This window comes from Grampus griseus (assembly GCF_964374135.1).
Source record: "Grampus griseus genome assembly, chromosome: 7".
Classification (NCBI taxonomy): Eukaryota; Metazoa; Chordata; class Mammalia; order Artiodactyla; family Delphinidae; genus Grampus; species Grampus griseus.
Window position 1 is genome coordinate 41,041,075 of NC_139001.1, and position 144,179 is coordinate 41,185,253.

Below are 144,179 nucleotides of genomic sequence, written 5' to 3' on the forward strand. Positions count from 1 at the left end.
ACTTTTTAAAAGTAAATGTCTATCTTTAATGAGTTAATTCCTAAAGAATAGAAAGATTTATCTCTTTCTGGTAGGTAGAATAATACTTTCCCAAAGATATCCACACCCTAGTTTCTGGAAACTGTGAATATGTTAACTTATGGCAAAAGGTACAGATGTAATTGAAATTATGGACCTTAAAATATCCTCGATTATCCAGATGACAGGACACATTAAAAATGGAAGAGGCAAGCAGAAGGCTTGGTCAGAGAAAAGAGAAGAAAGAAGGAGAAAGTGAAAGAATAAAAAGGACTCAAACTGCCCTTGCTGGCCTTTTGGAAGGATGAAGGGAAACAGGAGCCAAGGAATGAGGGTGGCCTCTAGAAGCTAAGAATAGCCTTCAGCTGGTAGCCAGCAAGGATGTAGCCATTTCTATCATAGGACCATAAAGAAGCAAATTCTGCAAATGAATCCTCCAGAAAGGAATGCAGCTGACCAACACTCTATTTTTCGCCTGTTGAGCCCGGTGTAGGAGTTCTGCCCTACAGAAATGTAAAATAATAAGTCTGTGTTGTTTTAAGTCATTGAGTTTGTGATAATTATTTATGAAGCAATGGAAAGCTAATACACTATCTTAATGCACTTTCAGTTTATATTGTTTTACTATTATAGTATTATATTATTATTCCTACCATTTCCCTCATCTTTTGTCTTGAAAAAAGATAACAGATAAACAGTAAAGCAGAGAGAGAAGGCAAAGAGAAAATTTCCTGTAGTATTTCGAAGAGCTTGCCACTTATGCCTGTGTTCCAGAGGCCCAGATCCTTCCTTGCCTGTCCTTTGATTCTCTAAGTTCCCATTGTGCCTTGTTATACATACGTATTTTACCTTAAATCATCAAATATGTGACTATTTTATGTTTGTGACCAAGAGTTCCAATTAATATGACAGGAAAATATTAATATCTTACAAAGATGTGTTACTATTTTTGTTACTTAATGAGAGGTATAGAGGCCATTATGTTTCTCTCTCTTTTTTATTCTGTTTTGGCTATAAAGGACATCAGAGAGAAGTAGTTTACTTATGTATCAATTTTATGCTTTCCCTTCATTTTGTCAGCTTGTTCTCTGTTTTATTCCTGAATGTTCAGCCACCTCAAATACTTTACTGGAGTAGAAAGAACATAAATAAATATAATATGTCCGTTTCTATTTTATTGTTCTTCTAATTTATAAAATAATCCAAATGATATAATATGATCACTACTATTCCATTTTTATATTGTGTAATTAATGATGAAACATAATTATGAAATAAAAGATTAATGTTCATATTCTGTTTCTTAGAATCCTGGGTCTCTGAGGAAGTGCCTTAAGAGTTTCAGAACATAAATGCTTTTTGCCAAATAATAAATTAAATTACCTAATGAAGCACTTCATAATTCTCTTATAAATTGGTTTTCCCTGTATATGAAAAATAAATTACCTTACTAAAAATATTTGACATTCAGTAATAAAACAAGAAAACTTCATACTATTGTATTGTGGGCAACAATCTATCACTGGTGACGTCCTAAGATTAGGAAAGAGACATTATTCAAGATCAAGAAGAATTTTCAACATTATTGTTTATCCATTAAATCCAAATTTTTGTGACATATGTTTAAGTCAAAATTAATTCTGTATGTTATTTATTATTTATTTTTCAAGGGCATGTGAATTATGTACCAGAGGCCAGGAAATATTTCTTAAGGTCCCTGTATAATAAAGGTACTAAGTTTTAGGCCTAGCAAACCCTTTTCTCTGTGCAGCAAGAAAAATACAAAACTATTTATGTTATTAGTAGATTTCTAAGCAGGCACACACCTCACTAACTGTTCTGGACTCACTATAAGCCAGTATATGTATTGCCTTATCTGACTTTAAAGCACCAAATATAATTTGTTGTGCTACAATGCAACTTTAGTTCATTTGTGATTTATAAATGGGGAAATGAAATCAATATGTTACTTGATTTTTGCTAGTTTATACATAGCACTCTTAACATTTAGCGTTGTGGACCACCAAGCATTAGTCGCTAAATGCAAAGTAGCAGAATGGGAGTCAGCAAGGTACTAACTAGAATGCTCCGCATAACACCACACTTTGCCTGTTCTTCCTATAGGCTAGCCAGTGCTGAGAATCTTGCTTTTATTTCCACTACTTAATAGCCTCAGTCCTCCCTTACACTCTCTCCTATCAAGCTACCTTCACCTTTTTTATAATTTAAAGATGAAGTCCTATGTTTACTGTAGATTTTTTAAATAATTTAAAACGTTTTAACTTTTTTTTTTTTCTATATGTGGGCCTCCCACTGCTGTGGCCTCTCCCGCTGCGGAGCACAGGCTCCGGACGCGCAGGCTCAGCGGCCATGGCTCACGTGCCCAGCCTCTCCGCGGCATGTGGGATCCTCCCGGACCGAGGCACGAACCTGTGTCCCCTGCATCGGCAGGCGGACTCTCAACCGCTGCGCCACCAGGGAAGCCCCTTAACTGTGTTTTTGATAGAGCTTTAGGTACAAAACTGCCTTTTCTTTGAATGGATTGCCCATATCTGTATTTTCTCATAATCCTATTCTAGTTAGTATAAGAGTTTACAGAATGCATACATAGGTATAGAGGAACACCTTTAATTTTTTAATGCTTAATACTGAATTATAGACATTCCTTGTATACTTGTGATCTAGAAAATACATCACTGCTATTATTGCTATTACTATTATTTCTACTATACTAATATGACTATTACCACCAACTCCCGTACATAGATAGAGTCACTACTCCGTTCTAGATATGCACAAAATGCTTAAAGATATTATTTTGTATATCGCTTACATTAATTTTATAAGCTATTATTTTACAGATGAGGAATTAAGCCTTTGTAAGGAAAACAACTCATTTTTTGTTTTTTATTTTCTACATAGAACATTTTCATAACTTGATGTGTAGGGTTTTTTTTTCTCATATTGTTCAATTCTGTTACATCAGCTGGCTGTCCTATAATTCAATTCAGTCTGACACTACCTACTTGGAGTTAGCCTCAGATCCCACAGGTTAAGGGCTTGGTCCTACAAGACTGCCCCCACTTCAGATGCCAATAGCAAGTTTCAGGATGTCACCTATACTTCTGACCAACTGCTATAAATTGAGTTCCCATAATCCCCTCCTCAAGTTCAATAACTTGCTAGAATGGCTCACAGAATTCAGGGAAGCACTTACTTACATTTACAAGTTCATTACATAATAAAGGATATGATAAAAGACACAGATAAATAGCCAAATAAAGAGATATATAGGGTAAGGTCTGGAAGGGTTCCAAACACAGGAATTCTGTCTCCATGGAGTTAGGGTACACCACTCTCCCAGCATGTGGGTGTGTTCACCAACCTGGAAGCTCTCTGAACTTCATAGATTAGGGATTTTTATGGAGGTTTCAATGTACAGGCATGACTGATTATTAACTCAATCTTCAGCCCCTCTCCCCTCCCCAGGGAGGATGAGTAGTGGGGCTAAAAGTTCCAAACTTCTAATCATGGATTTCTTGGTCCTTCTGGCAGCCAGTTCCCATCCTGATGCTACCCAGGAGCCCACCAAGAGTCACCTCGTCAGAACAGAATATGTTCCTGTCAGGAAATTCCAAGGTATTAAGGAGCTCTGTGTCAAGAACTCATGTCAAAGACCAAATATTAGAATAAAGATGCTCCTAGCACCTTTATTGCTTAGAAAATTGCAAAGGTTTTAGGAATTCTGGCCAGGAGCCAGAGATAAAGGCTAAAATATGTATTTCTTATTACATCACAGTATTACAGATTTAGAAATGAAAATAATTTGCCAAAGGATACACTGTAGTAGATGAAAAAGCCAAGCATTAAGTTTTGATTTATCTCAAGTCAATTTTGGTTTATCTCAAGCCAAGCACTGAATTTTGGTTTATATCAAGCATTGAATTTTGGTTTACCTCATTTTTCCCACACCTCCAAATCCTCCTCAATATCATGATATATTGCTCTGTTAATTTCTTTTATTAGTCCCAATAAATGTAAACATATCAGATTCATTTTATAAATGGTAATTTAAAAGGGTTTTATTATTAGTGTAGCAGAAACTCCGTTTGAGCCTTAGTTTTCACTCACTTCTCTGCAAAGTTCAACAAAGTGGTTCAAAAAAATGATTTCATTGGCCTTAGAAGTCTATATTTGTATAGTCTATTTGTACTGGGAATGAACCCAATCTGTACATAGGAATGAAGTTTTGACATAATTCTCCCCTGACATGCCCAGTAAACATGAAGAAGGAACTAAAAGAGGTTGAGTTGTGTTTGTGCTGGAAGAAAAGATACTGATATTTTCTTGAGTGAGAACCCATCCTGCTGGAAAGGGATCTAGAAGTATTAGGCTTGATTAGTGAGGAATATTATACTTATCTAAGGGGGGAGCAATCCAAGAAGAATATGTGTTATTATTTGAATTTGTACCAGGTTTAACAGCATTAGCACCTAACATATGGGCAAAGTAGTGGTGAATGTAGCAGGCTAGGACAACTAAGCCAGACGGAGCCACATAGAGTAATTGTGGCACATGGAGGTGTAGCAGGGATACTGTGGAAATGGATTTGTTCCTGAGGACTAATGAGACATCTTCAGAAATTTGGAGACATTCTTATTAGGGTTTGTGAGCTGTGGGTATTTTGCTAGAAATATTGTATGAACAGTTCCCCTTGCTAGAACCAAGGGGAAATTTGTAATGTCTTATTGTGAGCTTTTTAATATATCTTCATCTAAATAAAATACTTTTGTTTGTGAGTATATGACATACTTATATCTCAAAAATATGAAAATAATATTAAGTGTCATTTACATAAAAATAAAAATAGTACTCAATTCCATTGTTCATTCCATAGAACAAGTGATTTCATGTCTGATTTATCCACAACAGGATCATGCATTTGGGTTTTCTAATAATGTTAGGACATAATGATAAAACTATAAGTGAATGTGGTAGAGAATGGGAAGGTAGTATAAATTATGAAATCATTCAAGTCTGCTTCTTATCATAAAGATAAAGGAAGAATAAAGAAGACAATTGTCAAAATAATTTGTTAATTCTTTATAAATTTGTTAATTCTTTGTAATTTCAAATAGAAGCATATTTGAAACAATTATATTTAGGAACTACTCTATCACTGCACAGATTTTGTCAATGCTAGATTCACTTCTAAATAAACTCTCATATAAATATTATGGACTTCCATTAATGAGGAAACATATCTGATATGAAGTCACTGGACAACAGAACAGGACCCTAATAGCTGAACAAAAGGCAACAAATGAGCTCAGTACCCCTTTCACTCTGGCAATCTGCCTGGGAGCATTTTTCACACCATGGCTTAGGAAGGTCAAACTCAAGTAGTCAGATGTGGTCTTGCTGAGCTGAAGAGGCAGAGATAATGTGCAATATTGCTGAAGTAGTTAGAATATGTGTGACAGACCATGTAAGAAAAGAGAGAACATCATTGAGAGGCATGTCCAGAAGTTTTCCTATGAGTTCTCCTTGAGTCCTTGGCAGTGTCTATCTGTGCATGCCAAGAGCAAGGCCCCAAAGGCCTAGCAGAGAATACTTAATATAGGGGTTAGAGAGATTATCAAAAGTATCAAGATTTTGCTGTACTGGGATATGGCAGTTTCTCCTAACCCAGAGTAGAAATGCTGCTCAGCCCTTTAGGGTTTCTCATTGAGAATCCAGAAAGCTCAAACATTAAAGACCAAACTCTAGAGTACGAACCATTCCCTAGCACTCAGGAGATAGAAATAAAGCATCCCTGACAAAGCACTAAACCAAGTCTGGGAAAATCAAGATGATCTTGTTATTTTAAATGCCTGCCATTACAAAATTTAATATCCTTTAAAGTAAGGAAACATAATCTAGACTCCCTCAAATGTATCACTCAGGATGTCAAACAGAAAATAGATTACAAGGTATACAAAGAATCAGGAAAATGTGATCCATGTGCAATAGTTAATGTAAGTAATATGTCACCAAGTCACTGTTCTTTGTTCACATTTTGTATCTATAATGCTCATTTAAAGAATATTGACAAGTGGCCTCAAAAAGTTACCCACATCAAAATATGTATCATGAAAAAATTAAGGAGTAATATAAGCAAATCTCAGCTTCTCCATGTTTAAAATTAAGGAACTCATCTAGGTTATCTCTAAGATTTTTTTACTCTTATGATTTTTGAGTCTGTGGAAAAATCGACCATTCTGGCAGTCTTGCCCAGCCTTGTGGACTCAGTTCCATTAATGATTCTGGACCTGCAGATAAGAGTAAATGTATATAAAATATAGGGGGAGAGTTGGAGGAGTGTGTATGTGAGGTTGGTTGGGGTTGAGAGAAGTGAATGTATTTATCTGTGGGAATTAGTAATATTTACAAAAACTTTTCAACATAACAAAGTCAACTTATTTCCAAATAGCAATGCCCATAGGCTTATGACCTCCTAAATAGAAGACTTATTTCAAACACATATACTTTAAGGTCAGAAAACTTTAATAACACCTGGACAGACTCAATTCTAACAATTTAAGGGGAAGTTTACACATGATATTTTCTAAAGTTTTGAAATATTCCAAAAGATTTTATCCTTAAAATTCAGTTTAAACAAGCAAACAAACAAAAACTTCATTCTATTTAACCCTCAGCGACTGGATTGCTGACTCATTTTCCCCACACCTCCAAATTCTTCCAACTGATTTAGAAACTAAAAAGCAGAAACACATGGGATTCTGACTGCCATGCTTATCTCTCCATGTGTAGACTCCCTATCCCCTTTGGTCTCATGATGTTCCATCTCTGTAACAGAAGTGACTCACTCATTGCCTGAGCTCTACTTTGTTCTCTGGTTCACAAAGTTATCTGCACAGAGAACAGAAGATGCTGAAATCATACTTCAACTCTAAGTCTTACCATTGTCTTCAGTTCTAGCTTCCTGCAATAAGTTAATCTGTCCCTTAGCTTTCAGTCTCCTGTGGTTGGAAAGATGCTACCTTCAATGTGTTCTCAGCATATATCAAGGAATTTCATTAGTATGAAAGAGATGGGTTTTGTTTGTTTTTACAGTCCCAGAAATCCCTGAGGCTCTGTTCATTTTTTTTGAAAAAGATGTTTTTAATAAATTTTAATTTAATGACTGTTTAAGACAAAAACTACAATTAAAACCAAAAGGAGATTTTTAAAAAGATGCCCTTTCACAGAAATGAATATGTGCTCCTCTCATAAACACACTCTACAGAAAATATGTAGCAAACAAATAAATAAAATACCAAAATACATTTAATAGATTTTATTTTCTTCCCCAACATATACTTAAAATATATGCTTTATCACAAGTATTCTAAAATAAGCTCAGAACATTATCGTCTATAATAAATTTATATGACATCATACTTCATGAATATTTATCAACTCAAACTTGTCACAAAATATTTATCAAGTACTTATTGGCAACTCAGAATGTTAATTATTCTTGTAAATAAGAAAAAGCATTTTTTTGTGAGTTTAAGTTTCTTTCATGAAGCTTTGTACCTAAGACATAATACATGAGCACTTCCAAGGCATCAAGTAGTCAAGCTCTGGTTGGTGGTACCAGCTGTGTGAGAGATATTTCTGGTGAAGTAGAGAGAGCAGAAGCACATTCTTGACCTTTCACTGGCAGCCATGATTTTGTTCTTGAAATTAATACTCAGCAATAACTTCAATTCCTGTAGTTCTGATGATTTGTAAGAAACAAATTCTTTTCATTATGTATTTTTCTACTAATATTTTCTGTTTCTTGCAATGTGCTCTAATACAATTAGGGATTATGATAATTTTAGCATATGAAAAATAAAAGGTTGCAACATATTTAACTTTATTGAGTGGTATAGAGGTATGGAAGATCTACTGGTGAACATGTGGGAAAATTGACAGCTTATTTCTAGACTCTTTCCTTGTCATTTTAATCAGTATCAACTCATTTTATCAGGAAATTGATAACCAGGGAAATAGTTTTACGCTGGTTTATCAAGTACTACTCTATGTACACACATGAGGCAATTCTTATCAATTCTTGTGAGACAACTAGGATACCTATTAAATGTCAAGATTGCTTTTTTGCCCTTGGAAAGGTAAGCACAGCAAAAACATTTGGCTGCAATAGTAATATTCTGGGATCACTCATTGAGACCGTTAAATGGCAACAGAGAAAAATGAATATTTTGGGGTATTGCAGAGCAACTGTTTAGATTTTTTAAAATGGTATGTTATAACCAAACCCTTTCTTGAAATGTCACCAATGATCACCCATCACTTTAAATTTGTTTTCTCATTGTTGTGAACTTGTTATCCTCACCCAGCTGTACTGACAGATGGTTGGTGACTTCCTTATTATTATACCTTGAGTTACTGCCAAGTATAACTCCAAGGGATTTGGTGTATTCATAAATACCACTGTGATGTACTAGCATTAATGTAGCATTAGTGAGGTTTTTGAGTCTTTAGTGCATAGTATATTGAGCTTAATATCCTTATCGATGTACTTGTAAAATATAGTTTAGATTATGTAGCCATTATGTCAGCAAGCAACTGACTAAATTGTAATCAGAAAGCAATAAACAGGGGTCAGTCTGGAGGCAGGGGATATAACAACTGGTGTCCTATAGGATTAATCTTAAATTCAGGGTTTTATGTTTTCATCACTGTCTAGAATGATGGACTGGAAAGTACAATATTTCTGTCTTTAGATCTTGCCACATTAAGGAGGCTAGGTTTCACCTTGAATAAGGTAATTAGAATTCAGCGTCCATTATAAATAGAAGAAAAAAGGTATGACTAACAAAGTGAAGGCCAATATAATAACACTTGCGGGGAAGAAACAATTTACCAAATTCAAGAAGGACAACTGTTGGTTCTGTGATATTATAAAAGAAAAGAAACACATCATGAGTACAGTGAAAAGTCTATTATGGTTATTAAAGACACAAAAATTCTGAATAAAGCTGATAATACACTTGAAAATAAAATTAGGCTTATTATTGAGTCTATTCTTTACAGAGGTCTTCTTTTGACCAGAAAACATATTAAAATAAGATTATTTTAAAGGATTAAAATGCAGATTTAAACAAAGAACAAATGAAATAGAGAAGGCACACTGAACACATATGGCTATCTCCCCCTTCCATTTTAAAGCTCTAAAAATTTAAGAGTGATATATATTTTAAATATATATTAGATTATTACCTTATATATTATATAAATATAATATATAATACATCCCTACTTGAATGAAAAACTATGGTTATTCCATGAAAGATGGCAATTGGAGGAAATCATGCTTAAGAAGAAATTGGAACCTAAAATGTTCATGGACACGGACTGAAGATTTTTTTAAAAAGTCATAATTCCAGAGGCACACAGGTAGGTGATAGACACTGATGGCCAAAGGGAACATTTACAGGAACTTGTTGAGATAACATATTTACTTATCACTTTACTTATTTTTACTTATCATATCTGTCTACCTGAGTGACGCATAGAAAACAGCTCGTTCTTTTCTCCAGGTAGGACTATGAATGTGGTAGCTGAATCATAGAAAAAATAACCAAATGGCTGTATCTGAGGAGGGAGGAATGAAGAGCAACACGAAACTAGGCAAGTGCCGAACACCAGTTCAAATGCCACCTCATAAGAGATACCATCCTTGAACACCCAATCTAATATAAACTACCACCTATAATTGTCTACTATATTACATAATTTTAATTTCATCTTAGCACTTATCAGTAGCTGAAATCAATTTATTTACACCAGAAACGCACACACTCACACACACATACACACTTGTTTTTTTTTGGTTTGTTTTTTTGCACGGTACGCGGGCCTCTCACTGTTGTGGCCTCTCCCGTTGTGGAGCACAGGCTCCGGACGCGCAGGCTCAGCGGCCATGGCTCACGGGCCTAGCCGCTCCGCGGCATGTGGGATCTTCCCGGACCGGGGCATGAACCCGTGTCCCCTGCATCGGCAGGCGGACTCTCAACCACTGGGCCACCAGGGAAGCCCCATGTATATATTTCTAAAGGACATTTTAAGTGAACTGGGTAATTCACTATTCAGAAAAAGCATACTGAAAGGGCTTTTACTACTTGAATAATCTATTTGTAAAATGAAAATACATTCCATAAATAAACACATATTGTGCTTAAACTTTTACATATAAATATATTTAAATGTGTTTATGCACATAATAGCATTTTAAAACAATTAAAAAAATTTTTTTTCTTTTTGTTTGCAGAAAGCAAACTGTGTACTACCACCAATACCCTGACTTTAGAAAATAACAAAGTTGGGCTTACCTGGTGGCGCAGTGGTTGAGAGTCTGCCTGCCGATGCAGGGGACACGGGTTCGTGCCCCGGTCCGGGAAGATCCCACATGCCGCGGAGCGGCTGGGCCCATGAGCCATGGCCGCTGAGCCTGCGCGTCCGGAGCCTCTGCTCCGCAACGGGAGAGGCCACAACAGTGAGAAGCCTGCGTACTGCCAATAAAAGAAAATAACAAAGTTGTTGTTGTAGTTAATAACTGAAAGTGTCAGTCTTCTTAAGCTCTTGGAATCTCTAAAGTCTATGTCTTGATCACTATCTATCTCTCTGTATATATATATGTATATATCCCTTCTCAAAGGCAGACTGCTTTCAAATGTATTAAAAGTTAGATACCTTTCTCTGAAAGATACATAATACTTACTAGGACTAATAGAGAATTGAATTGAAAGGAATAAATTGTCAGGAACTTTGAGGGGGTTTCTTCAGTTCAGCTGTCCATTCTTCTATTACTCTAAAATGTCTTGCTGAAAAGATGTGCACTTATATAACTATTTGTGAAAGTTGTTGGGGGCTTTGGATTATAGGAAAGTTCTGGGTGAGACTGTAGCTGACCTGTTTAGTTTATTCCTACTCCAGGAAAAATCTACATAGATTTGTCTTTCTAAATATTAGAGAAGAACACAAAACTTCTAAATGCCTTCACAGGTGAAAGAGGGACTACCAAACACCCCTACCATTATGTCTAGCCAATATAGAATTGTCTTGAAATTCAGGACAATAATATTACATGATTTAAAAGGTAGTGATTCTAGGAAGAATGGCTTTTTTGCTTTCTTCCTATTTTAAAACATAGAGTAACCAATCTTCCCTCTCTATTATCTCTGAATCCAAATGTATAATCTGAATGCATTATATTTATCATCATTCAATTAACCATCTCTTGAGATGCACATGAAAAGCTCCATAGAAGCACAGAGGACAAAACCATCACTTTGACCTATGTTCTGAGATAATTAGTTTAAAAAATTGAGGAATATATGGTTACATCTTTTATCCTACCCCTGTACTCTGTTTAGATCTTTACCCAGCTTTACCTGGGTAAAGATTAAATTTTAATTTAATTAAAATTCTTTCCTTATATATATATTTCGCCTGCTAGACCATGAGCTCCTTCATTTTGAAAACAGTGTCTTACTCATCTTTGAAAGTATGCCATATGTATCAGGCATTGTGTGAGCCCTGGAGATAGAATGATGAGAGGAGCCTCACTTCAAGAAAATAACTCTGGAGAGAGAACGTTTTACCAAAAAAGTCCTGATCATTACTATATTCTGATTTCAAGCGTAATTTAAAAATAAACTTTGGATTGATTTTCCTTTTTTAATGCATATGAAGAATTGATACTCAGTACTGGGGGAAAACAATACAATAAATACAGAGTCTACGTAAATTTCATCTTTACTGTAGCAATCAATTCTGAATTACTTATGTGAATGTTCAACATGTGTGTGCCATTTAAAATTTTTATTTATAAATTTGATTCCAGAGATATGACCTATTTTATTTCAAACATATATGAATTCAACATCAGAGCTTACTCTAAATCTGATTCTTCAAATCTTTAAACTATTTTCAGATAGTCCCATATAAAGTCTTTTTAACTGTGGATATAACAAGTAGTGTGGGAAATATTGCCATGATTTCATGTCACCTCAGAAACGCCTTCTATCAGCTCTCAAGTCTGAGTGACACTAAACATTAGTCTTTTGGTAGTAAGAGTTATAGGCATGTCACTCACAAAAAGGGAAAACAGTTTTATGCAGAAGGTCTAAGATTTATAAACAAACTTTTCCGCTTTATACTTGGGTATCTTCATTCACGAAAGTAATTAGGATTAATTAACTTGTATTACAAACAAAAACATAAACTTACCTATTTTCTCAAATGCAAAGACTGAGTTTTATTCTTAAAAATTAAAAATACAACAGAAACTAACACAGTATTGTGAAGCAATTATACTTCAATAAAGATCTATTTAAAGAAAAGCAAAAACAAAAGCAAACAAAAAACAACAGAACAAAAAAATATGTGGGAGTAAGCTATTGCATAAATACTTAAATTTGAGAAGATTTCATCCACATTTTTAACTAAAAAATAGCATTTTCTTCAATAAATTCTGTAAATAAAATGTAGAGTTCCCTGTGCTATACAGTAGGTTCTTATTAGTTATATATTTTATATATAAGTCCCTTAGTCCACCCCACGTCTAAGACATATTTACCTTCTTTCTCACTGTGTTTGGATTTTTCTGTTTTCCTTTATGAACAGAATTCAATATGGTGCTGCTTACAAGGCCATTATGCACAAAATTCAATATAGTGCTGTTTACAAGGCCATTATGCCAATTCCTAATAACCTGATATTACAATAAATTTATAGTTCTTACTCTTGTCTTACTCTCAAATTTGCTTTTAGAACAACTTGTTCAAATAACAGAAGATTGAGAATATTAACTCAATGTATCTGGGTATTCTATAGACATAAACCTCTTTTAATGTCTCCACGTTTCCATACAACGAAACTGTTCTTATATTTAACAGTAGATACTACGGAATAAATACATGCTGTATAATTTCAACATTCAAACACTCCAAACACTCCAATATCTGGAATCTCTTCAAATAATTGCTCACAGGTCATGCAGTATATCCTACTGACTTACTCAAATGTTTTTTTTTCTACAAATTAATATATTTTGAGGGCCAGAAGGAATGATGTGTAATCTGCAGTCTATAATTTTATAACAGAGACCACTTGTCAGGTACAACACACACAGAATAAACTGACGTGTGTAAATGTTTTAAAATTAATTTAAAATATATGCAGTGCTAACTTTTCATGATTTTAAAACAAATGATGTGAGTTGATTTATTTTTTAAATTAATTTTTATTGGAGTATAGTTGATTTACAATGTTGCGTTAGTTTCTGCTCTACAGCAAAATGAATCCATTATACATATACATATATTCACTGTTTTTTAGACTCTATTCCCATATAGGTCATTACGGAGTATTGAGTATACAGTAAGCTCTTATTAGTTATCTATTTTATATATAGTAGTATGTATATGTCAATCCCAATCCCCCAATTTATCCCTCCCCCTGCCTTGGTAACCATAAGTTTGCTTTCTACATCTGTGACTCTGTATCTGTTTTGTAAATAGGTTCATTTGTACCACTTTTGAGATTCCATAAGCAGTATCATATGATATTTGTCTTTCTCTTTCTGAGTTACTTCACTCAGTATGACAATCTCTAGGTCCATCCATGCAGGCAAATGGCATTATTTCATTCTTTTTTATGGCTGAGTAATATTCCATTGTGTGTGTGTGTGTATATATATATATATATATATATATACCACTTTTCTTTATCCATTCCTCCATCAGTATACATTTAGGTTTCTTCCATGTCCTGACTATTGTAAATAGTGCTGCAATGAACATTGTGGTACATGACTCTTTTTGAATTATGGTTTTCTCAGGGTATATGCCCAGTAGTGGGATTGCTGGGTCATATGGTAGCTCTATTTTTAGTTTTTTAAGGAACCTCCATACTGTTCTCCAGAGTGGCTATACCAATTTACATTCCCACCAACAGTGTAAGAGGGTTCTATTTTCTCCACACCCTCTCCAGCATTTATTGTTTGTAGATTTTTTTTTTTTTTTTTTTTGCCGTACGCGGGCCTCTCACTGTTGTGGCCTCTCCCGTTGCGGAGCACAGGCTCCGGACGCGCAGGCTCAGCGGCCATGGCTCACGGGCCCATCCACTCCATGGCATGTGGGATCTTCCCGGACTGGGGCATGAACCCGTGTCCCCTGCATCGGCAGGTGGACTCTCAACCACTGTGCCACCAGGGAAGCTGTTTGTCGATTTTTTGATGGTGGCCATTCTGACTGATGTGAGGTGATACCTCATTGTAGTTTTGATTTGCATTTCTCTAATAATTAGTGAAGTTGAGCATCTTCTCATCTGTCTCCTGGCTATCTGTATGTCTTTGGAGCAATGCCCATTTAGATCTTCCATCCATTTTTTGATTGGGTTGTTTGTTTTTTTGATATTGAGCTGCATGAGCTGTTTGTATATTTTGGAGATTAATCCCTTGTCGGTCACTTCATTTGCAAATATTTTCTACCATTCTGTGGGTTGTCTTTTTGTTTTGTTCACAGTTTCCTTTGCTATGCAAAAGACTTTAAGTTTCATTAGGTCCCATTTGTTTATTTTTGTTTTTATTTCCATTTAGAAAGTGAAACAAAAAAGAGCTTGCTGCGATTTGTCAGAGAGTGTTCTATGTTTTCCTCTAAGAGTTTAATAGTGTCCTCTAAGAGTTTAATAGTGTTTTCCTCTAAGAGTTTAATAGTGTCTGTACCTAATAATACGCTTAGGTCTTTAATCCATTTTGAGTTTATTTTTATGTATCATGTTAGAGGATGTTCTAATTTCATTCTTTTACATGTAGCTGTCCAGTTTTCCCAGTACCACTTATTGAAGAGACTGTCTTTTCTCCATTGTATATTCTTGCCTACTTTGTCATAGATTAGGTGACCATAGGTGTGTGGGTTTATCTCTGGACATTCTATCCTGATCCATTGATCAATATTTCTGTTTTTGTGCCAGTAACATACTGTTTTGATTACTGTAGTTTTTTTTTAATATATTCTGAGGTCTAGTTGATTTAGAGCATACATGTAATAGTTGGTATCTTTATAGTCTTTCTTTAATAGGAAAGCCTTCTGGAAACATTGTAGAATGTCATTAATCCTTACTTATTAAAAAGGTTTGAGATTTAGATTTATTTATAATTAGCTAATGTAAACCTTAAATATAAATAAATCGAGATTAAAGTTGTTTTATCAAGTGATTCCAAACAGTGCATTATAAATGTAACACAAAATATTTTTTAGTTTAGTTTCACAAAATTGGCTTTAAACCATTTTAAAAAATCAACCTAACATGTTTACATGGGCTTTTTCCTGGGTCTGATAACAAGTTCCAACTTCCAGTGATGTTGTTTTGTGTCATTACTTGCTTAAGACTCGGCTCATTCTCCTTTCTAACCTCAGGCTCCCGGGTGATTCAATTGTTTGCATTGTTATCTTTTATTATTATGCAGAGCAAATTAATTCCATTTCTATTCCACATCCTGGGTTCTATATGTGCATTATGAAATCCTAATTTGATTGTTACAGCTATTCAAAAAAATATATGCACATAATATACAGTCATAACAGACTTCCATACTATAAAAGAAGAAATTAGCAGTGACTGACAATGACTTTAAAATTTCAGTTATTTTTTTCCATTCTAGTATCAGCAGAGGGAGCATTATGGAGATTCAGTTTTAAAATTAAATATATATGCCACCCTTCAGAAAAGCAGAACTAGCTATAGTCCAACTGGCTTTATTTTGACACACACACACACACACAGAATCAAACTGAAGAAACACAGTGTGTACCGGATTGAACGAAACATTTGAATGGAGTGAAAGATAAAATAATTCAATGTAATCTAGTGAAAATATAACTCTCAATCTACAGACGGTTTGAAATTACCATTTACTTTTCTGAATTTCAGGTTCCTCATCTCACAAATGTAAGTAACACCTGCCTTGTATAATAAGTACTTAACAGAGTTCCTGGAGTACAGCAACAGTCACCACAATGTAGCTATTGTATTATAGAATTTAGAATTAAAAGAGACCTTAAACCTCATCAGATATAAACCCATCTTTATATATATAAGGACATAGACCAAGATGTATTCATTTGATCAAAAACACTTATGAGAAGAATGAAGGGGAAGAGTATTCCAGACATTAAGAACTGAAAGTGGAAAAACCCTGGGTGAAGACAAAGCATAACACACTGAGAAAATGCACGCAGTTGAGATGGCTGTATTGTGATTGTGACACCACTGCACATAATCACTTCTGAGGCAAATGCACAACTAGAATGAATAAACCCAAAAACCACTCCGATTATCTGAACTCATTTAAACAATTCATTTATTTTCTCCTTTGAAACTAAACTAATCTCTAGTGAGGGAATTGAGAATTTGATGGTTTAAAAGGAAAGGGTAGTGACAGCTTAATAGGGAGACATTTCAGGAAAAGGTAGCCTTCAGTGGGATTCTGAATAGCTGATGGAATAAGTAGAAGAGGAACAGTCAGATACAGCCAAAGACAAAATATTTTGTTTTCTTAAAGTCTTACCTAAGTTTAATACTCAGGATTTGATTTTGACTCAAAAATATAATTTATAGTTCAGTAAATTGATTGTTTTTCTGTTCACCAAAATCTTTGTTGATTGAAAGTGGTCTTTCATTCAACTTGTTTTGTTATTCTGGAATCAGAGAATTTTTAAGAGAATTTTTAAGCACCTGTTGCAAATCTGACACTTGCAAGCATTAATAATTTAACAGTAGACACTCAAGAAATAACTTAAGGGCTTCCCTCATGGCACAGTGGTTGAGAATCTGCCTGCTAATGCAGGGGACACGGGTTCGAGCCCTGGTCTGGGAGGATCCCACATGCCGCGGAGCAACTAGGCCCGTGAGCCACAGCTACTGAGTCTACGCGTCTGGAGCCTATGCTCCACAACAAGAGAGGCCGCAATAGTGAGAGACCCGCTCACCGCGATGAAGAGTGGCCCCCGCTTGCCACAACTAGAGAAAGCCCTAGCACACAAACGAAGACGCAACACAGAAAAAATAAATAAATTAATTAATAAACTCCTACCCCCAACATCTACTTAAAAAGAACTTAAAATCAAGATAAGAAACTAAGCTATAATACAAGGTAACAGGAAGTCAGGTGGTAGATTGATTGGTATTGTTTCAGGATCTATAAGCATTCAGAAAAGGTAGATCACAGGGACTGATAATTTCAGGAACTACTCATAGGGAGGAAGAAATTAAGGTCCCAATAAAAAGTGTAGAATTTAGATTGATGTATGGAAGAGGGCAGGGCTTTTCAGGAAGAGAAGTACTATAAGGTCAACACAGAGAAAGAAACACGAGTATAATATATGTCTTTTGTATAGAAATTGTTTTTAAATTTGTTTGCTTTGTTCAATTCCTTTCCACGATCTTCACTTCTAAGCCAAATTAATATTTTCCTTAGTTATTTGCTCTCTCTCTTTCTCTGTTTTTGGGTTAAGGACAGGTTATGATTTCAATTATCTGTAAAATATCTCATTGTTTTGTAGGAAGAATAAGTAGATTATAAGTAAACAAATAAATGTGCAAGTCATGTAAAAATAAAAAGTATATGGATACTCCTACATAAAAACTATATGAAAAAATCTAGAATGAAAAATTGCAAGATAATTAAAGAAGGTAAAACAATTAGTTCCTTTATTCATTTTCATGATGGTGTTTTGTTAGTACAAAAAGATGATAAATGGACCTTGACACGGATATTACAGAGAAGGAAGGGGGGAAGATGTACAGATATAAAGATAAGGAGGATTAATTTAGGTAGACATCCTGTCTGTTTGGGTATCTTCCATACTTTAAAGTAATATTTATTTTCCTTATTTTAAAATAATACAAGTTTATTTTAAAATTTTGTTTATTATCAGACAATTAGGGGGAAAAAGTCTCACTCCTTCTATTCAAGAACAACCATTATAAACATGACATTGTAACTTTTTCCAGCTTTGTGTATTTATGTTTTGTTTTACTCTTTTCCATTAATTGGAATCTTACTGCATATGTGATTATCTTCTCCTTTTCATAAACTGTCATATCATAAGAACACTTCACTTTTATATAAAATCAATAAAAATATGAAATATTCCATTAGGTAGATGTGTCAACATTGTTATCATCACCACCATTTTGATTATCCTAATGGTATGTACTACTTGCCTAGTCATAGACCAAAGATTTTTACTTCAAAAGAAAACTTGCTTAATTCTCACAATAATAATGATTGCTATGAAACCACAGAGGAAATAGAGGTAAAGAGGTTAAGTAACTTCCTTAAATCATGAAATAATTGAAATAGGATTAAAAGAAAGGTGTGTTGGACCAACTTTGATTTACCTAATAGTATATGTCAGGCCCTTCACCAGGATTTTGTGTTAATTGTCTTCCCTATTTCTAATTTTATCTGTTTCTTAGTGAATTATATCACTTATATTTTCAACAAATGATATGAGTAAAATACATTCTATCAAACCTTCTAAAGCTTTGTAAAGCGTAAAATCTTTTGCAAGAACTCCAGCTTAAATCAACAGAAATTACTGAATGCAAAACTTTCCTCTCTGAATCTCTCTAGATATTTATTAATACCTTTTATTGAATATTTCAGAGAAGACTGTAATTTCCATTTGAGTGTTTTATACTTTGAATAATTTTAGGGATTTAAAAAGTTTACCCGTATAATTCAAATGCTTAAAAGTCTGTGAATGGGAGTCTTTTAATTGCCTGGAATAGAATTAAACATTTTGTTTTACATATTGTTTGTTGGTACCATATATCTCATGATCCTTTGTATTTCTGCAGTGTCAGATGTTACTTCTCCTTTTTCACGTCTAATTCTGTTGATTTGAGTCTTTTCCCTTTTTTTCCTTGATGAGTCTGGCTAATGTTTTATCAATTTGTTTATCTTTTCAAAGAACCAGCTTTTAGTTTTATTGATCTTTGCTGTCATTTACTTCATTTCTTTTTCATTTATTTCTGATCTGATCTTTACGATTTCTTTCCTTCTACTAACTTTGGGGTTTTTATTTTCTTTCTCTAATTGCTTTAGGTGTAAGGTTAGGTTGTTTATTTGAGATTTTTCTTGTTTCTTGAGGTAGGATTGTATTGCTATAAACTTCCCTCTTAGAACTGCTTTTGCTGCATCCCATTGGTGTTTGGTCATTGCGTTTTCATTGTCATTTTTTTCTAGGTATTTTCTGATTTCCTCTTTGATTTCTTCAGTGATCTCTTAGTTATTTAGTAGCGTATTGTTAAGCCTCCATGTGTTTGTATTTTGTAAATTTTTCCCCTGTAATTGATATCTAGTCTCATAGTGTTGTGGCTGGAAAAGATACATGATACAATTTCAATTTTCTTAAATTTACCAAAGCTTGATTTGTGACCCAAGATATGATCTATCCTAGAGAATGTTCCATGAGCACCTAAGAAGAAAGTGTATTCTGTTGTTTTGGGATGAAACTTCCTATAAATATCAATTAAGTCCATCTTGTTTAATGTGTCATTTAAAGCTTGTGTTTCCTTATTTATTTTCATCATGGTTCATCTGTCCACTGGTGAATGTGGGGTGTTAACGTCCCCTACTATGATTGTGTTACTATTGATTTCCCCTTTTATTGCCTTATGTATTGCAGTGCTCCTATGTTGGATGCATAAATATTTACAATTGTTATATCTTCTTCTTGGGTTGGTCCCTTGATCATTATGTAGTGGCCTTCTTTGTCTCTTGCAATAGTCTTTATTTGAAAGTCTATTTTGTCTGATATGAGAATTGCTACTCCAGCTATCTTTTGATTTCCATTTGCATGGAATATCTTTTTCCACACCCTTACTTTCAGTCTGTATGTGTCCCTAGGTTTGAAGTGAGTCTCTTGTAGACAGCATATACACAGGTCTTGGTTTTGTATCCATTCAGCCAGTCTATGTCTTCTGGTTGGGGCATTTAATCCACTTACATTTAAGGTAATTAGGTACCTTAAATTAAGACTTTGTAATAGGCAATATTCCTATTATCATTTTCTTAATTGTTTTAGGTTTGTTATTGTAGGTCTTTTCCTTCTCTTGTGTTTCCTGCCTAGAGAAGTTCCTTTACAATTTGTTGTGAAGCTGGTTCAGTGGTGCTGAATTTTCTTAGCTTTTGCTTGTCTGTAAAGGTTTAATTTCTCCATCGAATCTGAATGAGATCCTTGCTGGGTAGTGTAATCTTGGTTGTAGGTTTTTCCTTTTCATTACTTTAAATATGTCCTTCCACTCCCATCTGGCTTGCAGAGTTTCTGCTGAAAGATGAGCTGTTAACCTTATGGGGATTCCCTTGTTTATTATTTGTTGGTTTTCCCTTGCTGCTTTTAATATTTTTTGTTTTTAATTTTTGATCATTTGATTAACATGTATCTTGGTGTGTTTCTCCTTGTATTTATACTGTATGGGACTCTCTGCTTTTTCTGGTTTTTATTGACTGTTTCCTTCCCCATATTAGGTAAATTTTCAACTATAATCCTTCAAATACTTTCTCAGACACTTTTTTTTCTCTTCTTCTTCTGGGACCCCTATAATTTGAATGTTGTTGCATCTAATGTTGTCCCAGAGGTCTCTGAAACTGTTCTCAAATCTTTTCATTCTTTTTTCTTTATTCTGCTCTGTGGTAGTTATTTCCACTATTTTATCTTGCAAGTCACTTAACCATTCTTCTTCCTCAGTTATTCTGCTATTGATTCCTTCTAGAGAATTCTTAATTTCATTTATTGTGTTGTTCACCATTGTTTGTTTGCTCTTTAGTTCTTCTAGGTCTTTTTAAACGTTTCTTGTATTTCCCCCATTCTATTTCCAAGATTTTGGATTATTTTTACTATCAATTATTTTGAATTCTTTTTCAGGTAGACTGCCTATTTCCTCATAATTTGTTTGGACTTGCTCTTTCATCTGCTGCATATTTCTCTGTCTTCTCATTTTGCTTAACTTACTATGTTTGGGTTCTCCTTTTTGCAGGCTGCAGGTTCGTAGTTCCTGTTTTTTTTTTATCTGCCCCCAGTGGGTAAGGTTGGTTCAGTGGGTTGTGTAGGCTTCCTGGTGGAGGGGACTGGTGCTTGTGTTCTGATGGATGAGGCTGGCTCTTTTCTTTCTGGTGGGCAGGACCATGTCCAGTGGTGTGTTTTGGGTGTCTGTGAACTTAGTATGATTTTAGGCAGCCTCTCTGCTAATGGGTAGGGTTGTGTTCCTGTCTTCTAGTTGTTTGGCATGGGGTGTCCAGCACTGGAGCTTGCTGGTCGTTGAGTGGAGCTAGGTCTTAGCATTGAGATGGAGAGCTCTGGGAGATCTCTCTCCGATTGATATTACGTGGGTCCGGGAGGTTTCTGGTGGTCCAACGTCCTGAACTTGGCTCTCCCATCTCAAAGACTCAGGCCTGACACCCAGCCAGAGCAACAAGACCCTGTTAGCCACATGACTTACATGTAAATGGGTTAAATTCTCCAGTCCAAAGACACAGGATGGCCAGCCTTCTGTGCTGCACTCAGTCCTCCAGCCAGGCACTGTCCTCCTGGCCTTATCAATATGGAGAGCCTGCTTTAGATCCAGGTCCAGTTGCATTCCCTAGAGTCTAGAAAAAGTAGCCAATGCCCCCATTCTCCCTTATTCCCCCTGCAACTCGTCATGATCCTGGAGCCCACAATTTGTTTTAAGGACAGAACATTTTCATTACATTTTAGTAAAGAATCAGATGCAGAAATACAGTCAAGAAGGGTTTTTTTGCTTAACTTACTTGGAACCCAAACATCAAAGCGACTCACATAACCAAGCTGGTGCAAATGATTTTCAAAGCTTGATTTGGATATTTCGAGTATGTTGGCTATCCTCCGCGTGGTATAACATTGATTGTTCTCAATTACTGATTCGATTTGATCGCTATCAACTTCAACTGGTCTACCCACCATGGAGCATCGTCCAGTGAGAAATCTCCAGCACAAAACTTTGCAAACCACTTTTGACATGTTCAATCAGTCACAGCACCTTCTCCATACACTGCACAAATCTTTTTTTGCGTCTCAGTTGCATTTTTACCTTTCTTGAAATAATAAAGCGTAATATGCCAAAATGTTGCTTTTTTCCTTCCATCTTCAATATTAAAATGGCTACATAAAGATTCACCAATTTTGATAAGTCTTTCTTTAAATGCATGCTATATGACAGCTGTCACATACAATTTAACAAAATTGTTTCGAATGAAGTTAAAGACAATTAAGTGCCATTCAAGCCATCTTATGGAAAAAAAACAAGGGAAACTTTTGGCCCACCCAATAATTCCTTCTCCTAAAAAAGTAAAAGATGAATTTAATTTAAAAAATTTTAATTAAAAATGAAGAAAGTTATTTTTTCATAATGTAATTATCCCTCTTATTATAATAATGGTGTTCTACAATTACAGATTCAAATAAGATGGAAAATATTGGTACATGTTACATCAATGCTTCAAATTCTTATACATTATAATTTTATAGACTTGAACAAAGTTTATTTTACAAACAGCAAAATGACATAAACACATTTTCCCTGTTAACTCTCCATTTTTATCCACCAATTTTTACTTCATTGTTTGTTCTACTCTGTTCTCTGATCTGTCAAAACAAGCATAGAAGTACATGGTACATAAAATGATACTAAAGATTTGAAACAATTAGTTAGCAATACACTAATGTGCTCTTAAATAATAATGTAATTCTGAAAATATCTCAGAAGATATACTATGATTTTCTTATGCATTTTCCAAGAAGCTAATTTACCTGTTTTTCATTTCTAATGTACTTATCACAAAATCAGCATAAAATACAATTGATATTGGCTAAATTTATGCAGAGTAATTTTTCATAAATAAAAGAACAAAATGTAAAAATATTTCTCCTAATATTAAAAAGTGAAATAAATTGAACTGAAGAAAATTACACTTTCTAGAAATAATGCAGAATAAAACCAAATAATGCATGAATGAATACAATAAAAAGCAACATTGTATGAACTTTACAAAAAGAGAAATATTTTAGATGAATTTAAAGCTAAAAGTTTTAGCATGCAGAATTTTTTTTTGAGTTTTACATATATTTATTTCATTCAATCCTAAGAACTACCCCAGGAGATAGGTACAATTATTATCCTCATTTTACAAATGAGAAAACAGAGGCACAGAATGTTTACGAATTAGCCCATTACTTATACATAATAAAAGTTTACAGTGAGTCAAGGAAATTAATTTAAAATTGCTATAACTTTTATAGGTTTTACTAATGATATATGGATTTGATATGCCATGGTCCACCATACTTGTTTTTTTTTAACATCTTTATTGGAGTATAATTGCCTTACAATGGTGTGTTAGTTTCTGCTTTATAACAAAGTGAATCTGTTATACATATACATACGTTCCCATATCTCTTCCCTCTTGCGTCTCCCTCCCTTCCACCCTCTCTCTACTACCCCTCTAGGTGGTCACAAAGCACCAAGCTGATCTCCCTGTGCTATGTGGCTGCTTCCCACTAGCTATCTATTTTACGTTTGGTAGTGTATATATATCCATGCCACTCTCTCACTTTGTCACAGCTTACCCTTCCCCCTGCCCATATCCTCAAGTCCATTCTCTAGTAGGTCTGTGTCTTTATTCCCATCTTGCCCCTAGGTTCTTCATGACCATTTTTATCATTTTTTCTTAGATTCCATATATATGTGTTAGCATACGGTATTTGTTTTCTCTTTCTGACTTACTTCACTCTGTAGCATGCAGAATTTTGACATGGTAGAAATGATAGTAACAAATATTAAATTGGCAGTTGCAGAAAATAGAGTCAATAACATTTTCTATGGCCAAATGATAAAAGATGAGTAAAATCACTGAACATTTTATTCCAAATAATTTGATCTAGATGAAAACACACTGTCAATATGTCATGACAATTTTAATAAACAGAAAGTATTTAACTGCATGTTGTAATACTTATCAAAAGTAAATTGGCTTAATGGAATTTCACTGAAAAATACTTTATGAAAATTCAACAATAAAAATCATATAAGTGTTTGCATTTATGTGCAAAAGGTAAAGATTTAGATAAGGTGCCAGTATTACAGATAGCTCATTCTACTCATTCTTGCTAAGACTATTAAGGCATGTAACAGATTCCTCCAGAATATTTATTAGCCGGTTTTAATGCATTTTTTTAGGAAATATATTTTATGTTAGAAGTCAGGTAAAATTAATTATAGAATCATAATTACAATTTAGATATTTCTTTTTAAAGAAAAGAAAAAAAGAAAACTGTTGCAAGTAAAGACTTTGGCTAGAAGGTAAATTAATGCACAGAATCCTCAAGAACATTGGAATTTTCCATAGATATCAGCTTGTCAGAAGAATGGAAAGAAGATCAGATCCTCTGAATTCCAGGCAGAATTATGAGAGATGATATTTAAAAAATAATGTTATTTAAATATCATAACTCTATGAGAATTTTACACACTGTATGATTTTTAAAAAATAAATTTATTTATTTTATTTATTTATTTTTGGCTGTGCTGGGTCTTCATTTCTGTGCACAGGCTTTCTCTAGTTCCGGTGAGCCGGGGCTACTCTTTGTTGTAGTGCGTGGGCTTCTCATTGCAGTGGCTTCTCTTGTTGTGGAGCATGGGCTCCAGGCACGCGGGCTTCAGTAGTTGCAGCACACGAGCTCAGTAGTTGTGGCTCACGGGCTCCAGAGCACAGGCTCAGTAGTTGTGGCAAACAGGCTTAGTTGCTCTGCGGCATGTGGTATCTTCCTGGACCAGGGATTGAACCCATGTCCCCTGCATTGGCAGGTGGATTCTCAACCCCTGCGCCACCAGAGAGGCCTGACACTGTATGATTAAAATACTACATTATAACCTTTACATAATAGTTTAATAAAATCTTCTTAGGAAATTTGTAACTTAATTTCCCAAAAGCACGGTTTTGTGTAATTTGAATATAAATAAAAGAAAATAAAATATGAAAGAATAATAGAAAATATAAATAGGAGTTAGAAGCATAATAAATTAATCAAATATGATTAGTCTTAAAATAGAGCATGACAATGATATTGTCTGTCTTTCTAGGTAGGATTAAGCCCAAAAATATAATTTTTTTTTTTTTTTTTTTTTTTTTTTTGCGGTACACGTGCCTCTCACTGTTTTGGCCTCTCCTGTTGCGGAGCACAGGCTCCAGACGCGCAGGCTCAGCGACCATGGCTCACGGCCCAGCCACTCCATGGCATGTGGGATCTTCCCGGACCAGGGCACGAACCCATGTCCCCTGCATCGGCAGGTGGACTCTCAACCACTGCGCCACCAGGGAAGCCCCCCAAAATATAATATTTGATATATTTTCATTTTTTAAATTAGGTAAAAGGACTTGATTTACTTTTGTGAGTTTAAAATCTGAGTATTAACATCAAAGTTAAATGATATAAATCTTTAGTTTTAATCACAGAATAGATAAATGAAGAAAATATTAAATATTTCAAAGTATTTCTACAAAATAATGTGAAGACTATTATATTAAAAATATTAACATTTGTTTGATGCTCTGGATAGCATTGGAAATTCCATAATTGGCATTCTAGTAATTACCTATTGTAACGTTCTACATCAAATTCTGGAGATTGAGCTTTTACATTGTTTACAGCCAGAAAGAAAGACATTTTAATATTTTCTCCTCATATTTTCCATTTTTACTTTCCATTTTATTTTACATTTTTTTATTAACACAAATGGACAAAATACTATAATACATGGTTATACTGTTATTTATTCATAGCCAAATCTGTTGAGAGACCGATTTTTCTCTTTGCAATTATGTCAACATGTAAATTTCCCAAGAAATCTATAGTTCACTGTGCATACTAACATGGCTTAAACATTTTTAATAGAGAAAACATTTAGTTTTATTAATGTGACCTAGGAAATTTAATCCTTAAGTATTTGTACCTGCATCTACCTCAAGCTTCAGTCCCATTTGTCTGTTCCTATTTCCAGCCAACTCTCAAACTTGCCAAACTTCAAAACTTGAACTTTAGTTCACTGTTGTTCATTTCCTTTGGCACCAGAAACAGTTAAGGCCTTGCCTGCCCCTACTCTGTTAAAATAAATGTTGAAAAGGTCAACAGTGATCTCCACATTGCTAAATTCAATACCCAATTCCTGTCATTCATCGTACTTGACTTATTAACATTTGACAAAGGAGCTGCTTCAGATTCTTTCACTTGGCTTCTCTTCCTCCTCACTCTCCTTTTCTGGTTCCTCCGTTCTTTAAATTCCAAATTTTGGAATACCCAACATCTCAGGATTTCTACATTTTCTTCACAATTACACTCATGCCACAGGTGGTTTTATTCACTGACAACTTTAGAAATCAACTGTTCCCTAATGATTCACAAATACTTATATTTGGCCTAACTTCACCTCTGAACTCCAGACTCTTATGACCAACTTTGCCAATTGACAACTCTCCTTAGATGTATAATAAGTATCTCAAATTTGTATGCACAAAATCATACTCCTAATTTTTCACGAACTCCTCATTTATTTTCCCCATGTAGATTTATTTCCTAAGACTGCCATAACAAGTTATCACAAACTTGGTGGCTAAAAATAACAGAAATTTATTCTCTCACAGTTCTGGAAGCTAGAAGTCTGAAATCAGGTGTTGGCAGGATTAGTTCTTTTCAGAGGCTCCAAGGGTAAACCCACTCCATGTCTCTCCCCTAAGTTTCGTTGGTTGCCAGTGATCTTTTACGTCCTTTGGCTTGTAGATGCATCACTCTAATCTCTGCCTCCATCTTTACATTTCCTGCTTCTCTGTGTGTCTCTGTACTTTGTCTCTTATAAGGACATTGTCATTGGATTTAGGACTCACCATCATCTAGTATTATCTCATTTCAGTCCTTATCTTAAGAATCTGAAAAGACCTTTTTTCCAAATAAGTTCACAGTTTGAGCTTCTGGGTGGACATGAATTGGGGGGCAGGTCTGTTCAACAGACTATGCCCTCTTTTACCCATTTCATTAAATTATAATTTTATACCTTCAGTCGGAAAGGACAAAATCCTCAGAGTACTCATTCCTTCTTTTCTTTCTCTTGTATACACATGATTCATCAGATCACTTATAGCTTTTACCTTCAAATTACCTCCAGGATCTAACCACTATGTATTATTACTATCACTTAACACTCTGGTCCAAATTACCATCGTTTCAAACCTGAATTACTGCAACAGCCTCCTAAACTCCTTGTCTACCTTGCCCCTGTACTCTATGCTGAACACACTCAGATAAAAGTCAATGTCTTTAAAATGGCCTATAGGGCCATTACTTTTACCTCCCAAGCATTTCTTCTTTCTTTACTCACTTTAATGCAGGAATGGCAGTCTCCCCACAGGTCCTCCAACACAGCAAGCATCCTTCTCTCACGTATTTTGCACTTATTGTTTCATCGTTTGAAAAAATATTCTCCATATGTTCCACATTGCTCACTCTTCCACTTTTTTCATGTTTCTGTTCAAATAGCACCTTCTCAAATATAATATCTCTAATCACTTTAAATACTACTCTTTTCTCAACTATCTCTTTATTATTCTGTTCTTCACAGCTCTTATGCTATTTGACACTATATATTTATTTATTTGGGTGTTTACTGTCTTCTCACCCAGTAAAATGTTAAGCCTCTTAAGATTAAAGACTTTGTTTTATTCCTAGATCCAAATCTATCACATGGTAGGTACTCAAATAATATTTGTTGGATTAATAAATGAATTAATTAATCCATCTTAAGTTCTGTCTTTACATATATGACTTCATTTGCAAATCACTTAGGCCTGTCAGAAATCCAAGAAGATTATTTCTGGCAACAGCCTCTATACCATGTTCACTTCTCAAACAGTGAATACATTCCTGAAATAAATATTGACTTAGAAATATTCTTAATATTCAGAGATTAAAAAGGATAATAATTTTCAACTAGTACAATAGGTAACATTTTTCAGAGAGTAAAAAATGGTTTGTTGTTCATTAATTTAAAATAGAATGTTTAATATTCTGTTTGATATCACTTTGCATTGTAATACACAACTTAATATATTTAATATATATTTTATTACTTGTCCAGTTCATAACATTTAAATAAAATGGAAAGAATGCTGTGACTGCAATAAGTAGAAAAATAGTCAAGCTCCATTTACAGAGCAAAAGCCAAGGTGTTTGATATGATGTCAAAGGCTGTTTAAATATATAATTCATCCCATCTGTTCTTCCCCTCACATAGCCGGCCGTAGAGGTTTGCAAGTGAAAAAAAGGAAAAATTTGGCAATTCCTATCTCTGTTTTTTTTTTTTTTTTTTTTTGCGGTACGCGGGCCTCTCACTGTTGTGGCCTCTCCCGTTGCGGAGCACAGGCTCCGGACGCGCAGGCTCAGCGGCCATGGCTCATGGGCCCAGCCGCTCCGCGGCATGTGGGATCTTCCCGGACCGGGGCACTAACCCGTGTCTCCTGCATTGGCAGGTGGACTCTCAACCACTACGCCACCAGGGAAGCCCCCTATCTGTTTTGATTAGTATAACTTCTGCTTTCTTGCCAGGAAATTCCTCCCTATACGTTAAAATATCCTGGAAGTTGCCATTACTTTCCTTCTCTTATGATGTTTTATGATTAAGAAATTTAATATTAATTAAATTATATAATATTTCTTAATTATATATATGTATAAGCAATATGCCATGTTTTATCTGAACAGCATGTTTTATGAAAAGTCCAGTGGTGCCTATTGCCACAGTTTATTAGAGGGCAGAACAACTTAAATATAAAGATGTCATTCATCCCAAATTTCAAGCTGTGCTGAAGTTAAATTCCAAGGGAGAACAGATACAGGAGATTTGTGCCAGAACATTTCCCAATAGCAATATCAAAGAGAAATGAAGAATAATTTTCCTAATTGTAAATATGTGGGGAATATAAGGTAGGGAGGATTTAATTAATAGATTTGGAGTAAGGCCAGAACTGCAAGGTTAATACCTATGTTATTTCAAAGAGTGCCATGGGATCCTGAAATCCAAAGAGTGGTTAACAGGACTGGCAAGTTTTACTCTGGATTAATTCTAACGCAGTTTTAAGCATTTCTTTGGTGTAAGTATTTTATGTAAACTGTTTCATGTGTTTTGTAATTCTTTTTTTTTTTCTACCAACATTTTCTAAGCTCAGGTAATGAAATTTATTACTTAATATGATGTTTTATTTTTCAATGAATTTTTAATTGAAATTAATTTTTAATTTTGGAGTACAGTTGCTTTACAATGTTGTGTTAGTTTCTACTGTACAGCAAAGTGAATCAGCCTTACATATACATATATCCCCACTTTTTTGGATTTCCTTCCCATTTAGGTCACCACAGAGCACTGAGTAGAGTTCCCTGAGCTATACAGTAGGTTCTCATTAGTTATCTATTTTATACATAGTATCAATAGTGTATATATGTCAATCCCAATCTCCCAATTCATCCCACCCCTCCTTTCCCCCTTGGTATCCATATGTTTATTCTCTACGTCTGTGTCTCTGCTTTGCAAATATGTTCATCTATACCATTTTCCAGATTGCATATATATGTGTTAATATATTTGTTTTTCTCTTTTTCTCTTTCTGACTTACTTCACTCTGTATGACTGTCTCTAGGTCCATTCACGTCTCTACAAATGACCAAATTTCATTCCTCTTTATGGCTGAGTAATATTCCATTGTGTATATGTACCACATCTTCTTTATCCATTCCCCTGTTGATGGACATTTAGGTTGCTTCCATGTCCTGGCTATTGTAAATAGTGCTGCAATGAACATTGGGGTGCATATGTCTTTCTGAATTATGGTTTTCTCTGGGTATTTACCCAGTAGTGGGATTTCTGGTTCATATGGTAGTTCTATTTTTAGTTTTTTAATAAGCCCTTCATTTGTTTTAATACTTATGATTTTTAATATAGCTATCACAGAATGTCATTAGTTAACTATCAATCCCCCACTATAAATAATATAATTCATTCATATTTAATATGATGCTCTTAAAAGAATATGAGCACATTAAAGAGATATAATAATAGCCTAGTATCTCACGAAAATGGTCTATCGTGTTTTTGGAAGAAAAGCTACTTGAGTTATTAAAAACAAAATTCTAAGATAACATGACAATTACTGTGACCAACTATTGCCAGAAAAATTTTGATCATTGTTAATGGCAAAGTCTGGTTCCAGATGTAATTTTTTATAAAAAGGTAACAATCTTCAGGACACATGGTATAGAAATGAGCAAAAAAGTGCTTAGGTATTATGATTAAATGTCACATCAAATATTGTAGTTTATATTTGAAAATATACTAGACTTTGGACAAGAGGAAGCAACAGATTGTTATCCCTGAGAGATGGAAACAAAGGAAACAAAACATCCGATTGCCCTGGCTTTATGCCTGAAGGCAATTTCAGAAATTCAAGGACAAGGAGCATGTATTCAAAAAGAGCCTGATAATCTCACTGAATTTAAACAGATAATTGACAGTTGGGGAGGCTAAAGTACCTGGAAGTTATAAGGCAGAGTCCTAGCAAGGAAATACATAGAAAAAAGCCTCAGAGATATGCAGAGGATCTTTGCTTTATATTGAACTGCACAAGCATAAGGTTGAAATTTCACACCTACACACACACACACACACATACACATACACACAAACACTATGGAAAGCTGTAAACTGAACCATCCCCAGATCTCACACAGGTTGGAGAGACTTTCAAGTTCTGACCAGCCAGGATGGAGAATCCTTGGGCAGCAAATGGGATATTTAAAAACAAACCTCAAGAAGGTACATTTCAGTATAAGCCTGAAATATACATGGAGTAACATCTATTTTAGTCCTGTGTTAACAAAGTTTAAAAACAGGTCTCAAAGGAATAAAAATGATCTGCAAATAATGTAACTGCCTTAAAATTAAAATTTCAGATCTCCTTATATAATGGAAAACATAAAATTTGAACATTTAAAATTATAATATTTTCAGTGTTTGGTATTAAAGAAAAGTTTCTAGGGACTTCCCTGGTGGCACAGTGGTTAAGAATCTGCCTGTCAATGCAGGGGACACGGATTCAATCCCTGGTCCAGGAGGATACCACATGCTGCAGAGCAACTAAGCCCATGTGCCACAACTACTGAGTCTACACTCTAGAGCCTGTGAGCCACAACTACTGAAGCCCGCATGCCTAGAGCCCATGCTCTGCAACAAGAGTAGCCACCATAATGAGAAGCCCGCGCACCACAATGAAAAGTAGCCTCTGCTCGCTGCAACTAGAGAAAGCCTGCAAGCAGCAACGAAGATCCAATGCAGCCAGGAAAAAAAAAAAAAGTTTCTAGACATGCCAAGAGGCAGTCTAGAGGCAGTCTATGTGTATATAGAAACTTCTAAGGAAACTACAAAATAAAACCTACCAGAATTAATTAGAAAGTTTAGTCAGTGAGTTCATCAGTAAAAAAGGTCACCGAACACAATTAAATATAAAATATCAGTTACATTTCTATATATTAGCAATAAACAATCAGAAATAGAGATTTTAAAGGTGTCTCATAATACCATTAAAAATCAAATTCAGAAGAATTTTAACAAACTTGTGCAAGATTCAAACTTGAAAATTATAAAACATTGCTGAGAGAAATTAATAAAGATTTAAATAAATTTATCAAAAATCTGTATTTTTAAGATGAAAATTCTCCCTGAATTGAAGTATAGATTCAATACAATCCCAGTCAAAATCACATTAGGGTCTAACGAAGACAATGATAAATGAATACTAAATTTATGTAGGAATGCAAAAACATTAGTCAAAAACTCCTGACTTAAAAATATATTATTGTGCTATAGTAATCAATACTGTTTGCTGGATTAAGGATAGAAATATAAATTGATTGAACAGAGTAGAGTCTGAAATAGACCTATAAAGTGAACTGATTTTTTACAAAAGGGCCCAGGCAATTTAAAGGCAAAAAGTTAGTATTTTCAACAAATAGTGCTGAAATCCCCAGATATTCCAACAAAAACTCAAAATGAAACATAAATGGTAAAAACTAAAACTATTAACTTTGTAGAAGAAAACATAGGAATAAATCTTCATAACCATGAAGTAGGCAAAATAATAACAGAAAACCATAAAACAAAGTCCAAACCCTAAAAGAAGAAATGTAAAATTGGAGTTCGCAAATACTAAAACATTCTGATCTGAAAAATTATAAAGTTAAAAAATTTTTTAAATGAAGCTATAGAGTGGATGAAAATATCCACAGTACAATAATACATGTATCTGGCAAATTACTAGTATCTAAATTGCATAAAACTCTTAGAACTCAATAATGAAAAATAACCCAATAAAAATGCGCAAAATATCTGAACAGATATTTCATGGAATAAGATACACAGTGACTGATAAGGACAAGAAAACATACTCAACAATGTTAGTCATTAGGCAAATGTTAACTGAAACCACAAAGAGATACCACTGTACACCCACTAATAATATAATGGCTGATATTAAAAACACTGACACTACCAAGTGTTGGCAAAGACATGGAGCAGGAGGAATGTTCCCAGTGAGAATGAATAGGGTTAAAACCACTCTGGAAAACCAGTATGGCAGTTTCTTGCAAAGTTTGACATGTTTTTTTGGTTTTTGCTTTTTTTGCAGTACGTGGGCCTCTCACTGCCGTTGCCTCTCCCGTTGTGGAGCACAGGCTCCGGACGTGCAGGCTCAGCGGCCATGGCTCACGGGCCCAGCCGTTCCGCGGCACGTGGGATCCCCCCAGACTGGGGCACGAACCTGTGTCCCCCGCATCGGCAGGCAGACTCTCAACCACCACGCCACCAGGGAAGCCCACGACATGTCTTTTATAAATGACTAATTACACTCCTAAATATATGACTCTAAAAAAGATCACGACTAAATCTTAACAAGTTTATAAAGAGCAAAAAACCAAACATACAAGAGTTCATGCTGTATGATTCCATTTATAAGTATCTCTTGGTAAAACAAATCTAATCTGTAGTGATAGCAGACAAGTACTTGCTTAGATCTAGGTAGATGTGTATAGACGTCTACACACATCATCTGCCGTATGTAGACAGCAGATGAAGAAAAAGGTCACTAAGGACATTTTCGTTATTATGAATGCATTCTATATCTTGGTTGTAGTGCTGGTTACATAAGCATATACATTTGTCAACTCACTTTTAAAATGGGCATATTTTATTGCTTGAATTATATTGCATCAAAGCTTTGTTTAAAAATCTACATTATAACCTTCTTTTAAAATAGAAATTTTTTTTCTTTTTGGCTTTATGCCTGTTTGAGAGAGAGACAGAGACAGAGACAGAGTTTTTGGCTAAAATTTCAGATAAATATCATACAAAACTCATAACAAGTATATTTCTGTAATATATTTTGAAATTTTTTCATAGCACTTTATTATGATACCCTGAAGCTATTCAACCATATAATTATTCAACCAATAATTGAAAAGATTGCAATTAAGATAATTATTTTTAGAAATAAAAAGTTCAGTTCATGTTCAGAAAGGGGAGAACACTTTTACAAATAAATAAATGAAATATATGACTAAGGCAATTGCTAGTTTTCATATAGAAATACTTAGTGGCATTAATTCCTGCTTTTAAAATATTTAAAAATATAAATATATAAATGTTCATTCTATTTTCTCTTCTTTAAGTTATGAGGTAAAAATAAATTTTATAGTCCTGATCATTTTGCTGATAAAAATGATTGACAAATATACTTTGAGAAATTAATTGTGTGACATTGTGTCACATCAGAATAAAGTCTAGAATAGATAGATATTCATGGAAATATACCAAATATATGACTATCTAGACATGTCTCAAATGTAGAAGATGTATCTTTCACTATTTCATTATCATCATCTACAAGCTAGTCAATGAAATTTCCCCCTTTCCAATTATTGATTGCTGCATAACAATCCCCTCCAAAATTTAGTGGATCAAAACAATGGCAATGTATATATTTGCTTGCAAATCTGCAATTTGGGCAGGTCAGTGGGGACTGCTCTTCTCTTCTTCGTTTGGCATGAATCAGGGTGTCATGAAGGTTGGAAATTGGATTCATCTAAGGATTTTCTCACTCACATGTTGGGTGGTTGATGTGCACTGTAAAGTGAGATATCAACTAGAGTTGTATCTTAACTTTCTCAAAGTATGGTGGTGGGTTTTAAGGGTGAATATCCCAAGAAAGAGCAAAATGGAAACTGTATTGCCACTTTGGCAGAATTTTCTAATAGTGAAAATATGTATATATCATGACCCAGAAATTCTACTAATAGGTGTAGGACCAACATAAGTATATATTTATACCAAACACATGTACAAGAATTCCAATAGCATCTATGTCAAATAAGGAAAAATAAACAATAGAAACACCCCAAATATTCATTGACAATAGGATGGGTAAATTAAAATATATTTACTATACAAACTATTGCTATGTGCAACAATATGGATGGATTTGTAAGCATACTCCTGAATGAATGTTTGCAAATGAAGCTAGACTTAAAAGAGTATATAAAGTATAATTCAATTTGCATAAAATTTGAAACCTCTAAAAAAAGCCTGTGGAGGTAAAAGTCATGATAAGTATTAGATTGGAAGGAGGTTACCAACTTGAGAGAGGCAATAGAGAAAGCTCGTCATATTTCTCATTTGGATGCTGATTACATTAGTGATTTTACTTAATAAAAAGAATTGATCTATGAACTTAACACAAACAATTTTCTGTGTAAATATTACTTTAATAAAATTTTACTGAAAATGCATGCACAGATGAACATTTCATGTAATTTGTATATTCCTTGACTTTATGTTCCTTTGGGATTGTTTTAATTCTGTGACAGTATGTTATTAAAATCAAATTATATATTAATTTTCTATGTTTTTTAAAACAAGACACAAATAAAACTTTTAAAAAGCCAATTTTTAGATAAGGACTGTTAAAAAAATACAGACAGGAAAATGATTGCCTATTAACAAGGTGACAACTCAAGAAAAGCATAAACTAAAGTCTCTTAAGGAACGAGCTTTGGAAACCTAGTTCAAGAACATATGGGTTGGACCCAGTACTGAAGGCCACACGCTCTTTGGTGGGACTAGTGGCAGACTCCAGGAGGGTTCATGCCAAGGAGTACTTCCCAGAACTTCTGCTGCCAGTGTCCTTGTCCCTGTGGTGAGCCACAGCCATGCCCCACCTCTGCAAGATACCCTCCAACACTAGCAGCCATGTGGTTGACAGGGTCTTGGTGCTCTGGCTGGCTGTCAGGCCTGAGGCACTGAGGTAGGAGAGCTGAGTTCAGGACACCCTTACCCACTGGGGGCAAACTCCAAAAACAACAGGAACTACGAAACTGCAGCCTGCGAAAAGGAGACCCCAAACACAGTAAGATAAGCAAAATGAGAAAACAGAGAAATACACAGCAGATGAATGAGCAAGGTAAAAACCCACCAGGCCAAACAAATGCAGAGGAAATAGGCAGTCTACCTGAAAAGAACGCAGAGTAATGACAGCAAAGATGATCCAAAATCTTGGAAATAGAATGGGTAAAATACATGAAACGTTTAATAAGGACCTACAAGAACTAAAGACCAAACGAACAATGAAGAACAACACAATAACCAAAATTAAAAATTCTCTAGAAGGAATCAATAGCAGAATAACCAAGGCGGAAGAATGGATAAATGCCCTGCAAGATAAAATAGTGGAAATAATTACCACAGAGCAGAAAAAAGAATGAAAAGACTGGAGGACATTCTCAGAGACCTCTGGGACAACATTAAATGCACTGACATTCAAATTATAAGAGTTCCAAAAGAAGAAGAAGAAAAAAAAGGACTGAGAAAATATTTGAAGAAATTATAGTTGAAAATTTCCTTAATATGGGAAAGGAAATAGTCAATAAACATCAGGAAGCACAGAGAGTCCTAAACAGGATAAACCCAAGGAGAAACATGCCTAGACACATATTAATCAAACTATAAAAAACTAAATAAAAAGAAAAAATATTAAAAGCAGCAAGGGAAAAGCAACAAATAACATACAAGGGAATCCCCATAAGGTTAAAAGCTGCTCTTTCAGCAGAAATTCTGCAAGCTAGAAGGGGGTGGCAGGATATATTTAAAGTGATGAAAGGGAAAAACCTACAACAAAGATTACTCTACCCAGCAAGGATCTCATTCAGATTTCATGGAGAAATTAAAACCTTTACAGACAAGCAAAAGCTAAGAGAATTCAGAACCACCTAACCAGCTTTACAGCAAATGCTAAAGGAACTTCCCTAGGCAGGAAACACAAGAGAAGGAAAAGACCTACAATAACAAACCCAAAACAATTAAGAAAATGGTAATAGGAACATACATATCAATAATTACCTTAAATGTAAATGGATTAAATGCTCCAACCAAAAGACATAGACTGGCTGAATGGATACAAAACAAGATCCATATATATGCTGTCTACAAGAGACCCATTTCAGACATAGGGACACATACAGACTGAAAGTAAGGGTATGGAAAAATATATTCCATGCAAATGGAAATCAAAAGAAAGCTGGAGTAGCAATTCTCATATCAGACAAAATAGACTTTAAAATAAAGACTATTACAGGAGACAAAGAAGGATGCTACATAATGATCAAGGGATCAATCCAAGAAGAAGATATAACAATTGTAAATATTTATGCACCCAAGATAGGAGCACCTCAGTACATGAGGCAAATGTTAACAGTCATAAGAGTGGAAATTGACAGTAACACAATTATAGTAGGGGACTTTAACACCCCATTTTCACCAATGGACAAATCAACAAAATGAGAATAAATAAGGAAACACAAGCTTTAAATGACCTATTAAACAAGATAGATTTAATTGACATTTATAGGACATTCCATCCAAAAACAACAGAATACACTTTCTTCTCAAGTGCTCATGGAATATTCTCCGGAAGAGATCATATCTTGGGTCACAAATCAAGCCTTGGTAAATTTAAGAAAACTGAAATCATATCAAGTATCTTTTCTGACCACAACACTATGAAACTAGATATCAATTACAGGAAAAAAATGTAAAAAATACAAACACATTGAGGCTAAATATTGTGCTACTAAATAACCAATAGATCACTGAAGAAATCAAAGAGGAAATCAAAAAATACCTAGAAACAAATGACAATGTAAACACAACAACCCGAAACCTATGGGATGCAGCAAAAGCAGTTCTAAGAGGGAAGTTTACAGCAATACAATTCTACCTCAAGACACTAGATAAATCTCAAAGAAACAACCTAATCTTACACCTAAAGCAATTAGGGAAACAAGAACAAAAAAAACCCAAGTTAGCAGAAAGAAAGAAATCATAAAGATCAGATCAGAAACATATGAAAAAGAAATGAGGGAAATGACAGCAAATATCAATAAAACTAAAAGCTGTTTCTTTGAGAAGATACAAAAAATTGATAAACATTCGCCAGACTCATCAAGAAAAATACGGAAAAGATGCAAATCAACAGAATTAGAAATGAAAAAGGAGAGAAGTAACAACTGACACTTCAGAAATACAAAGGATCATGAGAGATTAACTACAAGCAACTATATGCCAACGAAATGGACATCCTGGAAGAAATGGAAAAATTCTTAGAAAAGCACAACCTTCCAAGACTGAACCAAGAAGAAAAAGAAAATATGAACAGACCAATCGCAAGCAATGAAATTGAAACTGTGATTAAAAATCTTCCAACAAACAAAAGCTCAGGACCAGATGGCTTCACAGACGAAATCTATCAAACATTTAGAGAAGAGCTAACACCCATCCTTATCAAACTCTTCTAAAATATAGCAAGAGGAAGGAACACTCCCAAACTCATTCTACAAGGCCACCATCACCCTGATACCAAAACCAGATAAAGATGTCACAAAAAAAGAACACTATAGGCCAATATCACTGATGAATGTAGATGCAAAAATTCTCAACAAAGTACTAGTAAACAGAATCCTACATCACATTAATAGGATCAAATGTCATGATCAAGTGGACTTTATTCCAGGAATGCAAGGATTCTTCAATATATGCAAATCAATCAATGTGATACATGATATTAACAAATTGAAGGATAAAACTATATGATAATCTCAAAATATGCAGAAAAACCTTTCGACAAAATTAAACACCCACATACGATAAAAACTCTCCAGAAAGTAGGCATAGAGGGAAATTTCCTCAACATAATAAAGGCCATATATGACAAACCCACAGCCAACATTGTTCTCAATGGTAAAAAACTGAAACCATTTCCACTAAGATCAGGAACAAGACAAGGTTGTCCACTCTCACCACTATTATTCAACATAGTTTTCGAAGTTTTAACCATAGCAATCAGAGAAGAAAAGAAATAAAGGAATCCAAATTGAAAAAGCAGAAGTAAACCTGTCACTCTTTGCAAATATCATGATACTATACATAGAGAATCCTAAAGATGCTACCAGAAAACTACTAGAGCTAATCAATGAATTTGGTACAGTAGTAGGATAAAAAATTAATGCACAGAAATTGATTGCATTCCTATATACTAATGATGAAAAATCTCAAAGAGAAGTTAAGGAAACACTCCCATTTACCATTGCAACAAAAAGAATAAAACACCTAGGGATAAACCTATATAAGGAGACAAAAGACCTGTATGCAGAAAACTATAAAACACTGATGAAAGAAATTAAAGACAATACAAAGAGATGGAGATGTATACTGTGTTCTTCGGCTGGAAGAATGAACACTGTGAAAATGACTCTACTACCCAAAGCAATCTACAGTTTCAATGCAATCCCTATCAAATACCAATGGCATTTTTCACAGAACTCGAACAAAAAATTTCACAATTTGTATGGAAACACAAAAGACCCTTAGGAGCTAAAGCAATCTTGAGAGGGAAAAATGGAGCTGGAAGAATCAGGCTTCCTGATTTCAGACTATACTACAAAGCTACAGTAATCAAGACAGTATGGTACTGGCACAAAAACAGAAATATAGCTCAATGGAACAGGATAGAAAGCCCCGAGATATAGCCATGCACTTATCTTTGATAAAGCAGGCAAGAACACACAGTGGAGAAAAGACAGCCTCTTCAAACAGTGTTGCTGGGACAACTGGATAGTTACATGTAAAAGAAAAAAATTAGGACATCCCTAACACCATACACAAAAATAAACTCAAAATGGATTAAAGACCTAAATGTAAGGCCAGACACTATAAAACTGTTAGAGGAAAACATAAGCAGAACACTCTATGACATAAATCACAACAAGATCCTTTTTGACCCACCTCCTAGAGAAATGGAAATAAAAACAAAAATAAACAAATGGGACCTAATGAAACTTAAAAGCTTTTGCATAACAAAGGAAACCATAAACAAGATGAAAAGACAACACTCAGAAAGGGAGAAAATATTTGCAAATGAAGCAACTGTGAAAGGTTTAATCTCCAAAGTATATAAGCAGTTCATACAGCTCAATAACAAAAAAAAACCCGATCCAAAAATGGGCAGAAGACCTAAATAGACATTTCTCCAAAGAAGATATACAGATTGGCAACAAACACATGAAAGGACGCTCAACATCACTAATCATTAGAGAAATGCAAATCAAAACTACAATGAGGTATCACCTCACACCAGTCATAATGGCCATCTTCAAAAAGTCTACAAGCAATAAATGCTGGAGAGGGTTTGGGTAAAAGGGCACCCTCTTACACTGTTGGTGGGAAAGTAAATTGATACAGCCACTATGGAGAATAGTATAGAGGTTCCTTAAAAGCCAAAAACTAGAACTACTATATGACTCAGCAATCCCACTACTGGGCATATACCTTGAGAAAACCATAATTCAAAAAGAGTTATGTACCATTTCATTGCAGCACTATTTACAAAAGCCAGGACATGGAAGAAACCTAAGTGTCCATTGACAGGTAAATGGATAAAGAAGATGTGGCACGTATATACTGTGGAATATTACTCAGCCATAAAAAGAAACGAGATTGAGTTATTTGTAGTGAGGTGGATGGGCCTAGAGTCTGTCATACAGAGTGAAGTAAGTCAGAAAGAGAAAAACAAATACCGTATGCTAACACATATATATGGAATTAAAAACAAAAATGGTCCTGAAGAACCTAAGGGCAGGATAGGAATAAAGATGCAGACATAGAGAATGGACTTGAGGATACGGGGAGGGGGAAGTGTAAGCTGGGACGAAGTGAGAGAATGGCATTGACATATATGCACTACCAAATGTAAAACAGATAACTAAGCAGCTACATAGCACAGGGAGATCAGCTCCATGCTTTGTGACCCCCTAGAGGGGTGGGATAGGGAGGTTGGGAAGGAGATGCAAGAAGGACGTGATATGGGGATATATGTATATGTATAGCTGATTCACTTTGTTATAGAGCAGAAACTAACACAACGATGTAAAGCAATTAAACTCCAATAAAGATGTTAGAAAAAACAAAAAAGAACATATGGGTTGGCATAATCTAATGACATTGAAAATTTTTTTTTGCTTTGATGACATTACTTTAATAGAGAAATAGAGAAAATGAGAAATGACAGAATTGTCACCTTAGTGACATTAGCATTATACTTAGCTTCAAAATAACTATCATTGCCTTAGTTTGAGAATGTATTTCTACCTGACTTAAGATGTTCAACTGCTTATAAGTTGAGGCAGTCATCTTAATTTAGACTATATTGTAAATAAAAGCAGTCACAACTTACTTCCATATATGGGGCAATGGTCATTTATACATATTTCATTCATTCAATCAAAATCTACATAAAGGTATGGACAAGACAGGCATGTGCCACATCTTCATGAAGCCCATCAAATGGGGAATGTCATGGGCTGAAATGTGTCCCACCCAGCATTCATATGTTGAAGTCCCAACCCCCTAAGAATGTAATCGTATTTGGAGATAAAGTCTTTAAAGTGACTAAGTTAAAATGAATCCATCAAGGTGGGGCCTTAATCAAATATAACTGATGTACTTATAGGAAGAGACAGAGATATCAGGAATGCGTGCACTGAGGAAAGGCAGTGTGAGGACAAAGGGAGAAGTCAACTGGCTGTAAGCCAAGGAGATGAGCCTCAGGTGAAATCAAACATGGCAACATCTTGATCTTGGCTAGCCTCCAGAACTGTGAAAAAATACATTTCTGTGGTTTAAGCCATTTTATTTGTGGTATTGTTTTGGCAGTCCTAGTAAACTAATATCAGAAGTTATATCTTTAGAAGATACTCATATAGATAAGTACAAAATTGCCATTTTAGTAAGTATTACAGAGGAAAAGTATTTTTATAACATTGATTATCGGTCCTTATCCAGCCAGTAAAAGACCTAAGAAATTGTTTTTATTTTAGACTAGAAAAGTGGGTTGGACTTAACAAGGTGAAGTGGGGATTATTGAAGGAACATCAAACAGGACTGATGGGAAAGACACTGGCCAATTCTAAGATCAGTGTGCCAGAAAAGTAAGAAATAGAGTGCACAAGCTAAAATTGTATTAGTCAGCAGGGGACAAATAACATAAAATTAACCCTTCCTGGAACAATACTTTAGTGTCTTAATTATGTATGTTATTGTATATATATCATTATTATATATAATTATTAATTATGTAATAGTTATATATTATTGTAAAATATGTATAACATTGAATTAATATATGTACAAAATACACACACATATATATCTATTCTTTTTTCAACAAAGCCTTGGGATTTATTATTCCATATAATTTTTATAACCAATTTTCAAATTCTGCAATAAATATTTTTTATATATATATATAATGTATTAAATTTGTATTAAACTTCTTTTACTGATAAGATATTTCAGTAAAATTTTAATCTCTACAATTCTGAGAGTATCCACTTGTGGATATGGTATTATTTTCTTTTGTTTGTTATTTTATATTTAAATAATTTTAGATTTACCAAAATGTTACGAAGATAGTGTAGAGTGCTCCATTTTACTTTTCATCTAGCTTTCTTTGGTATTATTATCAACATAAGCATGTTATATTCATCAAAACTAAGCAATTAACATTGGTATGCTATACTAAATACAGACTTTTTAAAAATATTTCACCAGTTTTTCAATAATATCTTTATTGTTTCAGGATTCAGACCGACCAAGATATCACTTTGTAGTTCATCATCATGTTTCCTTAGTCTCCTCCAATCTGTGATAGTTTCTCAGTTTTTATTTGTTTTTTACGGCCCTAATACTTCTGAAGGTCAGGTATTTGTGTCATGTATTTTGTAGAATGTTCCTCAATTTTTGGCTTGTCTGATTTTTTTTTTTCATGATTATATTGAAGTCATAGAGTTTGGGAAAGAAATACTACAGAGGTAGTGTGCATATATTATTGACATGACATCGCTGGTGATGTTAACTTGATCACTTAGCTAAGTGTCTGTCAGGTTTCTCCACTTCAAACTTGCCATTTTTCTCTTTTGATATGCTATTATTTGGAAGTGGCTTACTTAGTCTAGTCTATATTCAAAGTGTAGTGAACTAAGCTCCACCTTACAAAGGGAGGTATATTTTAAAAAATAGTGATGATTCTAAGAGTTGTAATCACAAGGAAAGTTTTCCATTTCTTCAATGAGATAATGGATGTTCATCAAATCCATTGTGGTAATCATTTCATGATGTATGTAAGTCAAATCATTATGCTGTACATCATAAACTTATACAGTGTTATATGTCAATTATATCTGAATAAAACTGGAAGAAAAAATGGTGAAAATATGTACCAACCACCAGTACAATCAGTAAATTTGAGCACAGATATTTTAAGATTAGGTAAAATTCTGTTCTCACATAAAGTAAAACAAAAAACCAAACAAAAACAAAAAAGGAAGCAGTAACTATACTGGAATATTTAAAGTTATCATCAAGTTTTTGGTCAGTGTTCAAGGAAAAGTAACACTGTAATATTTTGAGGAGTGAAAATCAGTGGTAGTCACACAAATGAAACAAAATTAGATAATTAAAGCATTTCAAACGAGCTAAATGAACATAAAGAAATCAGAGAAAGGAAGAGTAGAACTTCATTGAAAGACATAAATGTAGGAAGACAGAAAAGATAAGTTGGAAAATCTAACTGAGCTGCCAGAAACACAGAAGAAATCAAGATTATATGAAAGAAACAACTATCATCAATTATACATCAACATACTGGATAACCTAGAATAAATAGATAAGTTTCCAGAAACATACAACCTATCAAGAATGAATCTTGAAAAAAATTGAAAATCTGAATGGAAAAATAACAAATAAGAAGGTTGAATCAGTAATCAAAAACTTTCCAAGAAAGAGAAGTCCAGGACCATATAGTTTCACTGGTGAATTCTACCAAACATTTAAAGATGAATTAATACCAATCATTCTCAAACTCTTGCAGAAAATTGAATAGGAGGGAATAATATCAAATACATTTTATGAAACCAGCATTACTCTGATACCAAAGCCATATAAGGACACTACAAAAAAGTATCTCTGAGGAATAAAGATGCAAATATTCTCAACAAATTATTATAAAAATGAATTCAACAGCATATTAAAAGGATCATATACAATGATCAAGTAGGAGTCATCTTTGTGATGCAGGATGGTTCAACACATGAAAATCAATGAATGTAATACATCACAATAATAGAAATGAATATAAAAAGCACATGATTATCTCAATGGATGAAGAAAAAACATTTGACAAAATTCAACATCTATTCATGATAAAAACCCTCATAATAAATTGGGCATAGAAAAAACATACTTCAACATAATAAAAGCCATATATGACAAGCCCAGAACTTCCATCATACTCAATGATAAGAAGTTTCAAGTTTTTCCTCTAAGATCAGGAAAAAGACTAGGATGTCCACTCTCATCACTTTTATTCACCATAGTATTAGAAGTCCCAGCCAGAAGAATTAGGCTAAGTAAATTTTTAAATGGCATCCAAATTGGAAAGGAAAAAAGTAAAGCTGTCACTATTTGCAATTGACACAATTTTATATTTAGAAAGTCCTAATAACAACAAAAGCTGTTTGGACTAATAAAGAAATTCAGTAAATTTTCAGGATACAAATCAACATAAAAAATTCAGTTGCATATCTCTACCTTAACAATGAAATATCTGAAAGCGAGATTAAGAAAACAATTTCATTTACAATATAATCAAAAAGAACAGAATACCTAGGGATAAATTTAATGGAAAAGTGTAAGACACTGAAGGAAGAAACTGAAGATGCAAACAAATGGAAAAAGATCCCATATTCTTGGACAGGAAGAAGTAATATTGTTAAAATGTCTATACTACCTAAAATAATCTATAGAGCCAATGCAATCCCTATCAAAACTCCAATGGCATCTTTTACAGATATAGAAAAAGCAATCCTAAAATTCACAGGGAACCACAAAAGACCCTGAATAGCCAATGCATTCCCTAGAAAGAAGAATAAAGCTGGAGGCATTACAATTCTTGATTTCAAAGTATACTACAAAGACACCATAATCAAAACCCTAGGGTACTGGCATAAAAACAGACACATATATGAATGGAACAGAATTGAGAGACCAGAACTAAACCCATGCATTTATGGTCAACTAATATTTTATAAAGGGAGCCAAAAATACTCACATATATCTGATAAGTGATTGATATCCAAAATATATAAGGAACTCAGAACTCAATAGCAAAAAAAAAAAAAAAAAAAGAAATCAAATTAAAAAATGGGCAAGGAACCTGAATGGATATTTTTCCAAAGAAGATATGTAGATGGCCAACAAATATGTAAAAAGGTGCTCAACATCACTAATCATTAGGGAAATGAAAATCAAACCACAATGAGATATCACTTCATGCTTGCTAGGATGTTTAACATCAAAACATAAGAAATAATAAATGCTGGTGAAGATTAGGAGAAAAGAAACCCTGTACATTTGCACACTGTTGGTGGGAATATAAACTGGTATAAATACTCTGGAAAACAGTAAGAGTTTCCTCAAAATATTAAAAATCGAACTACCATATGATCCAGAAATTCCACTTATGGGTATATATTCAAAGTAAATGAAATCACTATACCAAAGAGACATCTTCATCTCTATGTTTATTGCAGCACTATTTATAATTGCCAGGACATGGAAACAACTTAAGTGTCAATTAATGGATGAATGAATAAAGAATATGTGTATCTGGCAGGTGGATTCTTAACCACTGTGCCACCAGGGAAGCCAGAGGTAAATCTTCATTACTTAAATTGGGCACTGATTTCTTAGGTGTATTACAAAAAGCACAAATGACACAAACTATGTAAATAAATTAGACTTCATCAAAATTAAAAAAACGTTTGTGATTGAAAGACATCATAAAGAAAAGATCACTTATGGATCAAGACAAAATATTTGAAATCCTACATCTGATAAGAATTTTATCAAGATTATATAAAGAGGGCTTCCCTGATGGCACAGTGGTTGAGAGTCCACCTGCCGATGCAGGGGACACGGGTTCGTGCCCTGGTCGGGGAGGATCCCACATGCCGTGGAGCGGCTGGGGGCCCGTGAGCCATGGCCGCTGAGCCTGCACGTCCGGAGCCTGTGCTCCGCAACGGGAGAGGCCACAACAGTGAGAGGCCCGCGTACCGCAAAAAAAAAAAAAAAAAAAAAAAAAAAAAAAAAAAAAAAAAAGATTATATAAAGAGCTCTTTCAATTCAAAAATAAAGAGAAATAACCCAATTTTAAAAATGGGCAAGGATGTGAATAGACATTTCGCCAAAGAATACACAGAAATAACCAATCAGCACATAAAATAATGTTCAATGTCATCAGTAATTAGTAAGTGCAAAGCAAAACTATAATGAGATACTACTAGAATGGATAAAATTAGAAAGATAGATAATACGAAGTGTTAGAGATGAAGTGGAGAGAATGGATCCTTCATACATTGCTGTTGGAAATATAAAATGGTTTAGCTGTTGTGGGAAACAGCTTGGGGCTTCTTCAAAAAAATCGGACATAGAAATACCATGTTACTGAGCAATTATAATTCTAGTTACATACCTAAGATAAATAAAAACATAGGTCCACACAAAAATCTGTACACTAATATTCATAATAACATTATTCATAACAGCCTAAGTGTAAATAACCAAAATGCCCATCAACCAATTAATGGATGAATAAAATGTGGTATTCTATATAATAAAATATTATTTAACAATAAAAAATAGCAAATCCAGATGTTTTAAAAATTGATTAATCTTAAAACATCACCCTAAATGAAACAACCTAATAACAAGAAGCTATGTATTGTATGATTTAATTTATATGAACTGTCCACAGTAGGCAAACCCACTGAAACAGAAAGTGGATTGGTATTTACTAGAGGATAGAGGAATGCAAAGTGCCTGCTAATAGGTATGGGGTTTCTTTTTGGGGTGATGAAACTATTCTGAAATTACATAGAGGTGATGGTTGCCCAACTTTGTGAATACACTAAAAACCACTAAATTGTACACTTTGAAAGAATGAATTTTATGGTGTGTAAGTTAAAATGATTCTGTTTCATATGTTAAGAATATTAATTAGTAGGAAATTTAGAGTAATAGTTTTAAAAAGTTTAAATCCTAAAAGTTTATATTTTAAGTGTAAGCATTTAAAATATGCTTTAAATGCTTAAATATGGGGATTGCTCAGTGGCAATACCCATACTGAAGTTATTTCTCATACTTGGCTGCATATTAGAATCACCTAAGGAGTGTTGACTAAACTCTGTCAGGCAACATGCAAGATCAATTAAAGAAAAATTCTGGGTGTATGAACCAGCCACTAAGATTTATTAAAGCTCAGCAATGATTCTATTACATAGCCAAATTATAGAACCACTATAATTACATCATATATAAATTAATACAGACTATAATTTAAGAGGATTAAAGAAATTAGATGATCTGGTAACAATTTACAATAGTACTTAACTAATATTGAAGTGGGTATAATTGAAAGGTTTAGATATAGCAAGAATAAATATCATAGCAGTTATTATTTTTAATTTGGAATAATATATTATTTGTTTAAACCAATAAAAAGTAATAGATTTGTCCAAATAATGGATTAAGACTCTTACATTCACACCGGATTTCACAAGAAATACTTGAGCAATTTACATGTACATTGAAGTTAGTTGGACATCAGTGACTGTTACAAAATTTGCCTTGTTCATTTGTAAGTAGTATTCAAATTTCAAATTTTTTCCAACTTCTGCAAAGAACTTCCACTGAAATTTTAAAATTTCTCTCTATCAAATAATTGCTCTTCCTCTACTTATTCTAAAAACTGATTTAAATTCATTTTTGATTTATTTGTTTCTCCTTATATATCTCACTGCGTATAGCAAAACAATGAAAAAACTATTTTAAATATGTTTAATAATTAGTAAAAAACCTATGTGTGTTTTCTGCCACCATTCCCAATAAGGTGGGGGCTCTGTAGTTAAATTATTACCATGTGACTAAGGCAGCTCTGGTAAGAGCTGAAATATGAGTGGATAAATGAATCAACTTGACCAGGCAGATGTTCTCATCTGAGAATTTGGTTTGCTGATTGAGAATGTATTCAATCTCTAACAGTATTAAACTTGAGAGAAAGTACAATCGTGAATTTTATTGGAATAGACATTTCCTGATGAGATTATGGAGAAGAGAAATCCAGTTTGTTGACAGAATGTAGATGAGATAAGACACTTCACAGAGAAGTCCTGAGAAATTTGATGACAGGTTCCAGTGGCTTCCTACCTGTAGCATCTCAGGTGGCCCTATGGCATTTCAATCCATTTGCCTTTACTTTCTATGAGGTGGCAATGTATCTCTAATTCCCCCTCCACTTTGCTTGTGTGTGTGTGTGTGTGTGTGTGTGTGTGTGTGTGTGTGAGAGAGAGAGAGAGAACAATTTCTATTTCTTAAATCTAAAATGTTCTTGACTAAGACAAAAAGACTGCTTGTAATAGAACCATAATTCAAGCCAAAATTTAAGAAATAAATTAATCCTGCTAGCTAACATTTATAACATTTTGCATTTTAATATATTTTGTTTTTATTTAAAATCTTTATTTTACATTTTGTATTTATTTAAAATCTTACAACTTAATATTGGAAGTTGTTTTTAAGAAAAATGTCTCATGAATATGAGATTGGATTTAAATTACAAGTTTTAAGTGAGATTACAAAGAAATAAATTGGCTTCCCAGAACTTCTTTAGATTTTCAAATAAAATCACAATAATTTGCAAATATTGGGTTGGCCAAAAAGTGTCTTTGGTTTTTAAGTAAAAATTACAGACACATTTTTCATTTTCACCAAGAACTTTTTTTTTTTTTTTTTACCAAGAACTTTATTGAACAATGTATTCACCCTTTTGTTCCACTACCTTCTGCCATCTTTCAGGCAACTTCATAATGACATCTTCCCAAACCTTTTTATCTTTTTGAGCAAAGAACTCTTCCAGGTGCCTTTTACCATCTTCCAGGGAATGGAAATTTTTTCTATTTAGACACTTTTGTAAAGACCAAAATAAATGGAAATCCGAAGGTGCAATGTCTGGTGAATATGGCGGATGAAACAGAACTTGCCAGCCAAGCTGTAATAGTTTTTGCCTGGTCATCAAAGAAACATGTGGTCTCGCGTTACCCTGATGGAAGATTATGTGTTTTCTGCTAGTATACTAATTCTGGCCACTTTTCATCAAGCACTGCTTTCAGTTGGTCTAACTGGGAGCAGTACTTGTTGGAATTAATTGTTTGGTTTTCTGGAAGGAGCTCGTAATAGAGGACTCCCTTTCAAGCCCACCATATACACATCATCTTCTTTGGATGAAGACTGGCCTTTGGTGTGGTTGCTGGTGGTTCATTTTGCTTGCCCCATGATCCCTTCTGTTCCACATTATTGTACAGTATCCACTTTTCATCGCCTGTCACAATTTGTTTTAAAAATGGAACGTTTTCATTACATTTCAGTAGAGAATCACATATGGAAATGAAGTCAAGAAGGTTTTTTTCACTTAACTTACGTAGAACCCAAACATCAAAACGATTCACATAACCAAGCTGGTGCAAGTGATAGTCAACGCTTGATTTGGATATTTTGGGTATGTCGGCTATCTCCTGTGTGGTATAACGTTGATTGTTCTCAATTAATGTCTCGATTTGATCACTTTCAACTTCAACTGGTCTACGCAACCATGGAGCATCGTCCAGCGAGAAATCTCCAGCACGAAACTTCGCAAACCACTTTTGACATGTTCGATCAGTCACAGCACCTTCTCCATACACTGCACAAATCTTTTTTGCATTTCAGTTGCATTTTTACCTTTCTTGAAATAATAAAGCGTAATATGCCAAAAATGTTGTTTTTCCTTCCATCTTCAATATTAAAATGGCTACACAAAAGTTCACCAATTTTGATAAGTTTTTTTTATTAATGCATGCTGATATTACAGCTATCACAATACCATTTAATAAACTTGTTTTGAATGAAGTTAAAGACAGCTAAGCACTGCTAGAGCCATCTTATGGAAAAAAACAAATGAACTCTTTGGCCAGCCCAATATAAAAATCTAGGTGCATTAGAATGTTGCTTAATGACCACTTCAAATCTAAGAGTCTGTGGCATAGTTGCTTAAAAAAATCTAATTTAAAATCATTCAATTCTCTTAACATTCCCATGATGTCTCTTGACCCCATTCCACATATGTGATATGTCTGTGTAGACACTTTTGGATTAAGAGTAAAGTCACTGTGTTATTTACTCAAAATGTAGAGTTGAATTTATATCTCAGAAACTCATCAACACAGTTGAAATATATGGAGATACATGTGTTTATTTATTCTTGCTGGTTGCCAAATTTCATTAATTAGAACGTCTAATTTAAGAGCTACTAAAAATAACAATTTAGAGTGTAATTTACCAGAGACAAAATTATTCAAGTCATGAAGACAATTAAATGACAGTTTAATAAAAACTTCATAAATATTTTATTTAGCTCATTAGCGATTTCCCCTTCTTCTACCAAAATAATACCTCCTTTCTGTCTTAAGGTGCATTTAATTAACCTAACATAATGTACAATTTAATTAAAGGATTTCTCTAGTTATTTCTTCCACATTACCATATGAGAAGTAATATCGTATGATTTTGAATGATATCGTATCTGTGAATGTATCATGGCAGAAGACTGAATACTTTGTTTCCTCTGGTTAGGAGCTAGTGCAAGACAAGATACCATGGCAGTTAAGAACATGGATGCTCGATATTGACGACGTAAATTTGAATTCCAAATATGCAGGTTACCAGCTGTGTGCTGTGGGCAAGCTGATTCACCTTTACTATCTCAGTTTCCCCATCTGGAAAATAGAAATGATAGTAACTGCCTAACTGAGTTATTCTAAATATTAAGTGAGGTAATATTTTTAAAACACTTCTAACAGGATGTGGTGCAATTGCATACAGTATTTGTTATTATTATTTGTATGAGCTTATGTCTCTATCTATGATTATATAGCGATGGAGAAAACTATCGGAAAGTATAAATTATGTTGAAAGTATAGTTAATTAGTGAGGAAAAAGTGATATGAATAGAAAGATTGGGTAGAAGCAAGGAAATAAGGGAGTAAAGACCATCCTAAAATTGATATGATCACTTATAGGCATTTATGTAAAATGATATAAACTTATACACCCTTTCTGAAGTGTAATGGTAGCTAATTTACTAAAACAACTGTAAACATTTTTAACTTTATTTTTTCTCCTTAACTCCCAGAGGTCAAAGATATAATACCTTGCAACTATATAGAGCAAATTAATTATAGCTATTGTTTCATTTAACTCACAAACTGGTTATTAAAAATTCCTAGAGACAAGTAACTACATGTTTCTGCATCTTGCCCTATTTATTCAAAAGTACTTTATGAAATTTTCTCTAATCACCTAGTAAAACCTAATTCATTTTTTAAAATGGTTTAATATATGATCGTATGTTTTTAGCCTTAAATATGCTCTAAAGACAAAATAATTGTTACTCTTTTTGATTCAAACAGTTTTTCAGAGAAATTAAAAAAGAAGGAAATTTAAGAAATTTATTTTACTTTTATTTATTCTGTATCCAAAATTCATCTTCTTTTTTTTTTTTTTTGGTAGATTTAAGTTTGTGCCTTATATCATATTCCTTCTAACTAAAGATCCTCTTTTAATATTTATTTTAGAGTAGGTCTGCTAGCAAAGTCTTCCCTATTTTAGCTGTTTTGAGAAATTATTTCTTCTTCATTTTGTAGAATATTTACATGGGTGTAATTTTGTAAATTTACATTTTATTGTTTTTCTTCTAGGACTTTAAAGAATTCTCTCCTTAATCTTCTTGCAAACTATTTCCTGATGTTCTCAAATTTTGGCTAAGTCACACTGATCTGGCTGATGGACCATATAAGCCAACTCAGAATTCTGAGTTAGAGTCAGGTATTATGAATTATAAGATGATTAACCTCTCTGATGCTCAAATTCCTCATTTTTCAAAGTGCATTCTGTAGTAGATTGACCCTAAGAGATGATCTGTGGAAACATACTCCATGGTCAAAAAAGCTTAGGAAATGTTTTGTTTCTTTTTTTTTAATTTTAGATATGTCTTATTACATCCCATTCAGAATCATAATTCAACGGACACCTCTGATAAATATTGCAATAAAGAAACTTGTATATTTTAAAAAAACAATCTTTCACATTGTTCTTTGATCAATAATTCTCTCTTTTACCAGCAAAATATATTGATATCCTGTGGAACTAGTATTCTAGAGATCAACTTTCAGGAAATGCTGTCCTACTCTAAATGAATCACCTGAGTATTTCCTTGTAGTTGGAACGTAGAAGCTCTAGAATCATCCCAGTATGTGTACAAACACACACACACACACACACACACACACACAGTGCACACATCTTCTCCCCCTACACACATACATATATATATATAGAAAAATAACCTTTTATTGAAATCTAGTTTTTCTTGATAAGTTCAATATAAATTAAGGTGTTTATTTTTCCCCAAAGAGGCATAATGAAGAATAACAGAAAATACAATTAGTTATAGAAACAAGGGAAACAAACAAAAGAGATATAAAACCAAAAATTAAGTTGGTTTACATATATTTGCATAGAAGTTCATGTAAATATATACATATATTGAGATAGAATACCTTCAGAGCCAAGGAATATGAAATTCGAGAGCTAAATTAGTGTCTCTCATATGTGTGTCTAAAATACATTAATTATTTTTGTAAATACTCCTTTTAAAATATTTATACCAAGATATTAGGATGTATAATAGCAACACACAAGAGAAGTGCTGATATTCAGTGGGAAAATTTCTGCTTCTCAAGACCTACTGACTTGTATCCCTGCACCCTGATAACATGAATGAAAATACCTAGGGTTTAAAAACTATTTTATTCTAAGACTCCTATATACTGGCAGTTAAAGTGGCCAGCCCTTAATCTTGCTCATTATGACACAGCTGAAACGATGTGTTCAGAGAAGTATAACAGAATATTTAGTACCTAAAGAATCAGCTGATCAAAACTACAATGAAGTATCACCTCACACCAGTCAGAATGGCCAGCATCAAATAATCTACAAACAATAAATGCTGGAGAGGGTATAGAGAAAAAGGAACCCTCTTGCACTGTTGGTGGGAATGTAAATTGATACAGCCACTATGGAGAACAGTATGGAGGTTCCTTAAAAAACAAACAAAGAACTACTATATGACCCAGCAATCCCACTACTGGGCATATACCCTGAGAAAACCATAATTCAAAAAGAGTCATGTACCACAATGTTCATTGCAGCTCTATTTAAAATAGCCAGGACATAGAAGCAACCTAAGTGTCCATCAACAGATGAATGGATTAAGAAGATGTGGCACATATATACAATGAAATATTACTCAGCCATAAAAAGAAATGAAATTGAGTTATTTGTAGTAAGTTGGATGGACCTAGAGTCTGTCATACAGAGTGAAGTAAGTCAGAAAGAGAAAAACTAATACCGTATGCTAACACATATATATGGAATCTAAAAAAAAAAAGGCTCTGAAAAACCTAGGGGCAGGACAGGAATAAAGATGCAGATGCAGAGAATGGACTTGAGGACACTGAAGAGGGAAGGGTAAGCTGGGACGAAGTGAAAGAGTGGCATGCACATATATACACTACCAAATGTAAAATAACTAGTGGGAAGCAGCCGCATAGCACAGGGAGATCAGCTCGCTGCTTTGTGACCACCTAAAGGGGTGGGATAGGGAGGATGGGAGAGAGACACAAGAAGGAGGAGATATAGGGATATATGTATATATATAGCTGATTCACTTTGTTATAAAGCAGAAACTAACACACCATTGTCAAGTAATTATACTCCAATAAAGATGTTTAAAAAAAAAAGAATCAGCAGAAGATTATATAATCTACAAGCTGAAGAAAGCTGGGTCCTCTCTCCATTTAATTTTTGAGCTTTCCCTGTTGTGTAGGTTGTATATAACCTGGGATTTCTTTTGTGAGCAAACGTTTTAAGTGTTTTTGAATGTCAGGGATGAATTTCCTTTCAAAGATATTTTTTCAGAGGCAAAATTTCAAGACACCAAGAGATTTAGAGACCAGTCAAAGAAGAGGAAATTGTTTTCTCATTATTCTCTACGGAAAATAGTATTATACAATATTCAAACCTTATGAGGTTTTTCATATGACTTTTCAGATATGAATTCCTCTCTATCTTTATGGATGGGTGTCTGGTTTGTTTTTTCCATAATAGGCAATCTACCTCAAAGCATGGAGGAGATCTGTTTCTTTTAGTCAATTTCTGGGGCAGAATAGATTGGCAGTGTTAATATCCAGTCATAATTTCAGGATCTCATTTGAAGAGCCTTCAACGTACAGACATCCTGTTTCATATAACGTTAAATAGAAAGCTGGGGAAGACATCTTAAAGAGGATTACAAACACTTTTTATTACTTTTGCTGAAGAAAAGTGATATTTATTGTAATGTAAAATGCACATACAGGGATGGGTGCAACATATTTAATAAATAATACTATGCACAATTAGTTATTTTCTGGTTCCTTCATAAACCAAGAAAAAATTCTGCTTCTTCTAAACATATGTCAAACTATGTCGAATTATGGAGTGGTGGGTAAGGTATTTTCTGACCTCTAAAGGAACTAACAGAACATCAAAATTAGAACATGATTTTCTCTTTATTACATGTTATTTATTATTAACTGGAAAAATTTGGTACTATTACAATAATATAGTTAAGTTGATATCAAAGATTCTGATACTCGATTTCTTTACTCTTGTAGAAATCAGGTGTGTAATTGCTTTCCTATTAAAGTAAGTGTACCTGAAATATGTTATAAGGAAGTAGTGATAAACAAAGATGCATTTTAGGTTACTCATTTTAAATGATTTATTAATTTAGAATTTGAGATGATATATCTATCTACAAAGAGAAAATAGCACGCCCATGATTATCATAAATAATAATTATTTAAAATCTACACATTATTGTGAATCTGAAAAATACTGTAAAATATCGAGTAGTAGTATTATCTTTCAGCTTACTTATGAATGGCTTCCCACCTGTGATCCTCTGAAAATCAATAAGATACATATTTAGTACTATATCCAGCATGAGGTCTCTTGAAGAGGATACAGTTTATCAGACAAAAAGATTGCAATAGGCACAAACATGTAAGAAGTGCTAATTTTGAGGGGGAAAGATCTGAGAAAGGGTCTTTTAAAGATATATGTTTAAAATCATCCAGCTAATTAAATTTGGTTAATGGGCATTATGATAAGGGGAAAATAATTTAACATTGTTCAACTCTGTAATATATAACATAAAAAATATTTATATATATTATTTTTAAAATGTACAATTAAACTTGTTAAATTTAATGAGGTACTATTTACAAATTATATTTTTGTCTTAATCTGTAAGTTATATATTGTATGAGACCACTTAAGTCATCTCAATATAACATCATACATTAACATAAAAATCTAATTTACCATTTTTATAAAGACCAGTTATTTTCCTAGAGGCAAAACAAGTGGCTGCTTAGTTAATATTTTTGTTGCTTTTTAACTAGTTGTTTTATTAACAGTTTCATTTCAAGACACAGTTTCTAAAAATTTTAAGTATTCCATTATCAAATAAAAATTAAATAAGAAGCAAGCAAGAAAAATTATAGATTCTTGAATAATACAAGATTTCAGGAACAAGTCCTGAGATAAACATAATTGTACATTTTTTTGTTATTCAATAAAAGACTAGATTTTTGTATCTTTTCATACAATTCCCAGGGAAAAAGTTATTCTTATATATTTAGACTCAAGCTATATACCATTGGTGATAAATCAATGCTTTGAAATATACCACTTTTTTTTAAAATAAACATTTCTTCAAAATCTTCTTTCTCTAGATTTTTTATTCATATTATTTGTCTTAGCACCTGGCTGTATCTACCTCTAGAATTCTCTAAACTCCTATCTATGTCTCTAAATTTTTCATGATATTTTGAATGTAGTATTTGTTAATTGGTAATATGTGGTTTATTGCATAAACATGATTTTATTTAAAACTTAGATGTAATTTTATATTTACTCTGGTTATTTATCCCATGAATAATTATCTTGAAGTGCAAAACTTCTTACTGGTTTAACTATGTGCAGTCTCATACTCAGGTCTTGCCTATTTAGCCATGCATTCATCTTATTATCCAAACTCCTTGGTAATCATAACCTTTCCAATTATATGACATTGAGTTACATTAAGTAATTATTTTACTCATTCCCATTCATACCAACACATAATTTTTTATGAATAGTTTTCGAATGTTCAACTTGGCATCTCACAGGGTCATTTATTCAGCATTTATTAAAGAACTGTCACTGTACAGTAATTGGAATGTGGAGACAGAATACAATATAGTCCCTGCTCTAAGTTGTGTGCATATGTACAAGGGGGGAAGGACAGTAAGCATGCAGTGTATGATATGACATTTGTGTCTTAGAAGTACAAAAGGTGGAATAATCTGCTATACTTGGTGATTCCAGTGAGGGCTTTGCTTGTCCTGGGTTTTGAATGGAGAGTGGAGGATGATAGGATGTGATGCACAGAGTATTTCATTAAGGAAAATACATTCCAGCTTGAATGAACAGCTCCATTACAGTTATGCAAAACAAGCATGTCATCTATATTGTCAAGCTAGTAAATATTGTTAAATATGCAAATTAATGTAATCAGTATTTGACAATGCATGGGTAAACACATGTAAAGCTATTTAGAAAGCAAAGAAGGGAGGGAGGAGGGATGGGAGGGATGAAGAAAGGAAAGAAGGAAAGAAGGAAGGAAGGGAAGGAAGTGAAACTGAAGATTCTAGAAATATTCCTCCACTGCTCCTCTCCTTTTAATGTTTTTTTTAGTGTACTGGTGTAATGATCTGGCTACTGCTGCATAAAAATCCATCCCAAAGTTTAGCAGCTTAAAATAACAAAAATTAGTTATTTTGTTCACAAATCTGCAATTCAGGTAAGGTATGGCAGGGAAGGCTCATGCCTGGTACAGATGGCATCATCTGCTGTCTTTGACTGGGGGCTTCAAGGTCTACTTTCATGATGATGTAATCATATGGCTGGCAAGTAGGGCTGGGGGAAGCTCAGGACTGTAGAATGAGGGCCTTGGTTCCTCTCCACGTGAGTATCTCTACTGGTTTCTTGAACTTCCTCAGGGCATGGTGGCATTTTAGGAGAACCCTGAAGGAAGACGTATTGACTTCTATAATAGAGCTTTGGAAGTCATAGTGTCACTTCTACTGTAGTCACAAGTCTACCCATCTACCCATATACAAGAAGATGTAACGTAGACTCTATTATCTCAAGGATAAGAATGTCAGTCACACTGAAATAAAACCATAAACATGGATGATGCTGTTGTGTCTTTTTTGGATAATAAAATCTTCAACATATAAAGTCACTGAGAATTTTGTCCCAAATAGTAGATATACTTTGAGATGATCTTTTATCAGTAGCCTTCAGCTGGGGGCCTTTTTGCACACCAGAAGACATCTGACAATATCTAAGGACATTTTTGGCTATCAAACTGGAGGTTGTACTGGCATTAGTAGATAGAGGCCAAGGATGCTGCTAAACATTCTACACTGCACAGGACAGTTAACAATCCCCACCATATGTAATTATCGTTTATAAACTATTAGTACTTTAACATATACCAAATTATTTTAACTGAGAATTTTATCAAAATAAAATCACTAACTTACCTTTGCCCTAATACCAATCACTTAAAATTTTAAAGTAATAATTTTTAAATGTGACCATAAAAGAGCTATAATATGTATGAATATCTATATTTATGATTATATAATCCTTAGATATTATGAGTTGTAATCACAGGACTACTGGTAGCATATCTTTAAAACATATAAATAAGAATTATACTCTGTGTAGAACTTGCTTTCATCATTTTACTTTCATATGAAGAGCAATTTCACCATTTGAAATATATTTCAAAGAGAGTAAACCATTTGAATAAGAGGGAACATTTTAAAATTAACTTTTAAAAAACAAACCTCTTTATTCCAGTACATTGATTGTATGTCATATATAAAATAACTAATAGAAAATAACTAATATGATATTAAATCTGGGATACTCTATTTCCACTCAAAGTAAGAAAAATTCCCACCATGTGTAATTTACAATTAAAACATTGTAAATTCAGATCTCTAAGATGGTGGTACAGGACTGTACCAAATTTGTTTTTATATCATAATTAGACTGATCCAGTTAATATGAGTTAGTATCATGTTGGAGTCTTGTCATGTCATATTAAAACTCTTATTTTATAAAAGGCCACTTGTAGAAAGCATTAGCTGCTGTAACCACCTATTAAGTTTTTCAGACGCAACCATGGTAAATTTTGCCTGTTTCCTCAAAATGACTGGCATATACTGTTGTTCTTGACCTTCTAAAGAAGGAAGGCTATCTTGGGTCTTTTTATTTCCTAGATTGATTAACAAGAAATCAGAGCTTTTCTTTTAACCAATTCTAGAGATTCTTACTGAATTCATTCCACAATTATAACATATTTCCATATTCTTTTATGCTTAATTTCCCTCTCTCTAAATAGAAAGTATGTTTTGTCTACACACTAGATAGAATGCTATTTCCTTAAATGTTATTTCCTCTGCAAAAACAACCTTGATATTTTCAACCTTTATATTTTTATTTCTAATAGTTTATAAAATGATTTTAAATTTCCATCTCATGTACAATATTTGCAATATATTGAAATTACTGTTTATAATGAACACTTTTCAAGTCATGTATAGTAATTCACTAATTGTTCTATATAATACAGGTCTTGAATTCTATATCATTTATTAGTTCTGTTTCCCATTTCTTTCCCAATCCTCATTATAAGCTGCTTGTTAACAGGGACATAGTGCTTCTCTTACATTTCCAAAATAGTCTATACAGTGATAAACAGAGTGAGGGTACATTAAAGGATTATTAGATTCATCATGACCTTCCAAATATGAAGATTTCCACAGTGTATAGCAGAAGTGAAATACAATCCTGAGAAAAGCAATTTATTAAGGGAAGTTTCAATAAATTGGAAAATGAAAGCAAGCAATAAGATTTTCATGGGAAAAAAAGGGGAGGTATAGGATTGGAAAAGACTAAGGCAGCCTGGGTAAGCTTCCTTGCCCTGGACTCCTGCTCAGTTATCACACAATTGGTAGTTTAAAAAAGAAAGAATGAAAGCGTGAATGCAAGAGAAAGAGTGAGGTGTAGACATGACAGCACAATGGAAACTACTGTTTCCATTAAAAGTTCTCTGTAGTACTATAGTATTAGGACAATTTTACTCTTTCGGTGCCCATGTAAAAGTGCCAAACACAAGTGGCTGGGGGAAAAGGGAGGCATTCTATATAGTTATGAATGAAACTCAGGGCAATCTTAGCACCTTAAAGATTCCACACAATCCAGGAGCACTTTGGTACCTTGACTGAATCACATGGAAGGACACCACAGCAAATAATGACAGGGGGAAAAGAGGGATGTAGAAAATAATGGAAAGAAAATGTATATGGCATATGTTACTTGGTTAAATATAGTTATGAAAATCAATGAGGCATTCTCTCACTGTGCAGTATAGATACTACTGGTGCTGAGGGTGAAATTTGCAGTTGGATGAAAAGTTATGCAATACAAGGTAAAGGGTAAAATAAAGAAATAACAATGATTATTTTCCTTTCTTGATTTAAAAAGTCCCAAGATCCCATAGCTTTGGAACTCATGCATAACTCAACAATACATTCTTCAACAATACTTTCTTCAAATTTGAGACTTTTTAAAGCTTATTTCTATATTTCCCACCCCTTGAAGTAATTTTTTTATCACTTTCCTTACATCAAACTTAGTATTATATGGATAGTACTGTTTTTCCTCTTACACAGTATCTACCTTCTATTTTAATGGAATTGCTATGACATTTATTTGAAAGATAACATTTAGAGCTGACTGACCTGAGTTTGACATTATCTATCCTTCTTCAAACCATTGTATGCCCTTGCCTCGTAGCATTGAAAAGCTTTCTATTTTCAGATATCTGGTATAGCATGAACATCCTTCAGTGTCCAGGCTAGACCCACTAAGCATGCATTCTATGTGTATTTCAATGCTTATCTTCCCAATTAATTGTACACATAATCAGGATATTATCTTTCCCAAATCACGATAGATATTCTTACTGAGAGTGCATGGACAAAAAAGATTCCTTAATTCAGAAATATGTTTATACTCTTCAACAATACAAGGATTCTAATCAGGCATTGATATTGAAATATTAGAAATAAAAAATAAGCAAAAATTTAAAAAAGCAAACTTTTCCTGATATAATATGCAATTAAATTCTTATACAAAAATTAATTATTTTCTATCTAAGCTAAAGGCTTGAGCTGCACTGCAACACCTGCAAAGAAATCATAGCAAATGCCAAATAGTGGCAGGCATTCTGAAAACACAACTACTCCAAAGTATGAGAGAATATTGTATGCTTAGAGATAACACATTTGAATTTATGAAATTGCCTGCCCAGCATGCAATAATAGGCACTAACTTAATGAGGTCTACTTTACAAGATTTTATTGTTCTAAAAACACTGCTTGTTATTAGAGTCAATTAATATTATTTGTTACCTCAATATATAGAAAGAGAAGCAGCATATTTTAGTTTATAAAATAGTCAAGCATCAAAACATCTTTTTATTTAAAGATAAGATTTTTCAACAGTTCAGAAGCTAGATGTAATTCAAATGGAGGAACAGCTGGCACAGATGTCAAAGAATTCTGTGCTCTTTGCTAGTCACAGCTGAAGTTTATATCTAGCTTTCCTTGCAGCCTCAGAGGAACATAATGAGTGGTCACCTTGAAAGAAGATGACAAATTTTGCATTTTTTAGTAGTTAATTTTATGAAAACATTACACTCCTCCAATGCAGCAGTGGTCATTATCAACATTTTAAATAAAGAAAAATGTTGAGCCACATCTGTTGTAACCTGTCAATATCCCTGGGATGTGACATAATAAACCTGCCTGTGACATTACTATAAAGGGAAAATGGACGGAGAGACTAGATTGTTTCATATATCTCACCACAAAACTTTAAAATATGCAGAAAAACAATGTGCATTAAGACTAGATTTAAAACTGGTCAACAAAAGTCCTTTGTTTTCAATACCAATGTATTTGCCAATTATCCTCAGAATGAGTCTTGTTTAAAAAATATATTTATTTATTTGGTTGTGCTTGGTTTTAGTTGTGGCAGGCAGGCTCCTTAGTTGAAGCATGCAAACTCTTAGTTGTTGCATGCATGTGGGATCTAGTTCCCTGACCAGGGATGGAACTCGGGTCCCCTGCATTGGGACCGCAGAGTCTTAACCACTGTGCAACCAGGGAAGTCCCTCCTTAGAAAGAGTCTTGATTAAAAAACTTAAGGAATGTTTGTACTCTCATATAGGTACAGAGATGTCACAAATGCTGTGCTTTTTTTTTTTTAATTCGAGAAGATTTTTGTTTGCTTGTTTGTTTGCGGCTGGTTAGAGATGGAGTTCTAGAAAAAAAAGGTGGGTCTCTCAAGTGTCTGTCCACCCTGCAACTAGAGGTACTGACTGTCTTTGTTCTGAATGACTTTTTTCAATGCTGCCTGCATATCAAAAAGCCTTGGAAGATACAACGTTTACCTCTGAAGAAAGTGCAAGCTTGTTTACTGTCCTGTTTAGTAAAGATAATGTCCCCCTTTAGGGCAAACGTCCTGCAGGCTTATAGCTTGTTGTAAAAGATTAAGATTTCCTAACATCAGGGTTCCTCTCTTATAACACACTCTACTGTGTTTGTGATACCTTGTGAAAACTGGGGTTTAGGGAACAAGCACAATTGCAGATTTTCTGGCTATTGCTATTGCTGTGAGTAACAAAATCTCCTTTATTTCTGACCCAGTAATCTTAGGTCTTTGGCCACCATCCATGAAACTCTGGCAGGCTAACTAGTTAGATTGAATATAGGGTAAAAATTTCAAACTTTTCAAAATCCTTGACAGGGATACTGTACTAAAAGATGTGGAAGAAATATTTTCACTTAAACACTTTCAGGAAGATAAAAAAAAAAGACAGGACATTATGTTTGGAGGCAGTTATTATCTATCTCGCTGCCCTCCTTTCTTCTACTGCCTTCAATATATTTGTTCTATTTTTCTTTTTGGAACAAAAGATGTTATCAGGGAGTTGTGCTAGTTGCCCTCCCTTTCTCCCCTCAGATCCAAACTCCATTCATATCCACCCTACTCTGTGCCTCAACCGTCCCCACTCCCATTAGTGGAACATCAATGGATTACTTTGACCCTAGGCTTATGTTTGTAATTGGATTAATGGGCACAGTGTCTTATATTTAGGGTGAGAAAGAAGAATAGGTTTTAGTGTTTATTTTTTGGCTCCTTTTGAGAAGGGTTACTATATAGGTGGACTGATATTGCTGTTGCGCCTTTTCACATGTTCTTTTGCCACATATATAAAAATATGCCATGTATACAAAAAGTATATATTTATTCCTTTTTAACACATTTTTTCAAGTCTTTTGCTAATTTTAATTGGCTTGTTTTCTTTTTACTGTTGATGTATAGAAGTCCTTTACATATTTTATATATTAGTCAATTGTCTGACATATGCTCTTAAAGTGTTTTCCCGCTCCACTGATTTTCTCTTTTGATGAGAAGAAATGTTTATTCTTTATGAAATCATTATCATATTATCTTTAATAATTATTGTTTTCTTGTATTCTTTCCAATAAATTCATCTTAATGTAAGGCATGAAGATTCTCTTTGTTCTTCTAGGAGCTTTATGGCAATGGTATTTATGTTTAAGTCTATGATTAATCTTAACTGATTTTTGTGATATAAGGGTTGATATAAAAGTGATATAGGGTGCTTAAAATTGCTGACATATATATCCAGTTGTTCCAGAACCATTTGTTGAAAATATATTCCTTCCCCTTTGAATTGATTTGGTCAACATTCTATTATTCATAAATGCACACATCACTTTTTGGACTCACTCTTTTGTCCCCCTAATTTCTCTTTCCATCCTTCCACTAATACTGATTATTATAATCATACTTTAGTCTCAAAGTCAGGTAGTAAAATTCTGCAAAGTTATTTTTCTTTTTCAAGGTTCTTTTGGCTAATCTATATCTGTTGTATTTCCATGTATGTTCTAGAATCAACATAACAATTTCTTCAAAAAAATGACCTTGGGGAGAAAAGAAACCCTAACAATACTGAGTCTTTCTGCTTCAATGATCATGGTATGTATCTCCAATTATTTTATCTCTTCTTTAATTTCCCTCAGCAGTGTTTTGTAATTTTGGTGAAAACTTCTTAAACATTTATTCTTATATTTAATATTAGGTAATTTACATTGATTCTTGCTATTTTTCTTACTTTCATTTTTATTGATTTATTGCTAGAAATTCAATTTTTTTGTATAATAATCTTGTATCTTGCAAACTTGCACGATTTGTTTTTTAATTCTGATAATTTTTTTTCTTGTTACTTCCATTCGGTTTTCTTATACATAATATGTGTTGTAAATAAGGAGTACTGGAGTTTTACATCTTCTCTATCTGCATTTTTTAACTTATTTTCTCCCTTATTGCACAGGCTAGCACCTTTAGTACAATCATGCATAGAAGTGGAGAGAACTGAATCCTACCTTGTTTAAAAAGTTTTTATAGGTTTATCATAGATGCCCAATATCATGTTAAGAAAGCTTCCTTGTATTATTAATTTTCAGTTCATTTTTTAACCAATCAGGAATGGATGCTGGATTTTTTTAGATACTCTTTTTCTACAACTAATGAGTTAATCATATGGTTTTTCTCTTTTATTCTGTTAATGTGGTGAATTACCACGGTTTTGATTTTTAAACAACCTTATTTCCTAGGTAGTCCACACCTGAGTGGCCATGATGTATTACCTTTTTAACATATTGCTGGATTGAATTTGACTATGTCTTGTTAAGATATTTGTGCCTATGTTCATGAGTAATATTGGTCTATAATTTTTTAATCATTTTTGCTTTTAAATGCCTTAGCTTTTAGTATCAAGCTTATGTAGGCATAATAAAACATGTTAGAATTATTCCATCTTCTATGTTTTGAAAGATTTGTGTGATTCTGGTATTATTTTTCCTGAAATTATTAATGGACTTTACCAGTGAATCCATATGGGTCTGGAATTTTCTTTGTGGTCAGAATATTTTAAAATTCCATATTCATATATACAGTAAACATGAGGCTATTTAGACCTTTACTCTTGTTTCTTTTAGTATCAGCTTTAACAAGTATTTTTTCAAGAAAATTTTCTATTTTATCTATTTTGTTGAATTATTAGTCATTCATATTACTCCACAAATGTTCTTTATTCTTTGTATGATCTGTATTGATTTTTTAAAATTACTTACTAATGTTAGTAATTTGTTGTTTATTTTTGTTCATGATCAGTCTTGCTAAAGCTTCATCAATCTTATTGTTTTAAAGAATTGATTTTGATGTTATAATTTTTCTGTATTTTTAATTTTATATTTCAATAATTTCTGTTATTACTGCTTTACTTCTACTTATTTTGGGTTTATTTTACTCCTCTAAATTTGGAAGCTTAAAAAATTAATTTTAGGCTTTTCTTTTTTTTAATAATGTAAGCTGCTAATTTCACTCAAAAAACTGCTCTAGCTGCATTTCACAGGTTTTGGTAGGCTGTGTTTTTATTATTGTTAAAGTAATAATATTTTCTAATTTTTCTTGTAATTTATTCTTTAGTCCATAGGCTATTTATAATTATTTTGTTTAATTTCCTAACTTTAAAAAAATCTATATGTCTTATTTTTTACTGATTTCTTATTATATTGTGGTCTGAAAATATGCACTTTGATTCCAATCTTTTGATATATATTGAGACTAGCTTTATTCTTCAATGTATAGCTAATGTTCCATATATTTCAAACATATGTGTACTCTTCAGCTGTTGGGTGGAGTGTTCTGTAAGTATTAATCAGATGAAGCAGATTGATGGTGCTCAAATCTTCTTTATAGTTTTTTTTCTATTTGTTCTAATCATTACTGAAAGAAAGAGAGGTGTTTACATCTTCAATTATAATCATTGATTTGTCTCTTTCTTCCATCAATCCTCTGTTCTCTTCATGAATTTTAAAATTCTGCCATTAGGGCATACACATTTATGATTATTGTGCTATCTGATTAATTGACCCTCTTATCAATATGAACTATTCCTCCTGTTTTCCTAAATTTATCTTTAAGTCTACTTTCTGTTGTTAGGTTTCTTATTGATACTATAGGATTTAAGTCTCTATCTATGTATATATTTTTGAGAGGAGACTTCGTTTTCTTTGTTAGGGATAGAATGACAGTCAATAGCAACTTTTCATAACCTAAGTGAAGGTAGAATTCAGCTTTTATTTCACCATTCAAAAATTGCCCTAATATGCAATTTTCTTAAGAGAATGAAATCTACGAGTTATGCTCACTCTTCCTAAGAAAAGTCAGATGCCCTGTATCTACACAGAAGCCTACTCTGTGATTTTATGCGGAATTTCCATTCCAAAGAAAAAATTGTTTTTAAAATGATTTACTATCTTGGCTGTACTGTGTTATAGCTAACATCTTTTTGAGAAAAATAAAAGTAGGAAAAAACCTTTCATATGTAATCTCTTTTGTGTCTTCCACCTGGTCACTCACATTGCTACACTAGGCATTTCTACTTTTCAAAAGAAAACTGAAGATGAGAATGCTGTAAATGAAAACACACTTGAAAATGCCATTTTGAAGTTCCTAAAAACCTGTTTTGCTAATGGAATTTTTTACCTTATTGTCATACTGGTGTTTATCCAGTGCTTTTCTAGATGCACTTTCTCCATTTCAGAAAATCATATTGAAACAGCAAAAACACATTGAGAGAAACTCTTTATACTCTACCAACATCACATAAACTTTTTTTGAAATTGACTTAGTCTTTTTTTCATATCAAAATAAAATATTTCCTGCAAGGAAATTAAGATAATGTCAAAGTTACCATATGTTTGTTTTTCACAAATCATCAACAGAAAACTTGCTCCTGGACTGTTGATAATTTGTCAGCAATTATTAATAGGTATTAACACTGACAAAGTTCCCAGTGGGGTTTAGCCTTCAAAATATCTCAGGATTCAAAACTTATCAGTAAGCAGCTGCTGCTATCATCAAGTGCAATTCTATTTTATATGGAAGTGTTAATATTAAATAGAAATGAAGAAAGCTCAAAAGGTAATTGTTTTTTATTTTAAATCTATTAAAAATTTTTTTTAAGAGTATCAATCAGAATAGATGCAGATTGGTAAAAATCTTAATAAAACAAAAAATACAACCAACATCTCAATTTTTAAAGTGAACTTACTTCTATTAATATTCCATAGAAACATATTTTAAAAAATTAAATAACTCTATAAAAAATAAAATAAAAATATGCAATACCCAGTTACAATCTTCTCACCAACTGTCTTTGGTCAGTTGATGATGTGTTATTCTTGTCTGGGGTCATTTATTTGTCTAGGGAATCAACTAGTTTATTAGCTTATCTATGCTGCCCATGCCTGGGATGACTAGAGTGACTCTGTTATACTTCACATGTCTCTTACTATACTCCACCAGACAAGACTGGGCATATTTTTATAGTGTTGATAGAAGTACTAGAAAAAGAAGGAAAATCCAATCATGTAGGTACATTTCAACCTTGCATCATGTCTACTAATATCCAATTGGTCAAAGCAAATTACATAACCAAGCCCAGAGTCAAGCAGTGGGCAAATCAAAGTGATATGGCCAATGACATGTATATAGGAAGGAATTAAATGTAAGGGTCAATGATGCAGTAAATTAGAGATCATCTGAAGCATTACGTTATCATCAGAGGTTTGGCAAACTTCCAACAGGCATGGTCCAGACATCTTGGGAAAGCTGTCTCATCAGCTGCTTCAGTTTTGGGAAATCTTTACTTTCAGGTTACCAGATGATGTGCGGGTCCAGTCAGTGTTTGGTACTTAGGTGTGTCACATGAATCCAAAAGTCTATTCCTTGGAGTCTGGTGGCACAAGAGGTGGTTAGCAGTACCCAATAAGGGTCTCTCCACCAAGATTTGAAGAGAGTTCTTCTGAGGTGTCTTTTCCAATAGATGAAATTTCCAGGTTGCAAAGTGTGATTATTTGAGGTTTCTGTTTATTAACCTTTTACATTTCCACATTTTGATCAAGATCTTCTCTGAAAGCATTGCTGAGCAAGAATCAGGTTTTCTAGTATCAGCAGCTCTTTGCCCCTCCAAGCCAGAAGGGACCTTTCCTAGCTGTAGTGTCTCACATCAGAGGGGAAGTGCACCTAATAAGGTCACATCTGAGAAAGAAGGAGGGGTAGGAGGGAGAACTCTCAGGTACTTTTTACCTAAAGTCAAAGTACCTGTCCAGTAAAATGGGTTCCTCAATAATATGAACTTTAAGAGGAGTTCCCCAGGCAGGGATAATCTTTCCCAAAAGGACTTTAGCCAGAGAAGAGGCAGTAGGCTTCCTGCAAGGGAAGTCTTCTGTCCAATATGAAAACATACAGACCATGTCTAAAACCTATTTATATCCATTAGATGAAGGAAGTTGTATAAAATCCATTTGCCAGACTTCAAATGGTCCATTAGTTTAAAATGTCCAGGAGCAGTGTGAACAGGCTTCCTTGTTCACTTGTATTTCAGACAAGTGGGACAATTGAGGTAGACATGCTTGAGGCCTTGTTAATGTTTCCCCACCAATACTGATTTATCAAACTATCATTTTATCAGTAGAACAATGATTTAATGTGTGTACAGTGATGAAGAGTTAGAATTTTAGAGTGTCTGGAAGACTGGGTTATTTGTTCCAAACCAGAGCTTGGACACTAGCTTTTTTAGGCTGAGCCAGAACAAACAAAGGAATGAACTAAAAGAGAGAGCCCAGGACTATATCTATATAATCTATAATGATCACTTAGGTATCACCGAAGTAAAGTAAATCCACAGTGTTAGTTACCTTGGTGCCACAAAATTGGCAAACTATATTTTTCTCACAAGCCTGGTTAAATTAATTTCCCTCACATGCAAATTTAAAAGAGTAAAAATAATAAAGTATGCTCCTCAGTAAATAAATAAAAATATAATGACAACATCAAAACCAAAAACCCCTGCTCAGCCCAGATCTAAGTTTTCAAAATGAAGAAACGGCAAGTGACTGCCTTACATAGGGATAATATTTATCAGTTTTCTAACATATTGGACTACTAAGGCATATCATTAGTTAAATTAATTGCAAATAGAGCTAAACCTTGTAGGCCTCAAATATAATTCATAGCCTTATAATATTGTTTAGGAATTTCCCAGCTCATGTATTATAAATCCGATTTTTCTGAGTTAATGCATTTGCAGCTTGAAGTTTTAGTATTTCCAATGTAATCTGAATAATACACATGACCTCAAACATTCCACACTCATTTTTTAATGTATTAAGTACATTACAGGCCAAATCTTAGAAATTTGTTTTTGATTTATCACATTTATTTATGAACTAAGAGAAAAAATGAAATGCTAACTAACGTTTCTTTTGACAAAGTCTGAAGACAATGTACCTATTTTTTATGGTTTTTCTTTTATGCAATTTTCCTCATTTTTCTTGTCAGGTGTGACTGCAGGCAGCTACCAATTTTAAATATAGGATCATAGCATCAAATTAAAAGAAATTTTAAATTCACAAACTCCTGATGTCGAATGGATATTCAAAGAACTCCATTAAATTAGATATAAACTTCTATTTTGGGAACCCATCTGCAATATTTTAATTAGGATGCTAATTTCCTGAAAATACACATTCATTCTGTACAGTATTAAAATCATCCATAACATCAAGTAAATAATGGTATTTTAAAATATTTCAATGCATTTTCCATGACTTGCCTTGCTTATGAACACAGGAGGTCATTCATAAATTGTCTTTGAGAAGCATGTGAATTTCCATACTTTGTGAATGAGAAGAATAAATTAAAACGATGTGTCAGTCTGAGTCTAATCAGGAGAAAAAGACTACAAAAAACTACACAGAAGGCTAAACGGGATATTTTATAAAAGCATAATTAACTATGGTAAAAGAGCAACTATTAGATATCAGGAAACTCTGTATGGTACCCCAGGGCTGAGGAAAAGTATCTAAAGAGGGATAAACTTGGAAGGGGTTCAGACCACACCAGATCAGCTCACTGGATAGCAGCTGGTTTGGCAGGAAAGGAGCTGATCTGAGTACCTGGCAAGCAACCAGCCACCTCCAGGGCAAAGCTGGGGGAGAAGGGGATCAGCAACTGTTGGTGCGGGCATGCAGTGGATTCCAGGAAATTGGTGGGGCCAGGATACCTTCAGATGGCACAGCCCATGAGGATTCTGATTTCCTTGTGGAGAGGGCTGCGGAAAGGTTATCATCAGACTGAAGCTGGAAAGTCACAAAGGGACCATATTCTGGACCCATGGTTTGGGCTCTGCCAGTTGTTCTCACATGTCTTGCTGATATCAAGCCTCTTCCTCCTACAGTGTTCCTGTAGCTCCCTCTACTGAGAAAGATTATCATGTTTGCTTTAACTTTACCACTCCCCTTAGACAGTAGGTTAGAAATCACTCTGAATTCTTTATGAGCCAGTCATGTCTCACACCTGATTTGCCTTGCACATACTGCCAAATTCCATACTGTAAACGTTGCTCCTCTCTGGAATTCTGCAATATTTCTTCTCCTCCCTCCATCATATTTAATCCCTGTGTGTTTAACAGGACCTCGTCATTTTTATATTTCTGTTAATGCATATTTTCACAGGCTATATTACATTGTATTGTTTACACAACTAACTCTATTAAATATTTTTATTACTGGCACCTGGTATAATACCTAAAACATAGTAAGTATTCAATAAGTTATTACTGAACACATTTTAATTTTTGCAGAGATATTTCTATTGAAAAAGATGACTATATCATTCATAAAATATAGAATTCATACTTGCGGTGGATAAAGACACATAGGAAAGTTTAAAATAATATGAATTTACTCATAGAAATAAAAGCAACTGTAATCATAAAATAAGCACATACCTACAGAGAAAAGTAATGGGCATTTTCTATCATTGACAGTTTTTGATGAAACATGCTTTGTTTAACATGATTTTTTTTCCAATTTTCACTGACTAGCATGCAGATAAATTAAATAATAGGCACGAAGCTGAGTTTAATCTCATTTGGTCTCTTGGATTTTCAGGAAAATACATAGTTGAAAATAGAAAAAAATTCCACCTTGATATTTTATTATTAAAAATTACTGAAAATTTCAGTTAAGCGTTTTCCTGTACGCACATATTAATGCTTCTCAGAAATTTGGATATTATTCCATAAATATTTGTTTCCCCAGTCCATAACCACTACTATCTCCTAACAGATGTTAGAAATGTCAGAAGAACATTCAGTTTCAGTTTGCAAGTAACTATGTTAATACTAGAAATAAAGCAGTATGTCATGTATGGAAAACCTCCCACAGTATCTCCTTACATTCCTTTACCTCAAATCAATTTTTGTTAGAACACAGACAAATTCTAATATGAATATGAATAGTTAACACTCTAATATCTCTAAAAACGGTCTTTCATAACACAGTGTTAAAACCAATCTCACTTTCAAATCTCTTTTGAAACATGAAATTTTTAAATCTATAAGACTATATTAGGCAATTGATTTAGAGAGTATAAATATCATCTGCACTAAAGACAACAGAAATGAATTCCAGGCATTGGAAATATATACCTAAAGATCTCAAATGGCCAAACAGGATATAGTCGGCACAAGTTAATATTTCCCATCCCATAGAACAACTAGCTGGTAACTCATTCAATCCGTATTTCTTTTGATTATCAAATGTGTTTTTACTGTGCTTTCATTTTGTCTCATTGCTTTATTTAAATGTCCTACAAAAGTCTTTCTTTAAGGAAGTTGCTTTACTTGGTTTAGTGTCAGTTAGGTTCTTTTGAGATTAGTTTCTTTTCTAGTTTATTCATTGTAGAATATTTATTATTTACATTTTTTTCCTTAGAAAGTTTAGCCTCAGGGTTTCATGACAATGTTACTACATTATAGAATATAAATAGAACTTCAGTCTCCCTTCCCCCTCAACCCCTGTAAATTCATTTCTAATGACTGAAGAGCATGCAGAGGCACTCAAAGATATATCAGAGTCTTGCAAAGTCCTTATTTTCAGCATAAAAAAAAAAGAACTCTAAATTGGAACCCATTACTTATAGTTCACTTATTTGCTGGTCTAGAAAAAACCAATAACCTCATTATAGCTCAGCTTTGTCTTATACATACAAAAAATCTTTCATCATTATGATGTAGCAGTTATCTTGAGTAAAAAAATGAAATTATTCTTTTAGCAGACTGTCTTCCTCTCTACTTATTAGGTTGTGTTAAAAGTACATTTGTTACAGAAAATGCCAATGTCTGATTGGATTTTCAACACACTATGTTGAAGTGACTGCATATTAAATTAACCGAATTTTTCAAGTTATATTTTTCCTCATCCCATTTTTTTCTCTTTAACTTTAGGAAATATAAAAATATGTGCCATTCTATTTTCACTTTCAAAGTTCTGCCCTATTATATGTCCAGTTAAACCAGAAACTGGACTCAGTGAATATGATCTTCAAATTACTATAATCAAGAATTATGTTTATTATATGAATAAATAGAGAAGATGTTCTAAAATGAAGGCACATAGTAAAACAAATTCTATGTTTTACACAGAACAAAGGAAGTAGTAAAATTACTGTCATATTTTATTTTTATATAGACGGCTGAAAATTTTGGTTTGTATGACAAAACACCACTATGGGGTAGATCATGGTACATGGTAGAGTTTTTAAAACTCAGACATTTATAAAAGTCAAAACAGGGCTTCCCTGGTGGCCCAGTGGTTGAGAATCTGCCTGCTAATGCAGGGGACACGGGTTCGAGCCCTGGTCTGGGAGGATCCCACATGCCACGGAGCAACTAGGCCCGTGAGCCACAACTACTGAGCCTGCACGTCTGGAGCCTGTGCTCCGCAACAAGAGAGGCCGCGATAGTGAGAGGCCCGCGCACCACAATGAAGAGTGGCCCCCGCTTGCCACAACTAGAGAAAGCCCTAGCACAGAAACGAAGACCCAACACAGCAAAAATAAATAAATAAATTAATAAACTCCTACCCCCAACATCTTCTTTTAAAAAAAAAAAGTCAAAACAAAAGCTGTGCTATGTTGACAGTAATAGTAATTAAATAGATTTTTTATTCATCTACTTGCAAAAATCACAAAGTCTTTTTTTTTTCCTTTGTTTTGGTTTTAAGATTGCTATCTTTAATGTTTTATTATGGAACACTTCAAACAGAATTAGAGGGAATAGGAGAAAGGCGGAAATAGCAAAGTAAACCATCATGGGCTACTCTTGCTTTCTCTGATGCCCACCCAAACTTTTTTTCTCTTCACAAATGTATTTAAAAATAAATCCTAGGGGCTTCCCTGGTGGCGCAGTGGATAAGATTCTGCCTGCCAGTGCAGGGAACATGGGTTCGAGCCCTGGTCTGGGAAGATCCCACATGCCACAGAGCAACTAAGCCCGTGTGCCACAACTACTGAGCCTGCATACCACAACTACTGAAGCCCACGTGCCTAGAGCCCGTGCTCTGCAGCAAGAGAAGCCACCGCATTGAGAAGCCTTCACACCACAACGAAGAGAAAGCTCCCATGCAGCGACGAAGACCCAACACAGCCAAAAATAAATTTATTAAAAAATAAATAAATAAAATAAAAATAAACCCCAGACATCATATCTAACAGATGATATTTTAATTTAATTACAGAACAAACATCGTACACAGCAAAATTAATTGTAATTCCTTAATATCATCTAAATTCAGTCCGTTGTGCGTATGTTTTTAAAATGATCACATATATGTTTTAAGTTGCCCTGTTCTAATTAAGATCCAAATAAATCTTTTAAAAAAATATTTGGCTGGTATGATTTCTTCCGTTGTTCTCTTTTTCCATTGTTGTTTGAAACCATTTGTCTGAGGTATAACTGACATGCCAAAAGCTGCACATATTTAAAACTGTACACTTTTATGAGATTTGACATATATATATATCCCTAAAACCATCACCAAAATCAATATAATAAATATGTATAGTAGTTCTCAGTAATCTATGAAGTTTCTTTGAATCTATAATCATTTCCTCCTCTAACTCCCATGCCATATATTTGTTGAATATATTGAGTCGCCTCTGGTAGAAACTAGTGAAGTCAGTGCCCTTTACCTTTTAACGTAGCCAGTATCTGATATTTTGGCCTGGGGGCTTCCCTTAAAACTACAGAAAACCACTCTAATCCTGGATGAAAAATTAGAATTAATGCCCTTGAAATAAAATTATAACCAAAAAATGAGGGCTATTGATGCAGAAACACCCCATCTCCCTAGGCCCTTGGATGGAATGCCTCTGAATGGTATTGTGTACACTTTTTCTTAGCAGTTTCCAGCATGATGAGATTAGGCTTTGGTTCCCCCCAGTGGTAGCTAGTTTACAATGCAGGCTTTATGGTTGTATTCCCTTGCCTGCTCCAACTTGCCACTCCCCATTCATGGTCCCTGCATTATAATCACTGTCCAAAGACCAGTTTCTGAAGAATCCAAAGTAAGACATTTGTCTTACAGATATTCTCACTTTCAGGGTTTTATTGATTCCTAAATTCATTTAACACGTTCCTCTAACCCTCTTATATCCTTAAACTGGCAATTGGTGTTAGATGTTTCATTAGGATGCTTTTATTTTGGCCATGATTACCTCATAAATATGGCTGCATATTTCTTATTTTATTACAAAAAAATATTGTCAGATTGTTTCACCTTTTGTCAAGATTCATCATTGGATTCCAGGATCAGCATGATTCATAAAGTTCTCCACCAGAATTTACCTAATATTTTTGACTTCTATTGATGATCTTTGCCTATTACACATTACTTCATAAGAGACTTAAAAGTGTGATAATCTAATTAAATCATGTCCTACACTTATTAGCTCTGATTTGTTCATTATTTGGATTCCCTGAAATATAATACATAAAAGAAAGGCTGGATAAATTTTCAATTTTTTTTTTTTTTTACAATTTGAAGAAAAATCGTCTAATGTTCTAGCAATCTAAAGGTAACCAATGAAGTTTTAATAAAGTCATGGACGTTAATGCATTTTAGATATTTCAATCCATTGCAGTGATTATTCTTTATAATACCCCTTTTTCCATCTTAGAACGGTGAAGTTTCCTTTAACTTGGCTCCTGTATCTTTTTACATGATACTGGCATCTTTTGATAACTTCATGCCTCATCTTTCATATTTCCTGTCCCAGATTTGGAATCACCCTTTACTTTGTTCATTTTAGTGGGAAATGGTATTTAGAGACCACAATCTGGGTACTCAGGCTATTCATTACTAATGGGCTATCAGCACTTCTAAGTCTTTTTAGTGACCAGAGAAAAGATATGTTTAAGGAAGGAAAGTTTGTTTCAAAAACTTTCTCTATTCCACTTCCCTTTTCGCTGTTATCTGTTTACATATTTATGGCTAGGATGTGTTCTTCATTTAATGGGGGATATTGTCTTCATTACTCTTTCATCAATCAATGTCCTTATTGAACTTAGGTTAAGCACTTCACATAAGCCTACACAATCTTCTTTTAGGAATCATTAACAATAATATATATTCATTTAATACTGAACATGCAATTCACACGTTCACCACAAAAACTCTGAGTTATGCTGGGAAAATATTGAGGTTAAGAAAGCTAAGCAACTGGCATGAAGTGACTTTAAAGAGCCTAAAACTAATTTTTGTGAGTCTTAACCTCCTGATAACATGGTTTACTCCCACTCTAAGCATTTCACACCTCAGATTTATTTCTATTCAAGAAAGCCCAAGTATAGTAATTGCTGCCTTCTCCTTTTAACTCCATTTATCTGTAAGTGCCTGTTGGCCCCTCTTCTTTCCACTCTCCATCCTTCACCACTTCCAAGATTAGATCTTATTCATCTTACTTTCTTCCCATAATATCCTATATAATGTACAAATTTAATAAAAGTATGTTTAATTTCTTTTCTTTCAGTTAATGCTGTCACTATATCAGAGATAAATATGGTTTTATATTTCCAATATTAAGGCTTCCTGAATTAAGCTTTTCTAAGTTATCTAATATAATAGAATTATTACCATCTTTGGAAGCCAAAAGATCTGAGATTAAATCCTGATTCACTTGTTGATTAACGGTAGGACTTACACAAAAAACCTAAGATTCACAGTGTCATTTTGTTGTCTTTGTTTTGTTTTAATCTTTAAAATTTTAAATATTACAATATGTAACATCTAGCAGTTTGGCATTTTACAATCACTGCCATCTTAGAGTCCCTGAAATAAGGCAGTTAACATAAATTCCTGTATTTTGTTGTATACATATTAAATACTACAGGTATTTGTGTGATTTTGTAATGTTACATTACCTATTTTATATTTCTTAGTATATCTATAGGATCATTTACTATTCTTATAATTTTAGGATAGAATATATTCTATATTATAAAATTATTTAACTGTCAGTTTATCAAATGATATAATCTAACTGAAGTAAAACTACAACTTCATAAGTTCCTTCTTATGAATTGATGTTATTTTTTCACAAAGCTATGTATAAAATAATTCTCAAATATATCTATGTGTTAATTATAATGGTAAACATTATCATAAGAAACAACATACATAAAGTATATGTAGGATTGACTTCATTCACTAAGATTTAGTTCTTTTTTTTTAACATTGACATTGGTCCTTATGTTTTATTTCCCTACTTAACAACATTATTAAATCTCACCATAGGCCAGTCTGTTTCTAATCACTTTACAATTATCAACACACTTAATACTAATAACACCCCTATAAGGTAGATACTATTATCATCTTTAATTTACAAAGGATAGAATTAATGCAGTTAAATTAGGGAGGTTGTCCAAGACTGTAAACCTGACAATTAACCAAAGTGGAGGTAGCAAAGTCTCTAAGCATATACAGTACACAATAACCTCAGTGGGACTGAGAATGAGAATCTTTTTAAACTATCATATAAACTGATCAGATTTGCTGCTAATTGATAAGGAAACAAAAGAAAGTGCTCCTGGCACCACCTTTATATTCTCTGGGGTTTTATTGACATTGGCTTTTTTTTTCAGATTCCATAAAGTGACATGATACTCCATCTGTCTATTTCATTTAGCATAATGTCTTCGATGTTCATCCATGTTGTTACAAATGGTGATAATTCCTATTATTTTATTGCTGATTAATAATTCATTGTATTTATGTGGGATATATATGTATGTTATATATATATATAGTCCCTACTATATATATATATATATGTGTGTATATATATATGTATGTATGTATATATGCCTGCCACATTTTCTGTATGCATTCATCTGCTGATGGACACAGGTTTCCATGTCTTGGCTTTTGTGAATAATGCTGCAATAAACATGGGAAGTGCAGATATCTCTTTGAGATACTTATTTCATTTCCTTCAGTTATATACCCAGGAGTAGGATTGCTGGATCATATCATAGTTCTATTTTTAATTTTTTGAGAAGCTTCCCTAGTGTTTTCCATAATGGCTGTATCAATTTAGGTTCCCATTATAGTGTATAAGGTTCCCTTTCCTCCACATCCTTGTCAACATTTATTATTGTTTGTCATTTTTATGACAGCAATACAAACAGGTGTGAAGAGATATCTCATTGTGGTGTTGATTTGCATTTCACTGATTATTAGTGATGTTGAACATCTTTTTAAGTATCTGCGGGCCATCTGTATGACTTCTTTGGGAAAATGTGTACTCAGGTCCTCTGCAAGTTTTAATTGGATTATTACTATTATTTTTCTTCTTGGGTTCTTTGAGTTTCTTACATATTTTAGATATTAACTTCTTATGGAATATATGGTTTGCAAATATCTTCTCCCATTCCATAAGTCACCTTTTCAGTTTGTTCATTGTTTTGTTTGCTGAGAAGTTTTTTTAGTTTGATGTGGTCACACTTGTTTGTTTAGATTTTGTTGCTGTGCTCTGAGTGTCATATCCAAAAAATACTAAGACCAATGTTAATATTTTTCTCATGCTTTCTTGTAAGAGTTTTAGAGTTTCAAACCTTAAGTTTAAGTGTTTAATCCATTTTGAGTTAATTTTTGTGAGTGATGCAAGATAGGAGTCCATCTTCATTCTTTTGCATGTGACTATTGATATTTCCAACACTATTTATTGAAGAGACTATCCTTTCCTCATTGTGTGTTCTTGGCAACGTGTCAAACATTAGTTGGCTGTATACACAGGGGTTTATTTCTGGGCTCTTAATTCTATTTCGTTGGTTTACCTGTTTGTTTTCAGGTCAGAGCCATAGGGTGTTGATTACTATAGCTTTGTAAGATACTTTGAAAACAGGACATGTGATGCCTCCAGGTTTGTTTTCCTTTCTTTCTCATGACTTCTTTGGCTGTTTAGGGTCATTTGTGGTTCCCTACAAAATTTAAGGTTACTATTTCTCTGAAAATGTCATTGGAATTTTGATAGGGGTTGCACTGAATCTGTAGATTGCTTTGGGTAGAATAAACATTTAATAATATTAATGATTCCATTCCATGAGCACAGTATATCATTCTATTTATTTGTGTCTTCTTCAATTTATTTCATTAATGTCTTACAGTTTTCAGTATACAGATATTTCACCTCCTTGGTTAAATTATTCTTAAGTATTTTATTCTTTTTGATGCTATTGTACGTAAGATTCCTTTCTTATTTTCTCTTACAGATAGTTCATTTTTAGTGTATAAAATGCAACTGTTTTTTTTGTATGCTGATTTTGTATCTTGCCACCTTAGTAAATTCATTTCTTAGTTCTAACAGTTTTTGGAGCAGTCTTTAGGGTTTTCTAAATATAAGTCCATATAATCTGCAATTAGAGACAGTTTTACTTCTGCTCTGATGTGGATGTAATTTATTTCTTTGTCTTGCCTAATAGCTCTGTTTAGGGCTTCCAGTACAATGTTCAATAAAAGTGGCTAAAGTGGGCATGCTTGTCTTGTTTCTGATCTTAGGGTAAAAGTTTCAGCTTTTCACCTTGAGTATGATGTTAGCTGTGGGCTTGTCATAAACAGCCTTTATTATGCTGAGGTACATTCTCTCTCTACCCAGTTTGTTAAGAGTTTTTATCATGAAAGAATGTTGAATTTTGTCAAATGCATTTTCTGCATCTATTAAGACGATCATATGAGTTTTCTTCCTCATTCTGTCAATGTGATGTATCACATCTATTCTTTTGTAAATTTTGATCCATACTTGTATGGCTGGAATAAATTCCAGTTGAACATGATGTATGTATCCTTTTAATGTGCTCTTAAATTCTGTGCTAGTATTTTGTTGAGGATTAAATGTATTCTTCTTTTATTGAAGTATAGTTGACTTACAATGTTGTGTTAGTTTCAGGTGTACAAGCACTGTGATTCAGTTATACACACATATATAAAGACATATTTTTTCAATTCTTTACCTTATTACTACAAAATATTGATTATAGTTCCCCATGCTATGCATTAGGTCCTTATTGGTTTTCTATTTTATACACAGTAGTGTGTCTATGTTAATCCCAACCTCCTAATTTATCCCTCCCCTCTTTCCCCTTTGGTAACTATATATTTGTTTTTTATGTCTGTGGGTCTATTTCTGTTTTTTTATTATTTTATACAGCAGGTTCTTATTAGTTAACTATTTTATACATATTAGTGTATATGTGTCAATCTCAATCTCCCAATTCATCCCACCAGCATCCCCCTCCGCTTTCCCTTCTTGGTGTCCATACCTTTGTTCTGTACATCTGTGTCTCAATTTGTGCCTGCAAACTGGTTCCTCTGTATCATTTTTCTAGATTTCACATATATGCATTAATATACAATATTTGTTTTTCTCTTTCTGACTTACTTCACTCCATATGACAGTCTCTAGGTCCATCCACATCTCTATAAATGAACCAGTTTTGTTCCTCTTTATGGCTGAGGAATATCCCATTGTATATATGTAACACATCTTTAACCATTTGTCTCTTATTGGGCATTTAGGTTGCTTCCATGACCTGGCTATTGTAATTTAGCTCTGTTTGTTATTTAGTATGTATTCATAATAGCATTGTTTGAGCAATACCAATGTCTAATTCACTCTAGGAAGTTCATGCTTCTCAGAATATACTGCTTCAGTTATTGGCTTTGGGCACTGTTACACTGAACTGAAGAATCTATAAATTCCTTTTGCACCATGTTATGATCAATCATTTTCCTGTCTTATAAAAAAGGAAAGCTCAATTTTATAGTTTTTAATCTTATGTTTACATAACTGAGGTACTACTGTATACAATATTAATTAAATTTATGAAATATTCCTGAATTACTAATTTAAATGAAACATGGTACTATTGCTGAAATGTAATTTAAGCTCACATTTCACTCATGATTGTATTTTGAAATATATTATCTTCATATTAAAATAAAACTACTTTGTCATAGATGGATGGAAAGTTATAACTTTATTATAACTTTATTATCATTTTGTGAAGAATGACACAGCTATGTTGTGAATTTAAAATCATTTTTAAAGCTTCTTGTAAGTACTTGGAAACTTCTGTTTATGGAATTAATGATTATTTTGATATTGCTCCAGGTTTAGAGTAAATTATGTATCCTACCAAGCATCTTTAAAAGTGGGGCATTTTTTCTAGACATGATTCATTGACTTCTCATGTATATTTTCCAGTCACGTCAGCATTAATTGCTTCCCAGAATCAGCATCAGCCTCAGGAAGGAGTTACTGCTAAGCAACATATGTGGAATAAGTATCCTCACCCAACTCCACATGCTTTTGTGGTTCATTGGTCTTTATTTGCCTTACACTTCTATTGATCCTATATTTAAATTTCATCAATTCTGTTATTAATAAATAATAACATCATATGTATGCTTAATCATTATTATTAAAATGTATGACCAGAGGTTCAATACATTCAATATTATTAACATTGAGATGAATGAAAAATTTCCCATAAGTATTATTTAGCATCTATAACCAAGACATGCATAAATAGAAAAATATTTTTTAAAATAGCCTTTGTCTTAGGAAAGCAACCAATGAATCTTAGTAATGGGACAGAAGGCAGATTCAGTGCATTGCACTATTTAGTTAGTATGTAGACCAAAACATATTTCTCAATCTTTATGTTATATTTTCTACTGGTATAAAATATAAGGTCACATGCTTTTTTTGTCTTAATAAACTCAAAAACTAAAAAAAAATTCCCAAATAGCTGGATTAACATTTTAGTTCCTTAAGTTATTCTCCACAGAGTAAAACTGCAATGGTATTAATGCTTTTTCACAAATAAACTCTGAGGCTTATGTCTGAGCTTGCTGAGGAGACATATTAAACATCAAGCAATCCTCAGTGAAGCTTCCCAGGTCAAAGAATTCCATTTTCCCTGGATTCTTCTCACATGTTAGAAATTCAGTAAATAATTTGTTACTCAAAATAAATAATGTTTCAATGCCACATGGACATTTGTGGCACTCTTTTGAGTCTTGTAAATTCCTATAGCTCTTAAGTCTTACCATTTAGAAAAGGATCTGCTGTTAAGAAATGAGCCTAGTAATATATGAATTTGTCCCTTGCAGGTACTGCCAGCATCTACAGGTCACATTCTATTTGTGCTAATTTTTTCCTAATATTTAAATAAAACAGGACCTTTAAAAGAGGATGGTGGAATCAACATCTCAAGAATTACCCATGATCAATTTCAGAAAATAAGATGCTCTTTTGAATTGCCAGATATTTTAAACATAATAATTTTATTTTGCTTAATTTTTTGTATATGAATATTTTTAGAAATCTACATTTCTTTTAATTTTATAATCTATATATAGTGTATCCCAAAGTCACTTCTGAAACAAATGATTAACATATAAATTTAATAATTACCAACATAAAAATGAGTATATGGGGCTTCCCTGGTGGTGCAGTGGTTGAGAATCTGCCTGCCAATGCAGGGGACACGGGTTCGAGCCCTGGTCTGGGAAGATCCCACATGCCGCGTGAGCCACAACTACTGAGCCTGCGCGTCTGGAGCCTGTGCTCTGCAACAAGAGGCCGCGAAAGTGAGAGGCCCGCGCACTGCGATGAAGAGTGGCCCCCGCTCGCCGCAACTAGAGAAAGCCCTCACACAGAAACGAAGATCCAACACAGCCAAAAATAAATTAATTAAAAAAAATGAGTATATGTATCTCTAGGGTTAGGAAGATGTCTTGTGCATTCTTTTCCTTGATGAACTAGAGGCATAATCACTAAGTGAGTGAAAATATAGCCTAGAAATGCAGATGATCTTTTATTATTGAAGGATCTTTTCTTTAAGGCAATTGAGAAGGAATGGAAGTAATCTTGAGGAGAACATAATGAACACTACAAAAAATGTTCTTTGCCTAAAATTATAATTGTAAAAATGATCTTTACTTTAACTTCTAGACAAATGTTCAAATAATTTTTATGGATTTCCAATTAAAAAATTCACTACATTTTAGATCATTCCTGGTTTCTTTTTATGTAACTCTTTGGAGTTCTTAAATTTATATAAAATAGAGAATTGAACTCATTTTGCCTTTAAAATAAAAAAGAACACATTATATATAAAAATAAAAGTAAAATAAACTACACATGCTTATGTCGACTCTAATGTTGGATGTTCATTTAATAACTAACTATGGGCATGTACTACAAAACATATGAAACCTGCTTATGACCTGTTATTAGAAATTTAGACACTAGTTAAGAAGAGTTACAGGCAAACCTCATTTTATTGCACTTGGCTTTATTGCACTTTGCAGATGTTGCAGTTTTTGTAAATTGAAAGTTTGTGGCAACCCTGCTTTGAGCCAGTCTATTGGTGTCACTTTTTCCAAAAGCATTTACTCACTTCATGTCTCTGTGTCACATTTTGGTAATTCTTGTAATATTTCAAACTTTTTCATTATTGTTATATTTGTTATGATGATGTGAGATCAGTGATCTTTGATGTTACTATTACAAAATGATTATGATTTGTTGAAGGCTCAGATTATGGTTAGCATTTTTTAGCCATAAAGTATTTTTTTAATTAAAAAGTATGTACACTCTTTTCTGACATAATGCTATTGCACATTTAATAGACTACAGTATAGTGTAAACATAACTTTTCTAAGCACTGGAAAACCAAAAAGTTTGCGTGACTTGCTTTATTGCAATATTTGCTTTATTGCAGTGGTCTGAAACTCAACCCACAATATCTCCAAGGCATGCCTGTTATTAATCATGGTAGATTCAATCCTGGAATTCGTTTTTCCCCTCTTCCCTCCATAGTGACAAGGGAACTGAAGATAATAAAAGCAGATCAGATGTCACTAAAAGTCCAGAAAAATTTTAAAGAAATCATTAGATAAGTAGATTAGTATACTGGGAAACATGGAAGAAAGTGCTAAGAAACTTATTTTCAGAATTCAGCATCAGCAATAGGCTATTTTAATATATTGATTTGTTGTTATTTCTGGTTGATATTTAGGAAGCAGAGAGACAGTAGGGTAAAAAATGGAGAAATACATACGTTAATTCCTCTATGAACATTTATTTTTATTATCTAAGATATAAAACCAAACTCCTGATTTTATAATTAGGTTTTCCCTAGATTTATTTATAAATTTTAGTGAAATTATATTATGCATAAATATATAAATTAAATATATTGGCCTTTATATTTTACTCAATAAAGTTATTTAAATTCCTCTCTCTTACCATGTAAAATATTTTTAGGAAAGATATAAAAAACAAAGTAAATAGGGATGTAACATCAAAGTAAATAGGGATGATCAAGGGACAAAGAACATACAAATAAAAACACATTTTATTTTTTAAGAACTCTTTGAAAAGTCTTTTGTTATGTCTAGAATGAGGGGTTTATATATAGCTCCAAGGTAGTGTTAAAAATCTGGCCATAGTTTAAGAAAGAAAATAGTTTGTTTTTGTCCTCACTATTTTGAAATTGAAAATGGTCTTTGTAATTATATCTTATATTTTTTTAAATAACATGAGAAACTATTGGAATAGTTGATAGCTACAGAGGTAGATGTTTATTGTGGCTCTGATTTGGCAGGTTCCCAAAAGAAATTTTGAGAACAGTGTGCAAATATCCAAATTGGTTAAAATCTTTTTCTAATTTTTCCCCAAAATTGTTTGTGACAGCTAAAGGAAGAATTAAGACACAGCTGTCTATATTAACTATTCATGTATTCCCATTTCCATACTACACAGTTTCCTATTCTGTATCTAGGTTCAAGTATAGAGGGACCAAAACAATTGAAGCACGGTTGAAGGGACAAGCAGATTTTTGAAATGGGGAATATTTCTATGTGGAAGGTAAGGTAATATTTGTCCTTAAGAAATTTCAGCAAGTTAAATGAAAATGATGACCTTGATTATGTAAGATGTGTAACCAGAATCAGTAAAGTTAAACCCAGACCTTAAGTTTTATTCTAATTTTCTGTCTGTAAGAAGCACAACAGTACAGTCCAGACAACAGTCTCTTTGAATCATGGAGATTGCTAAAATTATTGATTTTATAATATAGTTTTCTATGTGCTGTACCATATACCAACAGTGCCCAAAGTTTTTTTTACTCTTAGTCATTGAAACATATTGTTTTAAATAGTATCTTAACAAAGCAATTTGATCTAAAATCTTGAGAAAATTAGAGTTTATATTTTAGCTTTAAGACTGTTTTTATTCATTCTAATTAAAATTTACCATATATTTAAATTTTTATGTGTATGTGTATATATATGTATGTTTATACATATGTATATATGTATGTGTGTATATACACACATATATATCTATATCTTGTTATAAAGGGACAAGGACAAACTATAACACTTGAATATAAATGTTTAATACTTTGTCATTTGAATTTATGAAAATATATTGATTTGTTATTATTATATGCTTTATATTTGGATTTTTTTAAGTTCCAGAGAAAGGAGAGAAAAACATTTAGGTCTTGAACATAAAGACTCAAAGAGATCTCTAAATATCCTGTCACATCTTCTAAAAGTAGCTTCCTTCCTCTTGTATGTTAATCAATACCCTCACTTAAAACCTTGTCTTTGTACTAATTTCCAGTGACAGACAGCTCTCATCTTTGCTGCCTCTAGATGAAGTTTTTCTTGCTATTAGAAATATCTTCAGGCATATACTGGAAAATCTACTAAGAGACATGACATTATCTAATTTAAATTTTACTACATAAGAGAAAAATTATTAACATATTTTGTCAATGTCTTTTCCTTGTAATGGTGACTCTGACACTATTATTACACATAATCATGGAAATATACACTTTAATTTTATATATATATATATATATATACACACACACACACACACACACACACACACACAAGTATTTTAAGGGTCTGCACAGAATTATTCTTTCATAGGACAAAATCTCAACTAATACATCTCATTTCTATGGCAGCATCTTCACAAATAAAATATACTCAAGTTTCATGAAAAATAACTGTTTTAATTCTCATCTTAGTTTATAATACATTTTTGAATAATTAAAATCTGGCAGAATCACAAAATTTAATCAGAAAACTACAAGTTCATTCAGACTTAACACATTTTTCTTTTCCTTTTCCCAGTATACTGTAACAGTCAGATCAGCTATCAGATCCTGAAATGCACTTTTCCTATGGGATCAGATGTCTTAGCAAGTATATCCAATCTGTCAGCAACTTGAACCTGTTGATATTAAAATCTATATTCCCCCGTCCATTGGTAGTTCTTCAAGCATCCTGTTATGTGTGACCCTTGCCCTGACTTGTGTTATGTCACAAATACTAGACTTTCCTTAAAGAATCTTGAGGGAAAGTTACTTAAGTGTGGGAAATCCTTTGGAAAGAAAATCAAGATCATAGTTAACGTTCTCTCCTCCAATGCATTTCAGCTAATCATTGTAAATTATTTCTCCTTACACTATTTCCCTTTTCTTCAGGAAAAAAATCAGTGATTTCAGTAAGTATCTGTCATAAAATGTTTAGTACATTTCAAGTTTGTCATATTGTTCCAAATAAAGGCAAGTAGTACTCAAAAACCTATGACAGGATGAATCTGCTGTTTATTCTTTAGCTCCCTATAGGCTAACAAGACAGAGAAGACAGAGCAATAGTTTCATGCTCATTTCACATAGAGCAGGTAACTCCTTGAAGTGCCATACTATTCCTGAGAAGAAGCCTGACATAGTATATAAAGATAGTATTTCAAAAAATAGCATTAAATAGATCACTTATATTAACCTTCAAATAGGTGTGTATAAGTCAGAGAACATGGCAAATTGTTTTTAAGGCTATGTCTACTTGAATTATTGATAATAGAAAAATAGAAAGATACAAAGAAATTATTTGGCTCTCTGTATCCAAAGAAAGCATGAATATTTTGAGAAACTGGATGTGGAAGTTAGAAAATAGCTTACTAACTAATCCTAGGAATTTTAAATAAAGGTATCACTCATTACATATACCTCAATTTCCATCAGCAATACAGTAAACTTTTAGTTGAAAAATTTCAGGAAATATAAGCATATATCATAGTCACATTAGTTTTGGATCTATTTTTTTCTTTTATAAATCCCCCAAAAAAAACCAGATTAAACTTATACTTTCAATTCATAATTTTAGAAAGGCAAGCCTATTTTTCAACACTATTTTTTCCTGGAGGATGAAAATGGCTAAAACTTCAAATTGAAGAATTGAGAGTCTAATTCACATTTGTATGTGTGTGAGTGACTTTGTGTGTATATGTGTGTGTGAATGTGTGTGTGTTTAATGAAGGTAAAATGCACATAACACACAAATAATCACTTTAAAGTATATGATTCAATGGCATTTAGTTCATTTTCAATAGTGTATAACCACTCTCTCTCTATAGTTTCAACAATTTTTCATCACTCCAGAAAAATATCCATTAAATAATCAACTCCATACCCATTAAAAAGTCATTTTATGTTCCTCTTTTCCCCCACATCCTGATAACCACTAATCTGCCTCCTGACTCTATGGATTTGCCTATTTTGGATATTTTGTTTAAAGGGAATTGTACATGTGACCTTCTGTGTCTGGCTTATTTCACTTAGCATGTTTAAAAGGTTCATCCAAGTGGTAACATATGTCAGTACTTCATTCTGTTTTACGGTTGAATAATATTCCACTGTACGTATACACCAAAATTTGTTTTTACATTCTCCTGATAGACATTTGTTTCAACCTTTTGGTATTATGCTTAATGCTGCTATAAGCATTCCCGTACAAGTTTCTATGTGGATTTATGTTTTCATTTCTCTTGGTATATACCTAGGAGTAGAATTGCCAGATTATATGGTAATGCTATTTTTAACTCCAAGAACTGCCAAACTGTTTTCTGATTCAGTGGCTGTATCTTTTTACATTCCCATTAGCAATGAATAAGTGTTCTTATTTCTCCACATCCACACCAACACTTATTTCCATCCTTTTCAGTATAGTCATTCTAGTGGGTGTTAGGTGGTATCTCACTGTGGTTTTGAAATGCACTTTGTTAATTATTAATGATGTTAAATATCTTTTGAAGTGCTGACTGGGCATTTTTAAACTGTCTTTGGAGAAATTTCTATTCAAATATTTGGCCCATTTAAAAATAATGTTGCTTGTCTTTTTGTTGTCGAGTTGTAAGAGCTCTTGATACATTCTGGATATTAACCCTTATTAGATATATGATTTTCAAATATTTTTCCCATTTTGTAGGTTGTCTTTTCACTTATTTGATAATTTCGTTTGATGTACAAAACTGTGTTTAAATTTTTATGAAATCAAATTTATCTTTTTAAAAGTTTTATTGTGGTAAGTTTACTTTATATCCGATCTCTTAAAATTGTAAACACACAATACAGTATTGTTAAATACAAGCACTATGTTTTAGACGATCTCTAGAAACTTATTCATCTTGCATAACTGAAACTCTATACCTGTTCAAAAACAACTCCCTATTCCCACCCCCACCCCGGCTCCTGGAAACCACCCCTCTACTCTCTGCTTCCTTGAGTTTGGCTATTCTAGATACCTCATACAAGTGAAGTTGTGTAGCATCTGTCCTTCTGTAACTGGCTTGCATCACTAGTACGATGTTCCCCACATTCATCCATGTTTCTGTATATGGCAGGATCTCCTTCCTTTTTAAGGCTAAGTAACATCTCATTATATGTATATACCATATTCTCTCCATTCATCTGTGGATGGATATTTAGGCTGCCTTTACATCCTGGCTATTGTGAATAATGCTGCAATGAATATGGAAGTTCAGATATTTCTTTTTTCCTTATGTTGCTCATACTTTTGCTATCTAATCTAAAAATCTCTTGACAAATCTGATGTCATGAAGATTTACTGTTACGGTTTCTTCTATTGTTTTATAATGATAGCTTTTATATTTAGAGCATTGATCCATTTTGTGTGTGTGTGTGGGGGGGGGCAGGTTTTGGCCACACTGTGAGGTTTAGCAGGATCTTAGTTCCCTGACCAGGGATTGAAACCGAGCCATGGCAGTGAAACCACTGAGTCCTAACCAGTGGACTACCAGGGAATTCCCCATTTTGTGTTAATTTCTGTATATGTAGTGAATTAGAGGTCCAACTTCATTCTTTTGCATATTGTGGCAAAAGGCCTATTATTATGGCATAATATTATGTACTGACTTGATATCTGATAAAATAGGGAGGGCTTTGAATGGCCTAACTGCAAGTTCCACTCCCTACTCTGCTCCAACAGATAAGGTCCCCTATCCAAGCAACGCTCCTTATCACTTGGACCAGGTGAACCTCCTTTTTATCCCTGAGCAGTGGGTTTCAGTTTCTTGCTAGCCCACAGAATTTTTCAAACAAACCATTACATCCTGCTGAAGGCATCAGGGACAACCCCACCTTCTTGATAATGCAAAGCCTGTCTCGCTTCATTGTTCTCTCTGTTCCTAAGTGTAACTCCAGTGTGACCTTGCATGGGATGCAGTGTCCTTCCCCCCACAGAAGTGCTCTGTGTGATTAATGAACTGCTGTCAGTGTCGTATGCCCAGCGTCAGTTCAAGATATGTTCACTCATACCCAAAACTCTAGGGTGGGGATCCCTCCGTCTTAAATGGAGCGAATAGAAGGTGATTAATACAATGTGGTTATCTAGTTGTACCAGCACCACTTATTGAAGAGACCATTTTCCCCCCATTGAATGGTCTTGGACCAATGTTAAAATCAATCTGCCATAGATATTTGGGGTTATTCCTGCATTCTAAATTTTATGCCGTTGGTCTATATGTCTATCTGTATGCCAGTACCATATTGTTTGGATTAACCACGTTGCTTAGATTAAGTTTTGAAATCAGGAGGTGTGAATCTTTCAACTTTGTTTCTCATTTTCAATATTGTTTTAGATGCTTGAGGACCTCAGAACCCATAGCAATTTGAGGATCAACTTTCCAGTTCTGCAAAAAAGGCTATTGGAATTTTAATAGTGATTGTATTAAATCTGTAAATCACTTTGGGGAGTATTGTCATTTTAACAATATTAAGTCTTCCAATCCATTAACATGGGATATCTTTCCATTCAAGCAGAGTCTTCTATAATTTCTTTTAATAATATTTTGTACTTTTCAGTGAGCATGGCTTTCATCTCCTTGATTAAATTTATTCCTAGGTATTGTATTTTTTGTATGAAGTTTATTGTAAATGGAATTGTTTTCATAACCACCATCCATCTCTAGAACACTTTTCCTCTTGTAAAACTGCAATTCTATACCCATTAAACAGTAACTCTCCATTCTCCTCTCCCTCCCACCCCCAACAACCACCATTTTACTTTCTGTCCCTATGATTTTTGACTATTTTTTCTGTGTGTGTGTAAGACTGTCTAAACATAATATCCCCAAAGTTCACCTGTGTTGTAGTATTAAGAATTTCCTTCCTTTTCAAAGTTGAATAATATTTTATTGTATGTATATACCACATTTTGCTTATCCATTCATCCATCAGTGGACGCTTTGGTTGCTTCCACATTTTAGCTATTGTGAATAATGCTGCTGTGAGCATGGCTGCACAAATATCTATTTGAGACTATGCTTTCATTTCTTTTGGGTTTACACCAAGAAGTAGAATTGCTAGATCATATGGTAACTCTATTTTTAAGTCTATTAAGAGTGACCATAGTGTTTCCCACAGTGCCTGTGCCAACTTACATTTCTACCAATGGTTAAATAGGCTTCCAGTTTTTTCATATCCTCATCCTTTGTTATTTATTTATTTTTATAATAGCCATTCTAATGCATATGAGGTGATATTTCATTGTAGTTTTGATTTGTGTTTTCCTAAAAATTAGTGATGTTGAGCATCTTTTCATATACTTATTGGCCATTTGTATATCTTCTTTGGAGAGATATCTACTCAAGTACTTTGCTCATTTTTTATTTAGGTTGTTTTTGTTGTTGTTGAGTTTTAGGAGTTCTCTATTTAATCTGAATATTAATACCTTATCATATATATGATTTATAAATATTTTTCTGTCATTCAATGTGTTGCTTTTTTATTCTGTTGATAATGTCTTTTGATGCTCAAAGTTGGACTGCCAAATCCAAGATTGTGAAGCTTTTGCTCTATGTTTTCTTCTAAGAGTTATAGTTTTAACTCTTAAATATAGGTTTTCAATCCATTTTGAGCTAATTTTTGAATATGGTGTTTGGTAAGGGTCCAACTTCATTTTTTTTGCATGTAGATATCCAGTTTTCTCAGTATTGTATGTTCAAAAGATTGTAGTTTCCGCATTAAATGGCTTTGTTACTCTTGTTGAAAACCATTTATCCTTAGATGCTAGTGTTTAGGTCTAGTCTCTCTATTCTATCTCACTGGTCTATATGTCTTTATTTATGTTGGGCAATACTGTTTTGATTACTCTATCTCCTTATACTAAGTTTTAAAATCAGGAAGTTGAGTCTTCCAGCTTTGTGTTTCCTGTTCAAAATTGTTTTGATTACTTGAGATCCCTTGAGACACCATATGAATTTTAGGATGGGTTTTTCTATTTCTGTAAAACTGTAATTGGGATTTTCATAGGGATTACATTGAATTCAGTGGACCACTTTGGGTAGTATTGACATCTGAACAATATAAAGTTTTCCATCCCATAAATATTTGTGCATTCATTTATGTCTTTAATTGCTTTCAGATGTGTCATAGTTTTCATTGTACAAGTTTTTTCTGTTTGTTTGTTTGTTTACCCTTAATTAATTGTTAAGTGTTTTATTCTTTTTTAATGTTATTGTAGATCAAATAGTTTTAATAATTTCCTGTTTTGATTGTTCCTTGTTACTGTATAAAAATGCAACTAGGGGCTTCCCTGGTGGCACAGTGGTTGAGAGTCCGCCTGCCAATGCAGGGGACGTGGGTTCATGCCTCGGTCTGGGAAGATCCCACATGCCACGGAGTGGCTGGGACCGTGAGCCATGGCCGCTGAGCCTACACGTCTGGAGCCTGTGCTCTGCACAGTGAGAGGCCCACGTACAGCAAAAAAAAAAAAAAAAAAAAAAAAAAGCAACTAATTTTTGTGTATTCACTTTGTATCTGGTTACTTTGCTGAATTCATTTATTACTTTGCTGAATTCATTTATTACTTCTAATGTGTGGAAACATTAGGGTTTTCTACATAGAAGATCATATCTCATGTGAACAGAGATAAATTTACTTCTTCTTTTCCAACTTGGATGCCTTTTGTTTTTCTTTTCTGCCTAACTTCTCTGACTAGAACTTCCAGTACAATGCTGAACAGAAGTGGTGAAAGTGGGTATCAGTGTCTTACTCCTGATCTTAGAGGTAAAGCTTTCAATCTTTCACCATTGAGTATGATGCTTGCTATGGATTTTCATATATGGATTTTATTATGTTAAGGTATTTTCCTTCTATTCATCTGTTGAGTGTTTTTAGCTTGAAAGTTGAATTTAGCCAAATGCCTTTCCTGAATTAATCAAGAGATTTTTCCTCCTTCATTTTGTTAATGTGGCATATTACTTTGATGAATATTCATATATTGAATCATCCTTGCATTCCCAGAAAAAAACCCACTTGTTCATGTTGTATAATACATGTAATATGTTGCTGAATTTTGTTCCCAATTATTTTCTTGAGGATTCTTGCATCCATGTTCAGAAAGGATAATGGCCTATAGTTTGGTTTCTTAGAGTGTGTCTTTCTAGCTTTGGTATCAGTCAAGGTAATGTTGGCCTCAAATAATGAGTTAAGAAGTATTTCCAACTCTTTTTTTGGAAAAGTTTGAGAAGCATTGATGTTCTTCATTAAATGTGTGGTAGAATTCATCAGTGAAGTCATCACTTCTATACCTTTTGTTTGTTGTCAGTTTTTTGAATATTGATTCAATTTCCTTGCTCATTAGGCCTATTCAGATTTTCTATTTCATCATGCTTTAGTCTTGGAATGTTTCTAGAAATTTTGTCCATTTCATCTAGCTTACGCAATTTGTTGTTGTATAATTGTTTTAGTACTCTCTTTTAATTATTTTTCTTTTTCTGTTGAAGTGATAGTAATGCCCTCACTCTTAGATCTGATTTTAGTATTTTGAGTCTTCTCTCTTTTTATCTTAGTCCATCAAAACTTTGTTTGTCAATTTTGTTGATCTTTTCAAAGAACCAACTTCAGGTTTCATTGATTTTCTCTATTGTTTGCATATCCTCTATTTAATTTATCTCTGCTCTATCTTTATTGTTTTCTTCTTTCTGTTAGCTTTGGTTTTAGTTTGTTCTGTTTCTAGTTCCTTAAGTTGTACAGTTCAATTTTTATATCTTCTTGCTGTATTGAATTGAATCTTTTATTAATCTTTATATAATCTCTTTGTTTCATGAAACCTTTATTTATTTAAGGTCTATTTTGTCTGACATTAGTATAGGCACTTCTGCTCTTTTGTTATTATTTGTGTAGACTATCCTCTCCCGCCTTTTCACTTTCAATCTACTTGTTTCAATGGAACCAAGTGTCTTGTAAATAGCATGGAATTTCGATCATGGTTTTTAAAGTCAGTCTGCTAATGTCTGACTTTGGAAAGTTTAATCTATTTACGTTTAAAGTAATCACTAATAAAAAAGGACTTATTTCTTTCATTGTGCTATTTGTTTTCTATATGTCTTACAGCTTTTTTGTCCCTTATTTTCTCCATTACTGTCTTCTTTTAAATTTAATTGATTTTTTAAAACAGTGAAATGTTTGAATTCCTTTCCATTGTCCTTTGTGTATATTCCGTCACTATTTTTTGTTGTTTCCATGGGGATTACATTTAATGCCCTAAAGTTTTAACTTGAATTTATAGCAGCTTAATCTCAATAACACAAAACTCTGCTCCTTTACAGCTCAATTCACACCTTTTTCCATTGTTGATATAATAAAATTACATCTTTATAATTGTGTGCCCCAAAAGATAAACTAATAATTCTTTAAATTGATTCATTTCTTAAATTATGTTGTAAACAAAATATGAAGTTATAAGCCAAACTTACAATAATACTAGCTTTTATAACTGCCCATGTATTTACCTTTACTGCTAATTTTATTTCTTCATACAGCTTTAAATTATTGTCTAGTGTCCTTTCATTTCACCCTGCAAAACTCCTTTTAGCATTTCTTGCAGGGCAGGTCTAGTGTTATTGAAATTCAGCTTTTGTTTACCTGGGAATGTCTTAAATTCTCTCTTGCTTTTGATGGTCAGTTTTGTAGAATACAGGATTATCGGTCAATTCAGAGGTTTTTTTCTTTTAGTACTTTAAATATATAGGCTCACTGCCTTCTGGTCTCCCAAAGTTTCTGATGAGAAATGTGCTAGTAATCACATTGAGAAACCATTGTATATGACATGTCACTCCCCTATTGCTGCTTTCAAAATTTTCTTTGTTTTTGACTTTAAAATTTGATTATAGGATGTCTGACTATAGGTACCTTCAAGTACATATTACTTGGAGTTATTAAGTTTATTGGATGTTTACACTTATGCATTTCATCAAATTTAGAAACTTGTTCAGTCATTAGTTTCTTTGAATATTCTCTCTAATCTTTTCTTTTTCTCTTCTCCTTCTGGGATTCCCATAATACATATTTTTATCCACTTAATATTGTTCCATAATTCCTTAGGCTATGTTCACTTTCCTTCAATCTTTTTTCTTTCTACTGTTTAAACTTGGTCATTCCCATTGTCCTATTTTCAATTTTACTGATTCTTTCTTCCACCTGCTCAAATCTGCCTTTGAATCCTTGCAGTGACTTTTTTTGTTTGTTATTGAACTTTTTAGCTCAAGGTTTCTTTTTGTCTTCTTTTTAGGTTATCTACAACTTTATTCATATTTTTATCTTGTCCATACTTTTTTTCCACTTTCTCCATGTTTTCTCTTAGTTCTTTGAGCATCCTTAAAATAGTCATTTTAAAGTATTTGTCTAATATATCTGCCATAAGGTCTTTTTCAAGGACATTTCTGTTGATTTCTTTTTTTCCTTTGAATGGACTATACTTTCCTCTTTCTATGTATACTTTGTAATTTTTAATTGAGAACTGGATATATTGAATATCATAATGTGATAATTCTGGAAATCAGATTCTCACCCCTTTCCAGGAAAATTTCTGTTACTTGTTTGGGGATTCAGTTGTCTGTTTCAAGAGTTAACAAGATTATTTTTGCAAAGTCTATATTCTTTGTTAGGTGTAGTCAGTGAATTCTCTCTGCAGTCAGTGAGTGACCTCACAGAAATTTCCTTGAATTCTTGGATCCAATAAGAAAGTAAAATAATAAACGTGTTCTTTCTCTTTAAATTATTTCAATAGATTCTGCCTCAGAACCCACTTGAGATCCAGGGATTGAAACAATGGCCTACCCCTTTGCCAGTTCCTCCGTGAACTACCAGGTAGATCAAAGCAACAAACCCAGTTTTTGGAGATCAAAGATCTTATTGCCTATACTGCTACTAGCAAGACACACCAGGAACACAGGCCACTGTCCTGTCACTGTCTACTGCTGGTCTTGAGAAGTGGGATAGTAACTGCTATGCAAAACAACAAAATTTACCAAAATGTACCATTTTCTTTATCAAGCGCTCCCTCAAAGCTGCAAAATTTGGCTAGTATCTAGAGTTCAACAGGAGTTCAGAACTTATTTTGACAGTTCTTACCAACCCAATAGATGTTTTGTTGGAAGGACTAATTTTTGGAGCTTCTTTCTCCATTGTCTTTCAACATCTACCTAATTCATGCTTTATGGGATTTTAAATATTGTAGCCAGATCACAATTTAGAAATTATATAGTCATGTCCTTGTGTTCTGGGAGGGATATATTGCATTTTAATATTTTGGAATAGAAATCCTATTAGAAACAAAAATCTTTGCGTAAGAAATTATACTGACAATCTTTGTAGGCTGACGGCTAGGACCAAGATAACATGGGGAATCAAAAGATTGATAACACTAGATGTAGAAACAATATTATTGAAAGGAAATTTACAGGAACTTGGGGGAGGGTGGAAGAGATAAGAATGAATATAAGAGAGCAGTATGGCAAAAGGATCTAAAGGGATTTAAGAAAAGTTGTGCCTATTTTTTTTTTAATTATCTTGCATTCCCCCTCCTCTTCCCCAACACATACACTGTACTTCGATGTATTTTCTTAATTTAGTGTGAGGGTGTGTGTGTCTGAGGAGGGATGTATTAATGAGGAAATTAAGAGATATTTTACAAATTCAGGCTAGCAGAGTGAAAAAAACACAATATATAGAAGGAAGTAGAATGATTCAAAACAAATTCATTCATTAAAGTAGCAAATTAAAGTAATAGGTAAGCATGAGATCCTAGGGCTCTTGGGGATGTTTTGTAGTCTTATATAAGGCACCAATCTTTTCAGAGCATGACCTGGGATTTGGGACCAATTCTATATAAATATTACTGGGCAGGAAGACCTAATTAACAATATAGTTAAATATGTTTTGGGCAGAGAATTTCCAAACATCATTCAAGCTAAGTTAAAAAAATATATTGGCCTTGATTGTGACCAAATTTTTAGCCTAATTTTCTTTTTCATGAATCAAAATATGTTTTTTGCTTAGACTGAATGCTAGTGCTCTAATATTTTGACTTGTGTAGATTGTCCATTTTTCTTAAGTTACAAATTACTTTTTAATTTTTTTTGGTCTTTAGGCTTGGCTTTTAGAATCCTCAACAAGGTACATTTAATAGTATCTGCATTTTCTGGTTGCTGTGTCCTTCCTTATCCCAGGAAAAGGAAGTGCCTTCTGTTCAGGGAATCTGGGGCCTATTAAAGAGAAATATTGTAAATATCTAAATTCCTGGCACAGAAAGCCCCTAGAAGTTTATTTCTTTCAATTCTCATGTGTAAAATCAAAAATCAAACAAAACCAAACCAGCTGCTTTGTTCTAATCATTGTTTTTTACAGCCAAATATTTTAGGTAAAAATAGTGAAAAAATAATGCTTTCTAATGCTGAGTTTTCTGGATTATTTTCTATCTTGTCTTTCTTTTCATTAACAGATCTTGGGTAAATTAAATATATCTTATTTTGTTTGATATCATCAAATCTTTAAAATAATCTTTATCAGAACATAACAAACCAAATAAAAAAATAGGTAAATGATTCCAATAATAATCATTGTAATTATATTTACCCACTGAGTTCAATGTTTTTCATATAAATCTGTGAATGCTTCATGTCAGTGCCAGGTCCTATAACAACCAGAGTACAAGAGTAAATTCAAAGCAAAAGTGAAGAAACTTTGCATAGCAATAATGTGTAATTACGGGACTGTAAAACAACCCATTCTGACTCCAATATATTCTATATGTAATTCTATATTCACAAAATTTAAAGTATAAACTAATAATATTATAGCTAATTTTCAGCCACTATTGGAAAGAATATATCATCCTACCTCACCCACCACCTCTTAAAAAAATAAATGATGGAAAAGCATAAGAAAAAGTATATCTAGGTAAATGCCATTATGCACTAGGTACAAAATATTAAAACTATTTCAAAGATAAATATCCAAGCATATGTCCTCTATTTTTCAGTATAATATAGTTTCACACCCTCATCAAAGAAAATAACTAAAATTATAGGTATTTGGGTTGAATCGTTTCCCAATCAAAAAGATATGTTGGAGTCCTAACCTTTAACATTTCAGAATGTGACCTTATTTGCAAATAGGGTCTTTGCAGAGATAGTAAAGTTAAAATGGGATCATTAGGGTGGGCCAATGACCAATGTGACTGGTGTCTTCACAGAAAAGGGGGAAATTTGGACACAGAGAGGTACACATAGAAGGAAGATGATGTGAAGAAAGTGGCCATCTACAAAGCCAAGAAGATAGACCTAGAACATATCTTTCCTTCATAGTTCCTATGAAGGAACCAATTCTCCCAACACCCTAATTTCAGACTTCAAGGCTCCAAAATTGTGAGAGAATTAATTTCTGTTTTTTAAGGCACCAGTTTGTGGTACATTGTTATGGCAACAATAACTAAATTCAAGAGTAAAAATTCTTATCATTCAAATTAAGATAAGTAAATGCTATCATTATATTAACAGAAACCAGTTAGATTACTATTTGTTTAAATAATTCCTCCACATGTTTGTGTTATTTTATTCAAAGGAAGCAATTTCCAAATTTTCCCATTCAAGTAGAAAGAAAAAAATTAACTTAGATGATCCATGGGTATTGGTCATTTAATTTTTATTTGGTAATTCATATTTACCAAGGTTTTATCTATATCTTTATATATACATAATATTTTAATGTTGAGTAGAAGTAGTACTCTATGCTAATTTTAATTATTTCTATATTGTTAGGTATAATTTTTTGTTTCTAAGTTTATATCCCTTACTTTCCTGAACAACTTGTCATGGAAAGTGTGTGTGTGCATTGTTTCTTATAATTTTGAGGATTATACCTTAGTATAATGAACATGAGTTCCTATGTATATTTTATTTATACTTTGAAAATTAACATTTTGATGCTTCCTAAATAAAAGTGAACATCAAAAGTATATTTCTTCACAATGCATTCCATTGACATGAAATAAAACTTTTTCTAATAATATAATGCTTAAATAAGAGAGGAATAATTATATTATTAATATTACATACAGTTTAAATATTAGAAATCTCTAGTATATCATAGAAGATTATTTAATTGAATAACTTGTTCTTAATCAGAAAAAGTTTTTCTGTCAGGCTGATATTTCCTGCAATCATTTTCCTATATAATTTTTGATATGAATAAGAGTGTGTTTATGTTGTAATCTGAGGAATACTAATATTTAAATTCCTATTATTTTGTAGTTTAGTACATAATTTCAAATGACACATAGCTTTATTGGAAAACTTTTGTTTCACTTTACCTATAATGTCTGAATCAGCATTTCATATGTTTAAGATATTAATCAAATAAATGTGTAATTAAACACATCATTTTGCCTTGCTATTTTATTGACTATAGTCATTTTAGTTATTATTCTGTATTCTTACTTCCCCTTATTCCACTTGAAAAATTAGCTGACTGATAAATTTTGGTCATCAGATTATTTCTTTTATTTTTTATTGCAATTTCAAATAGCTCTTCATTTGAAAATATATAAAAAGGATAACAATAAGCTAACTCTCGCACGGTGTATGTATTTAATCTGACAAAAAATTCTGAATGATGCCATTAGTATTTCAAATGTCATAAAATAAAATGTATTCTAATATTTTAGTTTTTTAGGGTTCTACAAATACTGACACTGTGTAACATTTAGCAGAATGCTATTTTACAATTTTCTGGGATTTGAAATCTCCATGCCAAAAACAATGTCTATATAGTAAGGTTATAGGCTTCTCAGACAACTAGAACATATTACCTAACTGGACTTCAGTAGAGTTTTTATTCCTCCTCCCTTTACTAACATTTGTAACAACATATCATGCCAGTAAAATTATTTAAAAGTGTGAGGAGTCAAAAAATTAATATTACCGATATTGCAATTGATTAACTTTTTTTAGAGAACAGTGTGAATCAGCCATTTTATTGTAATAATCTTAAATCTATAAATGACAGACATCAAATAGTTCACTAGAATTAATTTAAATTTATTTAAAAATATATACATATCCTCTGATGAAGTTTTTATGTAAAATGGTATAAGGAAATCAGGTATTTGCTTTACCAGTCTACCTACTAAATAAATAATAACCATAGGGTTATTGCTCAGAACTATTTTTCTACAGCCTAAAATGCTGAAGGAATTCCTGTTTAATGCAGTGCTGATATTCTCAGTTTGAAAGAGCAAGAGAGGATCAAATATAAACAACCCTCATCATTCCCACCTGAGGTTCAGAGTTTCTAGCTTCTAAAAGAGGACTGATTTTATAAGACATGGATCCTAGTACAGTTCAAACAGGTAATTTTTCTCTATATTCTCTTTACATATAGCCATGTGTGGCTCTAAAAATTAGATTCCTATTTTTAATAAAGCTCTGAGTTCACTAAAATATTTGCTTTGTCTTAGAAATCCTCAGCATGAAGAGCCCTGAGTTTAATCCATTTTTTCACTTTTATTAAATTAACAATCCTATATTTATTAACTGTTTATTCTAACTTTTGTCATTCTCCAGCTTTCATGTATCACAAACAGATTAAAGGGATGCAATATATAGGTAAAATAATAATAGCTAAATAAAATTTATTAAAATGATATTTTATTGGAAAGGACAGTGTAATAATTAGCTCCAATCTCCAGTTAGAGCCTGTGCCACCACCCACATAGCTCACAAAACCACCTTATGAATTCTGCCGTCTTCTGCCTCTCAGAGCTTGCCCAACAGCTCCACCTCTTGAGCCCATTGGGCACACACCTGCTCCACAACACGTGACTGCCTGAAACTTACACTTAAATTTTTCCAGCAAATAAAGAGGTATGAATAAATAAGTACAATTATTCTTTTTAGAGAAGGTTTGGAGTTAAATTTTTTTAATATTTTTCACTTAAAAAACCTGAAACTCTGCATAAAAGAGAACAAAAATTATTTGCATGGCTGAGTGGTCAAGAAAGAAATATGTCCCAAATGCTCAAAAAAAGATGAAATTGCAAAAAAAAAAAAAAAAAAAAAAAAGAATCTCAGAGGGGTAAAATCATGAGTGGTTGCTGTCTCCTAGGGCTGGGAATGGGGTAGGGTTTGGGTAAGAGATGTAATCTAGTGGCAAAAGTGTTATTACCCCCCTCACTCCACCCTCCCACACAGGCATAGGAGGCAAGGTCTTAGGGGATTGAAACTACCATTTCTGCAAAAATTTGGGATTCTCAGAGTCATAGTGGAGTAGTGTTTTAAAGACACCTAGCAGGCAAGGGAGATGATAGGGAAATGTGTTTGATTATGTATGAGTCCGAAAGAAAGGAAAAATATCTCCCCTAAGAATCTAAAGCTGTAGGTTTAAAACTCATGCAAATTTGGGATTCAAATTTATACTACTCAAGTATTCAGGGAAATCTCAAGTTTTGAAATTGCATTAAAAATTGGTCAAAGGCCTAGAGTATATTTCAGGTGTCTAGCAGAAACTAATGCAAAACTGGTCTGGAAAGGCAGCTTCGCAGTCAAACCTCAAGGTTTTCTTACAGAGAAAGAACCCATGCAGACTATAATGCCATAATTAAAATACAAAAAAGACAATTACAACAATCAGCAGAATAGATCAAAAAGGACTTGAGAAAATAGTATTACAATGTAAAGAAATACAAATTTGTTCATTTAGAAACTTAAGTAAAAATAAGTCCCCTTAGAAAAATAAGAGTAATGTTTTTAAAGAAGTAAATAAAACTTGTAAAAATAAAAAAATACTTTCCTTGAAATTAACTCAACAAATAATATAGCAGGATAAAATAAACAAAGCTGAAATACTGATCATATAAAACAACATGCAATGAAGTAAAGAGTAATCCTTTTTTTTTTTTTTTTTTTTTTTGGCCACACCACTTGGCTTGCAGGATCAGTTGGCCAACCAGGGATAGAAACCAGGCAACAGCAGTGAAAGCACTGAGTCCTAACCACTGGACTGCCAAGGAATTCCCAAGAGTGATTCAATTTTAAATGGCCTAATACTCTTGTATTGTTTAGGAAGTCTGTAGAAGTACTGATTCAATTAAGACTGTTAAAACAAGTATACATGTGAAAAACATAAAATTATTCACTAAAAGAATAGAGTACAATGTAAATATTCTAATCTATTAAAGAATGAAAAAGAATTTAAAAATTTGATCAATATAATGGAGAAAATAAGCAGTTTTTTAAAAGTTTGGCCCATATAAAGATAGATCATTTTAATATATAATACATAGGTATGCTCACAAGTAGGAAACAATATAACCATTCATGGCAAATATAATTTTAATATTTGAGGTGGTGGATAATTTGGGGAGGCAACAGTGAGGTAATAGTTGTAATACATAATTCTTTAGAGAGAGATCAATGTGTAGCAAATAGGCCAAAAAAAGATATTTATTAAAATATGATCATGAGTAATATGTGTCTGTTATAATATTATCTGTGTTTTTGATGTTCAGATATTTTATAATTTCAATAAAATATTATCTATCTTAATTCCCCAATATTTTCATTACACTGATATGAAAGCCAGATAAAGTTATCACTAGGAAATTAAACTGCATACTGCTATCCTTTATGAATATAAGTGCAAAAACACTTAGGAAGATAACTAGCAAAGTGAAACAAGCAAATTATGTAAAATATTATGTATCATAACTTAATGAGATTTCTCTCAGGAGTATAAGAATAGTTTAATATATCAAATCAATAAATGTAATGCATCATATTACTAGAATAAAGTGCATAACTTATTATCTCAATAGAGGTAGAAATAGAATTTGATAAAATTCAATACCCTTTCCATAGTTAGAAAACAAAACAAAACAAAACAAAAAAGAACACCTCGACAAACTAAGAATGAAAAGAAAAAGAAATACCTTCAACCTGATCAAAGGTGTCTACAAAAAACCCCACAATTGACATCATAATTAATTGTGAAAGATGCAATCCCTCCCCACTAAATTCAGGAAGAAAACAAGGAAGTCCAATTTTGTCACTTATATTCAACATGTTCTAGAGGTTCTGATGAAGGAAATTAGGGAAAAAGGGGGGTGGGAGGGATAAAGTAGATTAGAAAGAAATAACTAAATACGTATTTTCCAATGACATAATAAAACATACCACACATGAACAATTGTATGCCGCCAAAATAGATCACTTATATGAAATAGACCAATGCTTAGAAAGATATAAACTACCAAAATTGACTCAAGAATAAATTAAAAAATATGAATAGATCACTGAAGAAATTGAATTAGTAGTTAAAAGCTCCCCACAAAGAAATGCCCAGGTGCAGATGGCTCATTCATATAATTGGTGCTCTGGTGTTTGATAATTATAAGAATTAGCAAAATTCTTATAATAAATTTAACAAAAATTCTGTAGAATGTATACCCTGAAAACTTCAAAATATTGTTAAATAAATGTAAAGAGGCCTAAACTAAAGGAAATACGTCCTATGTTCATGGATCACAAGACGTTGTTAAACTGGCAATAATCCTCACATTGATCTTCAGATTTAATGCAATCCCTCTCTATAAGAATCACAGTTGGTTTCTTGATGAAACTGACAAGCTGATCCTAAAATTCATAAACATATAAAAGGGAACCAGAATAGCCAAAACAATATTAAAATATTGAAAGAGAAGAAAAAAATTGGAGGACTCATGCTTTCTTATATAAAGGCTTTCTACAAAGTAAGTTTAATAGACAGCGTGATACTGGCATAATCACAGTGCCATGTGCCAAAACAATTCAATGGAACAACTGGGATTTGGACAACTGCAATCTAAATGCAAAAGAATGAATTTACGCATCTAATCACACTATATGTAAAAATTATCCTAAAATAAATCATAGGCTTACATGTAAAAGCTAAAACTATAAAACTCTTAGAAGAAAACAGAGGAAATATTTTTGAACCTGGTTAGACAATCACTTCTTAGATATGACACTGAAAGCATAAATGATAAAAGAAAACATTAGATGAATTGAATTTACCAAAGTTAGAAACGTTTGTGCAGTAAACAATACCATCAAGTGAAAAGACAATCCACAGAAAGGGAGAATGTGTTTGTAAATTACACAGCTGATAACGGACTTGTATACAGAATACATAAAGATCTCTCACAACTCAAAAATAAAATGACAACTAATCTGATTCAAAAATGGGCAAATGATCTCTACAGATTTTTCTCCAAAGAAAATATACAAATAGTCAGCAAGCACATGAGAATATGTGCAACATCAATAATCACTAGGAAAATGCAATGCCAAATCACAACCATCTACTGCTTCACACATACGAGCATGTGATATAAAAAGTCAGACAATTAAAAATGTTGGCAAGAATGTGAAGATATTGGAACCCTCATACACTCCTGGTGCAAATGAAAAATAGTTCAGAAATAATCTGGCAGTTCTTCAAAATGGTAAATATAGAGTTATCACATGACCTAATAATTTCACTCTTATGTAATACTCAAGAGAAATAAAAATATATGCTCACTCAAAAACTTGAACATAGCAGCATTATTCATAATAGTCAGAACGTAGAAATGATCCAAATGTCCATCAACTTTTAAGTGGATAAATAAATATGATATAACTATATAATTGAATATTATTTGACAATAAATAAAATGAAGTATTAACATATGCTCAGCATGGATGAACCTTGAAAACATTATACAAAGTGAAAGAAGCCAGTCACAAAAGATTACATGTTGCAAGACTTCCTATATAGAAGTGAAAACAGGCAAATCTACTGAGACAGAAAGTAGATTAGTGGTTGTATATGGCTGGCTGGCAGGGCAATATGTGGAGAGTTATGGTCAATGGGCACAGGGTTCCTTTTTGGGTGATTAAGTCTAGATTTAGATTGCAGGGTTGGTTGCACAACTTTGTGAATATATTAAAAAAACATTGAATTGAACACATTAAATGGTACATTTTATGGTGAATGTGTCGTAACTTAATAAAGCTGTTTAAAAATAGGTCATGGAATAAGGGTCCAAAATGTAGGATGGCAAATTATCATTTGTATGTTTCCACATTATGTGAATATTTAATTCATCACTAAACTATAACACATGGATCACACTTAAAAGAAAAATAAGTGCTGAAGCCAATCAATTAGGAAAGGATTTTTGGAGAGACACTGAATATGTAAAGGTAGAGATATTTAAGCCACTTATCAATCCATTTTACTTAAGAAAAATATCCTGTATGTGTCTGTCTCTGTGTGTTTGCATTTCAGGATTTAGTATGAATTTATTTTACTAGTGGTTGTGTTCATTTATTGAGATGTTCCTGTGTCAAAGAAATTATCATATGGCATAAATTGCTTTTTCCAAGTATGTATATCTCATGATGATTTTTCATTAAAAACTCTCAGTTGGGCTTCCCTGGTGGCGCAGTGGTTTGAGAGTCCGCCTGCCGATGCAGGGGACGAGGGTTCGTGCCCTGGTCCGGGAGGATCCCACATGCTGCGGAGAGGCTGGGCCCGTGAGCCATGGCCGCTGGGCCTGCACGTCCGGAGCCTGTGCTCCACAACGGGAGAGGCCACAGCAGTGAGAGGCCCGCGTACCGCAAAAAAAAAAAAAACTCTCAGTTATACTGGCAGTCATTATAATTTTGGGGTAATCATACAATAAATTATACAAAGTGTTAAGTAGTAAAAGCACGACACCCAAAAGCCTTTTGAAGAAAGAAAACATACACTTTACATAAAAAAAAATTGTAATAATCCATTGATTCTGTTTACTAGTAATAACTAAGACTTTATTATAACAAGCTCCAAACTAAAATGATGGATATAGCTTTGCTGTACTAGTTATGTTCACATTCATCATCTTTGCTTCATATAGATTGAAAATTTATTATTCATATTTAGGATGATGAGAAACACCATCTTCTTTGCTCAAAATTAAGAAATAAGTAGTAAGTTTAAAAAGTCATGGAAGAGAGCAAAAATGTGTTTTTATATGTATAAGAGTATCTATAGTATATATGCCAGGATTATAAAAACTGAATATGTTTACTTGAATTTAGTTTGCTATATTAATTAATATTAACCTTATTACCTTGCATAGCAAAGAAAAAAAACACTGTATTTTTCAAGGTATAAAACAAAATGCTATTTTTCCAGCATAAAACCAAAAGAGGCTATAGGTATTCTGCTAACTTAAAGTCAGTGGAATAAATATCTCTGTTTCTTTGTTTTAATATTTATTTATTTTTATCTATTTGGCTGGGTCTTAGTTGCAAGACGCAGGATCTTGGTTGCTGCATGCAGGATCTTTTTAGTTGCGGCATGCGGGATCTCTTAGTTGTGCACGCAGGATATAGTTCCCCGACCAGGGATCGAACTCTCCCTGCATTGGGAGCATGGAGTCTTAACCACTGGACCACCAGGGAAGTCCCTCTCTGATTTTTATTCATGTGTTGTTTGATTTTTCTTGCCATTTATTCTATCAGCCAGTCATTTCCCTCTATCTATCTATCTATCTATCTATCTATCTATCTATCTATCTATCTATGATGTATATGTATGAGCACCTACTAGGCACTTAGATATTGATGTGCACAAGATGCTAAATAAATATTTGGAAGATATAGTATTTGCTTTTAGCATTAATAACAGACTATATGTGATGCATTTATTCTTTCCTTTGACCACATGATTTTTTTCTATGACTCTGTGACTTTCCAGAAGAATAGTAGCTTTCCTGATGACTCAGGTACAACCTTGCCATTATCTTCTTCCGGGAAAAAGTTTTATAGAGGCATATTTCTCTTTTATCATCTTCTCCTTTCCAGAAGACTGAGTGAACAGTCTTGTATTACAGATTACCTCTAACCTTGCTGTATTTACTTGAAGCTACCTTTGAAAAGGTAGACACTCATCAAAACTAACAATTACTAAATAGATGGTAACAGAGACCTTAAAAATAATTATAGATATAAAAAAGTTAATATTTATTACATATATACTGCATGCTAGCCACTATGCTTAACTTTTTGGATTTTATTATTATTCAGTCATTTTCATAACTTCATGAGATAATACGTAAATTTACAGATGAAGAAGAATTTGTTTCTATTTCCTTTTTGTAACTCTCATCCAGTGTTACACACCAGACTTTGTCATAAGCTGGCACAACCTGAAACCACACACATACTGAAATTTAATATTGTATGCTCTGTTTCCTGGTTACAATCTCCTTTTTCCTTCTTTCTCAATTTCTTATTTTTCAAATATTAGAACCTTAAGATCTAGTATGAGCAACCAGCTTATTATTCTACCTGCATCTCAATGTATCCAAGATTCCATGATGAAAACTTTTAGCTATTACTCTTCAAACCTCTACTTTTTTTTCATTCCTCACAACCCCTATCAAACAAGAACTCTAGAATAATTCAAATCATTCAAACATATTAAAATAGTCTAAAATAACCTCCAAGATGATGGCAACAGAACAACAACAAAGGCTAGATACCACATAAGTAACACTCATCCTGGTCTTCAAACACAGTTAAATCTTCATGTGACTTTTGTATACCCAACAGTCTTTCCAGAAGACTCTAGTCATTTTCTTCCTCATTTTCTCAGTGACTATCTTAATATCTAATTTAACTTTTAATGTATCTTCATCTATCACTTTCAGAACTTTCTTTGTGTCTTTCTTCACTATGAAAATTGAGGCCTTCTGACAAGACATTCCTTTATTTAGTTCCATGTCTTCTGCCAACGGTTTCCATTTAAATAATCCTACATTGTTAATCATGGTTATCCTGGGGTTCACTTCTACTTTTTTTCTCTCTCTTTATTTGCTTGGCATCCCTCTCAAATTAAAAATAAATACAATTGGGCTTCCCTGGTGGCGCAGTGGTTGAGAGTCTCCCTGCCGATGCAGGGGACACGGGTTCATGCCCTGGTCCAGGAGGATCCCACATGCCGCGGAGCGGCTGGGCCCGTGAGCCACGGCCGCTGAGCCTGCGCGTCCGGAGCCTGTGCTCCGCAGCGGGAGAAGCCACAACAGCGAGAGGCGGCGTACCGCAAAAAAGATTAATAAATAAATAAATAAATACAATAATTGAATAATATATTCCTCTATCTACTTACTTATCAATACATTTATGTTTCCACTCATAATCTGTAACGCCCACATACTATTAATTTCTTAGGTAATTACATGCACCTTGAAATAACCCTAACATCATCGATGACCTTCCTTTAGCCCAAGAAAATGAAGAATTAACTGATAAACTTTTTGTAGTATTAGAACTGGTCACTCTGTTTTCTTAACAGTCTCATTTTTCTAATTTGCCGTGTTAATTTATTCTTTGGATTTTTGTGTTTCCTTATTGGCTATATTTTAAAGTCTTATTTATGTATGCATATTGTTCTGATAATGCCTTAAATATTCTCAAGGGCTAATCCTTTAGCTGTTGCCTTTTGCAAATTATATACTTTCTCACAGATTTCCTCTAAATCTATTTTTGTACTACCCAAGAGACTAACATCTATGGGGTCAGAGAATGATCTGATTTAATATAGATATTCCAGTTCTTAGTACACTACACAGATTTTCAACAGGTGTTTGTTTTTTTTAATGGTTATAAAACTTATACAAATAAGTCTAGAATTCTCACTGAGCTCCAAATAATTGTATTCAATTTTCCATTGGGCTTTTCTACTTGGAAATCTCACAGCTACATCTGATCAATATATCTAAACTTCAGCTTTTCCTCAAATATATCTCCCCTACAGAAACATATATCTCCATTCCCTTTCATGGGCACCATAATCTACACAGACATTCTAGCTATGTGATTTGCTCCTTCTGGACCTTGACACGTGTGATTTCCTCTTCCAGATGTGTATACACTTTATCATACTTCATTTGACCAATTCCTGCTTACATTAAATAATTCTTCTCAAATTCATCGCTCCTGAAAGGTCTTAGCTGAACCTCTACGTTAGACTGTTCTTCTGTGTAATCTGCTAACCACTTACCGCTTTACATTGTAAGAGCTCTCAAATGGTTTTCTTCACAATACTACCTTGAGATGAACTTCAAAAAATGTTCCAGTAGCCAAAGAGCTACGTCTTTGTCCAGAAACATCGCTAAGTTTTCCTTATGGATTTTGGATTTTGTCTGTGAGAAATTTCTTAAACTTCACAGTCATAATGTTCTCTTATTAAAAAGAAATGAATGCAAAGCATACAGCATAATGCCTGACAGATGCATGTTTTATGTAAAAGTAATCTAATGTCTTTCCTGTTATGATAAAAAAGCCAATTTCATTTACTGATAATAGATCTTTTTAGATCTGTATTGTCCTATATACCTACGAAGTATTTAAATATGGTTACATAATTCCATGAATTTTATTTTTACCAATTATACTTTGTCATTTCAATTTGTTTTATTTTTTTAATGGAAATGATGAAAAATATTTCCATGAACAAAACTTTTCCCAATTAAAGTATGTTTTTTATATATATATATATATATAAAGTTTTTGTTTCCTCCAACATTAAAATGGTGAAATATTATATTCTGGGGCAATTGAGAATGCACTTTAATAATCTTGATATAAAGCTGTGCTAATAAAACTTTTCAATTTTTCATAGAAATAAAAACAGCAAGAAAACATGTTAGTCCATATTACAACTTAAATTTTTACCTTGCCCTCTTCAATGTGCTTTAAGATTTACAGCTTCTGACATTTTCCTTACAATACCTATTATATCTGCCAGTGAACATGATTAATAATGATGAAAATGATCTCTGTATCTGTGGCACATGTTGAACATCAGTTTTAGGCCATAATTTTAAATTTATGCCTTGTATTTAAAACTGAAGTTTTGATAAAATAAATTTTCATTTTTCAGGTTATTTTTAAAATTTTTGGCTGACCATTGAGACTAAAATTATAGTAGAGACTTTCACTTTGAAATTGGGTATCCCAAGAAGAATACAGAAGAATCAGAAGCACACCCATTTAATTATAAAAGATATCTATAAAATATTTGTTTTTCTAATTTCTATGTATCTATATTCATCTTTGTAATCACATGGGCATGAATATGTAATTTCCCAAGTTTCAGACATCTATCCAAAGCTCACTATTCAGTAAAATGTTAAATTGTGAACTATGGCCTAAACTTTGCCATACAAGTATTGTGAGAAGGAAAAGAGAGTGAAATTTGGAAAATTCCTGTTTACAAGCTCTTTTGCCTTGGCCAAGATTAATGTATCTCCATCTCTGTGAAACCAATTAGACTTACACATGTTGTGAATATTTTCTTCTTTTTCCATATGGCATCCTTTTCCCCTTTGTTTGGTAAAATCACTCTGTATTTCCTAAAGGGAATTTTCACGCTTCATTCTATGTGGTTCTGGGGAAGATTCTGTTCACAGAAACTCACTCACCTCTTACTTACTATTACCTGCTATGGGAGGGTGGTGGGCAGGTGATCCAATCAAAGCAATCAACCTTTAACTCCTCATAAATTAAATCCTGAGTGCAATGTCAAGTTGAGGTAAGGCTAAAGTCCATGCAATCCCCAATATGCAATCCATATGTTCCTGATGGAAATTTCTAGGACTGAAAATTCCTGACCTTCATTAGAAATGGTTATTTAGTTTTTCCTTTTCCCTCCTCTCTCTTTTTTAAAGTTATAACTATTTGTTAGGCTAATTTCCTTTTTAAAAATTAAGTTAGCCTGAGTAGATTTCTATTCCTTGAGACAAAAGAATTCTAACCAATTTAGTGGTTCAGAGTTATTGTGAGAATTATTTTAATTGAATGAAATAACATGTGTAATTGCCTATTTAATTTGATTATTTGATTCTAACAGGACAGGCTGGATAATTATTTTTTTGCCACCTCTGCTACATTGGCATCTTCCCTAATTCCAATTAACTACTTTCATGATTGTTATAAGCACTTCATGAGTTTTGTTTTAGAATTTGGGAGTCATGGAATGTCACACCACAAAACTTGCCTAGTCTGAATTAGACAGAGTTTATCCAAACCAGGATTCTTATTTTATAAGAATATCAATGTAGGATTTCAATATGTGACTTTGTATTTGAGGAAGTTGACCATGACCAGATTTCATCACCTATCTTTTTTTTTTTTTTTTTTTGTGGTACGTGGGCCTCTCACTGCTGTGGCCTCTCCCGTTGCGGAGCACAGGCTCCGGACGCACAGGCTTAGCTGCCATGGCTCACGGGCGTAGCCGCTCCGTGGCACGTGGGATCTTCCCGGACCGGGGCACGAACCCGTGTCCCCTGCATCGGCAGGTGGACTCTCAACCACTGCGCCACCAGGGAAGCCCTCACCTATCTTTTTTGCTTGAAGAAAAAAACATTTGATGAGTCATTAAACTCATGGATTATATCTGAGATTGTTTGCATATATGATTGCAGCCTGCAATTCCTGGAATATTACTCCAGTGCCTTAAATAATGTATGTCACACTATAGGTATGAGGTAGATTTCTGTTGAGGGAATTATCATCTTCAAATGTTTCTTGCTAGATAGGTTTACAATGATCACAATCCCTTTTGTTTCAAGTAAATCACAGTTTTCATCTCTAATTACCTCACAAAAAGTAGTAAATGTACTTAGCTTAGTAAAGGTATGGGTGAATTAATAACATACAAATAAATACAGTTTAAAGATAGATATAGATATAGATGTAGATGTAGAGATAGAGATAGAGGTATAATCTATTCCATCAATGTTGTTCTTGATGAAAGTTTTGTTTATCAATACCTCTGGAGATAAAGAAATTTTATTTATTAATTCCCAGTTTTAAATGACAGAATTTAGAGCACTTGCCCTAAAACATGTTATAGTAAAAATAATGCCTTAAAATTGGCTATTAGGAAACTATAATTTTATAAATTACTCATTTTTGGGGGGATATGTAATACATAACCAGAGTAACAGGGTAGATGTAAACATGATAAAGTGGAATAACACTCTAAATAAAAATAAAAAATATAACCCTATAATCATGTATCTTATCTATAAATAATATTTCAAAGTATACAAAGAAAGTTTGTTTAAAATTTACCATAAAATATATGAACTTATATCACAGAAATTTGCTAATGTGCCAATATAATAGTCTCATAAATAGGATAAAGAGTAAGGAAGAAAGAGGAGACTTAACACCTAAAGTAGAAGCTGAATTTGTTTTGTTATGTTTCCCTCCAAATGGAGCACTCAGATTTATTTTAACGATTATCTGCTTATAAATACAGGGTAGAATTGCAAAACTAGTTACATCAAATATAATGTTGTTGAGAGTGTAGGTAAGCTACTCCATGATCTTGCTGCCTGAGCAGTCATTTTGTTTGACCCAGAGGGCTGCAGGAACTTTAAACTGATGCTAGCGCCCTCACAAAAGTGCATACCCTAGATAACAGCCCACAGAGTCACAAGCAAATGTAAGTTTCTGATGTCTAACAGCCCTTGTGCTCAACAGGTTCCCCTGCCTCCCAGTGCCTTCCCCTTGTGATAACACTTAGATAAGACCCCATGGAACTTACCAAAATCCTGGTCATTTAGTTTGAATTGACTAATCTGGTCTTAGACCAGGAACCCCAAAGCACTCCACTCACAGACCCTAATAGAAGGACATGGCCCAGGCCCTATCACTCTCTCTCTGCTCTCTGCACTGACTTCCCCATGTGGTCCCTTGAGGTATGCCTTGTACTTCCTCCAGGACCTGTGAGTAATAAACTTCTCTGTTTCAATTTCTCTTGTGGTCTATTGTTGCTTGTGCTTACCATCCAGCACCCTGTGTACCACTTAACAAATGTTAATTTAACAAAGTCTTAACAAATGTAAAAGGATTAAGAAACATAAAGACTGTTGATGCTAGAATAATAGTCTGTGGACATCTAGACAAACTTACTATAGAGAAGGAAGACTCAGTACAGAGAAGTCAATGAATTTGCTCAAATTTACACAGTTGGTTATTTGAAGAGTTAGGCCTTCTCCTTGGCTTTGTCCCTGGTTCTGAGCCTTTGTCCCTAGTCATCCTTTTCCTTGAGCACTTTGTTCACAGATCAGCACATTCAGGTCTCAGATTAAGTATCAAACCTTTAAAAGATATCCAGGCCACTTAAAAACAGTGACTTCTCCTCACCCATACCACTTGCTTTTTTAAAAAAACAAAAAACAAAAAACAAAAACGTGTTATTTTGTTTATAGCACTTAATGTATAAAATTAACTTACTTGTTTCCTCTGGCTCTGTCTCTGTCATTCTAGCTCCTCAGAGGCAGGGGCCTCATCTCCCTTGTTTTTGGGGCCGTATCTCTATAGCCTAAAACAGTGACACACAGGAAGGATTTAATAAATGCTTGTGTAATGACTTGTTGAGGATTGCTCACATCTAAAATACCACCCCATCAGAGGCTTTTACTCACCATCCTGTCTGAAGTAGTAGCCAAACCTTGCCAGATGCTACAGTACTGAACAGTCTATTAATAGAAAAATTACTATATATTTACCATGGGCTACACATAGTTTGAGCATTTTAATTTAATCAAATCAGTGTGAACAAGTTAATAACTTTGGCTTTTAATTATATATGTGCTCTTTCTATTGATCAAATTCTCTGAACAAATTCTGTGCTGTGCAGAAATACTTTAAAAAGAAGCTGAAAAACACTTTATCAAACATACTGCTAATATCAAGATGCACTTTCTATGCCTCGGTTTTCTTATCATTAAAATGGTGATAATAATAGCACCATTCTTATAAGGCTATAAACAATAAATGAGTGACTATAAATAAATTATTTACAGTGTTTTGTACAGTGGCACATAATAAAAATTGAATAAGCATTAGTAATTATTACTTGCTGAAATTTAATTTCCTTTTGTATTTCTAATGATGTTTTAAAATTTAGAGGTTGATTATATTTAGGTAATAAAGAAGTTTACTTATGTTTAATTGTATTTGACTCATGAATACCTCTAAACAACGTAGCCAATTTATATTTTACCAACAATCAAGTATTTTACTTTCATAAAAGTCTGATATGTTAAATGCATTTCTTTTCTATTATCCATTAGGATATATTTTAGTTTCATTATTAAAACATACAACTCCAGCATGAAAGATAACAGTAGGGCTATTAATGGAAGCCACAATTGTTATTATAAAAGTCATTTTATGACTCCATTTTATCTCCACTATTGTTTTATTGACTTTATCTTTTTTACTTCTTTGATTATGCTCTAGAGCAGAGGCCAGAAAAATATGTTACTTACATATCCTAATATTTGTATCCTTATATCATATGTGGTCTACAAATTTTAAAATATTTTTATCTGACTTTTTAGAAAAAAAGATTTGCCAGACACTAAAGGGTCACATATAATCACCTCCTTTTATCTTCCTCGTCCTCCTCTTTCACCTCTACCTTTCACTACTTTTTACTTTTTATCCTTTTCCTATTTCTCCTTCATCTACCTTTTTTTCTTTAATATTTCTTTAAAACTAAACAACATTCCTAGCAAATAGGGGTGGGCCAGACTTGGCCCCCAGGTCATAGTTTGTTGACCCTTAGTCTAGATTTTACAACATACAAGTTAAATTTATTATACTCTACCTTTAAATAATATTATACTAATTCTCCAAATAGTTTAGTAATTTTACTATAGTTCCATCCTCCTTCTACAAATCTTATACATTCAAGAGTGCATAGTTGCACTGTTATTTTTACTTTGAATAGTTAAATATTTAAGGAGATACAAAATAAGAAATAATGTATGTTATATTTATTCAGAATTTACTATCCTGGCCTTATCCATTTTTTTTGTTCATCTACAGCCATATTTCCATTTGTTTAACTTTGAATTTTGCCTAAAGAACTTCCTTTGGCATTTCCTGCAGTGCAGTTCTTCTGGCAATGAATACTTTCATGTTTGGTTTGTCTGAAAAGTATTTTGCCTTAAGTTTTGAAAAATATTATTTCAGGGTATAAAATTTCAAATTATCCACATTTTGTTTGCTTGCTTGTTCCCCTTTGGTGCTTTAAAGATGCTGTTTCATTGCCTTCCAGATTGTAGTTTCATTGAGAATATTCATATTTTGTATCTATCTATATAAGTTCCTTTTTAATTGGTTACTTTTAATATTTTCTCTTTATTAATAGTTTGCAGTAAATCAATTAAGACATGCCTTGTGCTTCTCTGTTGATTCTTCTTGAGTTTAGCTGAGCTTATTCGATCTGTGGTTTATAACTTTCTCATACTTTGGAAAATCCAAGGGAATGATTTCATCAATCTTTTTTCTTTTCTGTCTTGACTCCTTCTGGAACCCCAACTGCTTATTTATTAGACATCTTGATATTTTCCCACTAGTTAGTAATGCTCTGTTCAATTTCAATTATTCTCTCTTTCTCTGCTTTCATTTTGCATAGTTTCTATTTCCTTAGCTTCACATTCACTGTTTTTTCCTAGTGCCCAGCATGTTAATTCCACCAACTGTATTTTCATTTCAGATATTTTGTTTTATCTCTAGATGATCCATTTAGAGATTTTATACATTCCATTTTTCTTTTTATTATGTTTGTCCTTTCCCTTTCATCTCTGAACACATTTGTAATAGACACAATAGCTGTATTAAAATGTTTTCCTAATTCATTTGTCTTTGCCATCTCTAGTTCTACTTCTACTGAATATGCTTTTCCTGGTTACGGGTCATATGTTTCTGACTTTTTTGCCTGCCTTCTCATTTTTTTATTGGATGTCTGAAATTGTGAATTTTATATTGTGATTACTGAAATTTGTAGCATTTTTAAGAGTATTGGGCTTTGTTTTGGTATGCAGTTCACTTACAGATTAGTTTGATCCTCTATGATTTTATTTTTAAGCTTTGTTAGTACACAGAATAGACTACTTTAGGGCTCCTCAATGAAGGCATAAATCTGAGTACTCTACCTAATCCCTTTTTATTACAAGGACTTTCTACTCTGACTCTTGGAAACATGAATAATTTTAGTTTTTTTTTTATAATGACATATATAAAGTTTATTTTATTTTTTTCTATTTTTATTTATATTTATTTTTTAACATCTTTATTGGAGTATAATTGCTTTACACTGTTGTATTAGTTTCTGCCATATAACAAAGTGAATCAGCTATACCTATGCATATATCCCCATATCTCCTCTCTCTTGCGTCTCCCTCCCACCCTCCCTATCCCACCCCTCTAGGTGGTCACAAAGCACCGAGCTGGTCTCCCTGTGCTATGCTGCTGCTTCCCACTAGCTACCTATTTTACATTTGGTAGTATATATATGTCAATGCCACTCTCTCACTTCGTCCCAGCTTACCCTTCCCCCTCCCCGTGTCCTCATGTCCATTCTCTACATTTGTGTCTTTATTTCCTGTCCTGCCCCTAGGTTCTTCAGAACCTTTTTTTTTTTTTTAGATTCCATATATATGTGTTAGCATATGATATTTGTTTTTCTCTTTCTAACTTACTTCACTCTGTATGACAGACTCTAGGTCCACACCCCTCACTACAAATAACTCAAGTGCGTTTCTTTTTATGGCTGAGTAATATTCCATTTTATATATGTGCCACATCTTCTTTATAATAATTTTAGTTTTATATGAGCTTGGGCAATTATTCACGCTGTTGTTTTCTAGTAGGTCTTTTCCAGCCTCAAAAAGTATCACCATATACAAGAGCAAATCAATACACAGAAAAATAACCTAGGCGATTCCTCTTCAGAGCTCCAAATTTTCTGTGTACAGGTCTCTAATCACTGATATTCTGTTCCACGGATCCTAACTGCTTTGGCCTCTCTCTGTCTACTCAACTCAGGTCTTTGGGTGCTGTTTGGGTTTCTTCTCTCTTCATTGCAACCATGAAGCTATCTCCAGGCAGTAAGCTAGGAAAAATTTAGGGCTCACATTATTGGTTTCTTTCTCTAGGGGACAAAGTCCTGTGCTGACTCTAGTTCAATGTTTGAACACTGTTATTTCACATACTTTTTTTCTAGTTTTCTAATTGTTTATGAAGAGCGGACGATCTCCCTAAAAAAGAGCCTTCATAGTTTGAAGCAGAAGTCTTGAAATAATTTTTTATTTAATATCTTGGCCTATAAGGTGGACAATTTTAGAGGTTTATTCTTGAGTTTCACCACTATAGTAGTTATTATCTGACAAGCCAAGAAAACAATGTATGGGCTCGGTCAAGTATTCTAGACCAGCACATTACCACTGGTTTGATTTGAAGATACAGCAGAACAACTATGAGCTAGACCTGGTCCAGGAGTCAATTTATTATGTACCCACTACATGACCCGTTCTAACAGGAGACCACAGTGATGTGTTAAGTCCCTGGACATTAAAGATAGATTAGACTCATTATCCAATATTCCACAAAATGCAACTTTTTTCTTGTCCCCACTATATTACTCGTTAATGAACATAAGTCTCTCTGAGAAAGGATTGGGAAGGAGTTATTATATGCATTTTCTATAGTGATGCAGGGTCCTCCTTCCTAGGGACTCAGACTTTCCATCTGATGATGGGTTCCAGAACTGAAAATATATTCAGGACTAGAAAGTAGGCAAGATATTGTAACTTTTCACTGTTGCCACTGTTCTTACTATCCTGGTTAATTTTATAAATTGAGTCATCTTTGATTTATTTTTCTTGTGTAGGTTAAAAAATTCCTTTGTTGCTACCCTTCTGTCTTCTCCCTAGGGACACCATATCCTAGTAGCCATCTTGATAGCTCTGTACAAGACAAACCCTCTGGCTGCCATTCTGTCATTGCCACTTATTAAAATAATAGCCTCTGCCTTGTTACTGATGGTTAAAGGTCACTATATGGATGTTGTTATATAGGAATAATATATCTCACCAGCACATTTCTTCTCACTCTGGTAAATAGAGAGATTTCTATACCATCCCACAGAACATATTTGGCTTGTATGTTTTCAGCCTTCTGAGATACCCTGCCCATTTTTCTGAGCTTTTTATTGAAATTTTTCACTGGCTTCCATGGAAGTCCTGGAATTTCTACTTCAATTAGTATAGATCTTTACTATTTCCAGGCTTTTAAGAATCAAAACAGCTGTATGTAAGCAGATCTCTCTCTTGATTCTACTTCCACCGCTGGATCCCTGACAAAGTTTTAAGTTTCGTATCCAAAGACAGTGCTCCCATAATGATAATTGGTCCCTTATCAAACTTTATGTTACATCCTACTCTTAATCCAGGAAACTTAATATCCATTCTCCTATATACTTGTCAGGCTTCTGCAACTCCAACGGAGTATAGTGCTTTTTATCTCTTAGGTAATTGTATGAATTGAACTACTAGTTTCATAGCTAGGAAGAGAGATGGGGATAAACCCTAGTAAGTATTTTTATTGTTTGATAAGGCAAAGGTGGTTATATTGCCCTCAGCAAGAGTCAGCCTTCAACTGAAAGGACTGGGTAATTTTTATAGGCCAAGAAGATGTAGTAGGATCTATGATTTGAGATTCTCAAGTGCTTTAATTCAGGATGTCCATCTGATATTGCAAGTTTACAATTCTATACAAACAGTCCTCTGACACTGGCATAACAGACTTAAATTAATAAAATATTAACCTCTTCTTAGAGCTCTGCTTCTCCCCAGTTAAGTATTGGGCTCAACTTACAGCTTTTAGTACCCGATAGTTGAGGTGTGAAATGTTTCATATGCTGCTAAAGGCATCCTATGGCTGTTACACTTCACCTAAATTGGTGGTCGATTACCCTCAGACTTTCTCTGTCATCCTCCAATGCACTGATTGTCCCCACAACAACTATCAAATGTCATCCTTATTATAATTAAGTTTACTTATAATTACTTTTTCTATACCTCTCAAAGGCCTGATATGTTGCACTCATCAGTGAATTAACCTCCACTGGTATCCTATTTTAATTCACCATATTATACTCATGAAAATTATAATGGCATTGCTAGATAATTCCAGGATTTATCCATATTCACCATACTACCAGTGATGTGGCCCTCACTGCCAGCTGGTGGTGAGTGGTCCAACTGCACAATTATATATCAGTGTTAGCTTCCTAGGACCCTGCTGAAAGAAATGCCTTAGGTTCGTGTTCTTAGAAAACAGACTCTGAGATTTGCATGCAGGAGGTTTCATGAGAAGTGCTCTCATTTGAAGCAGAATTGGTCAGAGAGAGATGTTGAACTGTGATGCAGCTGCTATAGTGGCCTCAGTCAGTCCCACAGAGAGTGGTGAAGCTAAAACAGCCCTTTAGAAATGTTCTCCATAGAGGCAAGGGGAACATGTTTTATATTGCCTTACTGACCAGATGAAAACATGTGTGAGGCAGCTACCTTCAACAAAGCAGTGCAAGCATAGGTCATCAATACTCAATACCCTAGCAATTGGGTTATTAGCAGAAGATCAAGATGGTGCACCATACCAGGCCCTATAGGGTTACAAGTTATTTAAAGAATCAACTGCAAAAGTTGTCATATATAATATGACTATGAAGGAGAATTAGAGTATGTTATGACTGCACATATTTGTCTCTTAAACCAAATCTGGGGGCCAGAGGATTTTTTTCTGGAAAGAAATATGTTTATGTTGAAGGCATATAACAAGTGTTTTCTAAGACATGGAGAAAAAATCATGTTAAAAATTCAAGGAAATGGTTTAAACTTTGATTAGATTAGCTAATACTCAGGAAAATAACTCAGTTATTTTGTAAGCATTAATATAACACAGTCAATTACACAAAGACTTGCATGCCTTTTGATTTCCCATAATATGTACATAAATACAGGACTATAATTTTCAAAAATTTTGATAACTTTCATATATCTAAACTGTGTTGTCATAAGAACCAGTCAGTGTATGTGGGGAGCTCCATAAATACTGAATAACATTTGTATAGATTGAAACAACTCTTTTGGTATTGCCTTCTGTAAAACAATCCCATTATTTTTAATCACACCACAAATTTCACCAGAAACCATGTACCTTGATTGTTAGGTGAGAATTTTTATTTTTATTTTTTTGGTTAGGTGAAAATTTGAATGAGTTTGAGATATTTACAATTATAAATTACTATCAAAAGAATTAAGACATTACCATTACTGAGGATAATCAAAATAATATGACAGAATCTGAATGAAATTCCTACAACTTATTGCTTCTTTATAATAAAGGCATTGAATTCCAAAGTTAGTAGTTTAAGACTCTAGAACTCTGGATGATTTTTTTTTTACTAACAATACAAATTCATTTCGTTGAAATAATAGCTGACTGTTCTCTTTTCTTCACATAATACCAAAAATTCTCCCAATTCTTCTGTCAAGATGGTCTGCATTTTATTCCTTATTTTTCATTACTTAAATTCTCCTTATATAGTCTGTAATCAATGAAAAGGGCTGAATAACAATAAGAAGCCAAATCTTACTATAATCAGATATTTTAATTATACTGCCCTATCTCCATATTTTCTTCAAACAATGAGTTTCAGTGGTCAAAGAGTAGAGGAAGAGTAATTTGCAAAAGGCATCTCAATGGAGAATGAGTGTTTCTATATTTTGAAAGCATCAATAATTTTTGAGTGTTTCATTGTGCTTTACTTTATTGTGCTTAGCAGATATTGCATTTTTTACAAATTGAAGGTTTGTGGCAACTCTGTGTTGTCAGATCATGGTTAGCATTTTTTAGCAATAAAGCATTTTTGAATTAAGGTATATACATTTTTTAGACATAATGCTATTACCTACTTAATAGATTACAGTATACTATAAATATAACTTTTATATGCACTGAGAAACCAAAAACTTTGAGACTCACTTTATTGATATTTGCCTTATTTCAGTGGTCTAGAACAAAAACCTCACTATTTCTGAGCTATGCCTGTGATGAGATAAGTGATATAAGTATACGTAAGGGAAAAAATGAGGGAGAAGACTTCACTGAATAATGTGTTACCAACAATGGCAGCACTTTCTTTGTGGTTAAATATCTTGTCTAAATGCTTGTTTAGGGATAAAGAGGAATAAGGAAGAAAAAGTTTTAAACAACTAGTATGTGTCAAACTTCATATGCATCTTTTAATGTAATTTTACAATAAAATTGAGAGATATGTTCCATTATATGTATGTAGAAGAAAAAGAAAAATTATAAATATTTCTTAAGTGAATGTACTAAAATTCAAACATACATGCTTCTCATCTCTTTACATATTAGTCTCCAAATATTTAATTCTAAGTCTATACTACACAAATGAGTTACACTATTGGCTCATTAAATAGGCAACTAACAGTACTTGCTTAACTGATTTTTCACCAAACTGACTGACTCTTTTGCAGAAAATTCTGCAATGACAATTACATTTAGTATTACTTACATAATATGCAGATTTTCTGTTAAATTCCTGTTTACAAGATTCTGATTATAAATAACACATAATTAAGATATAATGTAATCATCTTAAATAAAAATTTTGAATAACTAATAATAAAATGCATTTATTTTTTCAAAAAAATAAAAATTGATAATGTAGCACTAGAATTATACTGAGCATGATCTAGTCTCCTTTTGATTGTGCCAAAGCACTTCATGATATTGCAATTATTCAAAGTCTCCATGTGAATATTAATATTATGATGGTGAAACAAGAAAATGACAACTAATAGTCTCCTGTTAATAAAATGACAAACTAAGTCAACTTCTTTCTTCTATATTCTCCCCAAATAGTGTCATGTTTAAAGCTCTCCACAGTATAGGTTCTCAAGATATCTTTCTTTATTAATGTGCCTTAGAACCATTAGCTTTCACCCTCTCTCCCTCCTCCAACTTCCTTTTTAGGTTTGCTTCTTCATATAAACAGAGGTAAGAGGACAATTTTGATCATCTGGCTTCCAGGGATTTCCACTTACAACTTGCTCCACAGCATAGTATGCCCACCTCTGTCACTTCCAGCAATGTTAAAGAAGTTCCCTTTGCCCCACCTGGAATTCCTCCATATGATATGGTTCTTTCAGGTTTATGCCAGTAGTATGAAGAATACTATGATCTTCAGGTCTCTATAATGTCACTTCAGAAGGCTGAATACTGAATGGAGTAATACTGTAGATTACTCCATTTTACTTTGGGACTGTTGAAAAATTAAATATAAGAGGAAATCACCAAAATTTAAAGCTTCCAGATGGAGGCCTTTTCTAGGACGATCCTTAGTTACTAAGCTATCTCTATTGCCTTAAAATTGTGAGGCTATACTGAACATATTTATGAGGATCTATAGTAAGTCCCAAGAGAATCTTCACTGTTTTCACACTAGGCATAATCATCTTTTTTTCCTCATAAATATAGTTCTCTAAAACTGTGTCTCTGTTCAATCTGGAGGAATATGCATAAATATTTACCAGATTTATTAGTGTTGGCCAAGGCTACCAGTATCCTGAACACCATTTCCAGGGGTATTTAAAACTGCTTCTCCCAAATTTTCCTCATTAAATGTTTCATCTGCAGTACACATAAATATGAATCCTCTGAGCAAACACTTATAATCCTAGACATCAAAGGATTTGGCTTAATAAATATCCAATGGCTCTCAATTTCATCATTTTCTTTATGGGGGAATAGGAGGAAGTAGGTAGTATATTATTTCAGATAAATTGCATTTTCTTACCTGTAGAGTAGGGTTATATTATAGATTAGATTCTATAACTCTCATGTTTTCCCAATATTTCTGGAATCCCCTATATAAAACTGGATTTCCATTAAAAAAATAAACTACTATACATGTTTTTATGCATTCAAATGAGAGACTGTCTTTGTCTCTATATATTCTCCATATGATTATGACCACCAAATGCTTCAGCAGTTTATTCTTTCCTTTTTGCCTAATTTATATTAAAACCTATGGTAAGCCAATGTAGGATGTGATGCTTGTGTACTCAAGAAAACTCACACAAAATTATTGATGCTTTCAAAATATAGAAACAATAATTGCAATTGTCTAAAACTTTAAAATAATATAGCAAAACTGAACAGATTTACAGTGATAATATTTTCTACCTAGTTTCTTCTGATATAAAATGTGTCATGGAATAGCTTTATAAACATTGTATTTCCAATTTTGAGTTCACTTAAAAACATTTAGAGTAATTTCAGTGGAAGTGTCTGTTTAGATATTCATCATATTAATATAAGCTATCCATATAGCACAAAGAGTGGCAATTAACAAAATGTCAAATGTTTTATATTTATTCTGTAGGGGAATGTACAGGGATATGTATGTGTTCAGCAAAAATACTTTAGTCTTAAAACTATTAGAAGAAAGTGAGACAGGGAAAGAAATTTTCTTATTCATTACCTGGTAGTAAATTTCAGAGACAAAAAAATTACAAGATATATGATACTAATCAATGACAAATGAATTCATTTCAATAAGCAATCTACCTATGAATAGCTAATGAATTTGGAATAATAGAGCAGTAAGTAATTATATACCCAAAAGCAAAGGAGTCAGCAATGCAGTTTTACTTTTCGGCTTTATCCTTCACATTTATACATGAAAGGGTTCTGCCATGCAATATAACTCACTAGTCGAGTTTAATTTATTTCATATTTACAAGATATGTGTGTGGCTCCCAGAAAATCCAAAATCCTCTGTATCCAACTCATAGATTTTCTGACCAATTCAGGCACATATTTGTTTTTTAAAAATGTTAAAACAAGTTCTCTATTTTTACATATTGCCATCAAACTTGTTTCAATTAATATTAATTTTTGATCAATAAAAAATGATATTTGTATTAGGGACTGTCAACATACCAATTATTTGGAGAATAGCCCTCTTTGTCATTGCCAAGCATTTATATGTGTACAGAATTTACAATATTAGTTTAGGTAATTACTGAGCTCTTGTTTGCAATTAATTAGCATTTTAAAATGTAAGCATACAAATTTGCATATAAATTTGCATAGATTGTTTCACTTCTACACACATAGTTCAGAAATGCTCTAACTATTGAAGTGCATTCAAAATTTCATTTTACCCACACACATTTATTTTACTTAAATTTTTGTAAAAAAGTCTATGGAAACAACAGGATGCAATGATATTTTATTTGTAACTGTCATTATTTTATTGTGTTTTGGTTTTATTTGTCCAAACAATTTGATTTGCAACTTGGGAAACTAAGTACAATTCTTGCTGCCTCTGAACCCTTCATATCCTTTTACTCTTCTATAATATTAGTTATTCCTCTGCAACTTCCAACTTTCTCTAACAGATATTTCTCATTGTTTCAAAATTGTCTTAAATATCTCATCTAAAAGATGCTACCAGGGCTTCCCTGGTGGTGCAGTGGTTGAGAGTCTGCCTGGTGATGCAGGGGACACGGGTTAGTACCCCGGTCCGGGAGGATCCCACATGCCACGGAGCGGCTGGGCCCGTGAGCCATGGCCGCTGAGCCTGTGCGTCCGGTGCCTGTGCTCCACAACGGGAGAGGCCACAACAGTGAAAGGCCCGCGTACTACAAAAAAAAAAGATGCTACCAAAATATGGCTCATATATTCTCTATTCTTTCCATTGTAGTAGGCAGATACCTTTGCTGAAGTCATCACTAAATTGTTTAAATTTAATTTGTCTTTTAAATAATTTATATTATCATTTTTAATCTTTCTAGTACTCCACTTTATTTCACTAAGGATGAAGAGAGACTTTAAAAATTTCGAAGTGGGCAACAGACCAAATCTTGAGCTTAATACTACTAATGCACATTCCTTTGGTCACTATACCACTGTATCCATCATCAAATGGTTGGACAATAAAGAAAAATTCTGATTTTCAAGGATGAATATATTATTCAAAAATGTTAACTAGGCAAAATAAACAAAAAAATAGTATGTGAGAAACAACAGATATACTATCATAATTAAAATGTGGCATTCAAAGTGAAACTTTTGATCAACATAGTTTTATTGAAATAAGAAAATATTGATGAAAAACATGAAAGAATTCTATGAAGTTTAAAACCATTGGTTTGCATATGTTTCATTAAAAATACTGTGGAACATAAAAGTTAAAAATATTAATAATTAGTGAGAAATGAAAAATAGAAAGTAGAAAAAGAAGATTCAATACAATAACTAATTCCCTAAACAAGAGAAAAAACAAGTGAAAGAGAAGTGTTTTCAAAATGTAATTTAATAAAACTACATTAATATTAAAAAGAACTTTCAGTCTAAAATTTGAACGGAAAGAATTCATGAGAAAAAAAACTAATATTGACCCATTAATACTGATGGTAGCTGAACAAAGGCAGTTCAAAGGTTAGTAATTATACAGATTTCTAAACCCTCTATCTCCCCTCCCAACAAAAGAAATAACCTACAAAAGGATAATATAATTGAACTGGTTTAAAACTTCTATAAAGCAACATTTAATATATGGACATTTTGAAGTCTATAAATCTTCTGGGGAAAAAATGGGACCCAAATGCCATGCAAAGCATATAAACCATCATCCATGTATAAAGGAAAGAGACATATTTTCAAGCATACAGACACTCACAGAGAACATAGTTCCAATAATCCTGTCACAAAAAATTAATAAAGTAAATAATAATAATAATATAGGATCAGCTTTACCAACCAAGATATGAAAAGTGAAAACATGATTAAAAGTCTGTTTTTTAAGTTCATTTAAACGTAGAACTAATTTCCAATACATAACATAAACATTATAAGCTACTGTAATACAAAAAATAATAATAATGAACAAGAACGGGGAGAAAGGTATAGTAGGAAGAGTGAGAAGGAAGCATATAGATTATGTCATCTATCATAGATTAAACAAATTGACACTATATAAAAGTAATAACGAAATGATTAGATTATTAAAAGTAAGATAAGTATGAGATGTAGGAATAATAAAAAACAAAATTTAAATTTGCTTTTTGGAGAAAAAGATTTAAAATAGAATGAGTCCAAATTTAAAAGATTAAAAAGATTTTGGAATTGAGAGCTCAGCAGAATGGCTATATAAAGCCATCCACACATCCCTGGTTAATGAAAAAGCTGTGTGCATGCCCAGAGAGGACTTGAAGGAGCTTGGCATAGAGTGAAAGAAGTCAGTCTTGAGAAGTGGCTGAACTTTGTTTGAGTATGCTAACAAACCTACACTTTGATTCTTCCAATGGCACCATTAAGAAAATGAAAAGTCAAGTCACAGATAAAGCACATATTTGCAAATCATATGGCTGATAAAGTACATATATCTACAATATAAGAGGACCAGTCAATCATAAGAGGACCAGTCAATCTAAATAGGAAATGGGCAAAACGTTTGAATGGATAATTCCCCAGTGAAGACATACAAATATCTATTAAGCACATGAAAAGAAGTTCTACATTTTTAGTCACTAGGGAAGCATAAATTAAATCACTGTGAAATATCACTAATACCCACTGGAATGGTGATAATCTAAAAAACTGACAATACCAAATATTATCAACAATTTAGAGAAGCCAAGATTTCATACATTATTGTTAGGGATATAAAAATATTAAAATCATTTTGAAAAATAATTTCTTAAAAAGTTAAACATAATTTACTACATGATTTAGTAATTTTCCCTTAGGCTCAAGCTATCTACCAAAAAAAATAAAAACCTATGTCCACATAAAGACATGTATGTGTAAGTTCATATCAGCATTATACGTAATATCCAAAAACCGGAAACAAATCAAACTCCCAATGACTAATGAATAGATAAACACAAAGTAGGGTATGCATATAATGGTATACTACTCAGCAATAAAAATAAATAAATAAATCTATTAACACAGTAGATGACATCGATAAATCTCAAAAAACATTATCCTCGATGAAAGAAGCCAGACCTAAAATACTACAAATTTTATGATTTTTATAATTAGGAGTGGATCAAGTTGTAACTTAACTACCTGTACCATAACAAGTCTGAAATGTATATTTTACTATGAAATCATAATCTTCTAAAATATAGATGTTTTCTGCAACCCTTGTTATCCTGGAGCTTTAAACTTTTCACAAGTACAGCTGACCCTTGAACAACACAGGTTTGAATTGTGGCAGGTCCACTTATACATAGATTTTTTTCAGTAAATACATATTACGGTACCATACAACCCACAGTTGGTTGAATCTGAGGATGTAGAACTCTGGAAATGGAAAGCCGACTGTAAAGTTATATGTGGATTTTCAGCTGTACAGGCATTCGTGCCCCAAACCCCAACATTGTTCAAGGGTCAACTGTAGCTACATACTAGAGAAAAGCTTAAGAATAGTTATAGATATACAAAAATATCCAGAATCCAACAAGGTATGACATCTAATCCAATATTATTAGGTATCCAAAGAAGCAGAAAAACAAATTATAATGAGGAGAATTTTCTATCAATTGAAATGGACTTAAATAATGCAGATATTTAGAATTAGCAGAAAAGAACAGTATAGTTCTTTAACTGGTATTCTATATGTAAGATATTAAGTAGAGACTTAGAACATGTTTAAAGAAAGATACAGAGCAAACTTCTACAGATAAAAATTACAATTTCTGAGACGAAAAAATATGCTGTATGATATTAATGGTAGAAAAGATATTGAAGAAAAAAGTTAACTTGAGGACAAAGGAATAGAAAATATCCAAATGAAATACAGAGGGAAAAATAATAACATAAGAAAAGTGTATCAGTGAGATGTGTGAAATTTTAAATGGTCTAATATATATATATAATTACTTCTCAAAGGAGAGGAGAGAGAGGAAGAATGGCCAGAATGTTTCCAAATTTAATAAATATTAAAAATCTACAGTTCCAAAAAGATTAACAAACACTATACAAGAGAATCATGAAGAAAAGCATACCACAGCATATCATAATCAAATTGATCAAAATCAGTGAAAAGAAGAAAAACTTAAAAAGAGCCAGATTTTTAAAAATTGGGGGAACATAGTTAAGGATAATAGCAAATTTTCATCAGGAACATCTTCCAAAAGTAAAGGCAAATAAAAAGTTTTCTGTAAAACAAATGCTAATTTAACATAACCAGAATCTCTTCATAAAAAATGTTAAAGTCTTTTTGGCAGAGATAAAAATGGTACCAGATGGAAATATGGATCAAACAAAAAAACAGAGGACAAGAGATCATTCCTATATAGAAAAATATATGATTTTCTCTTATTATTTAAATCTTGTTAAAACATAATGTGCTTTTAGGACTTCCCTGGTGGCACAGTGGTTAAGAATTTGCCTGCCAATGCAGGGGACACAGGTTCGAGCCCTGGTCCGGGAAGATCCCACATACCGCAGAGCACCTAAACCTGTGCACCACAACAAGAGAAGCCACCACAATGAGAAGACTACACACCACAACAAAGACACAACACAACCAAAAGTAAAAATATAATAAATTTAAAAAAACAAAAAACATAATGTGCTTTTAAACAAATAATAACATTATTTATGAGTCTTAATATATATGTGAAAATAAATGTATGACAAGAGCATAAAGACTGATAGGAGGAATGACAATAAGGTTCTTATACTTTATATGAAGTACTACAATATCATTTGAGGATAGACAGTAATAAGTTAAAGATGTGTACTATGAACCAAAGGTGGCAAATATAATTACTTATTATATTCATACAGCTAATAAATTGTTGATAATTAAGTCAACAATGGTGATGAATTGGAATCATAATAGTACTCTAGTAATCAAAAGAAAAAAGAGGAAAAAGTGAAAAAGAAGAGATGATATCAGTAAAAAGCATTTTGCAAGATGGCAGTTTTAAACACAACCACATCAGTAATCATATAAAATGTAAATAGTGATCTAAATAACCCAGTTAAAAAGCAGAAATTATAAGATTGTACTAAAAGGCAAGATCCAAATAGATGCCGCCTAAAAGAGACATATTTTAAAAATCATAGTATAAACAGGACGTAAGTAAAAGGATGCAAAAAGATATTCACCAATCAAATAAAGATGATGCAGCTGTATTAATAGAGTGGAGGAATTTCATAACTTTAACGTTCTTAATTCATTAAGGGGACATTACAATCATAAAATTTTTGTATGTAAACACAGAGATTTAAATTACATGAAACAAAAACTAATAGAACTACAAAAAAGAATAACAACATCAAAATTATGAGCAGAGGTTTTAACACCCACTGTCAACAACTGATGGATGAGATCCTGAAAAGCAGTAAGTATACTGAAAGTTTAAACAAAGCTATCAAACAATAATGTTGTTGAACTTAAAAGCATGCACTCAGCAACAGAATGCACATTCTTTTCATATGTGCTTAGAACATTTACCAAGATTGACTGTATTCAGAACCATAAAACAAGTTTGAATGAACATAATAGGATTCAAGTGATACGGAGTAAGTTTTCTGACCACAGCATAAGTTAATTAAAAATGAATAGCAGAAAGGCATTGACAAAGTCTCAAAATATTGGATACAAATAGCACACTTCTAAGTAATCCATGGGTAAAACAAGAAATAAAAGGGGAAATTAGAAATTATTTTAAGAACAACAACAAAAAAGAGAAAAGCCAAACAAACCCAAAATAAACAGGAGAAAGGAAATAATAAAGATCAGAGTGGAAAACAATAGAATAAATCAATAAAAAGAGAAGCTTTTTTTTTTTAGATAAATAAAATTGATAAACCTCTAATCATAGTGATTAGGTAGAAAAAGACACACTACTGATATATAGATATATTTACTGGGAAATTATATTAAATCATTTTTTAAATTATCCTGCATTTATTTTTTAAGTTTTTTTAATTTAATTTTATTTATTTTTTATACAGCAGGTTCTTATTAGTTATCCATTTTATACATATTATGTATATATGTCAATCCCAATCTCCCAATTCATCACACATATTAAATCTTTAAGGAAAAAATATTATGAATTATGCTTAAAATATTCTAGAAAGTTAAAGCAGAGGAAATAGTTTCCTCTGATATAGAAACCCAAAAAATAAATTTGAAGGGAAAAACACTAAAGAATGAATATCTTTCATGTACATAAATGTAAAAATTCATAACAAACTTTTAGTAAACAGAATCCAACAAAATATTACATTGATACTGTTATCATAGCCAATGGAATTAATGCCAGGAATACAATCTTGGTATAACATTTAAAAAATCAGTTAATGCTAAATTCTACGTGATATCTGCATTATCTTGAAACAGTGAAAAAACAAGAGAAATCTGAATAAAATTTGTAGCTTAGGTAATTGTAATGTACCAAAGTAAATGTTTTCATTTTCACAAATTTACCATTGTTATATAAGATGTTAACATTAGGGGAAACTGGTAAATGGTATGACAGAACTCTCCATACTGTCTTTGCAACTTCTGTGTATTCTTTAAAAATTCTGAAATAGTTCATTTAAAATCACTTAATGTAATTCACAATACTAACACAGTAGATTTGTAAAATCTTATCATTTCAGTTTTTTTAAGGCATTTTACAAAATTGATATTCCATTCCTGATAAAAGCTATTAGCAAACTTAGGATAGAATTGAATTTCTCTAAGTTAATACAGAGCATCTATGAAAAACTTCCCGTTTTTCAACAAATGGCATTGAAACAATTTGACTTCCATGTGTAAAAAATGAATCTAGACACAGACCTTATACTCTTCACCAAAATTAACTCAAAATGGATCACAGACCTAAATGCAAAACACAAACTATAAAGCTGCTAGAAGGTAACATAGGAGAAAATCCAGATGACCTTGGATTTGGCAGTGACATTTTAGATACAACACTAAAGGCACAATTCATGAAATAAACTAGACTTAATTAAAATTAAAAATTTCTGTTCTGTGAAAGATGATGTTAAGAGAATGAGAAGACAAGCCACAGTTGGGAGAAAATATTTCCAAAAGACATATCTGATAAAGGACTGTTATTGAAAATATGCAAAGAACTTTTACAACCCAACACTATGAAAGCAAACAACCCAATTAAAATTGGACCAAAGACCTTAGGAGACACTTCATCAAAAATATACAGATGGCAAATAAGCTATCTTATTTAAGATGGCTTAAATGCTGCTCCACATTATATGTAATCAGGGAAATGCAAGTTAAAACAACAAGGAGATATTACTACATATCTATTAGAATGTCCCAAATCTGGAACACTTACTATGCTGAATGCTGGTGAGGATTTGGAGTAACAGGAGCTCTTGTTCATTGCTGATGGGAATGCAAAATGGTATGGCCACTCTGCAAGAATTTGGTAGTTTCTTACAAGACTAAACATACCCTTACTGTATGCTCCAGCAATTGTGTTCCTTGGTATTTACATAAAAAGTTGAAAACTTATGTCCACAACAAAATCTGCACATGTATGTTTATAGCAGCTTTGCTTACAATTACTAAAACTTGGAAGCAACCAAGGTATCCTTTAGTAGGTGAACGGATAAATCAACTGTGTTACATCCAGACAATGGAATATTATTCAGCACTAACAAGAAATGCACTATCAAACTCTGAAAAGACTTAGAGGAACATTAAATGCATTTTACTAAGTGAAAGAAGCCAATCTGAAAAGGCTACATCCTGTATGATTCAACTATATGACATTCTGGAAAAGGGAAAACTATGGAAACAGTAAAAAGATAGTGGTTTCCAGGGGTTAGTAATGAGACAGGGGTAAATAAGTGGAGCACAGAAGATTCCTCAGGCAATGAAACTACTCTATATCATACTATAATGCTAGAGACATGTCACACATTTGTCCAAACACGTAGAAGGCACAACACCAAAAGTGAACCCTGATGTAAACTATGGACCCTGGTAATGATGATTTGTCAATACAGGTTCATCAAATGTAAGAAATGTATCAGTCCGGTGTAGGATACTGAGCATGGGGGAGGCTATGCATATGTGGGGTCAGAGGGCATATGGGAAAACACTATACTTTCTGCTCAATTTTTGTGAACCTAAAACTGCTATAAAAATAAAGCCTATTAAAAACAAAAACCTTACACTGACATCATACTTAATGGTAAAAGACTGAATTCTTCTCTCAAAGAACAGAAAGAAGACAAGGATGTCTAATTTCAATATTTTTATTAAACATTGTCTTGGAGGTCTAATCAATATAATAATAATTTATATATATAAATTAAAATGGTCTTTATTGACAGATGACAAGTTCTTTTACATAGAAAAGCTAATGGAATTTACAAAAATCTACTAGAACTTATGAATGAGTTTAGCAGGATTTCAAAGTGCAAGATCAATATACTTAAATCAACTGTATTTCATTATATTAAAAACTAGTAATTGGAAAGTAAAAATATTTTAATACCATCAATGTCATCCTTTATAATAGAATAAAAATTGTGAAGTACTTAGGAATAAATCTGATAAATTATGTGAAAAACCTCTGTCCTGAAAATTACAAATCATTGCTGACAGGAATTAAATAATATCTAAATAAATGGCTACTTTTTCTGTATTCCTAGGTTAGAAAACCAAAAAGTATTCTGATATCAACTCTCCCCAAACTGACTTGTAAATTCATCATGTTTCAACTAATTCTTTTAGAAATTGAAAAATTAATGCTAAAATTCATATGAAAATTCAAAGGACTTAGACTAGCCAAAACAACATTCAAAAAAGATGAATAGATTTGGAAGACTTGCATATTCTGACTTCCAGATTCATTGTAAAGCTACATCAATCAAAATAATCTATGACTCAAGATAGATGAATATGTCAATTGAACAGAAAAGAGTCCAGAAAAAGAAGACATATAGAGCCAATTGTTTTTCAACAAAGGTGTAAGTTCAATTTAGTGAAGAAAGATATTCTCTTCAATAAATGGTGCTGGAACAATTTAATATCTATATGCAAAAATTATATTCAATCAATAACTCACATTATATACAAAAATAACTTAAAATATTCACTGAGTTACATATAAAATTTAAAAATATAAAACTTTTAGAATGTTACATGAGAAAAGTTACTTTTGACTTTGGTTAGGAAAAGATGTCTTAGATATAAACTTAAAAAATGGTATCAAAGAGGAAAAAATTATAAATCCAATTTATCCAAACTAAAAATATCTACTTTTTGTAAGACACAGTTAAGTGAATGAAAAGACAAGCCAGAGACTGTAATAAAATATTTGCAATTCACATTTCTGATGCAGGACTTGTATTCAGAACATATAAAGAACTCCCAGAACTCAACAATAAGAAAAATATTTTGTAAAGGTAGGTAAAACTCTAAATGGATACTTCACTAAATCAGATGTATGCAAGGAAGTTAAGCACTAAAAAGATGTCACCATTATGATAATTACAGATTTACACCTTAAAACCACATCGTGAAACCACATTGTGAAACTCACCTATGACAACGTCTAAAATTTAAAAGAATGGCCACATCAAGTGTTTTACTTTTTACCATTTGTCTGGGGTTTTGTTAGTCTTTTTTTTTTTTAATCACCGTTTTTTGCTAGGACGAGCAACTTGCAGGGTCATGGTCCCTAAATAAGAAGTCAGGCCTGAGGCTCTGGGATGGAAGCACTGAGTCCAGGACGTTGAACCACTAGAGAATTCTAAGACCCAGGGAAGATTAACTGCCAAGAGCTCTTATGGAGGCCTCTATTTGACCCAAGATCCAGCTCCACCCAATGGCCAGCAGCTCCCAGTGCTGGATGCCTCACACCGAACAACAAACAAGATAGGAACACAAACCCACTGATCAGCACACTGACTACCTAAAGTCTTACTAAGCTCACAGACACCCCAAAACACACCATGGACATTGTCCTACCCACCACAAAGACAAGATCCAGCCTCATCCACCATAACACACGTGCCAGCCCCTCCACCAGGAAGCCTACACAACCCACTGAACCAACCTTACCCACTGGGGGAAGACACCAAAAAAAATGGGAACTACTAACCTGCAGCCTGCAAAAAGGAGACACCAAACACAGTAAGTTAAGCAAAATGAGAAGACAGAGAAATATGCAGCAGATGAAGGAGCAAAGTAAGAACCCACCAGACCAAATAAATGAAGAGGAAATAGGCAGTCTACCTGAAAAAGAATTCAGAGTAATGATAGTAAAGATGATCCAAAATCTTGGAAATAGAATGGAGAAAATACAAGAAACATTTAACAAGGAATTAAAGAACTAAACAGCAAAAAAACGATGAACAACACAATAAATGAAGTTAAAAATTCTGTAGAAGGAATCAAGAGCAGAATAACTGAGGTAGAAGAACGGATAAGTGACATGGAAGATAAAATAGCAGAAATAACTACCACAGAGCAGAATAAAGAATGAAAAGAATTGAGGACAGCTTCAGAGACCTCTGGGATAACATTAAACACACGAACATATGAATTATAGGGGTCCCAGAAAAAGAAGACAAATAAAAAGGGACTGAGAAAATATTTGAAGAGATTATAGTTGAAACTTCCTTAATATGGGAAAGGAAATAGTCAATCAAATCCAGGCAGTGCAGAGAGTTCCATACAGGATAAATCCAAGGAGAAACATGCCAAGACACATACTAATCAAACTATCAAAAATTAATTACAAAGAAAAAGTATTAAAAGCAGCAAGGGAAAAGCAACAAATAACATACAAGGGAATCCCCACAAGGTTAACAGCTGATCTTTCAGGAGAAACTACAGGCCAGAAGTGAGTGGCAAGATATATTTAAAGTGATGAAAGGGAAAAACCTACAACAAAGATTACTCTAACCACCAAGGATCTCATTCAGATTTCATGGAGAAATCAAAAGCTTTACAGATAAGCAAAAGTTAAGAGAAATCAGCACCACCAAACCAGCTTTACAACAAATGCTAAAGGAACTTCTCTAGGTGAGAAACACAAGAGAAGGAAAAGACTTACAAAACCAAACCCAAAACAATTAAGAAAATGGCAATAGGAAACTACGTATCAATAATTACCTTAAATGTAAATGGACTAAATACCCCAACCAAAAGACACAGTCTGGCTGAATGGGTAGAAAAACAAGACCCATATATATGCCGCCTACAAGAGACCCACTTCAGACTTATGGACACAAAGAGACTAGAAGTGAGGGGATGGAAAAAGCTATTTCATGCAAATGGGAATCAAATAAAGCTGGTGTAGCAATACTCATAACAGACAAAATAGACTTCAAAATAAAGACTATTATAAGAGACAAGGAAGGACACTACATACTGATCAAGGGATCAATCCAAGAAGGAGATCTAACAGTTGTAAAGATCTATGCACCCAACATAGGAGCACCTCAATACATAAGGCAAAGGCTAACAGCCATAAAAGGGGAAATCAACAGTAAAACAACCATAGTAGGGGACTTTAACACCCCACTTTCACGAAATTTGTTTGATTTGATCCAAATCAACCAAAATGAAAAAAAACAAGGAAACACAAGCTTTAAATGACCCATTAAACAAGATGGATATGATTGATATTTATAGGACATTCCATCCAAAAACAACAGAATACACTTTCCTCTCGAGTTCTCATGGAACAGTCTCGAGGATACATCATATCTTGAGTCACAAATCAAGCCTTGGTAAATTTAATAAAATTGAAATCGTATCAAGTATCATTTCCACCAACAACCCTATGAGACTAGATATCAATTACAGGAAAAAAAATCTGTAAAAAATACAAACACATGGAGGCTAAACAGTACACTACTAAATAACCAAGAGATCACTGAAAAAATCAAAGAGGAAATCAAAAAATACCTAAACCAGAAGCAAATGACAATGAAAACACAACAACACAAAACCTATGGGATGCAGGAAAAGCAGTTAGTTCTAAGAGGGAAGTTTATAGAAATACAATCCTACCTCAAGAAACAAGAAAAATTTCAAATAAGCAACCTAACCTTACACCTAAAGCAATTAGAGGAAAAAGAACAACAAAAAACCCCAAAGTTAGCAGAAGGAAAGAAATCATAAAGATCAGATGAGAAATAAATGAAAAAGAAATGAAGGAAATGATAGCAAAGATCAATAAAAGTAAAAGTTGGTTCTTTGAGAAGGTAAACAAAATTGATAAGCCATTAGCCAGACTCATCAGGAAAAAAGGGAGAAGACTCAAATCAACAGAATTAGAAAAGAAAAAGGAGAAGTAACAACTGCCACAGCAGAAATACAAAGGATCAAGAGAGACTACTACAAGCAACTATATGCCAATAAAATGGAAAACCTGGAAGAAATGGACAAATTCTTAGAAAAGTACAACCTTCAAGACTGAACCAGGGAGAAACAGAAAACATGAACAGACCAATCAACAGCACTGGAATTGAAACTGTGATTAAAAATCCTCCAACAAACGAAAGCTCAGGGCCAGATGGCTTCACAGGCAAACTCTATCAAATATTAAGGGAAGAGATAACATCTATCCTTCTCAAACTCTGCCAAAATATAACAGATGAAGGAACACTCCCAAACACATTCTACAAGGCCCCCATCACCCTGATACCAAAACTAGACAAAGATGTCACAAAAAAAGAAAATTGCAGGCCAATATCATTGATGAACATAGATGCAAAAATCCTCAACAAAATACTAGCAAACCCAACCCAACAGTACACTAAAAGGATCATACACCACAATCAAGTGGGGTTTATCCTGGGAATGCAAGAATTCTTCAATATATGCAAATCAATCATTGTGATACACCATCTTAACAAATTGAAGGATAAAAACCATATGATAATCTCAATAGATGCAGAAAAAGCTTTTGACAAAATTCAACACCCATTTATGATAAAACTCTCCAGAAAGTGAGCATAGAGAGAACCTACCTCAACATAATAAAAGACATATATGACAAACCCACAGCCAACATCATCTGCAATGGTGAAAAATGAAAGCATTTCCTCTAAAATCATGAACAAGACAGAGATGCCCACTCTCACCACTATTATTCAACATAGTTTTGGAAGTTTTAGCCATGGCAATCAGAGAAGGAAAAGAAATAAAAGGAATCCAAATCAGAAAAGAAGAAGTAAAACTGTCACTGTTTGCAGATGACATGATACTATACATAGAATATCCTAATGACGCCACCAGAAAACTATTAGAGTTAATCAATGAACTTGGTAAAGTAGCAGGATACAAAATTAATGCACAGAAATCTCTTGCATTCCTATACACTAACAATAAAACATCAGAAACCGAAATTAAGGAAACATTCCCATTTACCATGGCAACAAAAAGAATAAAATACCTAGGAATAAACCTACCTAAGGAGGCAAAAGACCTGTATGCAGAAAACTACAAGACAATGATGAAAGAAGTCAAAGAGGATACAAACAGATGGAAAGATATACCACGTTCTTGGATTGGAAGAATCAACATTGTGGAAATGACTATACTGCCCAAAGCAATCTACAGATTCTATGCAATCCCTATCAAATTACCAATGGCATTTTTCACAGAACTAGAACAAAAAATTTCACAATTTGTATGGAAACACAAAAGACCCTGAATAGCCAAACAATCTTGAGAAAGAAAAAAGGAGCTGGAGGAATCAGGTTCCCTGACTTCAGACTATACTACAAAGCTAGAGTCATCAAGACAATAAGTTACTGGCACAAAAACAGAAATATAGATCAATGGAACAGGATAGAAAGCCCAGAGATAAACCTACGCACATATGGTCACCTTATCTTTGACAAAGGAGGCAAGAATATACAATGGAGAAAAGACAGCCTCTTCAATAAGTGGTGCTGGGAAAACTGGATAGCTAAATGTAAAAGAATGAAATTAGAACAATTCCTAGCACCGTACACAAAAATAAACTCAAAATGGATTAAAGACCTAAATGTAAGGCCAGACACTATAAAACTCTTAGAGGAAAACATAGGCAGAACACTCTTTGACATAAATAACAGCAAGATGTTTTTTGACACACTCCTAGAATAATGGAAATAAAATAAAAAATAAACAAATAGGACCTAATGAAACTTAAAAGCTTTTGCACAGCAAAGGAAACCATAAACAAGATGAAAAGATGACCCTCAGAATGGGAGAAAAAATTTGCAAATGAAGCAACTGACAAAGGATTAATCTCCAAAATATACAAGCAGCTCATGCAGGTCAATATCAGGAAAAAAAAACCAAACAACCGAATCCAAAATTGGGTGAAAGATCTAAATAGACTTTTCTCCAAAGAAGACATACAGATTGCCAACAAACACATGAAAAGATGCTCAACATCACTAACCATGAGAGAAATGCAAATCAAAACCACAATGAGGTATCACCTCACACTGGTCAGAACGGTCATCATCAAAAAATCTACAAACAATAAATGATGGCATGGGTGTGGAGAAAAGGGAACCCTGCTGCACTGTTGGTAAGAATGTAAATTGATACAGCCACTATGGAGCAGAGTATGGAGGTTCCTTAGAAAACTAAAAATAGAACTACAAGATGACCCAGCAATCCCACTACTGGGCATATACCCTGATAAAACCATAATTCAAAAAGATACATGTACCACGATAATCATTGCAGCACTGTTTACAATAGTCAGGACATGGAAGCATCCTAAATGTCCATCAACAGATGAATAGATAAAGAAGATGTGGCACATATACACAATGGAATATTGCTATAAAAAGGAACAAAATTGAGTTATTTGTAATGAGGTGGATGGACCTAGAGTTTGTCATACAGAGTAAAGTCAGAAAGAGAAAAACAAATGCCATATGCTAATGCACATATAGTGGCAGGGCAGGAATAAAGACACAGATGTACAGAAAGGACTTGAGGACACAGTGGGGAATGGGAAGCTGGGATGAAGTGAGAGAGTAGCATTGACATATATACACTACCAAATGTGAAGTGGATGGCTAGTGGGAAGCTGCTGCATAGCACAGGGAGATCACCTTGATGCTTTGTGACAATCTAGAGGGGTGGGATAGGGCAGGTGGGAGGGAGGCTCAAGAGAGAGGGAATATGGGGATATATGTGTACATATAGCTGATTCACTTTGTTGTACAGCAGAAACTAACACAACATTGTAAGACAATTATACTGCAATAAAGATATAAAAATAAATTTCTACTTTATATATTGCTGTTGTTTAATTCAAAATTATAATACCAACAACTGATGTTTCAGTAGTAAAAATAAAATTTTGCTTCTAAGAATGAGAAATGAAAAAGAAGATGATATTATTGCTTTTTATAACAAAATTATATTATATTCAAATTATTCCATATTGAATTGCCTATACATATCCATAGATACATTATTTACATTTTGAATAAGTGCAGCAGAGACAATTCTATAGCTCCACCAGACAATTCCATGCCTTACTAAAGCGTAAGTTTAAGACTACATTTCCTAGTCATTCTTACATTTCTCTCTAAAGGAATATTTAAAAGTTAGAAAATACACTTTCTGAACTGTCTGCAAAAATCTCCCATATGAAATTTTTCTTCTCTCTCTCTCTTTTCGTGGACAGTTTGTTGACCACCAGTAAATTAAGTAATTGGAGCAATTGATGCCAGTATGTTTGAATCAGTTCTTGTAGAAATCTCGCCTACAAGAAATATCTACACTGGATTTTGCAAGAACAAGAACTAAATTGTTCTTGTGTGAATACACTGTGATTTTCTTTTGGCTTATTATACAGAGAAACATTTTTACTCTGATTAATACAGCATTTATCCTAATAAGTGTCTAGGTATCTTGAAGGAAATAAAAAAGTTGACACTCCCCAGATGCCTAAGGTGGCATAGCTGCCTATGGAAATATTTTGATTTTGAAAATCAGTTTTCATGTACCCTTTTAAAATGATAATAAAAGAAGCAAATTAGAAATGTTAATCTGTGTTCTCTGGCAGTGTATATAACCTGTTTTCACATGCTATTTGAAGGAGGATAAAAAAAAAAGTTAAAAAGATATGGCAGATTTGAAATATTATTAAACCAGGAGAGAGAATAAGGTGAGGAAGTGTACCTATAAAATGCAGTAAACTCTCAAATTAAGGGATTTTTATTTATTTATTTGCTCTTATTTGGGATATTGACTGCCTTGGGGAAAACTGTGGCTAACAAATTATGAATTATTGTATCTACCTAATTGAAGAATTGAAAAGAGGCATGGGCCAAGTTGAAAAAAAATTAGAAAGAAAAGGTTGCATTGATTTTTAGTAGTCTGTTTTTATGCACTGAGTGATAATTATTTAGAAAATACAAATCTATTTATTTTGACAGTGCTCCAAAAAAAGTGTCTAGATGATAAATAACATGAAATTAGAGTGATATTTCTGATTCTTAAAACTACTTATAATTTGACTGTCAGCTTTTGGGTGCCAATTTCTCTGTTTTTCCCCTTGTTATGGAATTTAATGTTGACTTTAAATTGATTTCTATTTTTACCAATAGCTAAAAAATATTTTTAAGGAGGCAAGTGAAAAGAAAGGGCATGATCTGATAACTTTCTAGAATGTGTTCTTGGTTTGAACAAATTTTTAGAGAATAATCAATAACTTAGAAGGGAAAACAAAACAAACATAAATATACAGCTTAAAAGTATTAAATGCATTTTAAAATAAAATCCATAATATCAAAAAATTCTAATACTAATAAAAAACTGAATACAAATTAGATAATATTACAATGTACAGTGTCAAAAAAAAACTTAAAAAAAAACTACAAACTAGAATATGCACATTCCAAGTTAGAAAAAATTGGCCTGTGATTTGAAAGATTATTTTTAAGTCTAAAGTCAAATAGTTATTATTTTAAATTATAGACAAAAACATTTCCTTTTGAAAAAAGAGAGGGTGATCATCAAACCTGATTCCTAGGGAATGTAATTATCAATTTACTCTGAATATCAGCAAATATTTAATGTTCCACCACCCAGCCAAGAATAATCTATTTACAGTTCCCAAGTTAGAACTTTTTATAAAGAAGCAAACATGATCACATTTCAGGAGAGATGTTAGTCATTAAATGCCTCTGCAAACTATGCTTAGGACAATACACCTAGAAATCCAAATTGTAGTGCAACTGCGCTGGTCTTTCCTGGTCCTTATCAGTGTAACCATAAAACTTGACTTATTCTTGACTCAATTGATAGTTAATAATAATTTTTTTTTTTGTGGTACGTGGGCCTCTCACAGTTGTGGCCTCTCCCGTTGCGGAGCACAGTCTCCGGACGTGCAGGCTCAGCGGCCATGGCTCGCGGGCCCAGCCACTCCGCGGCATGTGGGATCTTCCCAGACCGGGGCACGAACCCGTGTCCCCTGAATCGGCAGGCGGACTCTCAACCACTGCGGCACCCCCGTTAATAATAATTTTAAAAGATAATAAGGAAAAAGTGGTTTTGGTTTTCCTTTGTATCACCTCCTACTCCTGAACCCCTTTCTGGAGCACCCACAATAAATAACTGACACTTAAGTTTTAAAATTTGGATGCCAGATATTAGAGCTAGCAAGGTGCTATTACCCAAGCATCTTCATTTATAATATAATTTATATATTTCAGAATGTTAAGTCACAACGTCACAGAACCATCTTCAAATAAGGAAATCTTGTATTGTGACAGCATAAAAATTATTTTTTAATTATATAGACTTCATAAAGTTCTATGTGTATGTAAAAGTAAATATTACATATTTTTCAAATAGACTCTGAATTCCAAATTATTAAAGAAATATTCAATGACAGTTGTTAAAGATGGTAAGGCAGACTTAATTCAGGACCATCGTACTAGTTAAAGGGACTACTGCAATGGGATTTTACAGTGGGGGAGATTGCGCTCAACTCGAAAAACAGCATGTGCCTGTGGGGATTTATAGCCAAGTAGGGGTGAGGGTCAGTGGATGAAAAATTATTAAGAGGAAACATAAGAGTAAGGTTGATTCTGGCTAAACCAACCTAACAGGATTCTTACTGAAGGCAGGCCAGGGTAATCAGATATCACCAGGGGCAGGGGTCCCCAACCCCCAGGCCACGGACCACTACCATTAGTTAGGAACCGTGCCACACAGCAGGAGGTGAGTGGCAGGCAAGTAAGCAAAGCTTCATCTGTATTTACAGCCACTCCCCATCGCTCACATTACCACCTGAGCTCTGCCTCTTATCAGGTCAGCAGCGGCATTAGATTCTCATAGGAGCGTGAACCCTACTGTGAACTGCACATGCAAGGGATCTAGGTTGTGCACTCCTTATGAGAATCTCATGCCTGATGATCTGAGGTGGAGTTGAGGGAGTGATGCTAGTGCTGGGGAGTGGCTGCAAATACAGATTATCATTAATAGAGAGGTTTGACTGTACAGAGACCATAATAAATCAATTGCTTGCAGACTCATATCAAAACCCTATCAGTGAGTGGCAAGTGAAAACAAGCTCAGGGCTCCCACTGATTCTGCATTATGGTGAATTATATAATTGTTTCATTATATATTACAATGTAATAATAATATAAATAAAGTGCACAATAAATGTAATGCACTTGAATCATCCCAAAACCATCCCCCACAACCCCTGGTCCATGAAAAAATTGTCTTCCACGAAACTGGTCCCTGGTGCCAAAAAGTTTGGGGACTGCTGACCTGGGGGATGGAGGAGGATGAGGACCAGATGTTGAGGATGATCAGGTATTCAGGGTTTGGGGATTCTGGTTAAACTGAATTAGCATGTTTCTTGCTAACACTGGATTTCATAAGGAAGTGTTCAGTGGGCCTAGGAAAAGGTTCAGTAGTCTGGCTAAAGGTAGGTCAAAGAATCTTTGTCAAAAATGAAGAACTGTGTTTTAGCTTGATATAAAACTTTTTGATCTTTGACCTGTTGAATCCATAAGGCATTTATATAACATATAATTTAAGCATGGTTAAAAGGGTTTTGAAATAGAATTAGATGCAAAGATACATTGAGTCACTACAAAGATAATTACTATATGCTAATGAATGACCTGAAAAAGTAATAGGAAAAAATTTTGATGAGAATAAAAAGAAATAAAAGGCTAGAACCAGTGGGATAAAAGTGTAGTCAGAGAGGATTAGAAGATGGTTATGATATTTGGGAGCGTTCATTTATATTCTGTGGTGATTGGCATGTGCGTGGAGAGTAAAAATCATATTTCAAGGGTAAATGGAAATTAGGAAGAAATTATAAGCAATTAATGCAAAGTCTATAGTAAAATGAAGAAGAAAGTAAAGTCTTTGGAGAATAGAGAGAAAAACAATATACTTTCAGGACAGATTTGGGAGGCAGATGAGAAAAGAAAATGAAGATGGAAAATGTCTCTTACTGTTATAGCACAGTCAGCAGAGAAGGAAACAGAAACATGAACAGTGTTTGAAAACCATGTTAGGAATGGTGGTATATAATACCATATCTACCAAGTAAAATTGGAAGCTAAAAAACCATGGATTATTACTTTTTTCTGTTAGATTTGCAAAACTTAAACTGTTTCTAAGTATAAAACCTTCCACCTCTGTAATAAAAGCTGGCATATTCTATAAACCTATATTATATAAATATTTACAAAATTAATCTATAGGGCTATCTGAAGGCAATTAGCTTACAATTAAGAAAGGTAAAGGAGATAACAACAAAAATTTCACTTAAAGTATATTGATACAGAGTATTGCTAATTATGTAAGTTGCCCAGAAAGAAAAGTAGATATACGTTGGGATAGAGTTATTAGAATTGTATTTTGAAGTCATGCATGTTCAGGAAAGTGAAATAAATGCACTGAAGAATTTATATTTATTCATTAAAAGTAAGTGAGCTTTGCTGTCTAAATGTGTAGGAATAAGATAAGACATAGGGCTACTTGGTTAAACACTCTAAATAAGTTATTTTAATTTGTCATATCACCACATTATAACTTCCTCCAATGTTTCTGAAGCCATATTTCTTTGGCTTCAATATAGCATAGCCATAATTTTCCATGATATAGAAGAATCAATTATAATTTACAGAAAAACAGCATTGCTTGTACTGCCAAGAGAATAACTTGATTTTAGAAATAAACAATGCCTTTTCAAAATAAATGTGCTTTTCTTAAGTACAAGAAACCTTCTAAGCTCTGCTAGAATTTTATTCAATGTGTTTATTTAAACACAAACACTTGAATGCCAGAAACACGTATTACACTTATTAATAAATCGTTCAACCACAATTCAAAAGATTCAATCTAATTGATGTGGTTTTATTTTATATACATAACTCTGTTACTGTCAGAATAAGTAGTGCTTAAATGTACTATGTGATGAAATATATTTTAATAAATGAAAGCTAATTTACAGAATAGTTTTTATTCAGCTTAGAATTAAAGATAGCAATAAAATAACACTGAAAAATAGTAAGCCTTCTACCACAAGGTAGTGCAGTTTACTGAAATAGTAAAAATGTTTTACTAAAATATTCCTCCATCCCATTTTCCTGGCAAATATAAATAGAAAAATATGTGTAATATGCCTCATTTTCTTTGTTATATAATCTATTTTCTTTATAAACACATTTATATCCCTACCTTTAAATAAAATAAGGTTGCTGAGATGGAATCAGAAAATAGAGCAACCTAAACTTCAGTATAAGAAAGTAATACATACATGTCACAGAGGTAACTTATGACAGCAAGACTCTAAAAAATAAGATAGATTTGAAGTTAAGCAAAATGTATTTTTTAAACTATGTACTTGTAAAGAATAGGTGAATTTAAGCCTTATAAATCTAGTGAAAGGAATAGCTGATAATGTACACAATTCCTAAAATCTAAAAGATTTTTAAATTACTCTGGTGGAGAATAACTTCCTGATAATAATGCCCCCCCAAAATTCCCATCACATGATTCCATAGAGAAGACACTATGCAAATCATCAAACATATTTTTTTTAAATGTCTACATATTTAATACATAAAAGAAGAAACTGTTTCTTACTGGACTTCTAGTTATAAATTCTAAATACTTTTTAGGGACCAGAAGGAATCCTCTGCCATGGATATAACTATTCTCAAGCCAAAGAGAGGTATATTTTCCATGTACAGTTGATAGAATAATGATGAGGACTGGGGGAGTTACTTCTGAAATTTAGTGGGAAGAACCATGAATAATGAACATCCTGTGGAATTAAGTCAGTCCTTGTCAAAGACCCACCCAATTTGTCAATAGTGTCTTGGTGAGAAACTCTATATCTAAACCCTCCTTTAATCATTCATTAGCCTATAGACTTTGAACAACTATTAACTATAGCTTCCACATATATAGATTGGGAAATATTATGTCTACCTATTTTACAGTAGTGATGCCCCTTTCACATTAATCAAATTATATGAATGGAATTTTATGAAACTATTCCCCATTGTATTAATAAGTTATATCTTAAAATTAAGTAGAACTATAATTAAGTGAGCTCTCTTAAATTCTCTCAAAGTATTCCTATCATGGCACAATAAAATTTAAAGATAATTTTGAGAAATCCAGTGGAGCCTAATCAATAGTAATTTTTAAAGCTATATTATCTTATATATAATAAACAGAAGATCTACCACTTTCCCTCTCATAT